The following is a 144179-nucleotide window of genomic DNA, read 5'->3' on the forward strand; positions in this document are numbered from 1 at the left end:
CCAAGTTTTCTGTGAGGCACAGTCTCCTGTACAGATACCCAATCAAGGCAAGGCCCTTCCGAGCAAGGTTGGCACCCCATATACTGAACTGTCCATGATGCCTAATGAGGCGCTGGGCATAGGAAAATAGAGCTGTCAGCATCTACTTGCAGAACCTATCTTTACACCAGCTTCAATGCAGATCAAGAGCTCTCCACTGAACATGGGCTAGAAGGAGCAAGACCAGTGAAACAAACCCCTATCAGCATTAGCAGTACTATTTTAGAGAAGAGATGATACTTGCCGCAGCTAGAGGATGCCACACCTGAAAACAGAGTGATGACCCTCCAACAGCTCACACAGCACCAGCAGCAATTCAAACACACAATCGGGCATCCCAGATAGAGCCAAACAGCAGGTAACTTACCCACCTAGCTTCCTTCCCTTTGCCTTTTACTCTGATCTTCCACCAAACATCTCAAAATGATCCATGCCCCACACCCACACTCCTAGATGTTCACACTACACATGGAGCCAACTGTCTGAAGAACCCAGGGTATGGCCAGGCCCATCTGTTTGAGGCTTTCTCTGCATGGGTTGGTGTTTTTATTCTAACAATCTGTGCTTTTGGGCCCCTCTCTGTCTCTTGTCCCTCCCATCTCCCTCTCTCTGCTCATGAAGACACAGTTTCCATCCTGGCTCTGGACCAGCACATGTATGGGCAAAGGCAGTGCTCAGGAAAAACCATCTTCTGCTCCCTCTCATCACATAAACACTGCTGGTTCCCAGCCCAGGAGCACAAGGCTGAGGAAGAGTTTTGGCTCCAGTGCAGCGGGACTGAGTACCAGTGACTCCCACCCAGAGTGAACAGCTCTCTCCTGGCCTTCCTGCCCTCCAGGAGCAACCTGAGGCTCTATGCCAGTGGCCCATGAGTTACTTATCAGACGGCCAACACAGATATATCTCATGTTCAGCAAAGGGCACATGTAACACACATAAAGATAACCGGTAACATTCAGGGCAAATTCTCGTTTGCATGGGTGATTAAAAAATGAAAATCAAAAGACTGCAAGCATAGCTAGCTGGCAGCATCCCAGTGGTGGGATGATAACCTCACCCAAAATGTACAAGAAGGCCTCAGAGATGTATTAAATCCTAACAAATTTAATTAGCAAAGCCTGACCTTTAATGGCCACTCTAACTCTGACCTGCTAAATCCTGGAACTAATAGCATGTCAGCTGCAGGTGGTTTCCCTAACCTGGAGAGGGACAAAGCATTGAAACAAAGGATGAAGATTATACCAGCACTCACAGTGTTTGTTCCAGCAGGACATTGCACTTTTGAGCTTCCATCTTTCCAACTATGCTTGACTTCCCCCCAGTTTTACCATGGGACAGTACGAATTGCAGGAAAGACAGAAATAAGGGTCTCAATACATGTTATTTGCACTAAAAAGAAACAAGTCCTTGTGTTTCAAAATTCTTGCAAGATTCATCATGAGCCCCCTTTTGGGGTCTGTCACACACATAGCACCTCACATTTGAGCAGCAAATCTTTAGGCAGCATATTTACCTCAGAGCAGCATACACTCACGGCGTTTTGGCATAGATTACCCTGACCGTCACACCAGGATTATCCCAAAAGCACAACCTCTGTTTGCAACTGCACATGATGGGCTGGAACCCCAAGATATGGGTCAGAGCTGCTCAGAGCCATCTCGGCACAGAAAGGACAGGCCCACCACGATGGCAGGCTCTATGCTGTGAGTTCCGACTGAGCTCCTGGCTCACTAAAATACATGAACTGGTGAAGACCCACACAAGCAGCACGCAAGTATCCATTGCTCCGATCAGGAACCAGACTGGAAACTTAACGACTTTCACCTCATCAGTCCTGTGTCTACAGACACAGACTACCTTGAGCGTGAACCCCGTGAAGGCTGGAACAGAACTTGAATAGGACTGGCCTACAGGACCTCAAGTATTTACTTATGTAAGATAGTGATGACACTTTTTAGTGCTATATAACAACAGAGACCTTGAACTGGTCCTCTGCCTGCTCTGCGCCAGGCTTTCACCCAAGGACACAGCCCTCAGCTGAAAACATCCAGGTTAGAGGGGCAGTGGCTCCAGGGACTTCAGCTTCTTTGCTTTAGGCACCTAACTTCAAGAACACCCAAGGCTCCTGTGGAAGCCCTCATTTCAAAAGCACAGCAGCCTGGAGTTCATTCAGTCATGGTATACACAAGGCTGACCACGAACACTGAGAATGTAAGTGGTCTTCACTAAAATCCGGGCTGAAACCACCACTAAACAGTATATGCATTTCACGTATTTCAGCCTTTGCTTTCATTTCCAGTAGCTGGTAAATCCACTTAGAGAATTGAAAAGCAGAGAAGAGATACCATAATAAACCCATAAGCAAGATAAATGTGCTATTGTCCTTTCCATTACACTTGAGAGCTACACTCAAGAAAATGTCTCTTCTTCAGCTTACAAATCTTCTGCTTCCAGATCAGTACCCCTCAGATGTGATGTTATTTGAGCTTATCTAGGCAAACCCAAGCTCACTCATTTATTGTCAGAACTTTAAAACAACAAAGGAATTTCTTTCTAGCTACAACCCACTCCCTTCTTCCCTGTGGAGAGTCTTCTCAGTCCTTAAGGAACTCCTATGAAAGTTCATTAAAAGTCCCATTTCAGCATTTCCTTCATGGTAGAGGCCTCTTCCAGCCAGCTCTTGGGATCCTGCCAACAGACATATCGGCCACTAGTACTTAAATCCTTCCGCTAAAAAATGCTTCCCTAAAGAGCTTATACCCCAGTTCTGGATGCCTGAGACAGCTGATCACCACAATTAACCAGCCTCAACAAGAGCTTAAGAGAAGGTTCTCCTTCACTCTCATGGGCTTAATGGTGCTCTACAGAACCATTTCTCCCCTTGGTCTGGCCTCCACTTAGGAAGGAGCAGCTTTATCACAGTTCCAGTCAGGAAATAAATGTTAGGTGCTGCAAAAAGAAGAGAGAACCAGCTGCCTTGCATGATGCATTCAGGGGGATCCAGAAGAACATAACACTTACGGGGACACTTCTGAAATGCCCAGCATCTCTCCATATTCAAAAGTCTGGCTTTGTTGTGTGAAGATCTCCTTGGCAAACTTCTTAAACCTGGGGCAAGGACTGCATTTGCCTCTGTGCCCCCAGAGCGTCCAGCAAAACAGAGGTTTTAATTCCTGTCCATATGAATTAGTTATTATGGCTGATATTCAGAACAACTTGGTGGAAAAGCTCTTTTTGATCACCTCTGAAAACCACAGACTTTCAGATTACATGGTCTTTATTTACGATGTCCTTGTTAAAATGAAATTTTCTGACACGTAAATATGCCAGGCATGGGAGAAAGATAAGCATACTGTAAGCACTTGACAAAGGATCTAAATGCCCTTCTTGTTTTTGGAGAACAGAAGGCATCACGTGGTTGTCTCTGCAGACAAAATGTCCTAAAAAGATTTCCCAGGGCAGCAAGCTGAGGACACTACTGAAAGCAGCACCCTGGGACACTCCACACACACTTGTGGTCTACAAGGAATATTGTGCCTGGGGATCTGACCTGATGAACAAGAAGTAACTTCTGCATGGATTGTCAGAACACAGCCGTGCCAAAGGCCAACATGGGCTTCAGCACACAACCTTCTCACTCGCAGGCAGAGAGGGGTCCCAGCTGAGCCATAAATCTTCAGCCTGTTTTTTACATCCTGGGTTGCTCCAGAGCCCTTTGTTTTCAATGCTTTCTCTTCCGTTTCTCAAAGAGGCGCTCTATTACCCTGGGAAATCCTGTGGCTTTCCTCTCATTTCCATACTTAGCATTTTCAGATGTTTCCAAGCCTGTTCCAATGTAGTAGATACCCATTCTGACATGCTGAAACACTGGATTACTTGAAAAAAAACCCCACAACCAAACAAGCCCAAAACATCAACCACCAAACCCCACAAACAGTACCCCAATGACAATTCAGAGTACAACACAAGGGTCAAGGAAGCACATTCCTCTCCTCTGGCAGGATACAGTAACCACCCTTTCTGGTGGTTCAGAAACAGAGCCACTACACTTTATTGGACTTCTCTACCACACACCAAGAATGAGTGGTTAGTAAGGTGGCAGCCAACACAGAAAACTGCTTTTTAAGCCACCAGCAACACCAGCAGCTCCCCTCCCAACAGCAAATGAAAGCACCATGGAAATCCCTCTGCCCCTCTCTTTATCCTCCCAGCTAAGCTCCAGGCCACAGACACTCCTCTTCAAAGGCAACAACCCTGCATAAACTGCAAGAGCAAAAGTGGCCAGGAACACCTCAGCGTCAGGAACAGCTCCCACACAACTTGCTGATCTGTCCAGGAAACAAACTGTGCTCCTTGCAAGAGGAGGATTAAGTGTCCCCTGCTTAGCACTTACTGCCTCCTCCTGCACGGCTCTAGTGCAGCCCCAAGCAGTCAGAAAGTCTCAGTTCCCCTCTTGACCATCCGTTTTCCAGCACTAAGCATTAACAGCCAGGCTCCTTGGAGACTCATAAAATCAAAACCTCCGAAAGCGTCCCAAGTACACCTGCATGCTTTACCCTCCAGTTTGTATTTGACACCCTGAGATCACGGCAGCAGACAGCTGTAAATTCTTCCCTGTTCCATTCCCAACCACCGTTCCTCTGTTTCTCTCCACCAACTCCGTGCCTAACGCATTAGCACCCACTATCCTGGGTATCACAGCGGGAAGGCAAGCAAGGAGTTTCTCTCCCCAGGACATCCCCAGGTGAATATTCTCATAGATCCCAAGTAGGAGTCAGAAATGCTCCTGTCAAAGGCAAAGTAAGACAAAAACAGGCTATCCAGAGCAGAGAGAAATGTAGAGGTGCAATCATGGAGGGGTTCAGGGCTTTGCTGAAACTGAGGAGAACGCTGCTGCTTTCCCCAAAGAAGCTGCTCAGCTTTTCCTCAGCTTTTTCTGCTGTCGGAGACCAAGGCAGAGCTGACTTCACCAAGGGGCCCCGTGCTGCGTGGCTGGGCTGCCTCTGCTCCCCCATCGCTCCTAACCACTTGGGTCGGCTTTCAGCAGCTCCCCGCGTTCCCTCCGCCCTTCTCCCACCCGCCTGCGGCCGAGAGCCGCTCCAGCAGCCGACCCAGCGCACCCGCACCCGGCGGGGACAGTGGGAGCAGTAGCAGAGCCAGCGGGAAAGCGGCGAGGACGAGCGGCGGTACCGTCAGCGGCCGGGACGGTGGGGGATTGGCTCACGGCCCCTGGTTTCCCTCTATTGCAACCGAACACACAACCGGAGAGGGGGGAAAAAAACACGGTTTGGTGGCTGAAGGGAAAAAGGAATTAAAAGATCTGCTGGAGCGGCAGCGATTCCCCGCGCCCCGACCGCCACCACGGTAGAAGAGCGGTCTGCCGCCGGCGGCGGGCTGCCTCCCGGTACCCTCTGCCCGCTCTCCACCGGTAACGCCCGCCGCTGCCCCGACCCTACCATGGCCCCCTCCGCGCCCCCATACCTTTCTCAGAGGCGGCGGGCGTGAGGGGCCGTACTTCTGCATGGCGGCGGCGCCCGGCGCCGGGCTGGCGGCCTGCGGACGCGCGGCTGGGGGCTCCCCGCCCGCTGCGCCATGCAGCGCCGCTACGCTGCCACCGCCCCCCGCCGCCACCGGCCCCGGCCCCGGCCCGGGCCGCCCTCCGGCGGGAGCACCGCCCCACCCGCCGCCATGGCAACAGCGCCCGGCCCCTCTGCTCGAGGTAGTCCCGCGTCCCGGGGCGGTGGGCAAAAGTGATGAGGCGCAGAAGATGCCTTTCTGGTTGCAGACAGAAACATCCGAGGGATCCTGAGGTCCTTTCCAACCCTAATCATTCTATGATTCTGTGACAGTGCCTACATGGCACCAAAGCAGCACCGGTTACTCCAAAGGGGGAACCCTGCTAAATCAGTCACAGAATCTGTCTGGTCACAGAATCTGTCTGGTCACAGGAAGCCTCAAGCCTGTGAAATGATTTCCATCCGTTGATCCAGTTTGCCTGCACAGGGTTGTAATACAGCTGCCTGTTGGCACAGAGATTGGCTTGGTCAGATTTGAGCTACCCGGTGTTAAAGCGAAGGAATGATCTGGATTGGAAAGTGGATTAATTCTTCCTACAAACTTTTGGTTCCCAGGTTACATTAAAATATTAGAAAGGAGATATATTTTTATTTTCCCTCTGTAGAAGTAAGCAGTTAGGGACATACACCCGAAGCTGGAAACCAACCGAACTCCCAGTGGGAAAGGACACAGCTCCCAGCTCAAAGCCTCGCTGCACAAGACAGCAACTTTCCTGAACAGCCATGAGCGGCAGCATCACCTTTGCGGTGGCTGCCCCCTAAAACTATCTGATGGGTTGTGGTCACACACAAAAGCTTCCAAAAGGGAGAGACAGATGATCATCAACTGCATTCTCAGCAGCAGGTGCTTTAGTTGCGATTTGTACCAGATATGTGTGATTAAGAGGGAGGTGACTATATTGCCAGACGACTTGGGAATGAGCAGGAGACCCTGTGGCCCTTCTGTGGGGCAGAAAACCCAAGGCTCAGAGCAAGCCGGGGAGATGAAATAACTCATTACCTCAACTGAGCAACCATCATCCCCTCAGCAGGCTTTTGCTTTAATTTCTTTCATTAGTAGTGATGTGACATCATGGCCCCTCAGATCCTCCAATTACCCAAAGCGCTGACTCTTTCATCAATAGGTGTCAGCCGCCTGCATAGCTTGATCCATCACACGGCAAGAGCCCACCCCAACTGTCAAAACGGGTGGAGAGATAAGGGCTCTCTCTCAAGTATGTCACCAGGTGACGAAAAGGAAAGGGCATCTCATCTTCCCCTAGTAAAGACTGAGGGGACGCTCCCACTCAGGAGGCTACAGCTCAGTCAAGCTCTCCCCCTCACAGGACCCCACCGTCATATCTGAAGCGGGAAGAATCATTTCCACTTCCCTCAATGCTCTCCCTTCCTGTCCCTTTAAGGGGCGGGCCGCCACCGCCTGCCGGCGCTGATTGGCTGGCCACTCCGTCCGTCCACCCAGTCGTGTGTCTCCGTCCCTCCCTCTCCCCCTCCCCCGTGGCCGTTACCGGCCGTTAACGGCGGTGGCAGGCGATGGTGGCCGGTAGTGCTGTGCGGCTATTGCCGCTCCCGCGCCCCTTCCTCGGACGGGCCGCTGGGATCAGGGGAGGGCGGCCCGGCTGGGCGGCCGCGGGGCGCGGCGGGCTGCGTACCCGGCGCTGGGTTGCGGTGGCCTTGGCGGTGCCCGCGGGGACCGGCTGGAAGGAGAGGCCGGGGCAGCGGGAACCGGTGTGGATGGGGGAGCGCTGCCCTGAGCGGCACCCCCGGGTGCTGCTGGGACGGTTTGGTCTGATACTCCGGATGGGTCTGCGAGCCTGCGCGTTATTGCTGCGCTTCGGCCCGCTGCTGCTGCTCTACCCGCTGAGCCGCCTGTGGCCCGGCCTGGGAGCCCTGTGGCTGCGGCTGCTGCGGAGGGCGGCCGAGGCCGCCGGCCCTACCTGTGTGAAGCTGGGCCAGTGGGCCAGCACGCGGAGGGACCTCTTTTCTGAGGCCTTCTGCGATGAGTTTTCTAAGCTGCATATCGAGGTGACCCCACACCCGTGGAGTCACACGGATGAACTCCTAAGGAAGGCCTTTGGTGAGGACTGGATGGGCATCCTCAAGTTCCAGAGCCAGGAGCCGGTCGGCTCGGGCTGTGTTGCCCAGGTGTATAAAGCCTATGCTGACCTCACAGCTATCCGTGGCTCCCAGGCCAAGGAGCTAGTGCAAAACTTGGAGTTCAGGACTGCTTTTGAAGCATGGGAAGTGTCAGGCTTTAGAGGCCTCCTCAGGTGGCTGAGGAGGAGGAAGAGTGAGCAGATGTGGGATGAGAGGAGCAGGGAGGAGCTCAGCACAGCAGACTGCCCCCGGAGAAGTCCTGAGAGTGGGATGTCCTTTATGGAGCAAATGGCCAAACCACTTGTGAATGCACATCCTTCGTCAGCTAGACATCTCACACCTGTAGCCATTAAAGTAAGTCATACACGTGACTGGTAGTGTGTGAAAATGGAGGGTGCTGGATGAGGCTGATCAGGTTTTAACTTCCATGGAGATGAGCAGCTGGCTGAGGCCAGGTGAAGTGAGAAGTGATGCTCATCTCCCTCAGTGTCTTTTCTCAGTGTTTTCATTCCAGCCAGCTGCAATCCAGACTTGCAGTGGCTCCAGCACTTTCCAGCCTTGAGCACACATAACTGCCTATGGCACCATTTGATGTGGCATGTGGATGCCACAAATGCTTGCAAGGATGCAGTTTACACTAAAAGAATGAATATTAAATTTGGTTTCACTTTCTAGACAAGGAAACCCCTCCTCTGCTTACATGAAGAAATCTGGAACAGATAAGTTCTTTCCAGCAAAGTTTATTTAAAGAAATCTTACGTTTGAGCTGCTCCAAATACTAGTCAGTACTGCATGGCAGGGAACGAGTGGGAGTGCGAAAGCAGTGGAAAATGGCATAGGGTGAGACTATAGCACAGATATATTCCATTTGACAGTTACAAAATGTTTCTTTACAACTTAATCTATGGCAAAACCTGAGTTCTGAGGACTAGCTGGGGAAACTCCCAGTCCAACAGGCTGGTTTCTAGCTATTTGGAGTGTATCGCTTTTGTTGATTGACGTGGAGTGTCTAGGGAGTTGATCTTGCCACTGTTGGTTCTTACGCAGGTCCTGCACCCTGGGCTGGTCCACCAAGTCCAGATGGATCTTTTTCTCATGAAGCTGGGTAGCCATATCATTGGACTTCTCCCTGGATTCAAGTGGCTCAGTTTGACAGAGATTGTGGAGGAGTTTGAGAAGCTTATGATTCAGCAGGTGGGTGCAATGCCATGGTCCCCACGTACTGAAACAAAACTGCCTTTGATCTTGTTATTGGCTGGCTCTGACTGTTCATACTGCCCTGTTTTCCAGGGTTAGGTGAAGACTTGCTTATTCTTTAGTTATGTTTTTTATTCTAATCAGTCACATAATGTTACTGTAGGAAAGCTTATGTGCTCACAGAGTGAAAAAGAAAACCAGTAAAAGAATTAAGTCTTTATGAGATTTAAAAATCTTTTTTTAGACTTTTGAGTATGTTTTCTAGTGAACAGCCTGAACAGGCAGCTAGCCATAGTCACAGGCCTTTTTGCAGCTTTCTGAAACATGAACGCTGGTAAAGGCCTCTCCTTAGAAAAAGAATTTCTCAGATGTGTTTTTTCTCTTTAATCCCACACAGATGTTTGCAGTATGTACTCACCGTTCATGTTTTTGTTAGCACTGAGATATGTATTGGCATAACTAATATGTTTTCTCATAGGTTAATAAGACATTCTATATTGTGTCGTTATCAGACTTGTAATATTGATAAAGTTAAGCTTTGCAAGTAGATTTGAAAGGGATTCGCTAATGTCTTCTAAAGACAGTCTTGACACATCCTTACTACCAAACTCACAAAGATTTCACTACAGGCTCAAGTAGGGTGATGTTTCTGTTAAAACGAACAATTATCTGCTAATTCCATTTTTATGTCTAGATTGCAGTCTGAAATCTGTACAAGCTTTTGAGAGCCTTAATTCTTTTCTCCTATTGCAAAAAGATCTACACAGTAAATCCATGCTGTATAAACTGTGGACTGTGTTCAGATGTGACTCAAGTCACTAGTACCAGTTTACTCCAGCAAAGCTTTTAGTGGATGTACTGAAGGCTGAGGATTAGGAGAGCATCTGGTACACCTGTAACTTCTTTTCCCTTCTCTTTAAAAGGCCAAGAAGTGTTCCTCAGATATTTCCCTTTGCCAGCTGAGGGAGGTGAGGCAAGATTATCCTATCTCCTTGAGCAGCAGTAGTGGGCAGGAGAGATGCCTTGTGTCAAGATCACTGAAGAGTTAGGGCCATGACTTTGCACAGTGGATTATTTTGTACATATTACATTAAATTCTTCCTGCTGTGGCTGCCTATCTGTAAAGCAAAGTTAGGGCTGCTGTTCTTCTGCCTTGTCTGTTTGCCTTGCTAGCTGGACAGTGAGCTTTGATTCAGAATCTGTCTTACTGTTGAAAATAATGCAGTCCTTCTCTTTTCTGAGACATCAGGCCTATATAAGTCACCCATATTTTAAAGGTGTTGGGTTGTGGTCTGTCCATTACCCAGCCTTTTACTCCAACTCTTCCATCAGGAAAGCTGGAAGTGGTGGAAAGCACCACTCTATTTTGTTTTCATTCTGGCTTTCTGACTACTTTAGTTGGTATTGAATATTGCACCATACAGTCATATATATCATCATACAGAGTCCTGAAGATCTAATTCTAATTGAATATAATTTCCAGCCTGCTTTTTCTTTTTCTCCCTTGAGATTGACTTACGCTATGAAGCCAGAAATCTGGAGCGCTTCCGACAAAATTTCCTAGATGTCGATTTTGTGAAGTTTCCAACTCCCCTTTGGCCTTTGGTAACAGCAGATGTTCTAGTGGAAACCTTTGAGGTAAGAGTCCCAGGGTCTGGGAGTGGTGTTAGCAGGGATAAGGCCCTTAAGGAAGAACATGCCAAGGAGATGTTTTTTGAGAAGTGGCGATCAGAGGCAGAAGGATGCTTTTCTCTTACTTGCTTAAAGAGAATGGTGTCCTTCCTCAGTGTCTTTTCCACTCTGTTTGTGAGCAGTGTATTCTGGAAAACAGGTGGCAGAGAACTCCATATAGAAGTGAACACTTGGCCTGAAACCAAGCAGACCAGCATTGCGTCCAGCCACCATGTGCTTGCCTGTGCTTTGCAAACCAACGCCATGCTTCAGCTCTCCTCTGTGATGGGTCAAAGCAAGGAGCTCAGCAATCTGAAGCTTTTTGATGCTTGCCTCACTTTCCTTGTGCATGGTTGACTCCCAGACCAAAGCTACTCTCAGCCTTATTTTTCCTGCATGTGATCCTGGCAAGAGTATTTCTGCCCCAGGCTGTATCATACCCCCTTTCCAAAGAGCAAACCTGTGTTCTCTATCACGTTCAGTACAGCCTCTGCTGAGCAGGTCCTTTCTAGACCTTCCTCTAAGTGTGGGCACGTACGTAAAGGTTTGCTTGAAGATGGGATGCAGGGTGTGTTTGACTCCAGCTCTTGTCTTTATTTCAGGAGAGTGAGCCTATTTCACACTACCTCCATGCGGAGATTGCCACAGAGCTGAGACAGAGACTTGCAAAGATGGGCATGGACATGCTGCTAAAGATGGTAGGCACTTGGCTGAGGCTAGAAGTGAAAGTGGTTTTCCTGCAGAAGCTATTCAGTTGGGGTAATGAGACAATAGGGCTAAAAAGAGAACCTGTTCTCACATCTCCTACCCATCTCCCCAGGGGCTCAGACCAGAGCTGTGCCTTTTAGAGCCAGCCTGTGGATGGCAGGTATCTTGCAGTAACTCAAGACTTGGGTCACTTGCAGCTCCTGAACTGGCAGAGAGAGGGTCTGTACTTCATGTGGAATGTCAATGCAAGGGCTGAATAGAGCCTGGGCTAGGTACACCACTACTGTAGTCTTCACGAGCTTCTTCCACTGAAAAAGGGTAATCTGCTTGCACACAGGAGGGTCATCCTATGCAACTTGATCAGTGTATTGCTTAGGAAACCCACAAATTCATTATTAAATGGATGTTCATATATTGCCCAACTACTATAAAGTGCAATGTTAATTGGCAAATATGCTCTCTGCAGAGACCTATGGATGCAACTCACAGGGAAAATTGCTAGGTAGCTTCTTCATTTATTGATCTTCCTCCAAAACTGCCTTTTTTAAGGAAGAACTAAATACAGAGTTACGAAGACAAACCTGGCCAGATTCAGCTTCTGGCTGTCTGGTTCTGTGGTTGAGATAATTCCAAATGATCTGGAAGGGAGTGTTGAGAAGGTGACACAAGTGTCTTGTGAAGGGCCATGAGATCTAGCAGGGAAGAATTCCAAAAGAACCTCACACTGCTGAGTGTGTGGGCATTAAGTGTCAGATGAAATTCAGTTGCTAACTGCAACAACATGCTAGGGCAATGGTGAGGCCTGCAGTTCTAACTCCATGTAGTGCAATAGACTCTGAAATTGCTTTTATGAGTAGTAAAAGCTGTGGTGGAACTAGAATAGTTTTAGGCTAACATTAGATTCAATGGTTAGGAGCAAAACAACACCTCCCCCAATTTTAGGAGTAGAAAAGAATTAAAGAGCAAAGAAACAACATTATGGTTGTAAGTAAAACAAATACCTGTTTCTTGAATACTCAGTTCTAGTCTGTTCAGGACCCTCCGTTTCAAGGGCTGTAATAGGACTAGAAGAAGGGCAGAGGAAGGCTGGTGTGGAATGGCTTCCATACTGAACTAGTGAAATTATTTGGATTCTTAACTCTGTAAAGCAGAGAAATGAGTAGCTTCTGACAGAGGTATGTGCAGTCATGAGTGCACAAGAGTGAATATGGATCTATTGATTATGCCTTCTCAAAACAGAACAATAAGGAGGACAAAAAAATAATATTAGAGGCAAGTTTTTCAGACGATGCCTAAAAAAAAAACCCTCTTCCATTTCCCCCTTGCGCTAGTTCTAATTATGTATGTGGCAATTGGACAAATTCACACGAGAAATCCATGAAATACAAAGATAACCTACTTGAGGCAGGAAGTCCTGCAGTCCCAGGTGGCCAGAGGCGTTAGTGGAGAAGTACTGACTTGTGCTTGCCCTCTTGCTAGTCCTTTCGGGTGCTAACTGCTAGCAGAGCAGAGAAGTGCTACATACATTTGGTTTCTCTTACCTTGTTTTCCTTACTTTTCAATACAGTTGTAATGTGGGTTGTTGTCATAGACTAGACAAACTTAACCCTTCAGTATAATCCATGATACTGAGTGGTAAATGGCCTATTCTTACTCCATTGTTTTTTTGTCAAGGGCCACCGGTGTGCCCAAGTTCAGGGTTAGTTACCAAAGAACACTACTGTTCCCTGCTGGGAATCCTGCGTGTCCTACCTAACCTCTAACAAACACGCAGGATGGCTTCACACAGCTCTGCTGACTCCATCAGTGTAGCACCCATGCCATTTCAGCACAGCTGGTCTCCAGTGCTGAGTGGTTGTCTAGGATGATGTACATTAGTAATGATGGTGAACAGACTAGAAACAAACCTTTGCTGTTGGCCTGCAAGTTTTGCTGCGGGTAGGTTTGGTTGTAATGAGCGGCTCTAAGACTTTTCCCATCCTCTAGGTCTTTGTTGACAACTTTGTCCATGCTGACTTGCACCCTGGGAACATCCTGGTTCAAGGCACGGCCCACGTCAGCACCAGCTGCAAAGAACAGGCAGCCATCGTGGACTTGTGTGACATGCTTGTGGTGGAAGTGCAGCCGCCCCTCAGGCAGCTCTGCCTGGTGCTGCTGGATGCAGGGATTGTGGCCGAGCTACAGAGTGCTGACATGCGGAACTTCAGGGCAGTTTTCACAGCTGTGGTCCAAGGCCAGGTGAGGCCTCTGTCAAGGGGCTGGGTAGCTGAGGCTGGGGAAGGGAGACAGCAGTAGAGTCTGATGGCCAAAGTGGTGGTTTTCTCTCTTATTTCCACAATCCTTAAGAGGGGAGAGGAGAACTGGTAGCTTGGAAGCTATACTGCATGCAGGGATAAGATGTTCAGCCTCAGCAAGGAGGCTGCCAGAGTTGAGTAATTTTAGTGGCCCAAGAAACAGGAAGGACTGGTTGCTACTTCCCAGGTCAGGAGCGCTTCTGATGCAAGTTAGGATTGCCTGAAAGCCACTTGTGTTTGAGATTGTTGTAGGAATCTGCCAAGTTAGAGAAGAGGAGGGAACAGGTCTACATCTTGGTCTTCCATACACATTTTTTTGTTGTGTCAGCATCTGTAGAGAAGAGGAAGCAAAACAGTGGGGGTGGAGGGTCTGGACTCTGCCAGGCCCCTTTGTATAAGGGGAACTACTTTATCCTCCTTCCCACTTACTTAAAATACGCTCTCAGATTGACTAGAGAATCCAGTGCCGATGTCTCCCGTTCATTCTGAGAACAAGCATCTGTGTTCATACTTGCACATTGTTGGTTCTCAGGGTTGGATGGCTCACCAGCATATCTCAAGAGGGACACATTAACTTGGTCAGTTTAACCTGCTGAAGTATACTGAGGAGTAAGTGCTAAACTGTGTATTGGGGCCTTCCTGTGCTCCAGACTTACTTCTCAGGCACTGAGCAAAGACTGCAAACATTTGATTGATTGCAAGTCCTTCATGGCTCAGGCAATGATCTAATTCATGATCTACAGGTAGAAAAACTGCTACACCATCTCATTGCTGAACCTGGGGCCATGGCTCTGTACATCACTGTCAGACATGTCTTCCAAGAAGAGCTGCAAAGCCTCTCACAAGTGAAGCTTGGGTATGGCTCCCTTTCTCACCAAACATCTGTTGGTGTAGAATCAGTTCACTCCTCCGCAGTTTGCAAGTTAAGGTTGGACCTAGCCCTAAGGGAGGTTAATATGTGCCCTTCTTTACACCATTATCTCCTCTGCTAAGAAGAAAATGTTAGTCGTGTGGGTTTTGTTTCCCTCACCTAAAACTTCTGACTGCCTGAGAGATACCTTTGTTGTGTTCTACCCTGAAAGAAAAATAAACAGGATTTTGCTAGATACGACCTAAGACTTTTGGACCAGTTCTGCTGCTCTTGCACCTGTTTCTGTTGATTCATAGGGTCTCTGTTGCTGGAACGGGAAAGACTGGGCTTAGGAGTTCTCTCTGCAGTATGCTTCCTCCAGGGACCTTTGCAGCAGGGGCCTTGCAGCTCCCTGTGAACACCAGTGATCCTGTTCTGATCCTCCTTTTCAACTTTTTTCACAGGGGGAGAGAGTGGCAGAACTGATCCTTCATCATGCCCGTGCTAACCAGTGCCAGGATATCAAGCGATTCAAAGCTGAGATGGCGGAACTAGTGAGCAAGGTCCGGGGGAACACCGTTGCCCTGGGAAAGGTGAGTGGGCTATGTCCCACCCTTGCTTATCAGTAATGCAGTGCAACTTGGCTCTCAGAATGAGCCATGTGGAAAGACCAGCTCTTACCTCATCAGCACTTACCAGCAACATCTGCAGTTCCCTGTGAGGAGCTGCTAAGCCAAATGTTACAGCTTGTATCCTGTTAGCTAAGGCCAGCCCAAGTGCTTCAGAGAATGTCGTGTGGTGGCATTGAACAAATTAATGCATGTTGTGTACTGCTGTGAGGTCAGGTGTTCTCAGCCTTCCTGGGCTAGCAAGTAAGGAGAACCACAGGTCATAGCTGAATTCCTTACCCTGGCAAGGGTGGGGGGAATCATATCTTGATGGTGGCTGTTGGCAGCCCAATAATTTTGTCCCACCACCAGGACCAAATGCTAACAGAAGAATCCAGCCTGTCACTCAGTCTTCTTGACCACAGGTTTTTTTTCAGTTGTTAACTTCTTTTGTATTCCAGCTTCAGGTGGCAAATCTGCTCTCAAATGTCTTCAAACTGTTGATGACCCATAAGGTGAGGTCCTGTTACTGTCTACCTTCAATAGCTGGCAATTCATTTTGAGAGGGAGAAACACTCAAATGAACATGAAGGGCTAACAAGTGGGGGGACTGTGGATTCTGAAACAAGCTGCAGGAATGCATCGAAGTGTTGCAGGCGTATTTGTTTCTTAGGTCTTGATACACACCCTGCCAAGACCAGTTTCTTGGGTCTGCCTTAATACCACATTTAACTAAAAGGAATGTTTCTGTGATATATTTTTCCTATTTTTTTTATAGTCCCTTACAAGAAGAAAATGAAATCTAATGTATGTTCCCTTTGTTGTATCACTGCACACTTTCTTCCCTAGACCTCTTCCTTGATGTGGGGTTACAGAACTGCACTAGGCCATTTTACGGGTTTGTTAGAAACCTTCAAAGTGAGAAGTTGTTCACAGAACAGAGGTTCCATCTTATACATGATCGTATTTGGAGAACATGTTTCCACAGTTGCAAACAACTTTGGAAATCAACAAAGCTATGGTGGTCTGAACTAGAGGAGATGACGTGGCTGTCAGCTACATAGCTGCCCAGCCTCTAAAGGGTCCCTCTAAACATTCCTTAGTTAGAGGTTTCTGTCATTAAGCCTCATTAAGCTGGTTTCTGATAAAATAAAATGTAATTTAGGCCCTTACAAAGCAAATCCTCTCAACTAGATGACTTCTTAATGCCCTGGTATGCCTTGAAACAATCCCAGTACCTGGCTGAGAACTGGGGAATAGTTTGGTCACATGCAGAGTAGAGGTTTCCTCTGTGATCTGAGGGGCTCTTTTGTGGCCATTCAGGAGATGAGGTCCCCTTTATGCATGTGCCTGTGTTCAAGTACATTGGATACTGTAGCTTACAACTACACTAGCAATGGTGAGGACTCCTAAGCTCCTGCTATTTCAGTATGGAAGAAAAAAAAAAAATCCCAGTCCCCTTCTGGAGCTGAAAAACAAACTTCTGGGCTCCCTTAGGGCATTTAACCTGAAACTGTCACCTTATTTTTGGGCCTACTGCTGGATTTCAGTGAGTTTTGAAACTCCCAAGTGATGGAGTTGCAGTATAGCTTCAAGGTGTGCATAAACTCTTCCCAGTCTCTTTCCTTCCCTCTCAGCTTAGCCAGAGAATTCTGTGGAATTCTTAGCCCATTCTGTGGAATTGGCTCAGGAGAAAATAAGGTCTGCCAACTCCATTTAGTCTCTTTTCATTCTAGGTGAAGCTTGAGAGCAATTTTGCTTCCATCATCTTTGCCATCATGGTTCTGGAAGGACTTGGTCGTTCCCTGGATCCTGAACTGGACATTCTAGAGGCAGCTAAACCACTGCTCATCAAAACTGCAGCTTCTGTCCTCAGATAGACTCCTATGGCTGCTGCCCCCCTCTGTGCAGGGTTATGCCTGTGCCGTCAGTGAGCTGACTGAGAAAGAAGCTGATGGTGAGAAGTCATACTTATCTTGGGGACATGCCATGCAGAGGTTACTCTCCATTAATATTGCTTTCAGTTGTTTCAGCCAAGCACCAGACTGAGATGATCAGAATTCCAGAAACCAGGAAGACTTTGCACAATTGGAGACTTCTGACTCATCGTATAGTTCTAAGAGCTAATGTGCTCTGATAATTTTTAAACTGGCATATCATGTAGTTTAGGTGCACATGATCACTGCAGCCTGATGAGAAAAGCAGTCGGACTTGTCTAGAAGTCTTTAAAAAGATGTTCATTGATCATTGTTTTGAAATCTACCAGGTTAAATAAGTAAAGTTGTTATATTGACTTACCTGTCACTGTGGTATGAGACATGGTGTTCCAACACCACCTAACCAACTCATTCAAGCTGGAAAAAAAGCCAATAGACCTTTTTGTCTTTTGCACTTTTTGCTTCTACTTTTATTGTAGAAGTGTCTTGAGATCCTGCAGGGAGTGGTGTGTTCTTAGGCATTTGGGATGATAAAAACAGACCAGGCAAATGGACACCCCTTCCCCACCACTCTAGCACAATACAAAGAAACAGCAAAAGAAAATACTTGCCTAGGCAGGAGACCTAATTCCATAATAAAAACCAACTTTTGAGAATATTTGTACTGCTCTTAGTGTTTTGTATTTGAGTTTTTCTTCAAGCTTGAAAAAAGCCTTTTTTATTTCTCTGTGTGCTTCCTTCTTATCACTCTCCCTACTGCTCCCCAAGTCTCACCCCGATCAACTCAAAGCTTTAACTACTATGCAAATTCTTGCCTTTTATTTCCAGTAGTTTGCAAAATGAGGAGTCCAAGCATGGGTGGAAAACACATTGTGAATGTTTAAATTAATTATAGCCAGCAAAACGTGGCTTTTACAGTCATTTTAATTGCATTAAGATTATTTTATGGCTGCATTTTAATAGCGAGAAATACAGGCTACAAATGATTGGAGATATTATAATACTAAATATATTCCCAGATATACTGCATGTGAAATTGTAGCAGCACAGGTTTTCTGCAGTGGTCTGTCTTCAGATGGTTAGGCAATCAAGAAAAGGACCTTAAGCAGACAATCTGTTCTTTTATGGTGGTTATAAAATAATGATTAATACATGAAGTCTGAAAAGTAAGTTTAAATTCTGCTTAATGTATTTAATCTATTTTCCTTTAATCATTACATGTTCCACTTCTAAATGCTTAAGGATAAAAGCAACAGTAGAGTTTGAGAATAAGTAAGTTTTAGGTTTGTTTCTGTAAATCTAGTAGACTTAAACTCATAACAAGGTACACCGATAACTAGCGCATGATTTTGTGAAAGGGAGAAACGTAGAATCACAGAATAGTTTGGGTTGGAAGGAACCTTAAAGCTCATCCAGTTCCAACCTCCTGCCACAGGCAGGGGCGCCTTCCACTAGACCAGGTTGCTCAAAGGCGCATCCAACCTGGCCTTGAGCACTGCCAGTGATGGGGCAGCCACAGCTCCTCTGGGCAACCTGTGTCAGTGCTTCAGCACCCTCATAGTGAAGAATTTTTTCCCAATATCTAATCTAAATCTCCCCTGAAAGAAGAAGAAAAGCAAGAGACCCCCAAACTACATTAGACAAAACCTCCATGTGCTGCCAGGACCTGCTTTCCCTCTCCCAAGCCCACTTAGCTTGAGGGGCTACAGCACCGTGCAGCACTTGCAGCCTGGGCTGAGTCCATCAGCTGTGCAGGTTAGGGGCACAGCCACCCCATCTACTTTCTGAGGAAATTTCAGCCAACTTTTCCAGAGACTGAACAGAGCTCAAATCAAATGACAGAATTCAATGTGAAATGCAAAACTCTGCCTCACATGTAGTTTCCATATATGCAGCAAATGATATTTTTTTCAGACCTTAACTAAATGCCTAAGCCTTCACCTTATGCTTAGGTTCATCTTTCCTTTTTCCTCCCTTTCTTTTTTTAATAAAAATCTCAGGATAGTTCATGCATATTATAGATCCTAAAGTTAAAAATACCCCTTTTAGCTATTAAGGCCTTAGAATAGTTTGTAAACATCTGGCTGAGACTTAACTTTAACTGCCTTTCTGGGGAAAGTTGAAGGCATAGCCGCTCAGTTATCTCTTAAGGAATGCAGCCTGAGCCCCACTGCTAAGAAGCTGCTGGCCATACAAAAGGTTTGGCAGAATTACAGAGGGGCTCCCTTTTGCAAGTTTAATTTTTTCTTTCAGAAATTGCTGTTATGGCTGATGCTGTGGTCCTGGAGAAGGGGTGAATTTTCATAACACGCTTTTTGCTGAGTGATGTGCCAGAAAATGTGGAACATGTTTCTAAGTGTACACAGAATGTCAGGCAACAACATCTACATTTTGTGTCTAGTTCTGTTCTAGGTATTACTTAAAACAAGATACTGGAAATATTAGCCATATTTCAGCATAATTTTGTGTAAATTAACATTCTTCAATAGAGCTCTGAGTGTTCCAGCAAACAAATTGTGTCACGTCCATTCTCCTTTCCTAAATATCCATGTGAATAAATCAGTTACCTTTCTGGCTACCCAAGGCTGACAACAGCATTCTGTGATGCAGCCGCTGTATTTTGTACCTCTGATGATATGATGAAGAAGGACAGGACTTCAGGATGTGACAAGCATAACCTCCTCCTCCCTTCTGTGAAAGAAGGCACCTCCACTTGCCGGAGCACAGCATGTTAAAAACCCTCTTCTCTCCTGCTGACAGGACATGCTTCACTAAGGAAGTCAGTAACATGCTTAGAAAATCAGGGAGGGGAGTCATGAGCAAGTAGCATTGTGGACTCCAAGTGGTAACTTTGTTTTGCCCTGTAGCTAGAATGGGGAACTCCTCTTAGAGCCCTACTGGCTACCGCGGATTCTTGCATGATTTGTTGACTGTCAGTTTACCAGTTCATTTGTCTGTAGTATTCTCCTTTATTCATGGTGCCTGAAAAAAGTCTGTTTATTCTGACCAGGTGCCCTAGCTGCAAAAATACCTGAGTATCCTTCTGGTATAAGATTACCTGCTGTTGGAGACTGCCAGCCTGAACAGAAGATTGTAGGCAAAAGAGACCGCCAAGCCCAGCACAGGCTTAGTGATTCTCCAGAGACAGATATGTCAGAGAACGGACGTTTTTCACATCACAGTGCCTAGAAAGGGTAGCTTGTCACCGAAAAAACACTTTCCTTTTTGCATTTTGGGCTTCTGTAAGTCATTCTTCCTCTAGGGGAGTGGCTTGCATATTCCAAGTAGTACGTAACCCTGACAGTAGAAGATCTATGCTTACCTGGAGCCCAAGCTGGAGGGTTCCAAGTTGTCTCACCAGGTTTTCTGTAGCACCTCACCTGTCCCTGAATCCTTGCCCCATCCCCTACAGCAGTTTTGGCAGGAAGTAGCACAACCTTAAGGCTAGGTTGAATAGGGCCTTAAGCAACCTGGTCTAGTGGAAGGTATCCCTGCCCATGGCAGGAGGTTGGAACTGGATGAGCTTTGAGGTCCCTCCCAACCCAAACCATTCTGTGATTCTGTGAACTTTGTCATAGGTATGGGGACTTCTCTATAGGTCTCCACAACTCATGTGCAATGGGGCTCTTGTAAGAGTCAGTTGTTAATAATGGAAACTGCAGTGGATAATTTACATTGTATTTTAGCAGGTACATTTCCATTGCTACAGGGTTGGTTTTGTTTTTGCATCCAGCTGGTGTCCAGCTCTCCTTCCCCATTTTTCATATAACTTTAACATAGCAAGGCAAGTCATATGACAGCATCACTTAACCACACTTCCTATTTTATGTGGTCCTTGACCTTAAAGAAATAAATGTGCTCTTCTGGCACTGGTCTGGAAGAAACACAGCAGGGCAGAAAGTTCACAGAATGCAGTAGTGGAATGGGGAACTCTTTAGGCCTTTAATTTCCCCCCAGGCTTGTGTTAGCAGGACTTAACCTGTGCCTGTGCTTCTACCACTTCATGTAAGGGACTCATTCCCAGGGTGTTTCTCCTGATCTTCTTTCTTGTTTTTCACCTCCTACTGTATCTATTGCACATGCCTTCACTTAACTAATTCCTTTCTCTGTCATTTGCATCTTGAAAGCAGTTACAACCTGATGCCACCAGAAGGCTCTAGGTCCTGTGCCCTTTGAATCACTTTTATAACTCCCAGGTTCCCTGCTGCTCCACTCTGAATTGCCCCATGACACTTCCACCAGCCTCTGACTACAACTTCACATTACAGGCACCAACTCCTTGAAGCCCTGTGGAAAGAGCTGGGCACCTCAAGATGCCTTTGGGGCAGAAACTCAGCAATATGGCTGTGTCTCATTAAATACCAAGGTAGCTTTTGGTTGCAGAGTTGGGTCTGTCAGCAGAGCCGCTTGAGACAAAAGAACAGCTTGACAGAGGTGGACTAGAACAGTAACTCCAGAAAGAAAGGTGTGAAGATCCCTTCTAACCCGAACTATTCTATGATTCTACCAAAGTGAACTCTGGCTGCAACAAAAAGGAGACGGAAGACCTCTCCGGAAACCACAATTCTACTTGTCACAACTGCATTCAGGCACCCAGGCTCCAGTACACTGACACACAGCTATAAGATACAGATCAGGTCTGTGAATGCCTCAAGGGCCTGCTTACCCACTCTGCAGCTTCCTTAGGCTAGTAGTGATGCCCGGAGCATCAAAAGATTCTGTTCTCTGAGGTACTGCTGGAGATCATGGAGTTTCTGGCCTTCTTTCTCCACTTTCTGGTGTGAGTGGTCTCTGCTCTGGAACACTCTCCCTTTGGCAGCCTGCTGCTTTTTTTGTTGCCTGTCCTGCTCCCGTGATTCTTGTTCCAACATTTCCTGCTGTGACTTCATTCTGCTCCTGAGAAAATCCTACATAAAAATAAAGACATTTACAGCTGCACAGCCAGCTTTCATGCTGAATTTCATCCACATTTATCACCAGCAGAAGCCAGAAATGGGTATAATTTATGGAAATTCATTCCTTGCATGTAGAAGGACTCTTTCTGTGGCAGAAATGGACAAATATACTTCCCATCTTTCATCTTTATACATGTGTCAAAAAACCCTGTTACCCTTCATTTCTTTATCTTTAAATTATATTGGATATATTGCATATGAAACAGGTGAAAGAGAAATACTCTGGATGGTGCCACTGCTGGAAACATGGTAGTACAGGAAAAACATTTTGGACTCGCCCTTACCAGCCTTTCTTTCTCTTGTTCAAAGCTCCTTTCATTGCGTTTTGCCTGCAGCTCCTCTCTTTGCACACGCTGTATCTTTAAGAACTGCAACCTCTGACTTGCCTTCTTCTTCTCCTCCTCTGGCAAGAAGGATTCCTTCCTGCTGCTCTCTGCCCTAGCAGTCTGGAGCAGTGCCATATGCTGCAAAGCTCTGTCTTCTTGCTCCAGACGTTTCTCCAGCTCTTGCAATATTCTCTGACGCAATCGCTGCCTGTTTCCAGAACAAAATCTCTCAAATTTCTCAGCAAGAAAGAGCAATAAAAGAATAAGACAGTGCACGAGGCACAAGGCAGATATTCTGGCAATCTGTGCTCTGCTAATATTGCAAGACTCTCTGTTAGATTATAAGGGTTAAACCTGTGTCCTAAGTGGGGGTGGCAAAAACCCCAAATGGGCTGGTGCTGTCATCTGCTCACCTGACTTTCCTAACCTGGTGTGGCTGGGTGTTCCTGGCCCTAAAGACCAGGAGCCATGAAAACGGATTGTGCAGACAGGGCTGTAGGACTAATCCAGGCAACTGGGTGGCTACATGTCTTGGTGGTAAAGCTACAGTGGCCACAGAAGAGATGGAAGGAGGCGGGTCATGGGGGTGAAGATCTGCTGAGCTTAAGTGGACTGGGGCAGGTAATGGGGAATTGGGAGGCAAAAGGACTTTGGGTGAGTATGAGGTTGAAGGGAATCTGCCTTTGAAAGTAAGTCTGAAGGCCATGTGTACCCATTCAGCTAATATCTCCAGCAGCAATTTTATTCCTGTTAGTAAAGTACCATGACCGCTCTGCAGAGGTGTGTACGAGGCACAGTGTGTGATGTTCAGAGACTGAATGAGAGCACTAGGGAGTAGACATCACCAACCTCCTCATATTTACTACAAAAACATTTAGCTCCTAGGTATCACCTCTGACTGTCCCTGCGCAGCTGGCGTCGGATGCCATCTGCATCTTGCTGCTGCTCCCTCTTCAGCTGCCTCTGTTCCTCTTGCCGTCTTTTGTGCTCAATCTTGGCTCTGTTGAAGTCCATCTCCTTCCATCTCTCCTGAGACACACTGTTAAGGATTGATTTCTAAGAGGAAAAAAAATCAAACCAAACCCTTTAATCTCATCAGTATATTTTCCTAATGCAAACTGTAAACTCACAGAACCAGAACAGCTTAGTCTTCTAATGTTACTCCTGAGCTCCAGAAGCCACACTGGCTTCCATGAAAACTGTTCCATGAATACTGGCTCATGAATACTGTTGTGTCACTTCCCACCCATGAAAACGCTGAGTATGATGCTAAAACCTGTACAAAAGAATAAGCTTAACCAACAAAGGGGTGTCTGAAAATTCAGTTTTAAGAATTCTTAGGTCAGTAGGTTGTGCTGTTCTGGTTGTTCCAATGTTGAGCCAATGCTTACACTGCCCAATCTTTGTGTCAGCTCCTGGACTGGATGGAAACTACAGGTTCTGACCACAAATCAGAGTACAGATCCCTAATTAGATTTATTAGAAAGAGAAACATCGGCCTCCCTCTGGGCAAACACAAAATCTTCCCGGAGTTCTCTGCAGGTGTACTAACTCTCCACTTTCCGCTTGAGATTTCTAGCCAGGGTCAAGGAGTCTGTGTTTACTCCAGTAGTAGCTGCATTTCAATGCTGGGCAGTGTTCCTAACTTGCATTTTAAAGTGTACTGTGCTGTGTAAAGAGGTGAAGGAGCACCTATAAGGCTCCTTTTCACAGCCATTTCTTTCTTTTGTACTCCTACAGTGCCCTCTATGAGGGAAAGAGCAAGGGAGCATCATGAAAATGTAGACATGATCCCAGATTACAAAGCTAGAGCTGTTTGGGTCTGGAACAGAGTTTCCACAAAACAATTTCCTCTTTCAAATGCACGCGCTCCCTGGTCCATATGATTCACCTCACTACATAGACTTTCACTTTTTTGCTTTCAGTGTCTGTAAAAGAGGAATAATTCTTTTGCTATCTAGTAGACCTGGCTGAAAGGTTGGCTTAGAAAAGACTAGAGCCAAAATAAAAAACTCTATCAAAAGTGCTGAGTAAAAACACCAGAAGTGTCCTGTTCCTGTACAACACTGATTCTCAAGTGGAAACCGTGTGTTTCTATTTATGCATAGTCATTATTCTACATAGGCATGATTTTTGTTACAGTCAAAACCTTAGAGAAAGAGATCAAAAGTGGGTTGGAACTAGATGATTTTAAGGTCCTTCCCAACCCTAACTATTCTATGATTCTATGATATTCTCCCATGACATAAACAAATCACTTGATCCTAATAGCTAAATCTAGTTTGGACCAAATACTTACTGTAATGCTTTTGTCTTTTAGAAGACTGAGAGTTGTGGATCTCCTAAGCTGCGCACTGGAGGTGCTGTGTGGCCTATGTGTACACAGAGCTGATCTGATGGTCAGGCTGTCTTTCTGTAGCGATTGATTCACTTGGTCAAAGAAGCTTTGGCACCTGAAAGGAACCAAAGCTCTGGTTCCCATGGAAGGGTTCCCTTGGGAATGCTGGATTGGAGCTTCTGCCACTCTGGACTCAAAAAGACCTTTCAAATAAATTAGGGCAGGGACATATGAGGTTATAGGCAGCTTATAAAAAGAAAGCCTTCTCATATAAAATATATTCCAGCAAGACTTTGATAACTTATGTCCCTATTTTGGCTGGGATAGAGTTAAGGAGTAACTTAGTACCAACACTTTCCTCTGAGGAGGTAGGATATCTTTCAGTGTCCACAAAACAGGCCCTAGCTTTCAAAAACTAAGCTTGCCATTGTAATCAAGCATGAGTTTTGCCTGGTAACACAAGATCTCTGACTGCACTTCCAGCTACTCAGGCTTAGGGATTGTTTACATGGTATTTCACAGACACACATGAGCTGCTTCTACAAGTGCTCTGAGACATGAAAAAACTACACGTTCCTTGCCAGGGCAAAGCCTGACCTATCCGTCCTGCTGAGAGACAGGAGAAATTAGCTTGGGCACAGCACTGTGCTAACAAGCTTTTGGATAACTGAGAACACGAGCAGCATTCGGTTGCACCTTTCTGCTAAAGACAACGTGCACCAAAGTGACAGCTGTTGCATGGAATGATACTGGGAGGAAATGTGCACTCCTGCTTGACTTTTCTTTCTCCCTCTACCAGCAGTGACACAAAACAATGTGGTAACAGAGAAAGCTTTAGGCTTTCAGAATCCTCACTTAGATGCCCGCAGTTGTTACAAAACTGGCTTAAATAAGAACAGTGACAATATGTTTAAAATCAAGATCCAGCCCCTTTTGGATGATAAGAGAACAAAAGTTTACTGAATGGCATTACAAAGTTGTCATTTTCAGCACAGAGGAGGAGTGTTCTGCAGAACAGTCCTGATGAAGTCTTTCTGCTGTAGGCAGTCATAGTTAACCTTACAGACTGATTTTTAAAGTAAGGAAATTTTGTAATAAATTATATTTATGGCAAGCATTATGACAAAGGTCTAGAAAACTCAAAAGCTGCTACTTCAATAGGTGTAGAAGCCAAAAACCCCAACTTCCATCTGATAAACCTTTCACCTTGGGACGAAGATGAACAACTTCTTAAGCCATACCACCATTGATACCTCCAGAGAATGGCACTACATTGTGGTGGCTGTATTCACAGCATGGCATTATGGCATTTTCTTTTGAAACACCAAGAACATGGCAACAGATCTTAGACATGATGGCCTGCAGCACTGACACTGTGTGGCAAGTCTTATGTTTGGACAAAAGAGCTACAATTTCAATACCATGTTTGTGTTTAAAAAGAGCCTCAGTTTCAGCATCCTGCTGTCTGCTGTCTGCTTCTTCCTTGTGGACTGTCTCCATTAACCAGCTGTCTGTGTTGACGGCAGTATCAACCATAGCATGAGCCATCTCCATCTGAGGACTCTAGAAATAACAAGAAATACAATCACAATCCAGACCTACTGTGCAAAAGAACAGGTTAGTTTCATGAACTTAGAGGTCTTACGTTGCAACTGGAGTTTAAGAAAGTAAAAAGAAATTCTGGGCAAGTTCTTTACTAAAGAAACAACTCCATAGTAGAGTAAGTTGTGATCACTTTGTGGCCCTCTCTGCATGTTCAAGTCACCTAAAAATGGCAGTACTTCCCCTGTAAGGGTCCAAACTGGTACAAAAGAGATCAGGCCAGAGGATGAAGCCAATCACATTTATGGTGCCAGAAATGAGGATTCTAACCCTTACATAACCACGGGCAAAAGCTTGGCACTAGTTGGTGCCTCCTCTATACTGATCTTCACCCAGTACCCTGTTCACAAGCACCAAATCAGCTGCCAAGGATCACAGAAGTCTCTTCTGCTCTTTCACTGGGAGAGGTGGTACCTCTAACAGAGTGGAGAAATATCTTAACAGAATTTTGCAGGGACTGCCTTGGTATGGAGCAGTCCTTACAGTAATCCTTATCCAGTGTAAAGTCTTCTGTCTGAGACTTCTTCCTGCCTTTACTTCCCTCATGAACAGGCAGGATGTAAAGAAACTGCACTGTGTGACACTCCTTCATATTCTGCATCCATGGAAGATGTTCTAGGAGTCTGTTCCAGGCAGTGATAATAACAGCTAGCTCTTTCCACAGCTGAAGGATCAGGAAGACAGTGCAGAACACATACATAAGGACCAGGCCTAAAACCTCTAGCAATTTTTGGTACCAAGAGCAGAAAACTTGAGGTAACAAAGCAGACGTTATACAAGTAGCAAAGTACATGTTAACAGAAGAGCCAGGGTGAAATGTTTTTTACCTTCTTAGGTTCTATAACCTCATTGTCCTCTTCCAAACAAGGCTGAACTTCATTTGGAACATATTCTGTTTTCAATCCCTTATCTTCCATTTCCTCTTCTTCTCTGAAAACACTTTCTGAGCATGAAATACTCAATTCAGACATTTGCTCTTCTATTTTATTGCTGAGCTCTTCATTAGTGAAGCTTGTTCCTGGGATGAAAGCATCCTCTTGCCGCACTTTGTACCCTGTAGGCTGCGTGGATTCCCAGGCTTCAAGGCTGCAATGGGGAAGGGAGGTACACCTACAACTGCACTTAACACATGGCTGAGTTGAACACAGACCCCTTGGCCAGTAGTGCAGGTCTGAGGAATCCTGTCTGTAATGGCCTGAGGCTCTATAACCCGGTGCCACAATGTATGGATAATCCAAGCTTGAATCTACCACCATCTGCCTGGCTGCTAAAGGCATCTGCAGTTCCAGGATGATGCGTTCGCTTAAGGGCAGAGGAATCCACAGAGCTTGGTCAGAAGACACCTCCTTAGTCTGCCCATTCCAGAAATTCACAAGCACTCCCCTTCTGTTGTGTGCTGTGCATATTGAGAAAGAAAATAAGGGCAAAGAATGTATGTCAACCTGTGTGCTTTATCTCTTAGAAGGCAGGAGATAAAAGCAGCAGCTTGTGTTTCACACAAGTTTGTGACAACTTCCATGATTTTTTTTTTCTTGAAAGGTTTAAAATTTGACCTTGTTTTGAACTTCCTATGAAGAGACAGCAGATAGCAAAATTCCTGTTCATCACAGCGAGCCAGGATTTTGCTCTGCAAAAGCTGGAAACTAGACTGACGGATCACCAGGTGAATATTCATGGCGGCCAGGAACATTTTTCTCCTTGTGTTAGGAGGATGTGACATGCCTCTCTCCCAGGTTTTTAGGAAGTTTCCACTCACAGAACAAAGCAAAGATTAATTCTGGGAGCTGCATTAATTCTGGCACTGAAAAAGAACAGGCTGCTTGGTGCCAACAGCAACAAAAATAACAGAGATGCTGAAGAGAACCCAAGCAGCAGGTGGTGAACTCTCCATGATTGAGACAGTTCTCTTTTCTATATAGTAACCAGCAACCATGGCGGGTGTAGCACTGTTAAGAAAGCCAATCCCCCATACCTAAACGTGCTTCCTTGTTCTCCAGAACCTTTAGCACAGTGCCTGGGCCAAAACGTTCAGCTCTAGCCTCCCATGGTGCCAAGACCCTGTCTCCTGGAGCAAGAGGCTGTCTCCTGGCATCTTCATAGTGGAGAATGTCGTAGAGAGGGGTTTCCTGTATTCGAAGTTTTGCCTTGCCTTTCAGAGTACCACTCCTGTCAAACTCAATTAAAAAGCGCTCCCTGGAGCCCTACAAGAGTAAAACATGCTGTTTGTGAGAGACACATCTGGGGCCAATTAACGGCCAAACATAAGTGCTAAGAGGGAAGTGGCAGAAATCCCAGGAAGAGGAATGTAATCTGGGAATGTAAATTTCCTCTTCTACCAGATTTTTCATTCTACCGTGTCCATGTTGGACTTTAAAAGCAATTATGAGGCTGGGGCTTAAGGGGCTGGCAGCCTTTCTCTTCCTTTCATTTTGGACTTGGATTTTAGTAAGAACACGATTAGCATGCTAAGGCAGAACTTTACCAGGAAAACCTCCCATCAGAAAGAATAGCCAAAAGAAACTGCTGTGCATGATGCAGTTTGTTATGCAGTAATCAAAAGGGTAACAAACCAGTAAAACATCATAACTGTCATAAATCTAAATGCTTTACTTTAAGCCTTCAGCAGTGGGTGAGGGGAAGATCTGTTACTGAAGTCTCAGCCTCCTCTGCAGTTCTGTGAGTGCACTTACACAAATAATGCCATCAGCAATTCTAATGCATTAGACTCCAGCTAATGTCACTTGTGCCTTTAGCTGCTCCCATCTGTTCCACCCCATGCTGGAGCTTGCAGCCATCCTGACCTATAGTAGTAACACTATTTATTTAACTACCCTGCAAACTGCAGAACAAACTAGATTTTTAAAGAAAGCCTGCAGGGAGGATTTTCTGTCTGGAACCCAAACTCAGCTCACCAATCCCAGAACCATAGCTGGAAGAGAATGAAGAAAGCTTCTGGCTCAGTAAGGAGCAGGGCATGGTCCCTGGGGGGGGACATTTTGGGTTACTGATATGCTGTTTATCTCATTGACTTTGCTGCTAGACTGGGCAGAAGCAAGTACAGAGATAGGAGGCCTGTTTTGTTTGATTGTCTCTGGAAACCAGCTCATTATAACTACTAAATGTATTGATTTCTAGGCTGCTTTTGCTTGCAGGACTCCTCACAGTAAAAAGCCAGTCACCACCAGGAAACATGAAAGTAGGATGTGGGGAGACTCTGCTGGTTACTAAGTGCACTGTACGAAAGGGCAGCCACCCCACAGGGAGCATGGGACTGGTGAGGCATAGGAAAAACAGGGAAGGCAGCAGAGTTCCCAATAAATAGCTACCTTCACCTCCTGGGCAATGTGCCCCAGGTAATAATAGCCGTCAGCTTCTCTCCTGGCCAACACACGAGCCCCCCTCATGAAACTGGAAGCCTCTGGGGATGAATCAATGAAATTCCTATTTAGTGAGGATATCGAGGACCTACAAAGGGAATCCGGGTTCCATGCACAGACAGGAAAGCTGTGGAAAACGGAAATACAACTAATGAACACTTTGGCAACAGAATTCCTGCAACTTGCTGTAATGAAAACAAGTGAAGTGCCCATGGAACACCCTTCCCACCCCAGTAATTGTCCTTGTTTCCTGGCTTTTTCTCCTCTGCCTTTCCAGTGACCCATCTATAGATTTTGAACTCACTGTGTTGCTGGACATGTTGGCAGCAGAGAGCCACAGGGATCTTTATGAGCTGTGTGACAGCACTGAACACGTGAGATGGACATGGAGCTTACCTGGAGGGCGCAAGGAGATGGAAGCAGAAGATGAGCGTGATATTTTAACACTTAAATCCTTAAACAGGAATATTATTTATAAAAATGAAATTTACTTCCCAGTGTATTACTTCCCTCTTTAATTCTTCCATCAAACCTCGGGATACTATACTATTTATCTGTAAGCTCATCACAAATTGTTAGGGTCTTAAGCAATCAAGCTTGGAAAGGAGACAAGAACTATATTATAAAAGAACCCTTGTGTTTCACCTGCTTTCTATTCAGCTGCTAGGTACGTAGCAGTTGTATCACTCTTTCTTCAATCACGATGAGGTATATTGTTCAAAGGATGAAGTGTCATTTCAAGTATACACAAAGCAATAACAGATATCCACTTTGGCCCATCTCAGATCCTGTCATCATTTTATTCTGCCATGAAGGAGGCACTAGACATGTGATTCTTGAATCAGAATAGTGTCTTACTAATTCTTACTCCTTTCTGTTAACTCATTTTAGTAAAGAGCTTTGAACCTAAAAAATACACCAGTTTCTCAGGACCAGGCATAGCTTGGAGACAGGCAGCAGGTTGGTGGTGCTGGGGCTGCCTCTCCGTGCTCAGCGGTGATGCAGGTGTATCAAACTTGCTGGCTTCCTCCCACCCCATCCACCCCTAGCTCTCAAACAGTAGGTTAGTGGGTAGCCAGTGTCATGTGTGCATTGCTGCTTCTTGTACCCTGCTCCTTATCTGTCCAAGCTCCCCAAGCAAGCAAGAGCTGCGAGGTCAATGAGAGGATCTGAAATCAAGAAAGAATGAAAAAAGTGGAGATTGCGTCTGGGAGAACAAGGGAAAAATAAAGGGAGGAGGAAAGAAAGCAGAGAGGACGAACAGGAGCGCCCTTCACACGTGCAGGTCTTTGCTAACGTGGGACAGGTGTGCAGCTCTTCATTGGGTGCTGCTGTGCTCAGGCACCCCACAGCTCACCCCTGCATCCCCGCTACCTCAACGCCGCCTTGCCTTGCCCCCCGCGGCTGCCGCCCTCCCGCCACAAGTGCCCCCCGCCTCGCCTCGCCTCGCCTCGCCTCGCCTCGCCGGGGAACGCCACCACGCTGGAGAGGGCGCCGGCCAGCAGGAATTGCTCCGCACCAGGCGCTCCTTCAGCACACGGCTTCCATCGCTGCCGCGCTCGAGCACCGTTGCTACGCAACCGGACGCTGTGGGCTGGACCACCCGGTCCTCCTAGGAGGGAGAAGAGGAGCAGGTTATATCTTTAGCCCCTTCCTTAAAGACAAACACCCGGCATCGCCTTCTCCCGCTCCGAAACGAGCCGAGCTCCCTCCTCTGCGCCCTCCGTGAGCGACAACAACTTTTGTGACGCACGATGGACTCCCCTTCTTCCCCCGCCGGTGTGTTGGTGCCGTCCTGCCGCTTCCAAGCGCTGGGGGGGGGGCGGAGAGGCAGGGCTGCCCTCACAGACACAGCGGGCTTACCCGCGGGGTGGGAGCGGCACAGCGTGGCGGAGGAGTCTCCGTGAAGGTGTCTCGGTGCCCCCGTGTCTCCGTGCCAAGCTGCAGACTGGTGCGGTGCGTTTCGTTTCGTCTCCCTCCTACCCAGGCTCGTTCTTCCCTCCGCACCTGTAATTGGTATGCGCCGGTAGGCGTAGAGGGCCAATCGCGGCGGCTGTTGTTGGCCGGTGCAGGGTGACATTGGGGGGCGGTGGAGCAACCATGGTGTTGGCGTCGCTGAGCCGATCGGCGGGGCGGCTGCTGCGGGCCGGGAGCGGCGCGGTCGGGCGGCGGCAGTGAGTGGAGGGGGCCGGGGGGAGGGCCGGGGGCCGGCGGGGCCGAGAGTGAGGCGGCAGCGGTGCGGTTGTTGCAGCGCTGGCGGCGAGGTGCACATCCAGCCGCGGTACCGGCAGTTTCCGGAGCTGACGCGGGCGCAAGTGATCCGCAGCGAGCTCCTCAGCGGCTTCATGTGGTTCTGGATCCTGTGGCACTTCTGGCACAGCTCGGACATGGTGCTGGTGAGGCCAGCGCGGCGGCGGGGGCCGGGTGGGGGGGAGCCGTGGCTGTGACCGGGCTCTGAGCCTGCCTCTCTCCCAGGGCCACTTCCCCTACCCCGACCCTTCGGCCTGGACGGACGAGGAGCTGGGGATCCCTCCGGACGACGCGGAATAGGCGCCTCCAGTCACGGTGCCCTTGCTGCCCGCAGCACACCGGTACGGCTCCTCTCGCACAGGCCCCACGGCGCTGCGGCTGGGCCGGGACTCGCTGTAAGGAGCGATGAGCACGGTCACCAGTCCAACCGCAGCCCGGATTGTGCTTTACCTTTCCTTCAGAGCTCTCAGTGCTAGGGCATCGCGCCAGGCAGTGCTTGCTGGGCACCTTCTCTTGGCACTGCTACAAGTACTCTACTTGCAGCAGTTATTTGTGCACTTCCGAAGGTAAATGTGCCAAATCTCTGTTGTACAGAATGCAGGTAGCTCTTGGCACTGTTCACTGCCTTCACACACACTCGTCTTGGGTACCCAAGTGCTCCAGTGCTGACAGTCTAGTTGTGGCAGTGTAAGCCTGCAGTGTAGCAACTAAGTTGTAGCTTAACTGCTGCCCGTTGAAGATTATTTTCTTCATGCTGTCCTGTTAACTCAGCATGACCTAATTTTCTCTCTGTTTCTAGAGACCTGTGCACTTGTCCCTTTAAAGGGTTGAGGCTTTTGCTTGTTTCATATTCTTTAATTGCTCTCTCTCTGAAGCTGCTGTGTCGTAGCATGGCTTTAAACCCAACAGCTTCAACTAGTGCAGAAGGCAGTGTGGGTGCTGTCGAGAGGGTCCTTCCCCTGCTCTCAGTGGTGGGAAAAGGGTGGGTGAAAAGGTTCTCAGGATTCCCTTCTATTACTTGCAGGTCCCTGGAACTAAAGAGGCCCCTGGAACCAAAGCTTTGGCTCCTCAGGTCCTTATTGCAATAAAAGTAACTAAACAAACACTAGGTCAACTTTGTACTTTGTTTTTGAGTGCTGTAGAATTGCTGGAGAATGAACTCCAGCTTTGGAGTCTACATGAACTTCTCTAGTGTTTGCTCACTACTGCTCAATTCTTGCTGCCTCAAAGAAATAAGGTGATAGATTCATGTCCAGGGAGTGATTTAAAACTTCATAAAGGCACTGTAGGTAATAATCTTACCATTAAAACTCTGTCAAATAACTCCTCAAAGGGGAGGAGGAAATAAAACTTGTCCGTGTTAGAATGCAGAGAAGCTAACTTAAACACATTCTACTGGCATCTTGTCACCACCTAACAGTTGCCTTAGAAGCAGAGAAAGTTACCCTGAAGAGAACCCAGGCCAAGTTTTCTCCAAGGTGAAGGGGAATGGGGCCCTTGGATGTTATCAGAGCCCAGAATAATCCCTGGTGAAGCAAAACCCACAGCAAAGGTACAAATCCCTGATTCTGGCTTACTGTGCTTAGCCCTGGGGAAGGTGTGTGGGGGGGGTGGGTGCGTGTTACTCTCCTGGCATCCCTTCATTGGTTTTCCAGTTTATTTCTCCCCTCTTTTTTGTTTTTTTTCCTCCCATAGTTACATTCTAAAGCAACATCAAAGTAATGTTTTCACTCCCCTTAACCACCGTAGTTGTACCTCTGGGGAAGGAAGAGTTGGAAGTGCACGATAAACAAGCTCCTTCAGACTTTTCCATGCAGTCAATCTTTATTATAGCAGTATTCTCATATTCACATCAAGTACATAGAACTTTTTGCCTTTTATATAATACAGAGTTCTTTAAATAACTTTACACAGAAATAGTTTTCTTCAATCTGAATTCAGCTATCAAATTTTAATATGTTTTAAGTCTCCATGCTCTCTAACCAAACTGGACAATATTTCCCATTGTACAAATTTACATGAGAAAAACTCCAAAGTACAAATGAAGGGACAACAAAAGTAAAGGGGGAAGGAACAAACAAGAAAAAAGAAGTTGTATTGGCAATTACAGGGGAAACTCGAGAAGGAAAGAAGAGGGGGTTGCCATGACCTACGTAACAGGAAACCAAAAATAAACATTCTGTAATGAAGTAAAAAATAAATACAAGTTTCAAAACAATTACTCCATTGTAGGTTTTAAAAAGCAGCTATGGAAATCTACTAACACAATTGGGTTGGTTGGTTTTAAGTAACCAGACTGGACCTTCTACTTTGCAGTTACAAGCCCCTTGCAAACCTCTGGTGGTCAAAAACCGAAAAATACAGCTGAAAGGAATGTGTTAGCACAGAGTTTAAATCGGTGGGACATACATTTCATTGCACTAAGGAACAAACAGACAAAAAGAAATCAACTCTGTATATAAATTTCCCTTTCCTCTCCTTACTAGATACTTTGCCTCTCATAAACAAGCCTCTGTATTATGAGGTAATGCCATTGTCTTGACTATATATAAAAATAATAAAGTTTAAAGGTTATAGATCTGTCTATCTATAAGCTTTAAACAAGCCAGTCCTCTCTTACTCCCCCATGGGGTCCAACTATGGAGTGCTACACACCTTCCATCACTCTCTAATGAAACATACACATTGTGCCTCTCATGGAACCCCCCCCAGGAGGCCAGTGCCCCTTCCCTAATCTAGGAAAAGCAGCCTGTGCTCAAGTAAGAGAGAGAGACAGTGCAAGTAATGCACAACGGATTACAAACACCTATACCTGCTCCTTCAAAACAAGGCAGAGTCACAGAAGCCAGCAGTGGCCAGCCTGCACATGTGTCTGGGCAGAGGGGAAAAGGGATCCATTGGGCACCCAATGACCAACTATGTTTGCAGCTGCAGAAGGAAAATGTCACCTGTGCAGCCCCAGGAGACCACAGCTACCCCTGACACGAGGAGAGGATGAAGGGGCAGGAGGAACACTGCACTGCTGTCATGGCGCTGGCTCCTGCCTCCTCAACAGCAGCAGACCCTGCTCCAGCAGTACAGGTCAGGGCCAGATCTCAATGGGACCTCCAGGGTGGCAGGGAGTAGGGGGCAGGGCTTTCCCCAATCCCAATAAATGAGATCAAAAGAAAAGCAACGTTAATGGGGATGGCCAACATGTGCAGGTTGGGCACTGCTGGGTTTCTGTCAGTTGAGGAGAAGTGTGGAGAGGGGGAGGAAGGGAAGGCAGGTAGGACACAAGGCTCATGAAGGAATGATGTGCTTTTTTTTTTTTTTTTTTTGATATTTTTTTTGTGTCTTTTTTTTTCCTAAAGGTTCACAGCTTTGAATAAAAAAAGCACATTTATTGCACTTACATTTTATTTTAGACAGAGTTAACTTAAATTATGCCCTCAGAACCCCTCCCACCATCCCAAAATAACCCAAGTTTGGTCCATTTTGCCCCCTAGACCCAAAGGCCATGCCCAGCTGGCGGGCTGCATTTCTTCTCCTAATGTTCCACTGAACTCCCAACTGGAGAGACACATCTTTTCTTCAACCCTGGTGAATACACCAATGCAACACAGAATAACAACATCCAGCAAAACAAAACCCAGCCATTTTCCAAACCCAAACAATAAAGAAAACATTTTTTTGTGGTTTACTCTCTCAAAAGTACATGTCACACAAGGCTTATTCTACAGTACAGCTGTGGCAAACAGGACAAACTAGACCAAATGACCGCACAGGCCACTGCTGGCTCTTAAGGAGGCTGGATGAGCTGAAGACACTGCTGCTGTGATACTGTGAAGCAAATGCCTAGGTAGTTTAGAAGGTTCTAAACTCTCCCATCAGCTCCCTTCTCTTAGGGTAATAGTTTATCCATGTCCTAACATGTACTTTTAGTGCAGAATTTGGGGTAGGCAGAAGGATTCCAGATAGATCCTGAAACATGAATAAAACGTTCTTACACTTTGCTGCCTAAAAGGAGCAAAGCCAAATTAAAACTGCTCCGAGATTTTGTATGAACTGCGCATTTAGACATAACAATAATTTACAATTATGCCCAAAGTCTTGCCCCAGAGAAGAAACAATCTGAAAAAGCACTAATACCAAAGCCCATTATTTTGTCCTTTATGGACAGGTAGGTAAATATGACACTGGTATGTTAAGTACTGCCGTAAGTCTGCGGAAGAGGTTTGAAACTTGAACAAATCAAATTCAAACACACTGGTGGTCCCTCAGTTGAAAAGACACCATCTCCCACAGTTAATGTGCGGTAACAGTATGCGTCACTGTAAGAGGCCAAAAAGTAGGTAAGGAAACCTGCTGATGTTCCAGAAAGCAATTAATTGCACTTTCTGGGCCAGGGAATTGAGTGTATAGTCTGATATATGCGCATTTGGATTTCTAGCCATCAATTTCTCCTCATCCAGCTCTCATTTTTCATCTACAATCACATTCCAAGAAGCTGTAACAGCGTAATTTTCTAACAGTGTAACTTTGAGCCTCTTCAGGGCTTTCCATTACCTTCCTTTAACAAGATCTTTGTGTCTCTGGACTGGGAGGAGGGCTTATTCTGAATTAAATGAACCTCATTAACTTTGGATAGCGCAGATTTCAAGCAGCAGGTTTACTGTAACTGAATTAGGAATCCTTCAGTTCTAGCTTTGAAATGGTGATAGGTGTTTTGGGGAATGCTGTCTGCCCTCCTTGCTACTTTACAGAAGTTCACCAACTCCAAACTATCTACCTATAAAGTAATAGCTATGTACAAAAACTACTGCAGCAGAAGTAAACCAAAGCCACTGCTCTAGTTACAAAGCACATGGTTTACATTCTGTTGGACTTCTTAAGGTTGTGAAGGCACATGATCATTTGGCAAACTGCAAAGACTGTTGGGGGGGATCCCTACACAAACCATGTAACAGGGGGACAGTCTTGGTAGCTCTCTGTTCGAAAGAAGAGAGAGGCTAGTTTTCATCTGCAGTTCTTCATGTTTTGTCCTTCCTTTGTAGTTAGTTACTGCTGTCACGGTGCTGAGTCAGTAGCTTCTGTGTTAGCATCCTTGAAACTTAAAAGCAGGGAAAAAGTTTTTAACAACTTCTCTCTGCTCTTCTGATGATTCCATTTACTAAGCAAGAAGTAATGAAGCAATGAAGATAGACAGACATTTAAAATGTATGCCAAAACAAATGTGAAGTGCAAACGCATATTAACAGGGATGCAGTCAATGGAACATTGACTTCACAAACTTCTGTTTAAGATGCACAACAGAAAACTGGAACGCCCAGCACCTTCAAAGTGATGCCCTAACAGTCCTCTCATGCAACTGCTTTTTGACTGAACTTGACTGTACCTAGAAGCTTTGCCTGTCACATTGTGCTACTGGTGATACTTTTTTCAACAGACAGAAGACACGTCATCTATAGTACTACAAACAGTTTGTGCTACACATGCTGCACTCACAGTCAAGAAGGCAATGAAATATATAGGCTGTAAAAGTGTGAAATGTCTACATGCTTCTTCCCTAAATTTAGCCCTTCCACCTATCAAAACGTCAACTTGTACTTGTTTGTGAGGTGTCTGGGGATCTTCCTTCCCTACATATTCTGTTAAATGCTGGATGCATTGACATCAACAGGTAAACATAGAAGCAAATCTATTTATGTGAGATCTTCAGTGTATTTTCTTCCCCTAATTTGGGCTTTTGTGGAAATACGTGGTATTTATCAACAGTCAGCATTTCACTCATTTTATGGCATGAAGGCCAAATTCTACGTCTACTGAGCGTGTACTAATCCAAGTAATATTGACAGGCCACGATAAGATGGCAGTATTTGGCCTCAAACATTCTGCATCAGCAGCAGCCACTAGAGCATTTGGGTGCAAAGAAAGATGATTTTGGGTAAGTGTGAAAACCAGAAGTGGCTTCATTTAATAGCCTGCATGAGTTTAGCAATAAAGAAATGACTGGGCTAATCGTATCTGGGGCTATGTAGGACTTAATTCAAGCAGAAATGGCTTTCAAAATAACCAGGCCTCTATGCTCATATCATTTGGTTTAAGCTCCATTGTTACGTTCCAGTTCCAGCAAATATGCCACAGGAAACGATCCTGCACTGACAGGGAAGATGTAGCAGATAACAGGCCTCTTCTAACTGTATGGAAAAGGAAAGGCAGAGGGGAAGGTATATGTGTGGTTAACAAAGGCATGAATAGCTGGGATTGGATACCAGTAGTTTTCCAAATGATTAGGTACTAGATACCGTAGCGCTAAAAGCAGTATGACTGGATGTTTGTCCCAACATGCACACGCAAAATCACAGAATCATCACAGACTGGTGTGGGCTGGAGGGGACCTTAAAGCTCATCCAGTTCCAACCCCTGCCGTGGGCAGGGACACCTTCCACTAGACCAGCTTGCTCAAAGCTCCGTCCACCCTGGCCTTGAACACTGCCAGGGAACTAACATATCCATAGTAGGGCACGTGCTTGTGATTAGGACACTGCAGAGAAACTTGGTGTAACGGACATGAACACACTGGTCATTTCAGTTTATCTCCTTCACCCCACTGCTATACAGGGCACTCAGTTCTCGTCTACTCTTACCTCCTCATTCACTAAACATCTACAGGGCACCTTTAAGACTGGTTCTGATGGCATGCAAGACATGCAGAAAAATTTCCAAAGGAAAAGATTAAAAAAAAAAAAATTAAAATCCCAATTATCTACAAACCAAATTTCTTCCAAAGTTTTGCATGAGTATTACATGTTTACAGACAAACATACTACTACAGCTATCTGGAGGGCAACAAACGTGAAAACCAGTAGAAATGCATCCTGAAAGGACTTCTCTAAACAGCAGCCAAACAACTTGCACATTCCTCAGGGAAAAAGAAAAAAACCCAAACTCCCAACTCCCCTCCCAAAACCCCAGAAAAACAAAACTACAAACAAACCCCATAAAAAAAACCACAACAAAACCAACAAAACAAAACTGAACCCAAACAAACCCCCAAACCCTAAAACAAAACAAGAGAGATAATGTGTTACTTATAAAGTGCTTTGCATGGACAAGGATTAGCAGTTTTCCTTGTGCTTTTCCTATGGGCTCAAGAAGCATATTGTAGACTAATGGGTAATGAATCTTCACCAAAAATGAGTTCATTTTAAGCAAAGGTGAATGCAATTTTAGCAGACAATCTTCCACCAGCATGACCTTGTGGAAGGAAACCAGGGCTTTTGAGAAGCTCTGTGAAACAAATGACTGTTGAACCACCTCGCTCCAGTAAGTTTCTTTCGAGAGAACATTCATTTCCAGTACGCCCAACACCTACAAATGGGGCCACAGAAGGAGAATGAGCAGCGACTACTTCATCCTCTGGGAGTCTGTCTGTGAATGCTCCCACCTGCCTGCTGGCCACAGCAGCCCCTGGCCCATTCCACCTCTTAGGTACTGGCCTCAGATGATCACCAGGGAGCACTATGGTTTCACCGTATGCACGCCACAGTTTGCTCATCAGCTACTCCACACTGGGAAGTGGCTATTGCTACTGTTTAAATTCCTGCCAATCTCGATAAGGAAAAACCCTTACAGCATCTGAAGACCCACAGCAGACAAGAAAAAATTGTGCTTTTTTTTTGTTTGGTTTTTTTTTTGTGTGTTTTTTTAAATGCATCCTGTACACAAAATCAAATCTATTCATGTACCAACATGAATCACTTCATTCTTGTAGTGACTATCAAGTCATTCACTATTGCTGTCTTGCTAATGTTTGTGGAATTAATATGAATACACAGTATTTCAGTTATAATTCCCACTTCAGATTAGTCCGGTCCCTGTAATCCCAGTAAATATTTACTGACAAACATAACAAACTACCAGCAACACTGCAGAACTTCAGGGGTTTAAAACCATGTCCCACTACTGATGTGTGTTTCTCCCTTCATGTGGGATCAACCTTCTACAGACAGAAACAGTCCAGCTCTCCTAGGGAGGGAAGGACAGTGTCCTCACCCAATAAACCCATGTTTAGCACAGACACCACATTCACACACATTTAACTCCTTCATTTATTTGTCATGACAAACACCCCTCTCCTTCCCAGCAAGTACCACCCTGCTAGAAGGGGGTCGGTTCTCCTACCTCACTTGGAGTGGTACAGAGCAGATGCAAATTTAACTCTGAAAACTTCTGTCTGAGCTTGGATTTCTTTCTCATGTGGTCTGACTTGCCTCTGTACAGATAATTTACATGTAATACCACATACCAGAGAACTCTGCAAACAGATCACATCACAACATACTCTATGAGAGGTAAACAAGAACTTGATGACTTGGGTTTTTATTTCTTCCCTGACTGGGTAACTTGTGAAAAAGCTACCAACCATCTGAAAACCAGGACTGGAGGACAGGAAAACAAAGCACTCTAGTGGAAATACCGCCACCTTCATCCTAGTTTGCAAAGTGTACAAAAAGGAAAGACAAACGGAGCGGAAGAGATGACAGGGCAGAAAGCTGTGAGAGGAGAAGCAGTCAGGGTGGATCCAGCAAGTACCGTTTTGTTTTGATCTAACAACTTGCCATTAAGGACAAGGTGCTCCACATTTACACACAAACTTATCAGAGGACGTTTAGTCAACAGGATAAAAATCCTTTAAAAAAAGCTCTTGAAAGTACCAAAACATAATTTTTCGGAATGTCTAATTCTAGGGGGGGTTTGGATTTGTATTCAATTCAACCTGAGAACTTTTTTCCCCGTTTATGAAAACATTACATCTTGGTAAGGTACCTGGCATTAACCTGCACCCTCTTTTAAAATAAAACTTTTAAAGTAGGTACATACACCATTCACAGTCTGTATCGGGAATTCTACAGACTTCAGATGCTGTGGTAGCATCTTTGATAAATATATTGTATCATATGATACAAAAGAAAAAGAGTAAGAGAGGACAATCTCGCTACATTTTTTGTTTTGCTTTTTAAACTTCAGTTTGTTGCTGGATCAAAAAGAAGGATCTACGTAATCCTTCTCAAAGATGTTGTACATGAATACACCAAGAAAACACTGGAAAAGGAAACAGGTTAAGGTTGGTGGTGGTTGTATGTTTTTTGAAGAAGTGACAAAGTAAATCTGAAAAAAGGTGCAGCAGCATCCCCTTTCCCTTCAGATTAACCTCATTGCCTTAGAGTCACATCTTCTCCAGCTCCCATCACCCCATAGCTTTTAACTTTATCGGAATAAACCCAATAATACAGACAGATTTAGGTGTTTGACGTTGTAAAACAGTGAAAAGGGGATACTGCATTGTCCATAAATCAGTGAGTACACCGGGAAAAAAAAGATCAGAACAGAGGATGATTCTTGTAAATTAGCACTCATCAGATTTTCAGCCTCTGATGGTACGTTGTTAGAGGGAGAGAGCTGACCGGCAGACCATCCAAAGCAAGTCTCCTAAGTTGCAGCAGCAGTTCCATCCCCTCAAGCCCGAGCACCACAGTCAAACCACGAGCGCCCTCTCCTCTCTCCTGGGAATGATGCCAACGGCACAGGCAGCCACTGCGGGTCTCCGAATGCACGTGATGGTTTGTGTTGAAGGAGAAACACTGGCAGCAGAGGATTCTGGTTCCCAAAAAGGTACTTTTTCCCATTGTGTTGGACTGGCAGTTCCATTCTGCTCCACTTTTAAGCTTATGGATATCTTTTCTAAATTACTTTAGGTTTTGCGGAGCAGAATAGAGTTTGGATGTTAAGAAACTGTCGGAACACAAGACTTAAATAACAGAGTGGGTGCTGCCATGGTGCTGTGGCTACTTGAACGCTGCAAATTCTCCTGTAGAGGGAGGACAAGAGCTTGGTTTAAAAAGGCGGTATCAGTTACTAGGTGGTCAGAGATTTTCTCTAGACTAGTTGACCATTAGGTTGAATATAAAAGATGTTAAAAAATGCAAACTGTTAAAATTAGAGCACAAGAGAATACACAGTGAGAGAACATTGAATACAGACCCAGCGTATTTTACCAAAAAAAGGATTTCTTGAAAGCAAGCTGTACCCATTCTTCCCAAGATAGAGGTTTGAAAGTTCAAGCAAAGCCTAATTCACTATGCATTTGAAAATGTGTCAGGTTAATTTCAGTTTAAACTCCTTATTGCACATATATCCTCCTGAAAAGCATCAACTGCAATAAATGTGCCAGGCTGCAAACTCATTTCTAGTCTGGTGTAAAAATGATTTAATAACAAAGAGCTACCTGACACACCCATTAACCTTTAAAGACTATGTACAATAAAGTGCCTGAATATTAAACCAGTATTAAAGAATGCTGGGATCTGGTTTAGAGACCAACACAGCACCCTACTGTGAGAAAAAGAAGAATGGTGAGATTGTCTACTCAATCCCAGACCAGAAATTAGGCCTCGCTAATAGAGAGCACAACAAATTAAAGCAAACCCTTGCTTCCTTCACAGCTACTGAATAATAATATTCTATGCAGTGCTTTCACATACAATGATCTCCTGAAATTCTACAGTTTATTTAGTGTCAACATGCCATGAGACAGACTGGTAGTCCCGTTTCAGAGAAGAAGAAATGATCGCACAGAGTAAGACTGCTGCCCAAAGTCTTCAGCAGTTTGCCAGCACATTGAACAGAAGCTGAACCTAAGATACTCATCCTTGTCATCTTATACTTCAGCCAAAAAACTCCCCTGCCACCCACAAAGAAATTGCATTTCATCAGATTTTTAGGTAGAGGTGTTCCAGTATGCTTAATCAAAAGGACTCAGGAGCATGAGAAAAAGAAACACGCATCCAGCTTCCCCGTGCTGGGTTTCACATGAGGTTTGGGTTAGTTTATGCCCCTTTCTTGACAGCACTCCTCAGACCTCTGCTAATAATGATGGAGAGATAAGCAGACATCAGAGACCTTTTGTTCTGTTCAACAGAAGCATGTTGAATGCCCTCACATCCAAACAACTGCTCCCTACCATGCTGTCCTTCCATCCTTTCAAGAGCGAGTGTTTTGTTGGCTTTGTTGCTTTGTTTTTTGTTAAGACTCTTATTCTGATCATTGGAAACAAACCACAAACATCCCTGCAAACAGGATTTTAGGCTAATAGCATTAATTCCATGAAATGTCTTGCTCTATGAAGAAGAGAACCAAGAGTGATCAGGAGACTGCACGAGGAAGGGGAAGAAATCGCATCTACACAGGGCCTGGCAGGAAAAGCTGATCCAGCTGATCTAAGGGAGCTTGAAGAAAGCAAGCAGAGGGCTCTGTCTGTTGTAGGAAATGAGAAGGGAGTACACTCATAGTCTAAAGTAAGAGTGGCTGGCACAGGTGACTGACAGACCTCAAGCTCCATGTGTCTTGACAGATTGTGGTGGTAGGTTCAAGTTTTAACAACAAAAGAATAAAAGCTTTATGATGGGTCCAACTGCCCATTTTATCAGTTCTACCAACAGATGAAACCTTTGCTCTAAAATAAATACTCTAAGTATGTGCTAATTTTTCTTCCTTCTCTGACACATTTCGCCTATTTCCCAACTCTTCACAGGATCTTCTAGAAACAACTCATTTTTGGTACTTTTTTTTTTGTTTAATCTTTTAAGATAAGGACAAAAAAGTCATCAAGTATTTGCCTGTGAGGCTAGTTTTTAAGAATGACATTCAGGCTTAGCTACGCTTTCAAAACATGCTCTATTTAATTTATTTTTCAGTCTGCCTTCCTAAACTGCTGATTAAAGACCGATTTATAAACAAGAGATTGCTCCCTCATTACTCATCTTGTCCTTCTGCCCATTTCTGGTAATAATTCAGCTTTCAATAGTCATACAGGGATTTCAGAAGATAAAAGATGAACCATTAATTGGGAAAGGGCAATGGAAAAACAGGATCAGAAGTCAAGAAGCATTTCAGATAAAACGGTAGCTATAAAAAGGTGATTTTCAGACTTTTCTGCCATTTAAATAAAACCTTAGCAAAGACATTTTCTTTGACAAGTTAATGCTAAATCTCCCCTTTCAAAATTAAGGTGCTACTCTGATCTCCAATCAGTAGGAGACCAAAATATCTAATGATGGGATTATGTTGATTTAACACCTATGAGATACATTAGCAGTAATGGCTTTCCCTAGATGAAGAATGTAGGTAAGATGGCTACATCCATCCACAAACAGGAATCTGCCATCCTGGGTGTTGGCAGGACTTTCTGAGGAGCAGCTAAAATGCTTTGTGTCACCTTTTCTATTCTGAATATGTAAAATATTTGTAAGTTGGTTCTTTTATCTTCTGACAGAAACTTCACTTGTAGGAGAAGGAGAGAGAACACAGGCAACCTCTTCCTGAGGCTTAAGATGCACACACATAAATGAAGCAACCTGAACTGTGAATCTATCAGGAAAGGAAGGTCACGCCCAGGGGAAACGAATGGATGAAATGAAGACAGCTTTAGGAACACAACCCAGTATGCCCTGTCCTGCAGGATCATCCTGATTCTGCCCTGCTAAATCTTTGGGCATGGTTCTGTGATGGCCGATGTTAATCTAAACTGAGATTACTGCAGTCCCATTCCCAAGATGGCTCAAGGAGTTGACCTAGCAAATGCTAGCTTAGGTTGGTGGGAAAGAAGAGTTTTGTAACCAGTTTTTGGATAGCTGCTCTGTTGATGGTAGGGGGAACCCACTCAACTGCGTGGAATGGACTAGTGGAATTTGCCAGCGCAAGGGTAAGGAGCTGGGCCGCAGCTGCTCCAAATGAGATCAGCTTAACCATGAAGCTATGAAACCACATACTTCACAATTTGTGATGTAAAAAAAACCCCAGACATTTTCAGTCATTGTGAGCCAGAAAGCTGATGTGCTTTTTACCAAGCAGGCCTTCAGATACTTGCTTTGACTGGTAACAAAGAAATTCCTTTCCAAAGGATGAATAGCATTTGAAAATCTACACTTACAGAGCCCTTTCAAGTTAGTTACTACACTCTTCACACTTGTCACATGCAAAGCAAGTGGAATCTGTTGTAAATGCACACTTTCAGAAAACCTGTACTAAAAAGATAAAAGTTCTTTCACATTGCTTCCAAACAGTATATTGTAAGGGCATGACCTGAGTGAACCTGCTGCCCCTAATTCCCTGAAAGATTTAGGATGCGGTTACCAATCTCTACTATCAGAAATTCAGAAGTTATCTGGACTCATGAAGTTACCAGGTATATGCATGACATCTTAACTGTACTCCTTATCTCCTCATCCGGGGGTAGATGCCATGTTTCTCAGAATGATGACAAGAAGAACGCTTCCCTTCCAGGCCTGTGTCAGCCTTGTCTATCCAAGCAGAGAGTAACTGACTTATCAAAGGGAAACACCAAATTCCAGCACCTTGCTTGGATTACACTCACAGAAAGTACGTCAAAGAGGCGATTTTCTGTTGGACCTCATGCTGACCTTCTGGTATGGATGCCATTCACTGGCTGAGTAACAATCTGGAACACACTTGGATGTGGGTAATTAGTATCCGCAGAAGATTATATAGCGGTGCTTATGAGGATCTCTCCTTCTAGAAGGTACCAAGATAGATTTTGTTTCTATACTGAGATACAGGGAAGTAAAGAAAAAAAAGGAGTCTCATAAAGTATAAACTACCCCTTCAGGAAAGGCAGGGATCCTACAGACCTGTTTTCAGGATCAATCGGTATCTGTTTCTAAATAATATAGCTGAGTAGCATCTTTGAGAACACTGACCCAAATCCACAGGTGTATTTAGGCATCTTCATCCTACATATGTTCCTAAATCTCACTGAAGCAGCAATTACAAATTACAGAAGTTAAACCCCTAAATGCCTTTATGTCAGATAAAATTAATGATCCATAAAACCCAGCCTCCTTTTAGGCTTCATAAAGTGTTTCGTGAGAAGCTAAGATCACATTATGGTCGTGGATTCCATGGATTGCAAACCATGCTCAACATGCGACACAGGAGTAAATCTAATACACTGACCATACAGCAGGAAATGGGTTCAAGTGTTTCTAAGGATAGCAGCACTTTTTATCCTGTAACTGCAGTTTCAATGGTACAGAAAAACAATCTTAACAAGGAGGATAACACTACTCCAAGGAATAACTGGTCTGAACTCATCTGGCAGACCTGAAAAACAATAAGCCTGGGCAGGGCAGCGATGATGATTCTGCACTCTCTGTAACTTCCCCTGTGGTTAAGCCTTTCCTAGGTGGGATGCCACATTTCTAGATTCTGCAGGAGACCCAGCGGCACCTTCTTGCTCTTACTGGGATGGGCATTGTAGCCCGTACTGAGTATCATACTTCAAAGCTTAGGAAGCATTGCTCCTCACTGTCTAGAATTAAATTAATTAGTGAATAAGAGGGGAAAAGTCCCCCACTTAAATCCTGTTTTCATGTTAAGATAAGCCTGCCAAAATGAGGTGAAGCTACCAGAAAGATGGGAAACAGATTTCCTAAAACAATAACAACTTTCATCTTCCATCACTATTTCCATAGATTTCAACAGCTGCATTTTCTCAACTAGCAAGATGAGAAGACAAGTTAGTTTCCCAAACTGTTCCAACAGCAGAAGCCAAGATCATTCGAGTCTGGCCAGAAAATGTAGAAATTACCTACATATCTTCAAGCTCTCTAATTCTGCTCCCTGTTTTAAAAGGCTCAGTGACCAGACAGCAGAAAACCAACCCTGTTTTGAATTCCTGACCTATTTCAAAAACCTATGGCTAGCAACATGCAAAATTCTCTGCAAGTATGTAAATCAGAAGCCATTAAGAACACTCCTGGCCTTTGAAGTTCTAACAACAGCAGCAAGAGCTTGTTCCTGATGTAGAAGAATCTGTGAAAATTAATAGCTTAGTAGTTTAAAACAAACAAACCCACGTAACTGACTTCAAAATAAGCAAGAACACAGTCAATAACATTATTGTTTTCATATCTGACATCCAAGACTGATACAACCTGAACCACTACTCTGATTCACCTGTTCCAGTGGAATGCTCCAGGGAAGAATACAATCTGTAAAGTGAGCTGACAGGACCTTGGTAAGGTCTCTAGCTTTCTTGGTTAGATATCTGGTCTAACTGACTCACTTCCAGTCAAACCAGCAGCTTTTACATGGAAGTGAAAAAAAACAATTCATCACTAAACAGAAGCATGTTCAGTGGTATTCTTAATATTAAAGTAATTAAATCCTTTCATATTAACAGAATTCATGGTATAATACTGATTTCCATGAAAGCAACTGCTTTTTCAAATCCTCTTTTCCCATTACGGGTGTTAGCAGCCTTTTTCTCTTAAAGTATTTGGCTATGCCCAAGATTTAAAATGTTTGTGTTCTCTCTAAACTTTGAAATCCGTGCTAATCGCAGGATAGAGGCACCACCACCAGCACTGTTCTTGCAGTTCAGCAAAAGCAGGTTCAGGATTTATTCTATGTTGCATTGTAATAGAACATTTTGAGATGGTCTAAAGCACAACAGGTCAGGGTATTCAGGCAAAATTAAACATTAAGAAACCCCACACCACCACTCCTCTGCAGGAAGACACGTTCTCTAAACTGCACTATTTTAAACTTCAACTTTCAAAATAGGAGTCACATTTCACTAAGGTCTTCCTTTGGATTGTGTGCTGTATCGGATCACCTCTCCTGACCATAAGAAGTTTCAACTGTGCTCAGGCTTGAAGGTAAGTTTATTTTCCCAGTTGCTTCCCACACAGGAGTAGCATTACTAACGGAGGAATCTAAAGCCTATTGCTCAAATATAATGACACCAACTGAAGTAAAAAAACCCCAAACCATCATAGCTTGAGTAGATTAAAATCAATTACACTCTAATTCCAATCAACAAACTGAGCAAAACAACACTCAATGACCTTAAGAGGATTTTTGCTTGTTCTGAAGTTACTTTTTCCATTTCTCTTATAATTCTTCTTGTGCCAGCTGCTCCCAGGGCAGTTGTTACCAACATGGACTTTGTGCTCAGGACATTCAATGCCCACTGTTAGGAAGAAAGTCTTCATTCTCTAAGTAAACCTTAAAAACATAGCTGGTAGGAACTGAGAATGTACACATGTGTTGCACTCACAAGAACACACCAGCACACAGACACACAGGCACATGCTTTCACATTCCTTTTCAGTGCACTGGAAACCCACCGTATCCCCCTGCTTGGATGGGCGTTTTTGGAGAAGCACAAGCATATAGACTAAAATCCTCTGTCTGGAAGCCTGCCCGGTTTAATGAGGGCTCAGATGCACTGCGGTGAATTTTTGGCAACGACCGGGCCAGAAGCTCAATGGAGGCAAGAATCTAAAACATGTAGAAAATACATGATCAGATCTGTTGTCCAAAGCTGTAACACTCTCTTAAAACCAAAGGCAGAACATAAATTAACTACAGAAAAATATTTATAGAGACATTCAAACTGAAATGTTAAAAAATAGATTACTGCATTGCACTCTGATGTTTGATCCCGAAAAAGGCTAAAAAGGACATTTCGAGAAAAAACTGCCTCATTTTACGCATTTAAAGGGCATACTGCTTTCCCTCGGTAAGCATAATGAATACAGCTGCCTTTTATTCTACCTCCTTGTTCAGGCACTAGTACCTATACCTCCCATCGCTGCAAGTAAACACCGCTTTGGCAGTTCGCTTAACGCCATTCCCCATAAAGCCAGCAGGTGGAGCTCCTCAGCTTTTGAAAAAGCTTCGGTTACCATTAAGAATAAAATCGAAGGTCCTCCTCAAGCTTGTAGAGCCCAAACCGTACTCAGCGGGCACGATAAACCGAGTTTTGTGACAAAACTACCAGCTTGCCTTCATAAAGCTTAGGGCAGAGCAAGGAGGGTGGTATAAAGACTTCCGAGAACATACACCTAGCTGCAATTTGTGTGTCTAATTGTGGTTATTAATTTGACTGTCTCCCTGTTGAAACTTTCCCCAACATGTAAACGCTTTTCCAACCACACAGGTCACTTCAATACCTGCCTTTTGAATACAAAAGAAACATTCCTAGTTAAACAGTACTAACCAGGTACTGAACCAGTACTTTTATGAAGTTATGCTACAGCACTCATCAATGAGATTTTGAATTGGCTAGTGAGTTCATAACTGATCTTTAGTTTTAATATTTGAGTTGTAAAGTCTACTGAGAACTAAAGAGGAACCCTTCTCACCTGTGGAAAAAGGGGTCTCTCATCTCTTTTCTTTTTTAAGCATTCTGCCATTAGTCTCTTCATAGCTTTTGGACAGTTGCTCCGTACTTTGCTGAGATCTGGAGATAGGTATCCTCGTCCCACCATAAAAATTATCTTTATTTAAGGGAAAAAGAGATGAAAAGGGAAGAAGATGAGTCCATAAAACAACAGTTATAAAGGATTAACATTATGCTAGACCATCTTGATCTCAGGAGCAAGTTTTCTGCTCCCAGGAAACACTGTCGGGTGCTGAAATCGTGAAGTTTCTTGGAGTTATGCTTGCTAAACCTATTCAGTATAGAGAAAAAAATCAGATTTCTTCCTCCTCCTCCTCCAAGGAGAGATTTAGGTGGAACCTGAACACTAGTAAATGGTTACCATTTATAGCAATAACCATCTGAGGAGCAGTCCTTCAGTATCAAAAACTGTTACAAAAACAAGAATAAGCAACTCTGCGGCAGGAACAGAATGTCTAAAAATAAATATTCTGTTTTATAAGTCAACAGCAAGTTCACACAGAAAGGCATTTTAAAAACACACAGACTTCAAATATTAAGAACCCTTACCTTTTGAGAATAAATTTCATCGTCTACTTTTCCACCACAAAAGATTATTCTTGACTTTGACCACCTTCCCCAGCTCCCCCAAAAAACCACAAAAGAAAAAGAGAAACTGTGTCCTCTGTAGAAGAGGAGACAGACAGGCTTTGTATTTTTACAGTAATTCCTTTAACATGGAAGGCTTATATTTCACCTAAGGATGGTTAAGCATAGAACAAAGTAAACTAATAGGAAGCAGGAAAGCAAAGCATTAAATATGGTTACTGTTCTCTTGGATATATAAAAATATACCATCAAACATCATCATGTCAAGCCAATGTCAAATGCAGTGTGGCGAGTACTGCAGTTGTGCTGACACTAAAAACCACTTTCAAACTAGCTAATCAAAGCTCTATTCATGCTGCCGCAGATAATCACTACCTTTTCTGAATACTCAGACAGACCCAGCAGGTGTATCATACCTTATATTTAACGAAGTGTAACTATTTTGTATCTGGACACTGGCAAAAACAACAGAAAACCCGCACACCTCATGCAAGCTATACATTTTATTTGTACTAACACAATCCTGGTGCCTTTTCAACTTTCTGATTCAGTCGCATCTGTGTTGGCATCAAGGAGATTAAAACTCAAATATGGTTCCTTTAGAAATCTCCATGTGCCAGAGCAGCATTTCATAGTAAAGACTTGTCTACCCCATCCCTTACCACTGCTGCAATGAGAGTTATCATCTAAAAATTACTTTCCTCTAAATAGTTACACTACTTAACTTGAAATTATTAAAAATTCATTATTTTCTATGTTTCCAACACTCTCTTTACCAATAATACAGGGATTAAACTTTTATTCTAACTAGAGAAAAGAAAGTATCACTAAAAGAACAGTCCTAGTCTGCCTAGAAAAATATCTGTTAAGGTGAGAGAAACAAGAATGATGCTTTGCTCACAAAGAATCTCAGTTGTGCCATAGTAGCTGATGTAGATGCATCAACAGAGAGTGAGCAGTACCTTCCATCTTCTCAGACAATGAACTGGGTGTCACAAAACTCAAGGCAGTAGATCACATTTTATATGTTGGCTTCACCTGCAGTTTAGAACTTCCTTCAGCACTCAATTGTTAGCACCCACATCACTGGATTCATCTTTCAAATCTCAAAAGATAAAACCAAAACAATGCCCTAATACTGCTTTTAGAGGATAATATCCATCTGGCCAGAAATCTGGATATTTCTCATCTTCCGAACAGCAAACCCAATTCAAAATAAAAATAATTAAAAAAAAAAAAAAAAAAAAGAGTCACTCCAAATTTGATGAATTGGAAGTGTTCTGACAGATAGGGAAACAGCCTTATAAAATGGCATTCACAGATGAATGTTGCTATGGTTGCAATTCTCAAGTACTGACAGTGAAAAAACAAGAGATGTGGATACAGAAACAACATAAATATATCACCACCCAGACACTGAATAGTTTACACCAAAGATCTTGATGCACAGATACTATTTTCAGATTAGACAGAGAAATAATGAATCAGATGTGCCTTCACAAACGTGCCTATCCTGCAGGGATACATTACAGGCATGTGGTATCATTAGACTTAAGGAATATTTGTTCACAATTAAGTAATCTTCTTACAGAATTCACAGACTCTGCAAACTCCATCAAGCAGGATTTGAGAAATGCTGGTAGCCTGAAATTCAATTAGATGGTGCATGCGTTCCTCATGATCAAAATGAATATAAAAAACCCAGAAAGACGACTGCTGTTCCATTTTGTCAATCCTATTGCTGAACTATTATTCAGTGCAAGGGAGGGAGGAGAGAGGAATAACTCAACATATGGAGTATCGTTTTGCCTTTGCATAACTATTCTAAACTGGATTACTATTAAGTAACCTGCTCTCTCCCTAATAAGTATCCTGGCAACCAGCTCAGAAGCTGAAAATCTATACTTGAAGTAGAAAAGAACAAAAAAAAAAAAATACCTCTAGTGAAGTGAATTGATGCTACATGGCTGAGGCAGATCTAGAAAATTTAGAAATGTCATCTCATAACATCAGAAACACAAATCAAACACACAAACCATCAGAATGTGTGCTTCAAAAGGCTGAATCTATCTCTGTTTCAGGCCACAGCTGACTGAAGTCACTCCCTTCCCTTACCTGGTCCCTGTTGTTGATGTTTGAGTATGGTAACTGTCCAGTCATCAATTCATAAAGAACAATCCCAAACGCATACACATCCGACTGAAAGCTATATGGGTTTTTATCTTGCATCCTAATAACTTCTGGTGCCTGTACCAGAAAAGGAAAGAATTAGTTTTTATTTCACCACGTCAGGCTGCACCTTATGTACCAGGAACAAAACACAGACTTGTCCAAAATGTAACAGTGCAAATCCCACTCTTGCCTCCAGATGTTAGTGAGTCCTAATAGAGAGTGGATGTTAATATGAATCTCAAAGTCCACTGGTTCGTTTTAGCTTGGCGATCCTTTTATTTATACAGAATTACCTTGTTCGGGCCAAGAAGCTACTCTGAAACTAGATTATAACAACACTGAAAATAATGTCCAATAACAGAGTCTTCAGGGTTTTTCGGGGGAGAAAAAAGCACAGTTGCATAGGAGGGTGCAACTACACTTCTTAAGACTTAAGCAAGTTGTACAGTCTCTTGAGAGTAACTATGCTTGAATGCTTAAAACTTAAAGAGCATCCTTCTTTTGGCCCTGCTCCTTTGTGGGACATTTTCCATGGCTTTTCTCACCCTCTCAACCCTGGATTAATCATACCCTTTTTCCTCAGCCACCATTTTATTTTCAGTTTAAATCTCAAACTAAGTGATGAAGACACTAAAGTTTTTTACTGACTGCTGGAAAACATGCGCTTAAAGAATAACTAAAAGGTATTCATTTAGTAATTCATATTACTGCTTGTCTTTTCCAGCTTAAGACAGTTTGTACATGTCAGTGAGCTGGAGGGGTAGTCTTAGAAACTTTTGACAAAGGCAACTAAATTTGTTGAAACAAACTCACTACTTCCCCTTGCTTACCATCCATAGAATAGATCCAGACAACTGTTCAAACTGATGGGATCCACTCCATCGTGATTTCACTGTAGCTAGACCAAAGTCACCTATTTTTACTGTGAGGTCTTCATGAAGAAATATATCTAAGGGGGAAATGTTAAGGGAAAACAAACAAGTGGTACTGGTCCTGTTCTACAAGAACAATAAACAGCAACATTAGACGTAACAGTTTTAACTATTCGCCATCATTAAAGAAGGTTTTCATGTAATACAAGTTCTACGTAGTCAGCATGGTGAATTATGCTACTTAAGGGTTACAGAAGTAACAACTGGGCCACTGCTGAAAGGACCATGATCTAGGTGGCTTTCTTGAAATGCCATATACAAGAAAAGCCAAAAATATCCCCTGATCAAACTACTGTAATCTTTCATTGCATGTAGAAACCAAACGACACAAAAATCTTCCTGATACCACAACAAAACTTCCTACATTATGGCAATCACACCAATAGACACAGTAAGTATTCCTTACTTTGCTACTAGTGATATCACCCCTTCTCAGTGTAATTTCAACTCAGGAAACACACACGAGCAGCATTTTACATCAGTAAGGTCATTTCTGACAGAAAAAAGCAAAGCAAAGCAAAACAAAAACCCAACCCCTAAAAACCAGGAATGCTGTCATGTTCCACAAACACGTCTCTGGGAAAGGATACTATTACTCTTGAGGTCTCTGTGGATGATTGACTTGGCATGCAAATAACTGAAACGGAACATCATAGATTAGGTGGGTTAAATGATATTTCACTAAGCAAAACCTCATACTCCACTGTATTACTGAAACACGAATTCTGTAGATATTCAAAATGCACATATTTATTAAGGTAAAACTGCAGTAAAACTCTATAAACTAAGCCTTAGGTTTCCAGCTCAAACCTGATGCTACCAACTTCTGCTTTTCAGTTCTAACTCAATATTCAGAATAAAAGAACTTCAGTAGTTTCTGACATGCCATTCCGTGTTGCAGGTTCTGCCTCCAAGCCCTAATAGTGACTGTCAAGACTGACACAGCTTTATGTAAGGTGTTTGTAAATTGCAGGAGCTAAATGTGCTTCCCAGTCCCAGTGCGTACTCAAGTATGCTGTCTGCCTCCTAGCATGGGACTGGGAAAACAGATCCCTTGATTGCAGACTGGATAAATAAACTGCAGCGAACACAGAGAAGAGTACTTGCCCCACAGCATAGATATAGCCTAAATTAGGCAACTAGTCTCCCGTGACAATTCGTTTAGTTAATGAGATTGGCACAAACTTGCTGGAAAGCCCCAGTTTATGTCTCTGCTTTGAATTACACTCACAAACCAGCTTCTGCATTTCCACTACCTAACAGAGGGAGCCTGGGAAGATGAGCAGGCTAGCAGGAGACTGAGGCTGGCTGCTGCAAACACCTCCCCATCTCTTGATTGAAAACGTAATAGAATACTTAGTAGAAAAAATGGCCTGATGAACTGCAGTCATCATAGTGGTTTTCCAGATGGAGGGCAATTTCTCTGGTCTTACATCAGTTTTCTGATTTTGGCATATAATGTTGGGCTAGTTTTGTACATTTTAACTCAACTCATTTGCCCTCTTATGAGAATAAGGATTACTTACAGTGCTTAGAACAAAACATTTATGTTTTATTCAAATGCCAAAATTTATTATCTACAGAGTTACAATACTTAACAGGAGAAAAGAAAAAAATAGATTCTTTTTTCTATCAGAGCTGTCTGCCTTCTGTGCTCTTACAGGATTGCATCCTATTGTTCACAGCGTGTTTCTTTTTAAACTATGTTTTACCTCCTACCGTAAGACTATCTGCACTGTCAAGATCAATCATAAAGCCTGGAACACGAATTTCTGCTCCAAAGATTGAAAGGTTAACTGAACTAAAATTATCTTTATTCTCCTATTTAAGATTATATTTCCTTCATGATCTGTAATTCCATATGTTCCAAAAAAACAGAACACAGTCTATTTAACTAACAAAACTAATAAACACTTCACCAAACACTCTGATCATCAAGGCAGGACCCTGGGCTTGGCTAAGTGAGTAGTTGGTTGGCCTTATTTGCCAACGTCAGTCAGTGTGAAGGGAGTAAGTAAACATTGCCCCAACACTTATTTGCAAACAACTAATACAATACTTACTCCATGCCTTGTGCAGTCTGTCGTGCAATATCAATTAGTTTGATCATTTCAAATTTGGTCTCAATGATGTGTAGATGGTGATATAAGCTGGATCCCTCACACCACTGTGTAACTATAGCCAACTGGGGTTTTGTTGAATAACCCATGAAAAGCAGGATATTCACATGTCGTGTTTTCCTGTTGAAATATAAAAAAAAAAGGTTAGGAGGAAATAAGATGGATCAGGTAATAAGGATAAAGTCAGGCAGGTCTATCACCATCTAAATATATATTTCCAAACAGAAATTGCTGGGTCAATCTCTACTTTACTAAGATAATAGGGTAACTTGTTGCTAGATTCAGTTTAATGAATTATTCCAGCAGTCAGCCTTTCTGATAATGACACAGAAAAGCTATTCTGGGGTAAGCGCTGCTTCTGCAAGCAACCCAGCACAGGACTGCTTAAAAGATGCTGTTACTATTAGGTCCCCATGGGACAGCAACAGTTTGCAGAGGTCTGCTTTTGTGTAACTCCAGTCCAGCTAGGAGATGTTGCTTCCCATTAGGAGGACATCCAAAATGGAATTCTAGTCTCAGAGGCTTCCAGGAAGGACAACCCTTGTATCAACACACCCCAGAAAGCCTCTATCTACTTCCAAACTATGAGCTTAGATTTGTTTTGGAACTAACATTTCCTGGGGGAAAAAAGCTGACCATCTCTTGTTCACCACGTAGCTTATTGGGGATGCTCCTTCAGCACCTGTGCCTGGCTCAGCAAGTCAGTCAGTTTTCCAGAGGCAAAAGCCTTCCTTCTATTTTATTTCTTGAACTGAATTATGCTTGAGACTGCTCAAGACTGTACTTGGATACTGATGGTCATCCCCAATAAATATTCTATTGTATCGTACTGATGGATCCTTTTAAGAAATGAACCCAAAATAAAGACTTCCTCTGAGAAAGTACAAGTAAGGAGAAAAGGGTATCAGTAAGTGATTTTGAGAAATACATTTAAAAAAACCCCAAAACTCAGAAGTCAAGGCTACTGAACAGAAACTATTAAACAATGAATAACAGGGGCAGCAGTGTAGCTCAAAACAGTTAATCATGCTCTCCTTCAGTCTCAAAATATGGATGAGAGGAAAGGAAGGCCTACAATTCACACTAAGGCTTGACTGTGCCCTGGGATAGTACAATAGCTAAAACCAGTCCTGTCTTGAGTGTTTGGACATGCATATATTCACAACATAGGTGTACAGACAAACACATGCAGAGGAAAGAAGAACTAGCAGTAGATACAGAGAAATATCTTTAAATGGCAAGCTGCAGTTTTTGCCTATAGTATTATCATGGAGGAAAAAGACTAATGTGTTTTAATGGAGATCTAAAATTCAGTAATTAATGAAGTCTAAATCTACACACATTATTTTATGCCATTAAAAATATTCTTACCTGAGCACTCCTACTTCATTTTTGAAAGCCTGTAACTGTTGAGGTGTGGGTGCCGTAACATTCAACATTTTCACTGCCACATCACCTTTAAGATAGCAAGTTTTAATAAGTGTCATGGATAAATATTGCTCTATTGAGAAAATCTTTATAGAGCATCAATAATACTGAGATAGCCTATTTTCTAGTTTTTGTGAAATAAACCACTACAATATTAAAATAAGTACATATGCTGTAAAATGTATAAACACTATTCCTAGTTTACTCTGAGAAATTCTCACCAAGTCAAAGCTTTGTAAATACATGTTTAAAATCATTATTCATCAAGATGGATACTTTAGTCTTTCTAGTAACTGTGTTTCATCTTGACTCAATTAATTCAGAAGAACATGCAAGTGTTGAACTTCTAAACATTCTGAAGTTCGAACATTATTTACACACTACAGCACTTACTAATTTCAAAGTCACCTTTATGGCTCTTCAATGAACTCTCTCCAGTATGTTCATGTCTCTCATACTGAGGAGTCCACAACTGGGCCCAGCGCTCCAGATGTCACCTCACCAGTACTGAGACGAAGGATCAACTCCCTCGACCTGCTGGCAATGCTTTGTTAATGCAGCCCAGGATATCATCAGCCTTCTCTGTGGCATGGGCACACTGCTGGACCATGTTTAACTTGGTGGCCACCAGAATCCTCAGGTGCTTTTCTGTGAAGCTGCCTTCTAGCAGGCACTGTTACTCGCTTAAGAAGAACTGTTTGCCATGACAGCCACATACCGTGCCATTTTCCTTTGTAGACTGTTCCAAATGATCCAGATCCTATCCTTTGCCCAACTGTGATTTGTCCATCTGGTATCTCCCAATCATCACTTGAATCCCGTCGACCAAGAGTTTTCTTTATAGATAGACATAAAAAATAAGAAGGAAGAAAGCAAGGGCATTAACATCTGTGAAAACAGTTCCTTTGTTAAAGACTTAGTATAAGCATTTTGTATCTCTAAAGTCTTAAAAAGAACTTTCTTTTTTCAAATACCACATTTGACTTTTCAAGCCAAGCACACACAAAACCTCAGCATGCAGGTATACTAAATTATTACTGGCATGAAATATTTGTCATAGGTTTCTGGCTGTGTTAAAACCAGTAAATGTTAAGAAACTCAAACTCAAACAGAAAGTCTCAATTATAATGCTAAATTGTGAATTAAAAAAAAAAATGCAGACATTTTAATGTGTTGTTAGATTTGAGAATTACCAGAGAACTTTTAAAGTTCATGAATCATGGTGGGAAAAGTTAAGCTGTTACTTGAAGGCAAACCGGCATTATAATACAAAGCACACCAAGACATTTGGGTGCAATGGAGTAACAATTGAATATAGCCAGTTATTTTATATATCAGTCAGACAATTTCAATATCCCATTATATATCAGTTTAAAGACCTTGATCATTACCATACTCATCTTCCAAATAATTTAGAAGGCTTTGACCAAAGAGTGAGAGGAACATGGTTGTGTAGTATTTCTATACTATGAATATACTACAAATGAAAACAGCTGATCTCTCCCTTACCATTCTATTTCTGTCTTCTGAGGATGAGGATGATTTCCTTTCCCGCTGCGGTCCTGGTGATTTCTGTAATGCTTTCACATTGGTGAGTGACCCAGGCAAAGAGGCAGGAGGTGTTGCAGACAAACCTGCAGTTGAACCTAAATTTCAGAAAAAGGATAATTTTATCTATAAGAAGCCAGCTTATCGATACTAGGTGCAAGAACTGTGTTTAAGATGCAGTACCTCCAAACATCAATGTAAATGTTACAAGGAAACAAACATATACTAGAAGTATTCTCCTATTATTAGATTAGTGATCAAGTCTTAGATTTCAGAAAAAGTCTGTATCAGATATCCCTGTTTACCACATAGCCCCCAGTCTCTTGTTCATGAACTATCAAAAGGACAATATCTCTTTAAATAGAGGAGGAAAAAAAATAAAACAACCCCTCAAAAATGTATTTTTTAATTCCACCAGTTTCTTTGTGAAGAAAAGTAGTAGCAATTTAGTTAGCAGCAGCTACCTCTCAGATTTCTTGTAGCTAACCTTTTAGGGACCCAATAAATAGCTGAAAGATATACTTTGGAGTCAAAATAGACTAAATGCAAAAAAAAAAAATTAATGTTTTCTAGTTGAGTCTCCAAGTGCCACCTGAAAACCATTTGGCTGTTTTAAAGCTATCTGTTAGCAGAGTGCTCTTTTTCAAAAGTAAATCATAGAAAGGATTAAAAAAGAACAAGTACTTTAGTTAGCTATTTGTAGAATATTCTATTAAATACAAAAAAGAACAGTACATCTGTAGCCAACATGTTATCTAAACAAATCTATGCAGGAAAATGTCACCAGCAGAGCTGTGTTTCAGAGCCCCAATGGCTCTTTACAAATAGAGCACTTCAACTAGACACTGCTTTTTAAAATACACCCTAATTATTCGTAACAAGGTTATGGTGACCCTCTCCCAATGTGAAGGACATAAAACAGGGTCAACTGTTAATTAAATTCATGCTGCTCTGCTAAACAATTTATGTCATTGTACCAGACCTCCAACATTCCCATGCTTTTTCTCACATCAGTTTTCTGGGAAGTGGTAGAACACAGTACTCCTCAAATTCCTTCAGCAGCTCCCTTTTTACCAAAAAAGCATCTCCTAATGCCAACTTGGGCTCAAAACCTGATTTTGTGACTGTTGCTCAAGTTCAGTCACTCAGTGCGTGCTAATTTATCAGACTATATATATATATATATATGTATCTCCATCACTGCCTGTCTTCAGACCTAAAATCTATGCATTCAGAAGTAGAAGCACAAAATGACAACATACTGACACATCAAAAAGGGGACACAGCATGCATAAACCTTGTCTCATATGCTGAAACAACAATAATGATGCATAGTAGGCATCCTAACTACATTTACAAGGAGCTGGAAGCCAGTCACCTGAAGGGTGGACTTCTGTTCCTATTCATGTTACGGTCATTATACTGTCATATATTTATTATATTATTTGTCTGAATTCACATATATATATGGAATTAAATGTTCCTAGAACATGACATATTTTCCAAAAGTTTACTGGGTTACACTTTCTCTGCAATAGCAAAGCTCTACTAGAATGTGTTTTCTTTAGCAGTAACTAACTTCTGCTATTTCACTAATACCACTAGCACAATATTCACCCTTCACCAAAAATGCTTACAGCACATGGTAGAACATGACAGTTAATCTGTTCATAATAATACCAGATGGCCTGTTTTCCAAGTTATTAGAGTAGAATACTTCAAATAATATTGGACTTAAGTCATTAGCTTGGACTCTGAAGCTGTACGTAACGTATTCCATTCTGTAGCCAGTTTGCTTGTTGGGAACACCTGTCTTCTTACAAAGACTTCTGGAAGAACTTTACAAGTTCATAAGGTGAACTGCTCTTGATATATTCTGAAACAAAAGTCTTTGAAACAGCCAAGATGGTAGCATTTGAAAACGATACTACATGCACTGCACTATCCATTCCTACAAATATTTACAGTTCATGCTATTACTCAACAGTTGGTTTATCCAGCATATGCAATCCCACAGGGTTTTGGGGGATTTTGTGCAATATAACAGATCCATTGACAGCTTTAGGCCTGAATTACCCTCCAGAGTCAATGACATGAAAATGGAAGAGTCTTATTTTACATGGTACAGGACACAAAACAAATACTGTTTCACTGGAAATTTAGTAACTAAATAAAAAGTGCATGGTCTAAATCATCTAGGGCCCCAATGTGGTATCAAGAGCACATTCTCAAAGTGAAGTATTTGTTGAAAGCTGACATGCACATTATTTGAAAAGCTTGAGACCTAACAAGATATCAATGGAAATGTTTGTAATTCACATCTGATTTCCTAGATTGCTTTTCAAGACAAATAATATTAAATATAGAAAACTGTTAAAGCACTGAACTGACTTAAACTGAACAGTCAAGGAAATTCTAAGTTAAGGACATCACTTTGTCTTTAAAATCACTGCAATGCAATCTAAGGACCTCTGTTTAGTAAAGTTTTGCTGAGGTCCACATAAAAACCTCAACTATGAAATTCCTTGCTTTTGAAGATTTAAGTCAGACTTCATTTATAGTCATTTTCAAGCGTGTAAAGGTGAAAGTGGGTATGTGTGAAAAGCACATTCAAAGCATTCCAGCCAGGCCAAGCAAAATAAACAGAGGTGTTTTGATAAACTCACACACTTACATACACACGGTGTGAGGGTGAGGCACAAACAGCATCTGTGGTTTTACTTATTTTGTTTGGGTGAAAACAAGAAAGAAGAGCCCAACTACCTCTGAACACTGGGCCAGGCTCAAAATCAAACACTATTTCACTGGGGACAGAATGAAGGAGGGGACTGGGAGTCCGGGATTGGTATTTCCGAAGACAGCGCATCAGCTGGTTCAAAGGGGCTGTTAGAGAGAAAGAGACGGGCAGGCAGAGACAGAAAGACAGACACATAGAAGAAATGAAAGAAGTCATGGGAAATAACTAGGATGCTTTGACTCCTATTCATAGATTGCTTCTGTACTTTGAAGGGAGGAAAAAAAGTCAATTACTAATAACACTGTTACAGGACTGGGAATAGCCAATTGTTCTCAGATGCCAAGCAGACAGTTTATGATCAAAAGTTAAAACCAACATGATAGCACAACATTTAAATGCTGGACAAAATGGGCAAAACTGTGGAGTGCCACACCTACTGACACATACAAAAATAGCTAAAACTGGCAACTTTAAATTAGTAGGCTTGCAGGAATAAAGGAAATTTCTTTTTAAAGAGCATTCTATTGCTGGCATAATTAAAAACAGCTCCATCAAACACAACACAGCAGGTAGGTGCTGTCCTACCAACTACCAGATTTGGATGGGAGACACAAAGTCAGCGATAGCCCACAGTACAAAACCTTAAACATCACAATAGAGTGCACTAACGTAATTCAGACTTTACTCATGGCTGAAGCAAGTTAAGAGTTGACTGTGTCAATGATTTGGAGTTGATAAAACTGTCATATGCCAGCCCTACTTACTATTTCTTTATTGCTCTATTATTATTATATTCATAGGAATAAACACAGCACACAAGAAGCCCTCTCAGGACCTTAACAGCCAGTGAGAGAAGTGACTTAACAGGCCTGTGCATAATACATGAAGAAAAAGAAACCTTCTGGCAGTAGTTCTGACTTTACTGTGAATCAGGGCTGTGTGTTACTGAAGAAAACATAAAAAGACCTGGCTTTAGTGTAAGGTCCTAACAACGTGGTTCCAAGAGTAGCACAGGCATGCAATACAGCAAAGCAGCATCTTCAGCAGGGGTAGAGGGGGAGAAGAACTGGAGTTATTTCATGCTGCTTTAGGATGCAGCAGTTCGTATGGAAGGTCCATCTACCATGTTGATGGTTTTCTATGAAAACCCCTGTTGTTTCCATGGGTGGAAAGGTAACAACAGGCATAAAAACATCTTTGAGAGTTGGGAAATTGCAGCATATCTGTGTGCAGCCATATGAGTGAATGAGTGTGTGTGTGAGAGAGCAAAAAAGTGATGGTGCAAGGTAATGTAAAAACTAAAAAGCTAGATACCACTTCAAAACTTTTTCTCCTTCTGTCTCCCCCACTCCCAGAATGACCGGCAAATGACTCGAACCTTTATCAGACATATATTAAGTTCATGGACAAGCAAATGCAAATTCATTTTTTGTCCTAATCATATTTTCCTTTGTGCCTGTGTTTTGTTGAAGGAAGTAGAACAAAAGGAAGGGATGGAGCAGTTGTGTAACTAAATATAGCACCGTAGCTAGTTTAAACACTACTTACCTCCCTCTCCTCGTAAACCCTGGTCTCTAATCAAGTCCTATAAATGATAATAAAAAAAAAATGTGTTTAATATAGGTATTATTTTTTCATTTACATTCCAGAATAAATTGAGACTGACCAAATTGAGACTCCATAACCTTGTATGTTGTATATGAAATAAGTTATTTCCCACCATGGCTTACTAACAGCAGTGACTCCAAACAACTATTTATAACAACTACTATACGTTTCAAAATTAGTTGCTTTAAACCAGCATCTCTCAGTAGTAAAGCGAAACGTACAGCACCCAAAATAGACGCTGACAAGAAACTATTGATTTAAACACTCAGCTGGCCAAAACGCATATCAAACCAAGCGTTCTCGTTAGTGTTTGTGGCACAAACTATTTGAACTGTCATATCAGGAGCTGGGACACCAATCGCCTGTATCAAGGTGCATCAGTCAAATTTGTTCTGCTTCATTTTTTTCTTATAACAAATCACCTCATTTGCATAGCCAGGCGCACACTGTTCTCGGAAATGACTAACTGCAAAAGGTTTCCTTCACTTGCAATCTAGTTTTTCTAAATTTTCTAGATTTTCTAAAGAGAAGGAGAAAATTCCAGCAGTTTCCCTCCTTATTTCATCAGCAAGCTTTTTTTTTTTTTTTTTTTTGGTTACACAATTATTTTATTCCCTTACACACCTGCACTGCTGCTGAAAGCACTGGTCCTGCCTCTCAGACGCACTGCTGCCATATACCATATGCAAATGTCTACGGGACCACATTCTTAACACTCAACTAGCATTTCACTTATTACTCAGCTCACATGCAAAACATTTTGGGCCTCAGTGTCCAGGCAGACTTCAAGACTGCTCACCTGACAAATGACTAATTTCTAGAGGCTTAAAGCCTATACGAGCTATACACGGTGGCAAAATTAAAAAGAGGTTGTTGTGACCAACATTTTGAAAGGTCTTAGCTGGCCTTATACCTAATATCAACCATTAGTATGATTTATGATTCAATGTCCAGAAATTTCAAAAATGTGGAAAAAAAATTAATTGTAACAGCTTCTAAACACTCTTGAAAGAACTCTCAGAACAATATATACTGGGCTTTTGAAATACTAAGGAACATTCTGTAAATCTGAACTCAGCCTGCTGCAATAATTTAATATTCTTCAATGCCAGAAATATTACTGAATTACAAATAATAAAAATCCTTATTCTGCATATAAAGAAATATGCTTAACACAGAGAATGGTTTGCAAGAGTGGTTCCTGGCTTTCATATTCTTAACACTAGGGTATAGCTAGCAGTATGAGCCTTGGGACTAATGACAAAAATTAGCAGCGGTTTGTGGCAGAATGTTTCTTTGAATGAAAGGACAGGACTGTCAGAAGACAGTTTTTGCTCCTGGAGGATGAGTTATTTGGGTTCTTACAGCTCTCAATGGCAAAAATATCTTACGTGGGATCTATTAAGATTATGACAGACCACTAAGGATTAGCTTAGTGTACACGTGGTAAATTTCACACACTGATAGTCACAAGGGAAATATCAAATCTACTATTCCTATTCAACCGTTATCAGTACTTACATCAATATTGACTGGCTCGATTGTATTGATGTGAACATTGGGAGCTGAAGAGGATCGGTCACGTTGCCCAAATTGATTCCGATGGTCTTCATCTGCTGGTCGGAGGGGCTGTGGGATTGGAATGGATTTTGAAGGAGAAGGACTAGGGAGAATTGGTGGTCTGAGAAACAAAGTCAAGGAAAAAGAGGATTTAGGTCTACAAATGGCTTCAAATACTGCATAGTGGGTGTGGTAAGTCCTTTTCAACTATAATACATACATACATACATTAAAAAACTCTGATCTAAAGACCTACATAAAACAATTTATAATGAACGATCTTTACTCCCCTATGATTAATTGCAACAACTCTCTAAAGAAACTACCTGATTAGATGGCTGTGTTCTGAGTTAAAACAAAATTTAAACCATTTACCATACCATACCAAATCAGTAATAATAAGTCCTGATTTGAAAAATTCATGTAGCCCAACATGCACTGCAGAAAGCAAGATACTCTGCAGTTTCCTCACTTTAGACTTCATGCAGTTAACTCTTTTTAATGGCAACCTACTGAGAACTAAAAGTACTTAACATCTCACATCAGTATTACCGTCAGAAGATGGCACAAATTGTACGGATGAGATTATTGTTCAATGAAGAAAGACTGAGAATTACACACTGGTTACTGAAAATAATTGATTAACATTATGGACAATGTAAATACAAATTATTGATATTAAAAATAAACAGATCACCCCTTCATCTCAACTTCTAATACATAACTTTGAATGGTGCAAAATTTCAAACATCATCTAGTGCTACAGTTAGGCAACAGAATAGTTTTGGCTTGAAAAAATAAGCATTCAGACTATACAGACAAGCTTTCCGAAGAAATGTAAATGCTACTGGTCATAAATGTAGATAAAGTCTTTAATTTATGGTATCATGAATCATATATTTAAAAGACAAACATCTAAATTCTTGCTTTTTCATTTGTATGAAGGCCAAATATAATTTCTTTGGTTATCCACTTATTTTGTCAAAGTTCAATAAATCAGCATTTATCTCTTACTCAAGTCAAGGGCAGCCACTATTAAGTCTAATTTAACAGATTTAAGGCAAAAGGTCAATCAGAAACATTTGTCACCTTTGGCAGTGAAAACCTTCTGTTAAAACATACATGATACTTGACAAGGTTTTTAGAACTGACAGAAAACACAACTCCTGAGAGAGGAGTAGCATCCTCCAGGTACTCAATTACTCATGGGTTAGTTACCATGCGCACAAAGGCTAGGCCCACAGGCAGAAGCTTCAAGAATAAGCCACAGAGCAGTGTACTGCAGCAACAGGTCCTGGTACTGCCTCCTGTAAATGAACACTCCTTGGCCCCTCTGAAGAGGGCACCTAACATTTTCAACAGGCTCTCTTCATATTTTCTCAGAAACAGGTCTGCCTTAAAGACTATTACCCTACCTTTCATTGAGGAGTTTACAGTTTGGCACTGGTCCCAGAACTCAGTGCTATCTGTATCCTAAGTGCCTGTCATCTTTTCCTTCCTGGCCAACAGTCTCACAATTGAGAACAGCAAAACAGCGCTTGCAAATTCAAGTAACAATACAGTAACTCTCACAATAAAATACTTAAATTATGTTTGGGAAGTGGGGCACAGGAAGGGGGGGTTATCCCTGCTTAGCTTAAGGGAAAAAAAAAAAATAAAAAATTACCTATTGTTACATGACAATATAAATATTGGGAAGATACAGGGAAGCAATGAGCTAAAACTGCCAACAGACACATCTCTGAGAAAAGACCTTAAACAGCCCAGCATTTCAGAAGACGCTCAGAATTTCAGACATGTTTTTAAATGCAGCTGGTGTACATATACATAAGCTTTCATCCACTGCTAACAAGTGCCTCCAGGTAATTTTCTATTGTAGATGAGGAAGTTTTGAACTCCTGGATATTTTTGTAGGAAATCATGCAACTAGAAACCCACGTAAGGAGATGGGACACTGCACAGATACAAGTGCAGCACTTGGTTGACATTCTAATGCACTGCATTTTCATGTAAAGGCAGGTGTGTCAGGTGCTGCACAGAAAGATTTAAAGCCTAAAAATGTCTCAGCCAGGCCAGTACTGTCATTGTGATAGCTAACTCCTGCTCAAACTTCCTGAGAGTTCTCAGTAAGAATGGAATTAAGGGCAATATGTAACCACAGACATCAGACCATTGCACTAGGAGTGACCGCAATACAGCATTTGAGCTCTGCCACACTATGAGAATAGAAGCAATCAGATTTTCTGTGATTATGAGTAAGCCAAGGGAGAGAAAACCAAATTGCAGAACTACTGTTTCAATTACATCCTCCTTTGAGTCATAAATGGTCATCCGCTAAGGGAATCTACAAATAGTTCTGTATTTCTGCTTACAGGTCATCATGCCCATCATGCTGCTAGCACAGACAGCATGCTATGTCATACCATGTCTAAAACCAATTTGAATATCTTTTTCTACCCATTAAATTCTAACTGGGGGAAGTGCAGATCTTTCAAAAACAATTACAGGCTGACAAAGACCCCTTTTGGAGTATCTCTGGGCTTTAGACACCAAAGAATCCAGAGATGTGAACCTCATAAGCAGTTAGTCGTGTGCTCCAGCTATATACAATCAGAATTTCATTAATGGGTGTCCTTGGGACACTTACAAAAGGTAGGGTAATTTTGCTAAGTGGGAATTTTGCTTTAAAAGGTAACTAGTGAAGAGAAACACAAAAGCAGTTTGCTGGCCAAGATGACCTACTGAGATCACAAGCTGAGGAGCAATTACCACCAGCCTCTGCCAGAAATAAAAACTAAAAATCAAGAGGACTAGAACATAACTGCTGCAAAGAACTGCTTACAGTTGTAACAGGCTGGGGCTTAAAGAAGCAGCAGTTTAAATACCAGGATCCGAGTTTCTGGTGCTCCTGTGGCCCTTGTGAGCAGTTAACAGCCAAATGCTAGCTAGAGGAGACCTTCTAGAAAGGTCAATACACAGACATATTAGAGAGGTTATTCCACCTCATCCTGCACACTCACTTTCAGCCTCTTAGATGTGGGAATTCCTTTAACAAACAATTCTCAGCTTCCAAGGCAACAAGCTGATAAGAGCTATCAAATTTCAATTTAACGTGTTATAACCTTTCCTGGCAGTATGACAGAACACGCTTTGGACTACTTGGGATAAGCACATTGTTCCCTCCCTTTTTATCAAAACAGAAAGGTTTTGTCAGGAGACAAGAGTAATTGCAGACAGACATAGATTTTGTCAATTTTAGCAATTGTCTTTGTCAATCACAGCAATTGCCAAGGCACCCACAGATTTACTATTCTACGAAACTGGGTCCACGAGGAAAAGGAAGGTAACTCAAGAAAGTGCCCACACATGCTACATTATATATAAACAAACAATTTTATACAATCATATACGGTACCTCCATTGGATCTCAGAATTGGCAATGATACAAGTTAGTTCATTTTACAAATACAAAAGAAAATTTTAATATAGACTTCCCTCTGTTTCCTTTAACTGACCAATGTGATGTGATGTTTTATATACTTTAGAGCTGGTCTACTCAGGAAAGATTTTTCTTAAAATAGATTTGTTTTGGCTTCAGTACTTTTGCTTGGATTTTTATTTTGCTGTATTTAGGCAAATACACTGAACATGCACATTCCCCCAGTTTCAGTTATAAGGTGTGTTCCACTTCTCTTTTAAAATGATGGTATCTCTACTGTCTGTTCAGGCCCTCCCAGTCTGAACAAATACATCTCAGTTCAGAAACAGGGCTCAGTGTAGTACATATTATTCACCTCACAGACTGCTTATTCTTACCCAAGTCAAACCTACTGCAAGCTAAAATATGTATCAAGTGATTTTGGGGTTTTTTTGGTTTACACCAGAGTATTATTTGCTTTGTTTTTTGTTGCTGCTGTTAATGCACAACACAGCACACCTCCATTGTCAAGCAGTTTCTAAGGACTCCTAAAGTATCTTAGTATTTCAGCTACACTAGCAAGCCAGTAAACTGTAAATTTTGGAGGCCAAACATGTTCTAATTTAATTACTGTGGTACTCCATGGATATTGCCAGAAAATGAAGTAATTTTTTATCTTTCCCCACCTCTACAGTCATTAACCCTAAATCAACTGTTGATTTGGAGAAAAGAATAGCAGTATAAGTTTGTAACTACAGGCTAGAGAAGATCCTGTGAAACAACCTGTGAAATCTGTCTAAAAGCATCATGGCACGGATCTGAAACAGTCATAACTTCATATGGATTAGCACTTTTTTTATACTATAACTCGTTTTCATCCATGTTGGCCTGTAGGTGAAAAACAGCTGCCACGATTATCACAGTGGTGTGCATTTATACTTCCCTTTGGGCCCAGATCAAAGCTTAGCAATGCTTTCCTAAAATTTCTGATAGCTCCATATAGCAGGGGCTAGGAAAAAAACCTCTGGAGCTGTCGTTAGTTCTCCAAATCAGGTTTCAGTTCATTAGTGTGCTTTTGTAAATAAGATTATGGGGAACATGAGGTATTCCCCATCTGATGAAAGATGATTTTTCTACAAGATTCTGATATTAGGCCTCTTCTGCTCATCAGGAATGCATATCAAATTGGATACCAAATTTTTTAGGTGAAAAGCTCATCATTCTTTTATGCATGAAACCACAAAGGTGTTGTTCACTTTAACACATGTAGATCTAAATGGCGATGTAGTACTAAATATAATATTTTAAGACTATGCCTTTGTTTCCTTGGCTTTTCAGAAGCTTTTCTAGACGTTTAAATGTCTTCAGCCCAGGCTGAACGATCAGCGAACATTTGGAAGACAGAAAGGAAAGCAGAGGTGTTTAATCACAGGCTGGAGCTTGCTCTAAGGCAGGGACTGGCAAGCTTCCAAGAATGGTGCACGAGACAATCCCCCTTTTTTCCTCACATTTAGAAGATTAAGCATGTTGGGAAATGTTGCTTTTCAAAGAGCCAAGATGTTGTCAACCTGCTTACCAGCAGTGCTCGGCCTCAAGCAAAGCAGATGCTTTCAGCGCCTATTAAGTTCAACCTGCCACTGTGCTATCCAAAGTCTGACCATGCACCTCCCTTTACCACCCACTCCACAAGTTACGTACCCTGACATAATATCTGCCTCATGAGTTTGCTGAGTTTTGCCCAACATCAGAACATCTGAGAGAATAGACATTAGTTGAAAAAGACAGCTCTGGAAAGTTTTGGATAGCTAATCTCTCACCTTTTCATGTATCTGTAAGATCCACGGAACTGGGTTCACAGAAATTCTGTGCTCTTATTTTACGAGCAAAGATGTAGAAGAAACTTCATGATAGTGCAGTGAATGAAATGAATACAATGTATTATATACAGTTTGCATACTTCATTTTTATTACAAATAGCTATTAGGGAGACCTACACTTTCAGTAATTCTTTTTAGTTAAGTGCAGATTGTAACTGACTGCTTTGGCACAAAAGGATAGTGCAAACTGGAAAAACTAAAATGGGACAAAAGACCTAATGTGGAGGCTGGACACATTTTTCTAAGGGGTTCAGAATTGTGCAAGTGGGACCATATGTGCTCCCTTCTCTTGGAGTGTAATGTCTGCAGGGACTGCCTACAGCTGACAGAAGAATGAAAGGCTACAGGACTGGATTGCTTTAGGATGCTACACATGAGCAAAGTGAAACAAAGTTCTCCATGCTTAGCAGCTTTTGCATCATGCCCAATGGTCTTTTCCTTTATGTCCCTTTCCTCTTTCCAACTTCTCCATTTGATCCCTTGACAATTTCTCAGTATATCTCACAGGCCTTTGCTCTTGAGCTTGTCTTGCAACACAAACTCTTCCTTTTCTTTGGGCACTTTGCCTGCCGCTGGAATCCCTTCACAAGGCTAAAGATGAAGAAGGATGTTTGCCTTCTCTTTCCTCAGGTTTATCAAACGATTAGTAACATCCCTTCCTCTGCGGGCTGTGCCATGCAAGGTGCTAGGAGAACAGAGAAACCAAAGGAATAATTATTAAATTAGTAAGTGTTAATAAAGCACTAGGTTACTCATATACTCAATCCCATTGCCCAGCTGTCAAATTTCAATCCCTTACACTCTCTTAAATTACAAGATAATCTCTTAAATTACAAAATAAGATGAAACATCAGACTTTACTCCAAGTTGGGCTCTTGTTCCATATTGTAACAATAACCTTTAACAAAACCATGCTTAAATATATTTTCTAGAGAAGGCCAGCATATTTTTAAACTCTAAAAAATTCAGAGAAATTAATATTTCCACAATTATGTATTTAAAAAGCAGAGAAGTATTATTACAGAAAGGCAAAATGATAACTGTAGAAAGGTACAGATAGTGCTATACGCTCATACAATAGCTGCTTCTGGGAAAGAAATGCTACAAATACAGATGCCTGGGGAAAACTGCATGACTAACATGCATACTACTTATGAACACCAGCTGATAATCATAAACCATTTTCAAAATAAACCAAATTTTGAAGACACAATGTATGCCTTTTTGTTGTTGTTGTTTAACAACGAAGTGCACAGCGAGGCAAAAAAAGCAAAAAGCAGAAAGCTGAAAACCTTTTACAGCTCCTGCAACCACAAACACCTACACTTAGGAAAAACTCCTTAACCTCAATTGATACGTATGTTCAAGTATTTTTATATATGTGAAGTTAAAAACCTTAAGGCATTAACCAGCTCTGGTCTCAGCTTCTCCTTTCCCTTTTTACTTCACAAAAGAGTGAAAAGCCTTCTCATAGTGCATGTATCAATTATCTATCCTGTTGTATGCTCATAAATTGGTAAGAAAGCATAAATGTGACACAGGGGCAATAAAAAGTTGGAAAATTTAGCATATCACAGCATCAGGACAGGGCCTTTGGCATCCACAGGTGTTTAACATAGCTGGTATGAACAAGCTTCTTCACAGATTAGTTGTAGCCTGGTTGCAGTTTCAGCTGTACCATGAGAAAGGCAGAGCCTGCTTAGCTTAGAGAACAGCAGCCGCCTTGTCCACAAACTGCTGTACCAAAATCCACAGCATATAAAGGCAACATCCACTACCTGGAAAAGGCACTTTAAAATTTACTTGAATCTACACAAAATAGTACAAATAAGAGAAACATCTTTCTTTGTACTTACCAAATGAGGTTCCCTCTGCAGGACTGCCAATCTGTTTTCCTGGGAGGCACTGTATTTGATCTTTCACAAAACAGCCTTGGCTGTCCAGGGAACTTCTCTTCCAGTTAGAGTCCGTAGGTGCCTGTGTAGCTTCCAGCTGTGTTTCTGCTTTAGTCTGGGCACAATGCTCACTGTGCACAATGCTCACAGAGCCTCTGCCAAGTTCAGTTCATCTCCATGCAGCACACATGTCACAGAAAAGCTCCTCTGAAGGCTTTTGCATTTGGTCTTCTTAATAAATCTGCATCAGTTTTTTTGACTTTGATACACATCCCTGAGTTACCAGTTCCTGAAGATTTGTTCAACTATCTAGTGCTGGGTGGTTACAGTGATCTCTTAGCTAATGGGAACATAATCTCAATATGATCACTTATCTTTTCACACAGAGGGTCCAGAATATTTGTTGGCAATACAGATGATGGGGGCTGTGGTCAGATTTAGAAGACTAATTTTACAAAACCTGGATCTGCAGATGCTATTGGTATATCCCAATATCTAAATAAGAGGAATACAGCTGGTATGAAGGATAGTAAAGCAGTGTGCACGTACAAAAGCAACTAAAGCAGTATCATGAACCTGGAATTGGCATCTGTTCACACTGATCTTATAGTGGAGTGGCTTATTCTGAAACAGAGGTATGTCACTTCAAGGCATATAAACTGTAGTTTGATAACACAAACTAAAAGAATTTGTGAGGATACAGGTTCAGTTAGTATTAATTTTAGGTATAAAAATCTTTCCAGTTTAGACCAGGAAATCAGTGTCACAGGTAAGACCCCAATTCTACAGACACTTATGCACATGTTTAACTTTGGTTGATTACTAATTCATATCATTCATGTGAATGAAATTACTCACTTCTCTGAAGGCAAGCATAGGTATATACACATGACAAGCCAGATTACAAAAATGGAGAGAGAGTTGCAAAGAAGTATTTTGAGTGTTTCTAAGCATACAGTACTGAAATGTTACATCATTAAACAGCAGGAATAAGGTCATACCCAACAGAATCTGAGGGGGGTGCTGAGGGGTACGATCCAGATGCTGGGGTGGTCTCTCCTAAGGAAGCCTCCTCCTGTGGTATGGGGTGATGCTCAAAGAACTTGGAGACAAACAGCAAACTGTGAGGCAAGAACAAAACAAAAACAACCTAACCTTGTGCAAAACCCAAAAGCTTCACAATATACTCAAAGATTAAAACAAACCCCCTCACTGATCAAATTCTGTATTTTGAAATGAAGACTATGCTAACACATGGATCTACAAGATTTGTCAATAAAAATATTATTTAATTGACAAAGGATCAAAGGATCATGCCTTAAACATACCTTTGTGGAAAGTATTTTTTTTAACCTTTCAGTTGAAATTGCAAACATCTGGTTCCTCAAGAATTCATAACTTATAACTGGTTTTGAGTACATGAACTTACGTTTGCACTGATGCAATGCCAAAACCCAGATGTCAAACGGATAGAACTACCTTATCCACAAGCCTTCAGCACAAATTCTAGAGATGCCAAGAAAACAGGTATAAATACCTACATACACAGAATTTAAATATACTTTTGGGGGAAAACCTAGAATTTGAAGTGATTCTTCATATGAAAGTCTAGTTAAAAGACTTGATAGCTTCTGCTGAAACTAATCAAATAGAGCACAAAGCCAGTTTACACCAGATCCTCAGCCTACATCAAATTATCAATAATAAAATTCAAGAATACATGACTGTTTGGGACTTTTTCTATGTTTCTTACCTGGACATCAAACTCACTAATGGATTACTTTAAACCAATGTAAAACTAACTGTAATTTTACCATATTAAACTAGGGTTTCTTCACATTTTTTTCCTGTGAAGAGAATAAACCTGCATCTAAACCCACATCTAAACATTTAAACAGGGCTCTAGCCATCACATAATAAAGAACCAGTTTTGATTAAGAACAACTGTGAACAATGAGAAGTCTGTCTGATATAGTCAAATGCTCAGCCAATCCATTCATGCTTCAAAGAAAGCATTTCATAGTCCATCAAAAAAATATGAACTGGTTGCCTGAGTTTGCAAAGAAAGAACATGAATTATGCAGCCTCACAAGAACAGTTCAACTCCTGTATTTTTTTCAGGCACCTCCTCTGACTTCTTGAATTACTGATCTAAAACACTGACAGCTGTAAGCTTAATAAAAGACTCAACTTTTAAAATCAATTGTGATTACTTACTCAAGTTGGTCATAATTAACACACATCAGTGGCACTTCTGTACTACAGCGCTGGTGAAATTTGTAGCCACATGTCTGGCATCGGAATCCCTGGAAAAGCAGCTTTCGACAAAAGTCGCAGAATGCTAACGTGAAGAATGTTTTTCGTACCTATATTGTCAAAAATAATCATAATTAGAGTCCTTTTTAAGCCTAGCATACGCTATTTGCTTTTACCTCCCCCTAATACACTTAGAAGCCTCTTTATGCTGGAGTTACATTCTAATGTATCAAACAGATTTACATAAAAGGTTTGCTTCTTTTTCAAATAATCTTCATGCATTAAATTTTTCTTTCAACCATTTATTAGGCATAATGCTTCACTTCATTATCAGTGAGAAAATCAGCAACAAATCTGAAACAGAACACTGCACTATTACCATGCTAGAGACAAACATTCAGAATTTAACTGGATGCAACCTATAAAAACAAGAGCTGCTGAAATATTATCTCATCTTCTAATTTTTCCAGGAGCCAAATGACATTTCTATCCAATATTCACAGGACTGGAAATATACATGACTTGTATATATGGCTTCTATATATGGTTACATATATAGCTGTAATTTTGATTACTGAAACTTAAAACATTTAAAATCACAAAAGGGTGAACATACATTATCCCCATATTATAGGGGGGGAATTGATTTAGTTTCATTTTCAAGTTTAGCAATACTTTGTATAAAACCACATTCTACTTGTATTACTACATGTAGTAAAGAAAATTTCAGAAGGATATCCAAAAAATGTTAAGCCTACTACACTTTCATCTAACTAGCCATAGCCAAACTAGCTTCTTTGGGTAAAATAGTTTAAGTGGCTTGCAAACACAATCACAGGTTTTAACTTAAATAAAAGGTCTTTCTTGTCAATGTGACAAACATTATTTCCAGGATTTTGTATGTACCTGTAACAGTTCAGATGGATTCTGTTTAGCAGCTTCCATTTACTTGGTGCCTTATCAGGTCAAAACATATTTGTGCACTAGCATCACTGATGATGTCAGCACTGCTCTGGGAATAGTTAGTTCATTAGTTAATTGCTGCTGCAGAGCCAGCAGGGAGGCCCAGAATACATTTTATAGATACAGCAATACAAAAATAGTAGATTATTATTACAGCTCTGCAATGCAGTGCTGATTTAAACCCCCTACATTTATAGATTTTAGAGGGTGTATTCCATCCAAATGTGAAAGTTTTAAGGGTGATGAAGTACTCTAACACCACTTACTTCAGTTACAATTTTATCTCATTCACTTAGGCTATTGTGATTCTAAACTTCTTTTGCAATTCCTACCATATTCCACAGATACAAAATATTATTCAAAGTTGTTAATTTGAATTTGAAAGTACAAAGTTGATATAACCCTACTCAACATCTCAAAAACCAGTACATACAAAATTGTGTGTTGTGAGTGGCACATTCTCCAAGACTTCCACATGCAACTCCTCCCCTGTGAGCCAGGAAATGTCAGTGTCCCAGCCAATTGGCTTCTTCTCTCTAAAATGTAAATAAGCCTTTTATGTATAATAACCATAATAATATTAATAATAATAATAATGCCTTTTTCGTTAGCACCAGTGCAGGAGGCCTGCAATGGCTCATGATATGAATTTAGTAAAAGGGTAGAAAGTTGTAGGGGTTTACTACCCAGTCTCTAATGGCAGGAAACTTTAAAAGCAGGACATTAAGCTCAGCACACACCGAAGAAAGCACACCTTCCCCTGGACAAACTGCATGAAAGAAATGCACTTTTCCCAATCAGCTCCAGTAGTGGCTGATCCCTTGGTTCCGAGGTGACAGATGACATTTTTATCAAATAAAGCAGTTGTGAAAATACCTGTTCCACAAGAGTTTCACAGAGATGGCTAACTTTGTGCATTAAGATCATCTACAAACTTTTTAGGGCTGGAAACTATTTTTTTTTTCCCCACAGGAACTCTATCTTTAGTTAAGAATGCACTATAACCAAGTCAAATAAACTCAGAAAGTTAAGAAAAACAATTTAATACTTGTTTGGTTAGCATGAATTTGATTAATGAATCAGCCAGCAGTCTATAAGCTCATGTTACTCTATACCATGCCCATTCTTGAAATTATTCAATCTTTTTCTAGGAGTCTGCCGTTCTTTTTAGACATATCTTCAAGGCACAAGTTGTTTCAGTGCGAAGTATCCTATTATTCTGAACTCTGAAAACAACTTCCACAGTGTTGGGTAAAATCAGACATACTGGGTAACTCCAAAAGAGATTCTATGAGCAAAACCATCACCCACAAACCATACCCATCTTGTATTCTGTAAACAGCACAGCACTCTGGAATAAGACCTCTCATCATCAGAGCTTTCTTTAGGCTGTCTCGGACTGTCACTCCACATCTTGCTGGAACCTAGAGGTCAAAAAGAAAAGAAATTCATTAAAACAAGTTCCAATTTATTCCCCCATATTGACACAAACATTTTGACCTCCAAGTGCTAAACCCCACTTTTCATGATTCTTTACAGAATGCTAGGTAAGAGTTTTTCAGACTCTTTTTCTACTGTGGACAGTTTTATTGGTGAATAGTATATACGCAATTTAGCTCAGCTAGAAAGAAAACAAGCTTTACATTTCTACTAACATCTAGCATGAAATCTTGATCCAACTCCAAAAGTGACTTGCCAACTCTTCTCAACTTGAAGAAGGTGGAGACACAGCATGCAGATAGCTAATAACTACATACTTCTATAAAAAGTTCAGGCCGAGCTGTAAAATTAAGTGAGGAAACATGCCAAGGAATTAAAACGAAAGAACTAAGTTGGACTGCACTCAAAAAAACATTAGGATAAAATGCAAACATTTTGTTTTCTATTTCTGAAAGAGAAGATAAGCATGCAAACAAGTAAAACAATCATCTGAGTCAGGCAGACCATCACCTCTCACTTTAACTTATATTTGCAACTCCACAGACACTTCCTCTGTTGGGAAAACATACTCCTTTCTTCTGTTTCATTGTTTGAAAAGTTTAAATACCTAGCAGCATGGAAAGAATGGAGAAGCACACTAAAACTAGCCAAAGAACTGCGAACTTTGAAAAGTAAAGGTATTTTCCTTGCCTCTATTCTACCTGTAGGCATATCTTACAGGAATAAATGTATCATCTCTAGGTATATCTGTGACTTAACAGTGTATAGCGCCAAGCCATAAAACCAGAACAATACATAATCTAGTGATTAAGTGTAGTTAAGGTGTCGAGTATTACCCACTTACTATTTCTAGAACTCAAGAGTGAAAATATGTAATGCTTTAGGTGGTATACACACTGGGACATCTGCTGTAATCATGGACAGCACCTCAAACATGAATCAAAAGAAAACCCCACAGACTCAACTAACCAAAAAAGTCTGTCTGAACACCCGAGACTTAATTCTAGCTTGCTAGTGGCCTAAACCAGAGCCCTTGGTAGCCAAAAGCAGTCTCTTAATCAGCTTCAACTGGCTTTGGACAGGAGCCTAGCTTTTGCTCCTTGCACTTCATTTTCCATGGGTATTTAGGGGCCCTATGTCCTACTTAAGGGTGACAGTGAGAAGCAGCAGTCTATTTCAAGCAGCTTTGTGAACACCACTTGAGGTTACACTATATATTGCATTTCCAGAACTCCAACGTATGCTCTTCTGAGAAGAGACAAATTAAAGGATTATCTTGCTTCACAATATTGCTCCTATTAATAAGAAAACGCTTCTTACAGGATATTTGTGCATTTCATCTGGTCAACACATAAACATCTAAAAAAGAGAATTTCTACTAATTCTAAACCTCCTATAGCATACTGCTTTACAGCCTAGATATTGAGCCTTAAGTGACTTTGTTTTACACATTCCATTACTTCTTAGTGCATCTTTTCATTAATATAACTTCTTCCCATCCTAGAAGTTAACGCTGTGGCTTTCACTCACTTGTAGGTCATCCCTCCAGCATAAGACATCCTTAATTGTTACTAATACCTGTCACTGGTATTAAGAGGGAGGCTGGGTGCATCTATTATTTTCAGTGTCGTCAACAACTTTCCATTGTAAAACTCAGTCCTCTGTTAAGTCTCTACCAAACTAGGTTGGTTCACACTGAAAACAACTGTTCATAGTGTCCTTCTGTGACTGGTACCCGCTGCTCCCAACCCCTGGCAATGCGGTTAGCACAACCAGCATGATTTTATGAGGCAAGCAGCCATTCTCTGTGGCCAAGTGGGTAATGTATTTATTCTCTTTCCCCTCATTATCAGGCTCTAAAAGTCTTGTGAACCAAACAGACATACCAAACTTTCCCTCCCTTAGCCTCAAGGTTCTTGGATGCCAAGCTGAGTATTCCATCCCTTGCTGGCCTTGAAAGTTCCAGGCACCCAAGGCCACCAGGGGGGAATGGTGGCCCTGCCACAGAACAAGGAAGCTTAACAGCACCCAGAGCACTGTCTATAAAACCGAGCAGGCACCAGTCATAAGACAGGAATTTGGATCAGACCTGCTCCTGGACAGTGAGACTCAGGACCAGCCAGTGCAAGGGATGCCTCCATCATCTTCTGCTTCCTCTGAGGATTAAGAGAATTACATATTATATGAGTCCAGATTATGATAGTTATATTGATCCAGCAAATCATGTAGTAAAGATTTGGCTTGATCTGCAGAGGGTCCAGCTGATTCGAAATTATGTTATAATATAAATTCTGTATTACTCCACTTATAAATTGTATAACATTAATTCTGATTGGCAGAAGTTCTGTGCTATACTAATCACAATATCCTGTTAAGAAAACAAAGCTCTAATTGTAACTACAACTTAATGCAATCATCATTCTGCCAAGGATCCCTAAGAGAACCTGGTGTCCCCTCAGTGTCAGCTGACAAGTTCTCCCTGCCTCCAACATACATATTTATAAATAGAATAAATATTTAAGAATTTGAGTAAAATCTCGGAGGATTTCAGAGGTGTGCTCCAACCTCCCACACACATCAGGTCCAATGAGCAATTTCGAAGAGCAAACAAGTGTTCTTTGGCTCAAGGCTATCTTTCCTTACAGCTCCTGCTGGATTGAGGTAGAGCCCTCACAGACATTTCAGGTCTACCTTTCCAGCAACCTCAGTTACTTCACCACTGATATCCACAGTGAAAGAAGAAATTCAGATACTGGGAGGATAACAAACAGACCGTGGAGGAGCGGGAACATGAAGAGAGCCAGGAAAATGGCTGGGCATGAAGGAGAAATGACAGAAAAGAAGCAGGACAAACTTAAGCACTGACCAGGGAATGCATGTGTATACTGCATGTGTATACTGGAAGAGGGCATCACCACCAGCAGGTTGGTGGGAAACAAGTAAGCAGGATAGAGGGAAGACTGAAGAGCAAAATGAGGCAGAGGGCAGGAAACAATGATACAATGACTCCCTATGACATAGGGGGAGCTGGGGAGGCAATCACATTCTGATTATAAAGCTTTCGCACTGTGATTAGGAGAAAAGATTGCTCTTTTTGGATAAGAAGCCCCACAGGGAATGCCTATGAGAAGTGCTAGAACCAAGTACAGAGGGGAGAGAAAACTTCAAGACAGTAAGGACTAAAAGAAACTAGGGTATTAAAATCTAGACCCGGGTGAAGGAACAGAACAGGACAAGGAGGAAAAGCAAGCAGTGAATGATGACTAACATTAAACAAAGGAAGAAGAGAAAAAGAGAAGGAGCCTTGTGCTCACTGGAAGGTATTTTCTTCCTCCAGCACTGCTCCTCAACAAAGAGGAACAACATGCTCCAGTACCTCACAAAGCAAAGATCTGCATCAGGAGCCTAGAAGTTCCAGCTCTACTAATGAATTACACTGGTTTAAATAATGCCACTTCAGCTGATTTTTTTCTTTTAATTTTGCTGAAAACAAAAAAGATTAGTGAAGTTATGGGCTTCCATTTATGAGATTAATAAAATCAGAAAGGCAAGTTCTCAAAACTTGGAAAGTATCAGTGAAGGTTGCCTACAGCCATGCAAGTGCAACAGGACTATGAAAAACATGCATTAAGCATCTTGCTCACTTATAATTTGCTATTTTTCAGTATTACTTCCCCAAGTCCCCTTAATTAAAGTCTGAGCCGTATTTATGCAACTTACAATACAAACATAGATAGAACATTTGTTCTCTTCATTGCCATTTGCAACAAGGTCCAAAAAGAAAAAAAACAAAAAAAACCAACACCAAAAACCACCAAAAAAACCAGTTAGGGAACTGTTTTGATTACTTTCAAAAATCACCAGGACCCTGAATCAGCATCACATTTAGAACGTTCTCTTACAGAACTCCTGAGCAGAGAAACATAAGGCTAAATTAAACTAACTAAATACCAGAATAAATCCCTGTAGTACTGATTAATCATTTTCTCAGACTGGTACAGTACGGTCTATCACCATCTGTGCATACAGTCCCTCCAGCACCCTCCTTCAGACCCTATCAGCACCTGCTACAAAGCAGAAATCCCACCCTGCAAAGCATCCCCTCTAAAAGCCTCTCTTTCCCCCCACCTCGTTCTCTTCTCACACCCAAATCATGGCAAAGCTAACAAAAAATCCTGCTCCAAACAACTGATTTGGAAAGCAACTCAATCTTAAGAAAGAAAACAAAACAAAGAACAAGTTTTTTTCTTCCCTGCTAGCAGACAGGCTCCCTTGAAGCAGGATTGTCAGGACAGCCTCCTACTCACCCCAGCTGGAGGGAGGGCCCTGCAGCATGGCGGAGCAGGAACCCCAGCACAGTGCAGTGTTCCAGCCCACTGAGCCCCTGGGTGCCTGCCAGGAGCCAACAGCTCCAGCACAGCAGGCAGGCGAGCACCAAACTGGGTTTATCAATTCCATCAAGAGCATTGACAGGATTCCCTCAGAACATATTAACCAAAACACATTGGCATTTTTGACAGAATCGGTTCCTCTTGAGATCCCACCAGCAGTCCTGTTTTCAGCCCTAGGGCCCCCAACATAACAAGGGCATGGACCTGCTCAAGCAAGTCCAGAGAAGGCCACGAAGATGTTCAGAGGAATGGAGCACCTCTACTACAGAGACAGGGCTGAGAGAGTTGGGTTTGCTCAGCCTGGAGAAAAGAAGGCTCAGTGGAGACCTTAGAGCAGCTTCCAGTACCTAAAAGGGGCCTACAAGAAGTCTGGAAAGGGACTTTTTACAAGCACATGTAGCGACAGGACAAGGAGAAATGGCTTTAAACTGGAAGACGGGAAATTTAAATTAGATACTGGAAAGAAGTTCTTCACTATGAGGGTGGTGAGGCACTGGCACAGGTTGCCCAGAGAAGCTGTGGGTGCCCCATCCCTGGCAGTGTTCAAGGACAGGTTGGATGGGGATTGAAGCGACCTGGTCTAGTGGAAGGTGTCCCTGTCTGTGGCAGGGGGCTGGAACTGGATGAGCTTTAAGGTCCCTTCCAACTCAAATCATTATATGATCCTATGAAAAAATGCGCCCTTGTGATCGTAATCCAGTAAACTGAACAAAATTTGCATCTTACTGAAACAAAGAATGCTTAGTATTATTTCAAACCCATTTTGCCCACATCCATGCGCCTTTTGATCCCTCTGGTTTATAACTAAGAATCTAAATATATTTCATAACAATTATCACCTAGAAATTCATGCTACTGAATTAGCTGGATCTGTTCCTAAATTGTAATTGCTAACGATTTTCTTTTAAAGTTACTTATACACCTAAGATTTGTAGATCAGAAAACGTTTAGGTTTGTGTAACATTTTGAAAGTTTATTCAGCAAAAAATATTCAAATGAGAAAAGCATGAAAGATTACGGCTATACAATACTAAGGAATAGTAGAGAAGCTGCCAATACGGACTGTAAGATGTGCTCGGTATGCAGCTTAATAATATGCCAGAGGTAGTAATTTATTTGTGCATCTTGCATCAGGTAAGTAGTTATTCAGGAAAAGACCAAACCACATGTTCAACTTTGCAAATGTGAAGTCCCAAGGAAACAAATGAAAATTATTGCAGATTCCAAAAATTCTCTAAGCAGAGTCTTACTATGTAGACAGATCAAACATAACTATAGCACTTTTCTCATTTCTTTCAATCACGTAAGCTATTTCTATGGAAAATAAGTATTCATAACAAATCACTGATACATATATTTAGTATTGCAGCCACACATATTTAAGCAATGCATAATATATCATTTATTTCTGTAAATCAGGTCATTCCCAACTCAGTAAGAAATTCAGGGCTACATCCCTAAATAACTCTTACATCACTTTTCTACCATCAGAGCAGAAACTGGCATAGTCTCAGTAAGTTAAACACACTTCCTTACACCAGTGCAGTTTCTAGTATCTTACAGCAATAAAGAGACTGAAGAGTCTGAGAAGCACTTCAAAAATCAACACAAAGGTGTTCTCTGAAAGTGGAGAGGCTGAACAGCTTTGAGTATGTAGTGTTATACTTCTCACAGTCAGCTGGTTCAATTTTTTCCTCAGCTTAGCACTGCAGTTCAGCTCACTTTAGCCAAGTGGTATGTATGCACGCATGCATGGTATGAGTAACATAATTTAGAGCTTCAGAAAAATTCTAGACTGTTAAACAGAGTATTAGGTACAATACTAAGAATATTCCAAGTAATATGTACTTTGAATTAGCACTTCTAAGTACTGATTTACTTACTTCAACACATACACCTTGAAAGATCACACCTTCTCCTATCCCAGTACCTACACGAGACTGAAAAATGCCAGCAATGTGCTCTCAGAACTCAGTGTTTTGGGACAGAAATAAGCTAAGCTGTCTTTTTCCCAAGTAACTAGTTTTGCCTTCCGACATGTTAGGTTTTATGGTAAGAAGTCTACACATGAGATCCACATTTACTTTTTCCATCTTAGGTATCACAGATGGATGTTTAACCAAATCAGCCACTTTCCAGGAGAAAGCAGCATTTAAGAATATACATTCTTAATGGAGCACATTAGTAAGACAAATGGGAGACAATTCCACTTCATTAAATCTTGTTTCCAAGGGAAGTTAAACAGAATTTACCCATTTTACAAAGCTGTTGCCATTCCATCAAATGCATCCCATTTAACTTGCAAAGACATCAGTTACCAGCACCCACTCGAACCTCCAACACAATCAAGGGGTACTCATTTGTAGAACACAATGGTCTCATTTACCTCAAGAGTATACCATCACTAAACCACACTGGATCAAACCTGCTGTGCCTAGTCAACAGCAGCCTCCACATACTATCATTTTTCAACCTTTTGAGGGACATCTCCCAAACTGCATTCAGAAGAGCACTGATCATTGTTAAGGTGATAGTAGACCCACTAATCAAAGAGTGGAAAAATACAGCTTTAGACTTCAGGCTTGAGAGAAATGCTCATTTAGAAAAATATCCATAGCCACTATATGCGAATCAAAACCCAGGACCTTTAAGTTTTCTGTTCAAGTGACAAAACGGTCAGCTGGCTGCTCTCCAAAACCCACACACATTAGAAATTTAAGTTACAAAGTAGTTTAAACAACTCATATAGGTCAGCTCCAGAGTCCACTTGTGTAGTATGATCACACTCACATGCTTTAAAGGCACAGAAGCAAGAAACTGTACTGCAGAAGGGCTAAAATTTACATCCCTCCCTAAACTGTTGCAACTGATCCTAAAAACACATACTTTCATCTCTAGGTAGTATACACGTTCTCTACAAATATTAAAGCTTTGGTTGGTTAGTTTGCTTAAGCAACACAAGAAGCCATGAATTTAAGCATGACCTACCAGACATGAAATTAAAACATTTATTCTGATTCTTTTCAGATTTGTGACTTGCATTCTATTTCACTGAGTGCCTGCCTAGCATATCATAAGGTAAAGGAAACACACGCCAAAGAGTATTTTCTTCTATCATTCATTACTTCCTACAGACACACTTTCCATCTCTTAGGAAATCACTAAGCTCTCCCTACTTCAGGAACACTGTTAAAAAGTAGCAATCAATGTTGCACGAGGCATTCCAGATGACAAGCCATTTTATAATAGCAAGCTTTCAATATTGTTTGACTTTGCAATCTAAGACTGTGTGTCAATAAAATTGAAGTAGATTAAATTACTTTCTCTTCAACACATACTACTTTGAATTTATCCAACATCGAGTTTAGCCTGTGTGGTGGGTTAAAACTGGCAAGCAGCTAAGCACCACCCAGCTGCTTCCTCACTCAGTGGGATGGGGGAAGGTAACTGGAAGGATGAAAGCAAGAAAACTCCTGGGTTGAGATAAAGATAATTCAGTAAGTGAAGGAAAAAAAAAAAAAAAAAAAAAGAAAAAGAAGAAGGGAAAAAGAACAAATTCCTAGTGATGCAGAAGCAATCACTCATCACCAGCAGACTGATGCCCAGCCAGCCTCTAAGCAACAGCAACCGTGGAAAAAAACCTCCGCTCTGTTTTATTGCAGAGGATGATGTTATACACAATGAAATATCACTTTGGTCAGTTGCAATCAGTTGTCCCTGCTGTGTCCCCTCCTCAGCCCACTTGCTCGAGGGGCAGTGGGAAACGGGGAAGGCCCTGACTCTGGGCAAGCACTGCTCAGGAATCAGCACTGTTTTGGTCACCAGTCTAAAGCAGAACTGTAGGAGCTGCTGTGAAGAAAATTAACTTCACTTAAGCCAGATCCCAGTACAGTCTGCTGTAGCACTGCTGCTCACCTTGCTTTACTAAACACCTCTCAAAGACACATCCTTCAGGCTTTCCTAATGTCCTGGGTTCAGCAGTAGCAGTCATTTTTCTCTTTCTTAGTAGCTGGTGCAGTGCTTGTGTTTGTGACTTTCAGCATGGGAACAATGCTGACAGCAACAACTTAAAAACATCAGTGTTAAGTAATGTTTACTCTGACCAGGGACTTTCTCAGTCTCATGCTCTGCCAGGGAAGAGGGGAAGCCGGGAGGAAGCAGAGACAGGACACCTGACCCAAAATAGCCAAAGAGGTATTCCATACCACAGCACATCACGACCAGTATATGAACTCGGGGCAGTTACCCAGAAGGGCTAGATCACTGCTCAGGTCGGGCTGGGTATCGGTCAGCAGGTGGTGAGCAGCTGTATTCTTTCCCCTTGTTATTTCCCTTATCATTATTATTATTGGTGGTAGCAGTAGTGAGTTTGTGTTATACTGTAGTTACTGGACTGCTCTTATCTCAGTCCAGGGGACTTACATTCTTTTGATTCTCCTCCCCATCCCTCCAGGAGTGGGGGGGAGGGAAAAGTGGGGGAGTGAGCAAGTGGCTATGTGGTCCTGAGTTACCGGCTGGGCTTAAACTACGACACCTAAACATGAAAGGACTAGTCATAGTAGCTATTCCATTGTACAACTTCTGTGACGTAATAAAATTTCATTTGCTTATTGACAGGCTAAAGGAGGTGTTCCATAGTTAAATTTCTTCTCAATCAAAACTGATACCTTGTCTCTAATTTGATTTTGCCTTTCAGCAACAGACTAGATAGGCCAGTAACTCTCTCAGATGATCCAAGTACTTAAAAAAACCCCAAGGTATGAAGCGAATTTCTCTTAAAAGTAAATGCTGTATGTTACCTGTCTGCTCATATGATGCATAAAATTCCAAAGCATGCAGATACATTCAGCAAGCATCCATTGGCACAGGCTACAAGTAAACTCAATTTCTGCTGCATGTTTGATACGACATAGTTATTTTTTAATTGTCTGATTAGAAAAAACTAATCATGTTAAACCAGGTGTGTAATTAAAAGCAAGAAACTAGTTCATTCACCTGCCTGAACATTCCCTCTCTTGATTTTCCTTATGACAGGTGAAACTGGTAGGACAGCTTGAATGCCTACAGAAATCCAATGCTTACTACTCAGGAAGCTTAAGGCACAAAGTCACAGCATAAACTGCAGAAAGGAAGATGCAAATCTTAAGACACAAGAAATGCATCGAGTACCAGACTTAAAGCCAGAACATTTGAAGGATTCCAGTTAGGCATGCATGATGAATTAATACATGCTAAGAATTTCGGTAGGGTAAAAATACCCAATTCTTCCAGTCTTCATGACTGCAGAGAAGACCACATGATTGGTTGCCTAATTAAAAGGCAGATGTACTAATTAATCAAGGTGTGACAAGGGTGAGAAACCTGAAATAGGTGTTGTCCTCATGCACAGCATTCACAATCCTGGTTAGTTTCTGTAAGCCTTAAAAAGAGATATTCTCCCTTTAAAAAAAACCCCGTGTCTCACATTTGCAGTTTGAGAACTTTCATTAACTTTCTAATACATATGTAACTATGACACTTACATGAAGCATACCAACACTTAAAGTGGAGAAGAGCTTCACTGGCCCAAATTCATGCTGAGTTTCTACACAGCTCGCTTCTAATTACTCTTAAAGAAAAAACAAAGAATGCCAAACCCCACACACAATCTAGAGCTGAATATAGAAGGGAAATTAAAAAACAAAACAAAACAAACAAACGACATATTTCATTTGGTTTAGAAGCTGCTGTAGGAAGCTTTTAGACTTCATGGTGGGTAAAAACCACACAATGATCTGATCCTACTGAAACTGTGCAGACAACCTGAAGTACTTGGAGGCCACCAAGCTTTCCCAAAGTAGGACCAGCACCGGCTACTCTTCCTCCCCTCCTCCACTGGCTACTCAGACCACCACTGAACAGAAATGAAATTCAAAATGATCAAATCTACTCCTTGCTCATGCCCACAAAAAGACACCAAGCACTGGAGCTGCAAGAGGTCCCACTATAAATTTCCTGAGCAGAGCAGCAGCCTCCTTCCCATCCTTACAGCCACTCGACCAATAAGGACAGAAAACACAAAGCAAACATTTTCTCTAGAAGCTAGTAGTGTGTCGCAGGCAGCACCAGGCTATGTACAGATCAAGAGCAACTTCTAACTTCTCATACTCCATCATTCAGGACAGCTAATTTGCTTTCAGACTGTTTCTTCCCACACTGAATGTGCTTGGCTGGAAGAGACTTCTTAGGTAATCAAAATCCTTTAAGGCTGCTAATATCAAACAAAATATATACATGATCTTGTTCATAAAGAACTTGAGTTAGAAGCACCCTTGCCATATTCTCTTCTTTCCTGTTAGACTTCATGTCCTGGTTTCAGCTGGAGTATTTTTCTTCTTAGTAGATGGCACAGTGCTGAGTTTTGGCTTTAGTCTGAGAACAACGCTGATAACACATCAATGTTTAGTTGTTGCTAAGTAGCACTTACCCTGACCAAGGACTTTTCGGTCTCATGCTCTGCCAGTGAGGAGGGGCACAGAAAGCCAGGAGGAAGCAGAGACAGGACACCTGACCCAAACTAGCCAAAGGGGTATTCCATACCACAGCACATCGTGCCCAGTACATAAACTGGGAGGAGTTACCCAGAAGGCCCAGATCACTGCTCAGGTTGGGCCGGGTATCACTTGGCAGGTGGTGAGCAATTGTATTGTGTATCACTTGCATTTATTTGTTTTGGGTTTATATTCTCTCTCCTTGTGATTTCCCTTACTATTATTATTAGTAGTAGTAGCTGTGTGTTATACCTTAGTGGACTGTTCTTATCTCAACCTGTGGGGTTTATGTTCTTTCAATTCTTCTCCCCATTTCCACCCAGAGTGGGAGGAAAAGGGGAGGAGGGAGCTGCTTCATGGTTCCAAGTTACCTGATGGGCTTAAACCATTGACACTTCACTACATCAGAAACCTAGTATTGTTCCTCTAAATAGTTATGACTAGTTTTAGCTATTTGGTTTTGTACCAGGCCTTCTATTAAATGGCTTTTCTCAGAAGCCTTTATTTCCTTCAGTATAAGAAAGAAAGTAAACATGTAAGTGTATATATATTAAAAAGAGAGCTAGCATGTGGCAGATTTAAAGACAACACAGAATATGATTACTCACACCACACAGAATCATGCCTGTGGAATTCCATACCACAAGACACAAATTTCTAGTATCCATAGCGTGGGTTTAATAGAAACTGGACAGAGGGTTTCCAATTAGAAAATGCTTAAACTTATAAAATTCCTCAATGAGAAATAGCTCAAATTTGGAAGAGGAGTTGGGGAAAATATTACATGTGCCTGCCCTATTCTTGTACTCTTTCACTGCAATAGAGACACCACGGATACATCCACAAAATGTATGTTCCGTTCAGGGTCTCAGAACACTTCATTGCAAGGGGCCAGCCACAACTTACATGCCACAGGAAACCTGTCGTAAGGTCTACAGTACCCAAGCAATCTAATAGCTGACACTGAAAAATAATTTTAGCTGTTCTGTCAACTTTTACAGAGAAAGGCAAAAATTAGAATAGACCTTGCAATTGCAAATGGGCATTTTTCCCCTATCCCAAGCCTACCAGTTTAAAACTGGAAGTCCTAAAGACATGCAAAACATACTTTATTCAGGTACTCAAAAAACAACCCCCCAAACATTCAAAGAAGGAGAAAAAATAATCACACAACTAGAAGCAACACGCAAAAAGGCTTAAATCTCATCCCATATACAAACACCGTATTCCAGTAATCTGGGATGATATGGATAAATAAATGGAATAAATGGAATGAGCCATTTAAGCTCATTACCTGGAGCTCCTTCAGTTCATTTTCAACTTCTCCCAGTTTTCTGCCTTTTACATTAAACGGAAGTTACCCTGTTTTGATCTTTAATGGCTTCTTTCCATACCTCTGATCAATTGCTAATCCTCATTCTCCCTTAATTACTGCCCCTTCCCAACACCCAGCTATGTGTCTCCTCCTGTTCATTTGTATGAGTGTCATCTTCTGCCTCTTTTCTCTCTCTGCTGGGACCTTCAAACATATAATCACATCATTCGAAAAAAAAAACCAAACGCCCTAGTCCGCAACACAATTATCTAAGGATTCCACAAGGCTGCATTTTCTTCTGGCTCCATGCACTCTCTCAGAAATCTCACCAGTAAATGTCAACTTTGCTTTTATGCTGACACACTATCATTCACTTCCCATTCTGGACTATCTCCCTCCCACCAAACCCCAAGTCTCAGCATCTAAATCTCTGGGACTTCTAACAGCCAACTCAAGGTCAGGCCTTACATCCCTCTCCCATCCAGAAGCTCTCCCTTAATTAGCAGGTTTGTTACTATCCACCCCACAGCCATTTAGATTCCTAACCCAAATAAGCTCTAAACTAATTTTTCCCTAAATTCTCCCACCCACAGTTTGGATAAGTCTCATCATTTTGTTCTGCAAAACAACTGATGGCCTCAGGTTGAATTTAACCATCTTGCAATTTTATTAGTTCAACATCTTTCTCTCTGGCCTAGAACACAACAAAACAAACACACCCGCACAGACTTATCCTGGGCACATCTATACAGAAAGCTTCTTCCAAAGGACACTTAACTTGCCAGTTGAACAACGCCACTGAGGAAAGAGGAAGTCTAAGTATTTCAGACATTTATCTCTTTGTATTATAGGGGACAAACATTTTCCCCCAGCAGAGAACAGCAAACAATATCTTTTTTAAGAGATTGTTCAGTGAAGGAAATATCTCTTCATCCCTTCTCAGGCTGACTAGAGAGGGAAAACAATCTTCAATTTCTGATGCTACATATTCATCAATTCCACTCCAACTAACCAAGCTAGCTACCTGGTTTTGCTTTCAAAAAAAGTTATGTTCTAATCGTGCTCTGTCACTGGCTCAACCAAGGTGCTGACTTCCAACTGCTAACTGGTCAGCAGCTGTAGAGTCTACCACATACTGGCTAGGCTTCCAAGGAAGCACCTACTCATCTTTTCCTACATTAGGAGAAGCTTTATTCAACACCGTGCTTTACCATGACACATACAAAAAAACTTGACATCAGTTACCCTAAATATGCACTCAAATTACTTACACCGATCAATATGGTCTCATTTCTTTGTACTTCTCCTGAGTTCAGCAGTAGCAGACATTTTTCTCTTTCTTAGTAGCTGGTGCAGTGCTGTGTTTTTGACTTTCAGCATGGGAACAGCACTGATAACACCGATGTTTTTAAGTTGTTGCTGAGTAATGTTTACTCTGACCAGGGACTTTCTCAGTCTCATGCTCTGCCAGGGAGGAGGGGAAGCCACGAGGAAGCAGAGACAAGACACCTGACCCAAAATAGCCAAAGAGGTATTCCATACCACAGCATGTCATGACCAGTATATAAACTCGGGGCAGTTACCCAGAAGGGCTAGATCACTGCTCAGGTTGGGCTGGGTATCGGTCAGCGGGTGGTGAGCGGTTGCGTTCTCTTCCCTTGTTATCTCCATTATCATTATTATTATTGGTGGTAGCAGTAGTGGTTTGTGTCATACCTTAGTTACTGGACTGCTCTTATCTCAACCCATGGGAGTTACATTCTTTTGGTTCTCCTCCCCATCCCTCCGGAAGCAGGGGGAGGAAGGGGGGGGGAGTGAGTGAGTGGCTACACGGTTCTGTGTTGCCGGCTGGGGAAAACCACGACAGTACTCCATCAGTTTTCTCACATTACATTTCTAACTGGAGCCAATTCAAACAGATGTATCTGCTTGATCCTACACACAAACAATACTACTAATAAACAAAAAATGTAGACAGCTCTGAAGCAACAAGACAGTTGCTAGTAAAAAATGTAAGCATTCCCCCCTCCTCCCCATTTCCTGCATTTTTAACAGTTCTAAACAAATAGCAGAAGGCTGTTGTAGTACCTGGGACTGCTTCAGAGACAAATAAGGAGGTTGGTTCTCTGTTACCAACTTAATTTCAGTCACTTTAAATTAAGTCAGTATAAGAACTGTCACTGCATTCCCAGATAAAAATAGACTCCCTAACATACAACAAGATTTCTCCCATCCTGAAGTGGGTCTGTGGCTGGAAGTAGAGACTGAAAATATTATTGTGATATTAAGTAAGATTTCTTTCAGAAGTAGATACTAATTGAAAGCAGTTAAGGTTGGGGTGGAGGAAGCTTGTTGCAACACGGCAACTTTCACAGCATCTCTCTTCTCCCAGCTACATACCTGGTTGTAAGGACGCATTTTAGCCATACTTTAACAGCCATATGGAATGGGGAATTGGATGGGAGGTGAAGCCCTAATGGCAGTTATCCTGTATTTTCATAAGCAGTCTTCTTCCTGCTTCAACCCATCATATCAGAAACTATTCTGTATACTTGGAAACCCTAAACTACCATCATGGCTACAATAAGCAAACAGCACATTTAATGGTACAAGTAAGACAGGACAGGTGTGGTTTTAAAGCCAGATGTTATGAAGGAAGACTAAGATGTGTGCAGTGTGCAGCACTTCTCTATCCACTGAGACTATGAAGGAAGTCTATCGTAGCAAGTAATGTCAGTATTCACTGAAAACTGCTGGGTCCTTTTTAGGCTAGTAGCCTGACTACTGGCAGCTAAACCTGCACTGTAAGCTGTAATTCTGAGCTGGGGTTGCTTCTGAAACTTCCTTAGTTTTCAATAGACTACATGTAGGATCAATAAATACTGAAAACAGAGTAAATATGTTAAGAGTCACTGTACAAGAAATTCCTGGTCTTCTCAGTAAGATGAGAACTGCTTCAAGTTTCAGAGAAACAAACTTCAGCTCCAAGGCCACTAATCCCAACACTCAAGAGTTCCTATAAGCATCATTTCCCAGCTCTAAACCAGAGATAATTTATTAAGTCTGTAAAAAAGTTCAACTTAGCAAGGCAATTAGATCTAAGCTGTGTGTAAAACTGAAGTAAAAAGAAGTCAGCTCACTCCCTGAGCTGAAGCTGAACCATTAGTAAGTATTATCTGCTGCTCAGACCAGAGTGTATCCTTCCAATTTACTCACAAATACTACTACTAAAATCCTAAATTTTGAGGTATCTTCATTGTTGCAGAACTTCTAAAAGTCTTGTATTCTGTACTGTTGGTGTAACACACATCTTTGTTAACACATCTGTGTTAACCCTCTAGAAAACATTCAAAAGATCGAAACAACTGAATGTGGCAGAGCACAAATAATGATTGTACCACTTCTTTAACCTCCGCACAGGTATTTTTTCAGCTCCTAAATTAACTTTTGCATACAGAGGGAGAGAGATACAGGAAATACTGAGGTTACAAGTACGTGAACAGAATCTGACTCACCACCGTCCTTTGCTTATTGGGCAGGAAGACTCTAACAATAGGCTTCTGTGGAGACTTGGGGTTATTCCGTGACATATCAGCAGGGTTTTGATAAACTGAAAGGGATGAAGGTGCTACAGAGAGGCTAGAGGAGGAAGATGATGCAACTGTGTCTGTTGAAGCTGAACTGGAGACAGAGAAATCAGTTCCATTCCCCATGGATTCCAGTAACTGCTGTTCTCTCTGTTGTAGAGCATCTAGTTTGCTGGTGTACTCTTCATAGGCCTGTGAACGAAGAGCAGCTGTTTTAATGATGCAGTAGCTTCAGACAAAAACATAAATGGAAATTCAGAATGAACATGCAACAAAACACTTTCTAAACTAATTCAAAGTTCTTAGCAATATGAACAAAATTCTATGGTGAAATTTTTCAGTAGGATACAAAGAAGAAATGGCTTTGAACTCTTTATGTTTAACCTGCTGAACCAACAAAGCATTATTTAATAGAAACAACAGGTAACAGGATAAAAGACACCATAAGTCACAGTTTCAAAGCACCTGCACTAAACAGTCTAATTCAAAGCCATTTTAAGGACCACAGCAGCCTTTAACAAATGCTGTCAGCTGCACTGCTGAATTAACCGTGCTATAGCTAAATTTATCATTCTGTTGGAATGACAGCTAAATACATCTAACACATCTAACGTAATAATTAAGTGAAAGCTGAAATCTGCTTTTTACTATCTGTATCTGAGCTCACCTAGTTCACTGTTCACCATTATTCACTTCTGGCACTGTCCCTTTCATACCAGATAGTACAAAACACTTTCTTTCAGTTACAACACAGCTAAGTTTGCTCTTAATGTATGTTTGCCCTGTTACAAAGTCATCTATAAACATGTAACAGTGATTCTTTGAAAGAATGCATCATCTGTATGAGATTAATTTGATTTTCTACAAAGTTTTAACAAAACTTGACTGCACATGGACCAAGTTTGTTAAATAAACAAATATCCAGTAATATTAAATTCGCACACTAAGTTCTCATTAAATGTCACCAAGTTAAACGCTATTGCCAAGCTCTATACTGCAAATATATAATCGGCATGTATTTTTGTTTAAATGTTGTTTCCACCAACTTTGTCTTTATAACAAGAAAATTTTTATTTGTATGTAATTATCAGAATTATTTCTTCAGCATGAAAGTCAGTAGAGAGTGTCTTAAAAAGTCTGAGTCAGTTAAGGAGCGTATGTTTCATGCTACATAAGTATGTCAGTGTTAACCAAGGACATGTTGTCCTGGGTTCAGCAGTAGCAGTCAGTTTTTCTCCTTCTTAGTAGCTGTTGCAGCACTGTGTTTTTGACTTTTGGCCTGGGAAGAGCTGATAACACTGATGTTTAGACTGACCAAGGACTTTGTGAGTCTCATGCTCTGCCAGGGAGGAGGAGGGGCCGGGAGGAAGGAGGGACAGGACGCCTGACCCAAACTAGCCAAAGAGGTATTCCATACCACAGCACGTCATGCCCAGGGATGTAACTGGGAGCTACCCGGAAGGGCACGTCCTCTTTTCGGTCGGGCTCTTTTCCGGCGAGCGGTATCGTATTTTCTTCCCTTGTTATTTCTCTTATCATTATTATTATTGGTGGCAGCAGTAGTGATTTGTGTTATACCTGAGTTAGTGGACTGTTCTTATCTCAACCCGTGGGAGTTACATTCTTTCGATTCTCCTCCCCATCCCTCTGGGGAGTGGGGGGGGGAAGTAGACTGCGTGGTTCTAATTTACAGCCGGGGCTTAAACCACAACACATGTTAGACCTTTACAGACATGAGGAAACAAAGATCTTGCAAACCCAGTATCTAAGCAGTAGGGAACAGGATTTTCTACTTAGCTCTGCAGCACAACCAAGATCTATGCCAAGCTGCTTTGTCTATTTTCAATGCCACAAAGGATATTTATGATAAAGAAACATAGTATTTATTTTAATTCGCTTTCCTCAAGTTTTCTGTGCATAACATGTTGTTAAAGTTATAGGCAACCTGAACTGAACAAAAAGTCTAAAGGGTCTACAAGTGAAAAAAACAAACAAAAAAAATAATATCTATATGTACATAAAAGTTAAGCGGAAAAAAGTAATTAGCAATCAGTAATGCTGCCACAAATACTACATTATACTATGGATTTATTTCTCCAGTTGCGTGTGTAAATTCACCTAACCCAGGCTGATTTTGTTGAGTAAACAGTGGTTGGCCCCTGCCTTTTTATGAAGGTTCAGCATCCCCCAGGATGAACCTATGTTCAAAATCTGTGCCATCATCCCCACAGTGTTAACAAACAGAATGATAATTTGACAGTGGGGACTAAGAAAGAGCATTTCAAGGAATTGTGCTGAACATAACAAATTTCAAATTCCAAATTTTAAGGCTCCGTTTCCAATATATGGAGATTACTTGCAGGAAACTGACAACTACTTAGTGTTTCCTTTTAAACTGAGGATTTCTAGCATTTCACAAACAGACTCCAAATTTGGAGGCTTTAAACCAAACCATATTCACTGTAGCCCAATTCTACTGTCAAAAGTAAATTGAAAGGTCACCCAATTATAAATAATGACATTTTTTGGCTGTACAGTAACATAAGTGTCTCTCTCCTGCTTTCAGGATCAACTTCTCATGCAAATTCCAGTAAAAAGCTCCATGTGTCAAGAATTATTTTCAGTAAACAAAAATTAAGAATCATAAACTGTTACCATTTCGCCAATGCTTTTCTAAATACTTACTTCCTTTTCTCATGAACATTGCAAAATATTATTTGAACACATGCAACATTACATTGCTTCCGGATACTTGTGGGCTTAGTTCCTTCACAAAATTACACACGTCTTTCAAAATACTCAATCCTACAATGTTTACACTGGCAGCTTAATCTGTCACTAATGCAAACTCCAAGTCAAGTGATTTATCTTAAGAGAATAAACAATGAGCATGGAAAGCTGGGAGCTGCTGCTGGCTTTGGGTTCCATACCATTAAATTCGGCATGAAAAGCTCTCTTTTTTATGGAGACAAAAGCTCTCAAGTGTTATACTGTTACTCAGTGTCTTACAAGAAGATCCTGCAATAAAATATAATGGAACCAGAAATGCATCAGTAGACTTTAAATACATTTTTATCTTTAAAAAAATATTTTTATACAAAAGGAGCAACAGAAGAAACAACAAAATCCCATTTTCAAAGATTAACTACTTTGGCGAGACACTGGTTTCAGCTGATGACTAGCACCCACAGACCGTACACAGCCAACAGCACAAAGTCAAAATATAGAACCGTCCCACAGAATTAAATTGAAAGAATTTTACAATAGCAAGTTGTAATGCCAAGTATTCCTAGCTAAAATAAAGATTATGCTGCAGAGTTGGCTTATCTACAATAGAGCCCTGCAGCACCATGGCCATATTAGCAGACAGGCATCAAGAACTACACAAAACTTCAAGTCAGTCAAGGTCCTCTGAGTCAACTGTAAGGCAAATTTTCTAAGCTTGTTTTTCAAAAAGAACCCAAAAAGCTCCTTATTTTTAAGTTTATACAGGATTCACGCTATGAAGATGAAGCTGAACATTCAAGCAATTCATTAAATTAAGGATCTTAAAGGCATTTCAGAAGGAAACTTTATGAAATCTAGAATGAAATCCATTCAGTTACACACTCCATTAAGAACTAAGTAATGTTCTACAAGAAAACTTAAATCTTTTTTTCAGCTTGACATAGAATGACAGGAGGAAAAAAAAAAAAAGGGAAGAAGAAAAAAGGGTTGGAAGGTATCCATGGAAGTCATCTACTGCAAACACTAAAAAAGTGGTTTTTACACAGAGGTAATTTTTAAGTTCTGTCAGGTTGCTTAGGGTCTTGCCAAAGCAAGTTTTTAGAGTATTGAAGGATGGACACTCCACAACCTCTGGTCAACCTGGTCCAGGGCTCAAAACCCACTCTCATGGTGAAGAATTTTCTCTTATGAAATTCACTTGATGCTCTCTGTGGCGTTGCCTCTTCCCCTTTTGCTGTGCATGTCTGAAAAAAGCCTATCCCTCTCTTCAGATTGCAAAAGCCTGGCAGGTTCCTCCTTAGCCTTCTCTTCACCATGTTAAACAGCACCCCAGCGCAGTCAGTTACACAAGTAGAGTAGACAGGTCCCTCTTCATGCCACCTTACAGCACTGAGGGACACCTTGTCCCAGGTGCAACATGCTGCATTCATCCTGATTGTTGTGCTGCTTCTTATCATGAGGCTTCTGTTCTTCAATTCCTCCAGTGTTTATTAGTTGCCAAAAAAGGACTGTCTTAAACAACATATATTATCCTCAGCTAATATTTTTACTGATCACTAAAGGGCTACCAATTTAGTATGAATTTCAAAGTTTAACATATATATGAAACACTGAATATTAAAATTGGTACATCTAAAATAGAACAAAAAGTTATTTAAGTATATATGTGTATCATATAATATAGTCTAACACATGGAAGAATACTCCTGAGGCTTCAAACGAGCAAAACGTATAAAGGCCTGGTAAGCTGCCAAGTCCATCTAAAGCATTAAAAGTTGGCATGCTTATATACACGCCATAACGCAACTGCTGCTCACTCAGGAGACACAGACTTAAAGTTACTCCTTAAAGGCTGCAACCTATTGGCAAAATAAAAACTGACCTCAGAAGCCAAGAGAATTTACATGATGCTTACAGATGTGCCAGAGTTCTGTCGACAAGATGTTAAGAGATTTTCTCCAAAATACGTATTTTTTTAAAAAAAAAATAATCACATATTCTTGATATTATATTTGACATTTGCTTTCTTGAGCCATAACCAGGCTACACATTCTAGTAACACCATCTACGGAAACAAAAAGCAACAAGTCAAATATTTGAGTGTTTTTTTTAATTAAGCTGGTACAAAACCAAGTAGCAAAATATGGCTTCTCCTTCTCCCTGTCGCTCTACCACATCTGGTTAGAAACTCAGTCTAAACTCAAATAGATAAACTGGGTTTACCATTTTCTTTCCCTTCATTAATTTTAGATATTACCCACACATTGCAAGGCTCTTAAAAGCCTAAACTATAGTTTCCTGGTCTTCTTTGAAACTGAGATTCTGTTTCTATTTAAAAGATGTCTGACCTTTTAGGCTGTTGATCAAATGCAAATCCCACTAAGTTAAACGGGAGCTGAAGATAGACAGTAACGTACGTCAGGATTTCTTCATTTAGTAATACTGCTAAATCTGTTCTTAGTCTAACTTTAGACACTCCAGTTTTGGTCCAACACACTTGATCAGCATCTGTTAGGAGCCTGGTAAAAATTAATCTGAATTTCCCCAGAGGGCTGCCACACTTCCCAGGGCCTGCACCCAGACTTGGTATTTTCCTGGAATCCCACAAACAGTCTGAAACAACCTGAGATTCAGCACTAAGATCCATTTCAGACTGTATCTGCCTGCTGTTTCAATAGGCATACTTTAGACCAGCAAAGAGGTAATCTTCTGTAATTAATTAATTTAACCTCCTGCATGGACTCTTCAGATATACAGGAATAAAGAATTAAATACCCTCCTGAAATTCAACAACCAAACTCTCAAACATGGCAACAGCAAGGCCTTTGAGTAAGATACATTTAATAATCCAGGAAACAAAAAAGCTACGAGAAAAATAAAAATCATTACAGTAGCTGGGGACAAACATACCTCTACCGCCACAAGTCTCATTTTAAATTGGTTCCAGCAGGAAAGAGGATGATCCCTTCAAGACAGCACTAGAAAGCTGAGTTGTTTTAAAATGTACTTTGAAACCACTATCATTCTATCTACGCATTTGTATACTGCTTAGGTTTGTGTGGAGTTTGAATTAAAAAAAATGAAATAAAAAAACTCAGGCAGCTTATTTCTTACTGTTAAATGAAGTTACCTACAAGTCCAGGATGCAACCTTACACCACATGAAGAACTATTTACATGTAAATGGGCTCATACTGTTCAATTAAGTTCTCACAGATGAGATGTTAGTGGGTAATACTGTACACATGACTATGAGGCAAGAAGGACACACAATGGATTTTGGAAGTTTAAATAGGTAAGGCCTCCCCGAACAAAGTCTCATTAGGAGCCTACAAACGCTAACAAATCTGATTAAGTCATTTAAGCACGATACCTCCATTCCAAGTTTGAGCCGACTGCTTTTGGCCAGTCTGGATCTGTACAACCCATTTTAGTTTGTAAACAGCATTTTTTGTGAACACTAAGTTGCAATGCACAGATCTTTATTCTCCTCTCTTAAACTCAAGCTATCCTTTTCATCAGTACTTTTTTTTTATCCATTTTAGAAGAATATGCAACTGCTTATTTTAACCATAATCCCAGGTTTTCCCCATATCACAATATTAGACTTCTCTGCAGTAAAGATTTCCAATATTTATAATGCTTAGACAAACCCTTACGAAAAGGGTTTTTCCACAGTGAATCATAAACTGTGTATTTTGGGAAACAGCACTTCAAGGACAGATATAACGCACTAAGAAATTATGTGGGAAGACAGAAACCATTGATGTTTTCAGCTGCTGTGATACAGAGTGCTTCCAAAAGGAGTGGTAAAACCTATTTAGGAGCTCCTGCAGCCTCCTTTCCAGAAGAAAAGAAAAATGCTATTAATGATATTTCTACATCTACTGAGTCAAGCAGTTATTTCAAACATTTGACAGTGATTTCCAGGGGTCTGTTAGATCCGAGATACACGCACGCGGGGGATGGAAGAAGTTAAGAACTAGGATTGCCCAAAGAATTTTAGCTACAAGCCATTTTTAGATTTTAGTACAGCCATTGCTTACTACATTCATTATTTCTTCCATCTGGAACAAACAGAAAACTTTTTCTTGTAATCAAATTAGAGAACATTGATAAGATTCCTGTAGCTATTACTAATTATATCAATTAGAAGAAAACTGTGTCATTAATGACAAATGTTCCTTTCTTTCTTCTGTTCATTTTGTTTCCTACCCCTATACCTTATACACAGAACACGCAGAAATCCCTCTGCAGCTCTGGTTACTACTCCTAGAGCACTTAGGCTTGCAGGCCCTGCTCCCCATGCTCTACAGCCACCTTTATAAGGTCGTCACTGAGGAGCGATGGATGAAGATGGATATATCCCTGAATCCCAGAACCCCTTCTTGCAGGAATAATTAAATATATGCTGAACTCAACATAGCACACATCAATCAAGAGATCCATTCCTCTTTCACAGTCAACTGATGAAACCTGAAATGATGGCTGCAACAACAGCTGTCAGTTTTAAAGCTCTTTTGATGTAAAACACATTGACATGCTCACCAGAACTAAAAGAAAAAATCTGCAAAATACCCCAATTTTTGTCTTTGCACTCTCAGACGAGCACAGAAACAAAAGCTTCTATTTTCTTAAGCAACAGTAACTAAGGCTAAGTTCCTTTTTATTTTTTACATGACGGCGTATGTTTTATATTCAACGCACAAATAATTTTACTATATCCTTCTAATACTCAATTTTCAGAATTAATTTTCCTGTTCAATTATTTGGCTTTTCCACACCTGCTTCTGCTCCCCCACCCCTTCCTTTCCACTTTTAACTAAAGTCAAATTTGTTGCCAGATTCAATTACATCTGTACTGGACAGGTCTACATTGGCAGCCCCAACACAGGCCAGGAGACAGCATACTGGACACTCCAAGTGCTGTGAACATGAGTGGTAGGAAAGATGCATAAGAAATGAAAGATATAAAAGCTATGCAGAGTACAAAAGAACTGAACAAATTCTATTGTACTGAAAGATAGACGGATAGCTGTCAAGCTTTTCAGAGTGTAACAAAAAGCCAGAAAGCATTACAATAAAACTAGATGTTTACAACAGTGTAAGGCAATGTGGGTGAAACCAAAAGTGTTCATATGTACTTAACTTAGGAATTAGCTTTGGCTAACTTCAACTTTTGCTAAGAGAAGCAGAAAACATGCTTGCTGATAGTGCCCAAGAGGTGATCAACAGGCACAATCTACAGAAGTCCTTAAGAGTCCCTCACATTTTAAGCAAGATGCAAAGAGATCAGTGCAGTAGAATGATTTTAAAACCGGCATCAAAACAAGCCTGGGGGATGAAGGGATTGAGAGCAGCCTTGGGGAAAAGCACTTGGGGTACCCGTGGATGAAAAGCTGGACTTGAGTCAGCAAGGTGCAGCCCAGGAAGACAACTGTATCCTGGGCTGGATCAAAAAAACCATGATCAGCAGGTGAAGGGAAGTGATTTTTTCCCCCCCCTCTCTTCTACTCTCCCAAGACCCCACTTGGAGTACTGCATCCAGTTCTAGAGTTCTCAGCACAAGAAAGACATGGATTCTTTGAGTGAGTTCAGAGGAAGGTCACAAAAATGATCAGAAGGATGGAGCACCTTTTCTACAAGGAAAGGCTGAAAAAGTTGGGCTTGTTCAGTCTGGAGAAGAGAGGGCTCTGCGAAGATCTTATAGCACCCTTCCAGTACCCTACAGGAGGCTTATGAGAAATATGGGGGACACTTTTTAGCAGGGCTGTTGCAATAGGACAAGAGATAATGGTTTTAAACTGAAAGAGGGTAGATTCAGACTAGATATAAGGAAGAAATGTTTTATTATGAGGGTGGTGGTGCAACACGAGAACAGGTTGCCCAGAGAGATGGCAGATGCTCCATCCCTGGAAATTTTCAAGGTCAGGCTGTACAGTGCTTTGAGCAACTCATCCTAGTTGAGGATGCTCACTGCGGAAGGGACCTTTAAAAATCACCTTCCAACTCAAACTATTCTATGATTCAAAGGAAACAAAGGGAAAGATGATGCACTCCAAGCAGCATACTAGCAAGGTTACTCATACAGATTCTGGGTAAATGCAGAGCAATATTACACTTACAGCCAGAATTGAGACTTCAGTAAAACCAGAAAAGTCAGAAGACAATGGACAGAGCATCAGTTACATTACTTTCCTGTTCAAGCACTTTGGAGACAGTACACAGACCATAGACACAGCCTAGATGTGAAAGCCTGTGGAGAAAAAGAGGTCATGTATAGAAATCAGTGATGATGCCCAGGCCTGAAATTTGAGCAACAGGCCCAACATTGCTCAGCGGCTCTGTACATACAGAGTTAGCTATTTCTAACAGATGTCAGACAAGTCATCTATTGAACTACTTAAGCTACTCATATGTATTCTACATGCTCTCCTGTTACTTCTATTCATATCAAAATTCCTATGTTTTCTTAGTTCTGCATTTCCTAGAAGCAAATGTGTTCTTCCACACTTCGTATCACACTACTTTCATAGCTTTTTAGATACAGCTTTGTCCTTCCATGTTGCTACCAGGGATGCTCTGGGACCTTTTACTGACAGGTAGAAGAAAAGAGAAAATCAAAACACTAATTCTAGCAGTGACAGATGAGATTCAGGTAAATTGCTGCAAAGTAAGTTCTGACAATAGACAGCAACCCCTCTTCTTGACCAAGCCAAATGCAGTAAAAAAAGTGCGAAAGGCACAAGACACACTAGATAACTTCACTGGGTTGAAACGAACAGTCATGGGTAAACAATAATCTTGCTTCTTACTGTCTCATTTACTCTGTAATATAGTTCTTCTTTTTCTTTCCTTCACAATTGAGTTCTACCACATGAAATCTACACATTTAATAACATCAGGTTTGCAGCATTTATACCTTTCTCTTCAATCAGTCCATTTGAGAATAATCTAGTCTAAACTATTGACCAAACAGAAAGTTCCTCTCTTCTCTCACCTCCTTTCCTAGGTTCTTGGCACACAGCTGCAAGCTCTTGCTCCTTCCTCCCTTTCCCTATGCTTAACCACACCTTTGGGGCTCACCGGACTTCATCATGACCAAGTTCAAGCTACTAACAGGATAGCAAACTAATCCACTGGCTTTGCATTTCAGTGATGGTGGGCTCCTTCGCAGGACTCCATTGTCTCAAGGGATAATTCAACTGAAAAAGCAGAATCCAAGTCACTTCCATCTTCTTCCCAATGAGTTACTGCTCCCTAGTCAGCACCAGCACTACTTCTCACAAGACCTTCATGATCCACCAGAACTCATGCAGCAGAAGAACACCCCGCTCCACCTTGCAGGGGCTCCCTACCATGTTGATGAGGCAGTTTGATCTCAGTAGCATATAGAAACATTGAACTTGCAAATCTACTTTAAGCTTTATAATTTGTAGTCCCTGACTATTTCAGACTTAATACACTCTTTACATGATTGTAATCACTTCCTGGTATGTATTTATGACTGTAAATGCCCACTTCCCTATCACTGAACTATAGAATAATCAAAAAGCTTCCAGTGTGGGGCTCTCAGTTTTAATTTAGATACTAGCGACAAGCAGCTGTAATGAACTAATGATTTCACTACCCAAAATCCAGACTTAGTACATATTAAACTTGTCATTATTGAAGTTTGACATACAATCTAATGAAACCAACATATATGTGGCAATATTAGGAACACCTATGGAACAAACCGGTTTATGTAAAAACAGAGGTGTGTTAATATATCATTGAGCGGTTTAAATAGTGATTATTACTCATTCAATATTCCCATTTCACATTAGCAATAAGTAAAGCAACTAGAGGGCCTCATTTGACCTTAACTGTTAAGGACATTATGTCAACATTTGTACAATCAAGCTAGTGCCCTGCTCTGACATATCAAGATAAAAGCCAGAAGTACCTCAAATAATGATATCTTTATTTTTAATTACCCAGTGCCTTTAGGCAGCAATCACAATTGAAAAGACTACAAAAGAAAATTGGTTGACCTCCAGTTATTTCAGCACTTGAGAGAATCAAGAAAAGGGCAAGGTTTGGAGCAAGTGATACCATTCAATTCCCAACAGATCAAACTTATGTATACAGTCCTTTTTTAAGCGCTTAATGATCTTATGTCAATGAAATGTCATGAATCTGGAGTGATGAAAATACAGAGATTTAATTTTTAGTTAGTTTACAAATTAAACTCAGCTTAAAGATATTACTCCACCCTACAACTTAATTTCTTTAATTTTTTTTGATTCCACGATTACTTTTCAAAGAGACAATTTCTATTATACATAATCTTCCTCCCCCCAGCACCTAAAAAGGATACTTGACATTTCAACTGCACCAACATAACTATCAGATCATGCCACTGATCTTGCCTTACTGATATGTATCAGGAACCCCATACAGCTCCTCTCTATCTCCAGGGAAAGAGTTAAGTTTCTAATACACAAGCAGAACATTCTCTTTAACTACAGGTAGTCTCCATTTTAACATAAGATGCTTCGTATAATGTTAAGATAACACACCATTAATCTAACCACATTCATTTCAGTGTAAACTTACCTCTAAATATATCGATGGTGGGTTATGCTCTCCTCCAAATTTGTCTAGCAGTGCCTCTATATGTTCTTGCGTTAATTTAATCATCTGTTTGATATTCCACACCTAAAAGAAAAAAAGTATTTTTAAAATCAAAAGAGCCTACAGATTTTGCTCTTAAACAAAAAACAAAACCCCATTTTCTTGACACATAATAGCAGAAGTCCATAACAAAAGTATTTTAAGTATCACTAAAAGAGTGCACAAACCTACCCTATTCACCCACTGTCAGTGATATGAGATAAACAGAGGAAAATGACATTTAAAATTTTAAAATTAATTTTAAAATTCAGGAACCATTGAATAAACAAACTTAAGAACGGTTCATTTTCATGTTTATCTAAATCATATTATGTATTTTCCTTGCAAGACTTTGCAACCCAATTTCTACAGTGCTACAAAGCTTGGTGAAGGAGTTATTCTATCAAACCTTAAGCAATTTGTGTAAACAACATTCACAAAACCTAGACCTAGTGTTCTATTTGATGGGAATATGTCTTGATCTTAAACAGCACCTTCTATATCCTGACTTTTATACTCCGTGTAGCCTTCAGGTTTTCTTACAGACCTTGGTCACAGTCTGAAAAATACATTTACCTCTACCGCACATAGAAAACTGTTCTATGATTCTACGAATAACTGATTCACTTCTAGCCCAAGTTTTAGAACAGATACCAAAACAAGGATTTCATCAAGAAGCTATAGTCAAGCATAAATAGTTTGCTCAGGAACAAGCAACCCAAAATACAAAGAGTCAGGAGAATGGAGGGACATCAAATAAGGAGTGTGCTCTTCAGCATTCTGTATGTAAATTCCCTTGAGGCAACTACAGAGGTCAGCCTGCTTCTCAAGTGGCAATCAATTTATGTCATTGAAGTCTGAACTGCCAACCAGCAGCAAAGAAAAGGATTCCTGTATTTTGCTAGCTCTTCTCAAGATGGCAAGGGCTAGTTGTATGCTCGGTGAAAAGAACAAGCTTGAATCAACACTATTTCCATTAACCTGTTCAATGTAAAAGTTTAGGATGTTTAATTATTGATTAACTGGTAACGTGCTGTTAACATGGGTGTGTATACAGAAAATTTCCAGCAAACTAAGGAATCATCTCAGGATTACCTTCAGAAAGAGGTTTCATTGGTGCTTAATGCAATTTCTATTAACTGGTCATTCTGGCAATTTTACCCACCAGAAGTCTTCCTGAACATGTACTGGACTACAACCAGTATCAACAGTACATAAATGCCTGGCAATGGGTAAGGTGGGGAAAAAAATGCTACGCAGACAAAGTAACCCAGAATCAGAGAAAGGTTGAGGCTAGAAGGGACCTCTGGAGGTCATCTGGTTCAACCCCCTCCACAAGCAGGTCATCCAGGACCATGTCCAGATGTCTTCTGACTATCTCCAAGGATGGATACTCCACAGCTTTTCTGGGCAACCAGTGCCAGCACTCAGTCACCCTCACAGTAAAAGTGTTTCCTGATGTACAGAGGGAACATACTGTGCTTCATCCTGTGTTCATTGCCCCTGGTGCTGTCACTGGGCACTGCTGAAAAAAGCCTGGCTCCACCCTTCCTTTCACTAACGCTTATCATCTGTGTGGCCCTTCACTGGACTGCCTCCAGTAGCTCTGTATCTCTCTCATACTGGGGAGCCCAGAATTGGATATAGCACTCCAGGTGATGCCGCACCAGAACTGAATAGAATGAATACCTGTCAGATGAGTTTCCGAATACTTTTCCTGAATATTGGTAACAAATAATTTCCTTTCTTATATGTTATTTTCTTTCCTGTATCTATAACCACATCTTTGCTTCTGTCTTCTCTTACAATAAAGAAACAGGAAAACAAATATAACTGAGAAACCGCAATATGCACAACAGAAGCATATTATTTAGGAGGTGCTGGCAAGAGAATCAAACAGCCTCTAACAAGGGCAGAAATCTTCCTGCTAAGTTATTATTGTGACAAGAGCAAAACCTGAGTGACTAATGAAGAAAATAAACTTAAGAAAAAAAAAAAATTAACTTGCTGCCAGGCTACGGTAAAAATGCCTTCACCTGAAGAAGCTGAAATGAAAGTCTAATGGAAAACAACATTGCTCAGAGGAGCTGAAAATGGTGCCCTGAATGTACCTACTGTACATATGTGCACTAAACCAAGAGCCTTCCAGCAAGTGAATCTCACAGGCAAACTTAATATGGATTTCTACCATCTTCAAAAGGCTATTCACACAGTTGAAAGTATGCTGAAGGCAGAAGAAAATTTATCAAAGTCAACCACAGCAACAAATCATTACTTGTTGCTCACAGAAATGTAAAACCTATTTTGTGTACCATATTCATTAAAAGTCTTCGGATAAGATGAAAAAAAGTTTCACAAATCCAGTATTGACTAGCATATTCTATCGCTAATCAAGTACACACAAGAACACATATGCCATGGCAAATTTCCAAACTTCACAATTTCCCCTTACGTAGCAACTTCTACTTATTTTTTCTTCTAGAAAAATTACCTTCTGGCTTCACATATCAGAGAATATGCTTATACACAGGGGTTTTCGTGGTCCAGAGCAGCTCTTAACTAGCCAGCTCCTTGAGAATCAACCCCCTTGCAAATACACTGCATTCTACTATGCAGAGTTTGTGACTACTTGAGTTCAACTGAAGGAACTCAAGCCTTCTTCTAACTAGCATTTGGAACTGGTACCCTATGCAAGCAACCTCATGTGACTTGAAAATGTTTGCTTCTGCACACCACAGTACCCACAGCTTACACCACACAAAACATACACCATGCCTGTTACACTTACACAGCCAGCAACTTCTGCCTGTCTTCTCTCCTTGCAGACCTACTTGTTCAAGTAACTTGGCTAAGTTTGCACCATGTGCACCACCCCAGCCTTACAGCCTTTCAGCCAAACCATACCCTCATCATTTCTGTGGAAAAAAACTGAAGCACTAGGTTATTAAGAATCAAATCTCTTGAGTTCAGCACCACTGAGCAACGTACAGGTGGTTCTTTGAACTGTCTGAATAAATCCTAAATGTACAAAAATTGCTTTGGATTTTCATGTCTCACTCTCCATAAGCACGTACATTCCAGGACAGCAGCAAAGAACCACCCAACAACAGAGACAGCAAAACCATGAAATACAGAATCCTTTCAGCAATCCATTGTACACCAAAGAGCTTGTTCCTAGACAACAGAATAAACCCAAGTTTTCCCAAGTTAAATGCGCACACACCAATACCATTCCTCCCTTGAGATCTCAGTGTATTCCCTTTATCCACACTGGATTCACAGTTTCGCTAGATATAAAAGAAAACTGAAGAAGCTTACTTGTCATCAAGAACAGACCTACTTTTTGTTACTCTTACGAGCACTAGACTAGACTTACACTACACACTTGTAGGAACCCATAAAACCACAACTGCCAAGTACCTTGCAGAAATTCAAAAATCGATGCCAGCCTAAGAGACAGCTGCTAGAAATCTTAATATGAATTAAATCTGCAATGCACCTAGTACAGTCTACATGTAAGTCCAGTTCCTTCCCACAGGAAGAAGCATGATTATTTGAGATACACTGTTTCATTCTAGTTCCACGAAAAAGTGATGAATCCTTTACAGTTTGGATAATCTCATCATTTTTTTCCAAAAAAAGCCTCAAATTTTTCTGTCCTATCTGGTAGCATTAGGCTAAGGTTATTCTCTATCACAGGAGATTAGATTTGATTCTCCTTTTAGTGCTGCTGACACAAGGAAGCTGACGCAAGCTAACATGGACACAGGCAGCCAGAAGACTGGAAATATTCCAGATATGCTGGAATATATCAACTTGTATCTGCCTATTGTGGATAACTGTGCATTAATTTTGCAAATAAGCACTCCCTTGCAAAGTAATAAAGACGACCTATTTCAAGCCAGAGGCAAGTCAGCCAAAGTAGAAGCCTAAATCCATTCTATTCAGGGAAGACTATGGCTCCACAAATGTGAGGCTATAAGCCACAAAGCCATTTTTTCATCCTTTGCTGCTTATCAAAATATGCAGTACCTGAGACAGCACAAAGCAAACTATCTTTTTTAATACATTTTGCACCTGGCAGAATCACCTGTGTGATTCACCTTTGACAGAAGACACCTCAGAGTTCAAATCTATTCTGTAAATTTAAGTAAGCCATGATTTGTCCAGGCAAAGTATGTCCTGCACTTGATTACAACACTTGTGATGATGGAAAATACTTTCATAGAACCAACAAAAAAAAAATAATAATAATAATAATTAAAAAAAAAAACCAAAACACACGCAAAAAAAAAAAAAAAAAGGCAAGCATTTGATTTGGAAACTGTTTTATAATGAGGCTAAAATCACCAATACCCATCCAATACTATTTTAATCAGTCCCTTCAGGCTTGCTTCTTAGACAATCAATTCTATTGTTTGGTCCACTGAGCTAGGATCCACTTTGTTAGAAAATGCTCTAAAAAGCTGTCATGTATGAGATCATTCTTAGCTGGACTGATGTCTTAACTAACTTAAAGTGAAGTGTTAGAGTGAAAGAGAGGAAAGAGGACATATGAATGGTGTCATAACTCAGCACCACACTTCAGCATTTACATGTCAATGTGCAGAGTCTGCATTTTCCAGTTTCTTTGCTGAAAAATCACTGTTACTTCTTCCTCACATTTTTGATGTATTTTCTTGGATACTTTTCCACCTCATCAACCTCTTGGCTCTTACAGAGTTTGCTTTCCATTTTCAGCAGACATCTGTTGGAACATGCACATACTGTGAGCAGGATAGTCTCTTTCTTCTTCCTACACTTCAGGCTCTAGCTCTCCTCCATCTCTCAGCCGGAGCTTCTCTCAATTTGTTTTCATTTCTGTTTCATCAACTGTTTTCATTTCTGCATTTCTCCTACTCTTCATGCTTACCACATTTTCAACAGTGTAGTTAAACTTTTTATTAAATAAGTATAAAAACTACTAACAGCTGAAAAACTTTACTGAAATGAAAACCAGCCTGCAAAGGGTTTCACATGAGAGTTTGCACAAGTGACATGAATGTCACTGCCTTTCCCAGTTTATCTTCCCTAACTTTCTGTTAATGTTGGTGAATCTTTTTTATCACAGCTCCTTTAAAACATCCAAGATAAAGACTTTGACAGTGTATTTTCTGTGTTGGCTAGCTAGACAGTTCAGAATAAGTCTGTTAAAATTTAGGAGTAGAAAGTTACAGATAACAATATCTACACAAGTTACTGCAGCTAAGAGAGAAACAATCTGGTATCTCATGAACGTATCTTTCTAGAGTGATTAAGAATGGTCTCGGTGAAGATGTGTAACAGTATATTCAAGAAGGAAAATCCTCAAGAAGTGGTACAGTATTTTTTGTACCACCCTGTCCAATGACTGGGATTATAACTAGGTCTGCTAATACAGTAATGTGATCAGCAGCAGGCATCTGCTGCAAGCACAGCAGTTAGTAAAATATTAAAAAGGCTTCAAGATGAGAACTATTTTCCATTTAAAAGGTTATATTTTTTAGGAAGGAGAGGCCAATTCTTAATGCTCTGTAACCAGCAATGCAGGTTTTCAACTGTGTGTGTAGCGATACTTGTTCTTGTTAAGCAAAAAACCACCACCAAACCCAAACACCCAACAACTCCCTCCCTACTCTCAAAACCTAGACACATCTGAACAAGTTAATGCTCAGATTATCATCTTTGAGGATTTAGCAGCAGAGACTTTATTGAAAAAAAATTCAGTGGAAGACTAACTGCAATTGTAAGACAAGCACATGCAATAAAAACTTGCTGTCTTTACCAGTGGGACTTTCACCACAGAAGATACTGGTATTACTAACACTTAGTTTTTTACTTAATATTCCTACATCTCATTTATTTGCAAACAATCAATTGCAACTGAGACTAATCTATGTCTTTTCCTTTGTTTAATTATAAACAGATTAAATTGCTCATCATTCAGCTCTACTCTTAAAGCAGAATAAACAGCCTTTCAGTTAGTCGAGCCTTGCCTCTTCAGTTGTCCCCTCTTCAACAAAGAAGAGACTTCAAATATTCTCTATTTCTTATAAGTGTTTAAGAATATTTTTTAAACACAATGACAAACTGTAAAGGATAAAGTTCAATAAAGACATCCTTTGTAACATAACCAAGTAGTTTTTCTATCAGAACAAAGTCATCAAGAACCTTAGGCAGTGGTTGCTTTGCAGCTTACACCAACCTAGAAAGTGGGTGTAATTATTGTATTGTCCTTGACTATTTACTCCTGCTCCCTTCCTTACTCTTTCTTCAGAACTTAAACCTTTGAGATATGCTAAATAAGCAGAAAATTGCTCTTTTTGTCAAAGCTAGTTATCCACCAGTCTAGTATGCTGGAACAGCTTGGCAAAGGACACAGTGACCACTACCTGAGCTGGCGCAAAAAGTTATATTCTGTGTCTATAATGCACAGTTAGATGGATTCAAGCTACCATAAAGCAGTAGCCTTCCTGTTTAAGTTCCAATTCTCTTTCATTTCCCCACTTTTTCCATCACCTGCCATCTTTGCTGCTTAGCAGAATTTGCCTCCAAGCACTATAAAAAGGAAAGTTAGCAAATGTTTTCCACCACAGTAGAACAGCAGAGTGTGAAAAATAAGAAATATCTTTACCTTTCATTTAAATCATTAACCACCAAAGCATGGCTTGCTTTGATCTAACTAAATCTTCCATTCCATATTCCTTGAGGTTTTTGTGTTCCATTACTACTAGTCCCTTTTATTCACTTTGGTATTAATTCAGTAGTCATGAGGATCATGCACAGAGCAAGTTGTGGTACAATTGATTCTATTTACATTTACAAATTTCAGAACTTCTCCCTAGACTGTCACAGGTTTAAAAGAAAAATAAATAAAATAAATAAAAGGAGAAAAAATAAATAATTAAATAATAAATAATTTATTTTAAAATAAATAAAAAGAGGAAAAAGCCTATCCAGACTTCCTAACTCATTTAAGAATGCAATTTTGCTTTAGAGAGGTAACTACTGCAAACTCTCAACAAATGTTAAAACCATACAGCAATGGAATTTAAAAGATCACTACCATGCATATACCAGACTATTTCTCTGCACACATTAAGCTGAAGACAAATCATATTTGTGATGGAAAGAAAGCAGCCAAGCAGCAAATTACAATAATTGCCTAGAAGAAGCAAATGCTAGTCAAGCAGAGCTCTTACACAGCTTGGGTCACATTAATTAAAATGACAAAACAAACTCAAGTCTCAGCTGCACTACAGGACTTACTCTGCTCTCTCCTTGCTAGAGCTCACAATTAATTAAGACTACCTAGAGAAAGATAATCCGCACTTATTTAAAAGTTCATGTTATCAATCCATAAAATAACTTGTTATACACTTTGCAATATTCCACCACTAAACTGTTACTACACTGTGCATGTGTTTCCCACCAACTGGTTAGAAAATGTAAGACAGCTGGAACCGCATATATTTATACTTCACTAACAGTTTGTTTAGAAATATCTGTGATCCAACAAAGTAACCAAGGTATCCCATCTTTATCACAAACAGGTCTCAAGTCCTGAAACAGAGCAAATGTACTTGCACTTGGTTTAATTTTTTATTTTTAAAATAAAAGTAATTTGCTCCCAATCAGAGACCACAATCACAAACAGAAACTGCCACAGACATCACATTCTTCTATATTGTATTCTGTGTTCTCAGCAGACCATGCTGCCTTAGTAACCCTCATACCAACATGAGAAATGAAACACTTTAAACGGCAGAATTGGCTCCTGCTACTCATTGTAGAATTTAAAATGACAGAAAAATCCAAACCATAAAACATGATTAAACAGCTATCATAGCAGGATGGTGAAAGAACCATCCGGTTTAGGAAACTGAAAGAAAAAAAAAAAAATACAAAAAAAGGCTGAAGAAGGTATTTTCTTGTGCCTCAGTCAAACCTTAGCTGATCAAATTGAAGAACTATTTAGTTCATAAAACCTGCTGCAAGACTTATAACCTGTAAGTGCTGAACTCGGAGACTGGAAAAATTTACATCAATTTTCAGCACTGTGCATAACTTAAAAGTATCACAAGGCACTTCATTAGCACTTACAAACTGCCTTCTAGAAAAAGTATGAGAATGCTTAAAGAAATCCTCTCTAAAAGCTACCTCAGATGATGCTAAAGACTCACATTTAAATCTCCATTACTTACAACTAATTAGAGAGAATGTTTGACCTATTAAGATTTAATGAACAAATTTACAAAACCAGTTCAAAGGTGCACCAACATACAAACACGCAGCTCCAAAAACCTGGCTACTACCAACTTCTTAGTCATAATGATGTATTTTATTTCATGTTGATTTTACTGTTTTTCAAACACCATTAGTGAATAACTTGTACTAAAGAGATTAAAAGCTAGACACGCTTCTCAGACTTCAAGAACACCTCCCCTCAAAATAATACCTTTATCTGAGATAAAGAAAAAACCCCAAACAATTAAAAGTTACCAAGTCTGTGCTCCAAGTGTCAGAAAATGTCAACTGAACACAATGTGACTGCATCTGAAAAGTATTTACTGCTTGTCAGCGCATTAAACAACAGCTTTACTAACAACAATGCTGTTTAAGGGGCTTCTATGTAACTACGCAACAGATGAAGACACTAGAGCTGGTATCCCCCTTCTTGCAGTTAAAAAAAAAACCCTAGGCACTCAGACACCACATTTTTAAACAGTAAGTACATCTGGCTCATTAACAAACTTACTTGCTTGCCTCCTGGAAGATTTTAAACATAAAGATTTTAAAGAAAGTTGGTACCCTTCACACAGAAATTGAATTTCCTCTTCATACTAAATTTTGTGCAGGTATACTGGGAGAACCCACAAAAATATTTTACTTGATCAGAACCTTAGTAAAACAAAAGCTTTCTTCAATGTCAAAACACGCTCCTATGATCTCCTGAATTCAGTAGTGTGGAGAATGCATTTGATACCAAGCACTGCAAAATAAGCTCCATTTTGAAAGGAGCCCAGGTTTTGTTTTCTGATCTCTTAATGTTCATACTAGCCAGGGAGTGTCATGGTGGGATGACAGCTGGCAGCACTGTTCCCTGAAAAGTCTTGCCTGAATTGACATCACATTTGGGCAATGTGAATGGTTAAAAATTAGACCTTTGCCTGTTTCACCCTTTTTTGCTAGGATCTGCATTCATAAACTGTCATCAGAAACAGAATAAAGACACTGTTGCCACTCCTCCACATCATACAAATGCTAAAAAGGTGGAGTAACAAGCCAAACACTTGCAGCAAGGGGTTTCAACAGGAAAAAAAGGAAAGGCATGTATTTCTCCATCAAGCAGCCTTGTTTAACTTTAGCACTGGCCACAGAAGAGGAAATTAGTTGCATAAATATGTATTTCATCATTTTAGGAAGATTCCATTGTACACCCAAAAAGCTCAAGAGCAACTGGAATAAAAAAAAAATAAAGCAAAGAAACATATGTATTGCATATTGACTTCTGTATCTTGCACTAGCTGTGAGAAAGCAGCTGTGTTCACACAGATGTGTGAACAGTTGAAAATTATGAAAACCATGTCAAACCTCAAAAACCTAAATACCGTACCTAGAACTCTCACATGGTCAAAAGTGTTGGAAAGTATACTTACTATAAAAGCAGCTCACAGAGGACCTTCACGTCCCTGGCACGCTGGCAAAACTATGGAATGTAATCATATTTCTCTGAAAGATACGCTTAGAAGCGGTCCAGAAAAATCAAGTGAAGTTGCAACCAAGCATGGGAAGCTCAAGATCATAAAGATCTAATGTGTCAGGATCTAACCCTGACAATTCCAGCTAAGGAAGCCTCAGCTGAACAAGACTTCTCATTCAAATATAAAAAAAAGTAAAGGCCAATCCACTTTCATGAGTATCAACATGGTACTAAGCGGGTACAAGGAAGTTTACCTCCCTGGCTGAATGGCCCAATGCAGGCAGAGTAAACAGCAAAACCTTCCCCTCCAAGTGCTAGAGAACCATCTGATTGACTTCAGTGACACTGCAACAATAAGGAGCAACATCAACCATTGGCTGATGACAGAGCACTTATACTACACATAAACCATCCTTCAAAATTATACCATCCTTCAAAAGGGAGAGGTTCAAACTGAAAATAAAACTTGCACTTGGCCAGAAAGTGTTGCCAAAAAACTCAGACCTGAAGCAGCTTCTGTATAAGGCTGGACTGAAGGAGAATTAGCATTTCTACAATCTTTAGAAACCTCCTTTTGCTTCCCTTGGAAGTACAAATAAAATTGTATTTCCTTCTAATTGAAACTCCCTCCAAAATATTTCATGCAGTCAAATTTTCTATAGACATAACAATTAATAAAACTGAACTACAGATTGGTTACAAAATAACAAACAAAAATGGAGTATTGGCACTTTAAGGAAATCTTGTTTTATTTTTTTTCTTAGTTTGTTTTAAAAAAATAGCTACCATCAAAAGGTATCTCCATAGAAAAAACAAATCTCATTAGTTCTACAGTATTTTTAACCATGTGCAACAAAAGAACTGCCTTTCCTGGCTAAAGAAGCATTGAGGATATTATTAGAATAGCTTTAAAAATAGGACATGTCTTTTAACAACTACAACAAAATACAAATGGGAATAGCATTAGTGGCTTAAGTAACAACATAAATTAACAAAAACCTCAGCACCAAATGCATTGTACCCAACCAGTTTGTGGATATCCACAGAGACAAGAAACAAGTCTCCTAAGATATCAAAAATTTCTAGGAGAAGATACTACTCTATTAAGTAAGTTTCATGCAATCAAGCAAGCTACCACAGGACAGAGCTGTTAACACTACTGCCTTTTGGGAAAAATACCATGAGCAGGAATCTCTTTCATATCCCCACCAAACTAAAGTATTTCAAGGTTATGTTCTAATGTTCGATCTACTTTGCAACAAACAACTCAAAAAGCTTAAGGGCAAAAAAGACAAAAGGTTATCAAGGCCATGGTTTTTTCTATACCTGGATCAACTTTCCCCCATTGCTCTTGATATACGTTTGCCCATGCAGGTGACAGAATCTATTAATGATCATTTTATGATTAAGTTAAGAAAGTCTACTTTCATGTTTCACTATACCTACCCGTCATGAAAAACATCTAATAGTAACATGAAATCATCTCCTCTGCTATCATTTAAACTCACTACTTCTGGCAGTAATTGCCACAAGCCTGGAGAACAAGTTATTCGCATGCTTCGTTGCATCAGATTTGACAATTTCCATTTCTTTCTTAAACAACCTCAGCTGATTTTCAGACTTCTCTCAAAGCCCTGACGTTCTAGACTTCAGACCAATGTCACTATTCTCCCCTAGATTTGCCACAGCTAGATCATATATTTCTTGAAGCTGTGACCTAAAGTCAGACATAGTATTCAGCCAAGGCCTTTCCCGTGCTCTGTGAAACAGAAGAATTACTTCACTTATCTTTTGAGATACACTCCTGCAGAACAGAGCTGGATATGAAGCATCTTGTAGCTAAAGTTTAACTCTCCTCACAATTAAACAGGATGTCATTCACAGACTATAATGTTAGCTTAATGACTGAACACATGCAATGAAACATAATTGAGATTCAACATAAAATGTATCCCCAAAACTACAAAAGCAATGAAGCAAAAAAATGTTTGTATCGTTTCAACTTTCCAAATAAGTAGCACATTTAATTGTAAACTCGTCAGAGAAACAGAAACCTAAGTTATCTTAACACCCAGCATGACAGGTTCCCTAAATGTTATCGCAACAAAAATAACCCCAGTTTTTCCTGGTGTACCTGTGTTACTTTACGAGAACTCACCACTTAGTTCATACTATAAGGTTTGAAGCACCCTTTCATCCCATCTTCCTTTTATTTATCTTTCCATTCTTAGCTTTATTCTTCTTCTTAAATCTGTTTTATAAGATTAAGATTTCTAAATATATAATGTTCATGCAGGATAAATTACAGCATTGTTGCCAAGAAAAGGATCGACCATCCAACAACTCAAGCCCTTGCTTCACAACCTTCAAAGTAATTTTCATCTTCCAAAGAGCAGTTCAAGGCACAAAGCTCCGAGTACAGAAAATCCCATTTGAATTATTTAATATTAGTGTAAATAATCTCTAGCAACAAGAACAGAGCCTTTCCCCCCAGCTGTCACACACTCCTTACTATATCAACAACCTTGTAATACTCTGAAAACCCTCCATCCAAACAAGCTCTTGTCCTGAGCATTCATCCTGGGGAAGAAGCCAATCTACATGCCTTCAGACAACAGCACTCATCCTGGGCCTCCCAACACAACTGAAGGGTGAGTAGAAGACGAAAATCTCTGCTAAAGTCACTTGCCCCTAACACTTCAAATCCTTGTGCCTCCAAGAAGTACCTCCTTTCTACATGCACTTTATGAGTGCATGGGCAAATGCTCTTGAACTGTAATGTAGAAAAAAAAGAGTATAATTGCTACAGCTTTTATGTAATGACTTCATTCTTACAACATTTTTAGCATCAGCAGTTAAGCTACTGAAGCAACTTCTAAAGCACCAAGTTCGTATTTGACTAAAAACTGACCATGAGTAGAATAATACGGCTTAACTTGTTTTTCAAAACCCTGACCCTTGAATTCATCAACACTGATGGAGTTGTAACCAACACAGAGCACTCAATTAGGATCTTCATATGGAATGTCTCCTTTACCAGAAGGCTCCAACCTAAAAGTCTATGCAAAACTACTTCAAGGTCTGTCAGAAATTCTTGTTGTCCACCTTGCTTTTAAAATTAGAAACAGAATACATAACTGAAGGTTTTCCTTCTGGAATGCAGGACTGCACTTCCTGAAAAATTACAGCGAAGCAAAACCTTTCCAGGTGTCTCTTCAAAATAAGTGACATTATGCTCCTCAATGGGCTTCCACAACAAGATTACTTTCTAAGCTTAGATTTACTTTGTCTTGAAGGAAACACTGGAACATGTACTTGCATTAGAGCCATGAGTCAGTTAGAAGCACTTTTCCTGACTTATGTCATTTTGAATTTGCATTACACTCTAGGTTTGCTTGTTTTAGTGCTAAGGACAGTTTCCATTTTAACTGCATGAGCAGTTTTTCGGTCTTGAACTTTATTAGAATTACAGGTTTTAATGAATTAATAGGTGTACTTCTACAGTAAACAAGATTCAATCACTGATGATTTGAGGAAGGGCTAGCTAACTAAAGAACAAAACCACATCAGAAAATAAAAATTCTAGTGCCAGCTCTTAGACCTGTGTGTTTCACTATTTCAAATGTGTAAGAAGCCGGCTTTTAAACAACACAAGAATACCCACATACACTTCCTAACCTTGAATATGTGCACCCATACTTGCAATGTACCCATCTCTTTGGTTGGCAGGTGTTCCAGATACCAGCTTGCTGCTCTCTCTCCCAGGGATGCAAGATATGGGGAGAAGCAGCTACACAGTGTGATCGCGCATTTTGAGTCAAATCTACTGACTGACACAGGCTAAGACATTTCTGAAGTTCAAGTGACTTACAGCAGTTTCACAAACACCCCCCCCCCCCCAGCGTGAAAATGTATTCCTAAAGAGTCTTGCCTCCTGCCACTGCTTTCCCATCTCTCTTGCACTGCTGCAGCTACAGCTTAGCTATACTGGTACCACTGTTTCTAAGGCCACAATATAAACCAGATATTGAAATAATTCCACAGAGATTTGCTGATTTTTCTGGTAGAAGTAACTGAGAAATTCAGTTCCATGCAGAACTGCACCAGCAAGATCTGGGCAACAGAAGTCAGCAAGAAGCTTTTTACCCTCACTTTGCTAACAGAAGCAAGCATTTGTTAAACCCCACTCTCCAGGTATTTAGGTTCCTCAACCAGTTGAGAGTTTCTCCTCACTCAGGAAGGTTAAGACTGGACTTGCATTACTCAAAGCATTTAATAACACTGCTGGTTAGTTTAAAACACATATATACTGCTGAGGTTTGCCTGCCTTCAGCAAGAAGGCCAGCAGATCCTTAGGGCCAGGGAATCAATCTCACCTCTCACTAGCATCAAGAGAGGCTGACTCCTTCCCCATTTCTCCTTTCTCACTATCTACCCAGCATGAGCTCTACTATTTGTCACACTTCTCAACTCATTAATTTCACTATGCTATTAATAAATAGAATGGATTAAAAAGATAGGTTTTTTTCCTGGTGAGTTTGGATTCAAACTGCACCCCCCTGTGACCTGATGATCAAAGCCCCATTTTCCCTGCTTGAGGCTCTCCCTATGGTACAGTAAGGAGACATTACCTGGGGCTTTAAACCTCACAGGGTCACAAGACCCCGTTTACAGACAAGAGGTCCTGTACTGACAACAGAAAGACGGTTGGGAAAGCTGAGATTAAGTAATCCTCAGCAACTAAGGTCTGGAACAAGGCAGAGCTTCTGGCATCTCTATTTACCTCCAGAATGGACTTGATGCATGACACCTGGCAACTCATTCTGAATCCGGTGCCTATAGACTTCAAATCTGCAAAATACCTTGTGCTGTTATGGAGCATTTTCAGTTTCAGAGGCCTCAGCAACTTACACTTTAACCCTAGTAAAACAGGTAGTACCACTCGCTCTCCGTGGGATTGGGAAGTTAAGTAATATGCCCCAAAACACAGGAAGTATGTAAGACAGACACAGACCAGAGGCCTGACATCCTCAATGCCTGCACAGTGTCCCGTCCGTTAACATTTCCTCAAGACTCCCCGTGCAGCAGCGGCAGGCCAGGCCATCATCCACAGAAGGCACAGTCCCCGACCCTGCTTTTAAAATACACTTCGAGTGTTTCAAAACCACGAGGGGAAATCGATTACAAAACCCCCATGCAAGACCTTTGCCGGCCACAGCCACCAGGTAGAAGCAAGCATGACAGCGGGGACACTGAGGTGGCCTCTGCTGAAACCAGACTGTGACCGACACCCTCCCGGCCGGAGCGCAGAGCGGCGCGGCGGGGAAACCCCGGCCCCGCGGGTCCAGCCGCACCGCCCCCGGGACAGAGCGGGCGCGGACGCTGCCAGCGGGAGCCGGGGGGAGCGAGGCCGCGGCGAGGCGCGGAGGGAGCTTCCCCGCCCCGGCACCGCATCCCCGGCGGCGAAAAGAGTGAGTGGCGCCCCCGCCGCCGGAGGGGGGAAGAGGCCGGGTACTCCCCGGAGCGGGGATCCCCGCCGCCGTCCCCACGCCTCGCCCTGCCCCGCAGCGCCCCAGGGAGCTCCGCGCCGCCGCCTCTGCCGCCTCCACCGCCCGGTGCCGGCCCTCCGGCGGCCCCCGGGTGCGGGCCGGCCGGAGGGGGCGGGTGCGCGATAGGAGGCGGGTGTCCGCCGCAGCCGCCGTGTGGGCTCACCTCCTCCGGGATGGCTGGGTCGCCGCTGCCCGCCGCGTAGCAGGCGCCGAGCGCGGGCGGCGGCGGCTCGGGCTCCATGTCCCCGTTGAAGAGCGAGGCCCCCTCCGCGCTGCTGCCGCTGCTCAGGGCCGCCATCTTGGACCGAAGCGCTGTGGCGAGGGAGGGGGAGGGGGCAGCCGCGTCCCCGCCGCCGGGACGCCCCCAGCCGCGACCCGTAGTGGGAGGGGGGAGGGGGGCGAGCGCAGGTCCCGGCCAGCTCCCAGCGGCCCGTGCCACCGTCACGTCACGCCCGGCCCCGTGACGTCACCCAGAATCGCCGCCTCGGCCACTGCGCATGAGCTGCCTGACGCCACCGGGAAACACCTTGACGTCACGGCGCGACCACCCGTCGCCCTGGGAACTCGAACGTGGGTTCGGGCCACGCCCCCGCGCCGCGGGTACGCCCCCGCGCCGCAGCGCCCCCTTGCGGCACGGTAGCACTGTCGACGGCTTTGCATCCCCACCCCTCCAGCTGGACCGCTCCCTGGGCTCCGAGAGCCGGGGGAGGCGGTGGGAAGGCGGTGGGAAGGCGGGAGGAGCCCCTCTGAGGCCCGGCTGCGGGCAGAGAGCGTGGGGGAGGCTGTGGTGGGGTGCCACAGCCGCACCTGCCGGCAGGTCCTGCGAGCAGCGGCCTCCGTGACCGGGCGGGGAACTCCGCAACGGTGAGGGGGACAAAACCAGGACTCGGGTGCCTGCAAGATTGAAATAAGAAAGAAATAGGGTCGTACATGTGGTGTGAGCTGAGCGTGTGCTGCGACAGGAATGCGGGTAGAAAGGTGAATAGCCCACCGGTGAGGGCTATTCCCGGGGCCGTCGGCCCCTGCACCGGTCTGAGGTAAACCTTTGTAAACACGTACCGTGTGACAGTAACAGCAGTACTTCGAAAAACCACATTTCCATCTGAAAACGTCGTGCCTACTGTAGTTATAAGTAAAATAATTGCTAGAATTGATAAAACATCATTTTTCCCTTTGAGGCGTTAAGACCTCCAGCTGCCACAAGCTGGTTCTTTATTGACATGGAGTGCCTCGGGCGAGGGAAGGGGCTGGTCTTGAGCTCAGGAGAAACTAGGACCCCCTTCCTTCTCCTCGGTAACACCTCTGTTTTACCCTCTGGCCAGCTTTGTCCACACTGGAGGTCTGGGAGCTGATCCCAGTTTCTGAACATGAGTGTCCGTCCTGTCTGCACCTTGTCTGCATGATGGCACACACACTGCCTGCCCCAGCAGTCTGACTTACCAGAGGGAAAAAGGTGGGATCACACAACAGACCTGCTGTAGACTTCGGTTCGCTATTGAGAAGGACGGAGGAACCAAGGTGGCAGGCAGCGTGCGTTGGGAAATGCCGCTCCCTCCAGCTCAGAAACAAGGAGCTGGAGGCGGCAGCCACTGCTGCCCCCCAAAGCTTGCGCCCCCTGTATCTCCAGTGCCTGTGGCCACCTTCCCCCCAAAAAGGCAGAATGTTTCCATTTAAAGTAAAAAATTGACTGGTGTCTTATATCTGTATGCTCATGCACTGAAATGCTGCTTCCACACATAAAGCATTCACTAACCCTGTGTTTTAAGTTGCTTTCTTGCTGAAAAGCTCTTTATGATAAATACCAAATTGGTAACAGTATTGTAATGCACTGCAAAGAAAAGCTGACGTTATCAAAACAGCAGCAGGATTTCAGAGAAGGTAAAGGCTGTCCTATCACAACCTGATATATTTTATGGTAGTCAATTAAAATAACAAGTTGAAACATGCAAGTGCAAACATCCTTATCTTTGTTTCATTTCAGTTATGAATACATAACCATACAACCTCTTAATGCAACAATCCTGATGACAGATTTGAGGTTTATATTTCACCTTTCACACTAGAGGCCATCAATGTGTAAAAACATTTCAAATTCAGTCTGATACCAGCAGTGCCATAGCTGGTAAATAAATGCAACGTCAATTTACTGTATGGGCACAGCAAAACCATGATGGAGTCAGGAATACCAGACCCTGTGGAATGGAGGGAAGGAGATTCAGGCATGAATTTATCAGAGGGTCTTTCCTGCAGAGAGCTACACACAGTGTTAAACATCTCCTGAATGCAGAAATAAGCCAAATAATCTAGTTAATATTTAAATGGATTTTAATTAATTACCTGACAGGCTATGCTTTCCTGGGATAGGTTCTTCTACGACTGGTGGCCTGCACTCAACAAAAAGGCTGCACAGATGTGAGAATCAAATGCACAAACTAAGCAGCTTGCCAAGTTTAGAAATTTCTCTCTAATAGGCACATTAATGAAGAGGATAATTATCAGCAATTCCTGCTATGCGATGGGAATGTGTAATAGTAATGGAAAATGCACACAGACTCTGGAGAATAACACATATGCTGAGGACTAAATGCGGGGACAAATTTCTCTTATTTGTGAAGGAAGAGGTAGCGGAGGCAATACGAGATGGCTCTTCAAGCACACAGCCCATTGTGGAACAGCCAGCAGAGTAATACAGGCTTAACTAACAGAGTAACTGCATTCATTTCAATGACATTTATAACAAGGGATAATGTAGTCTCAATGTACAGAATGTAGTCATAGCCCTTGTTTTATTCCCCAAGCAATTTATGTCCTGGCCATAACTCTAGCTGTGGAAGTAGTAGACTACTATCAATCTTTGACTTGTAATACGTTTCTCAATGATTTTAGTAATCTTGTGTGACTTTGTTTCTGAGCTTCTGATATTTTTTTTTTAGAAGATTTGCATTCACGTTAAGTTATATTTGCCAAGCTTTCTTACTATATTTGATGTACCACCTGAAAACTTACAGTTCTAAACCCTAGTATTGAAACTGGTGACCAGAACTGGTAACACAGCAGTTACCGCCCAAAATACATGAGAGAAAACCCCCAGTGTTCTACTGAAAATAAGAAATAGAATGCTACTTGAAAAGAAAGTTGTTTAGGAAAGAGAAATAAATTTACTATTTTAATAAATTTAATTTTTATTTAAAATTTATTAATTAAATTAAAATTAAACTAAATTTATTAATTAAATTAAAATTAAACTAAAATTTATTAGTTGGAGGAAATCCACACCTAGTGATAAATGGAATTTATTTATGTTGCCTCACATGATGGCATCTTTGGTCTGTCTGCTTAATCCATCATGACGGAAGATAAATCATTAATAACTGTAACTATTTCTTGGTGATATGAAATCCTGTCTACTGATCATTGATATCATCAACTTTTACAGAGACTAGCTTTCATTATCAACATAAGTCAAAATCAAAATCACAACCTAGATATGAAAGGCTGGTTTCTGCTAACCTATAAGCCACTCGGTTAATCCCTACAATGCAGTACAGCCAGTTTATCTGGTATAGCAGCAGGTAATGCATCCTTGTAAATACAAATCCTGTCACCTCCCATCAAACTCTTAGTTATGCACTGGGGTTTGATCCACCTCTGAATTTTCTTAATTTGAATTCAGATCAGAAAACAAATCCAGCTGTTAAAAGACAAACTCTCTTCAGATAAATTGCCCACTACCAGCACATTCATCTGATTTAACCCATACCTGAACTTCCAGAGAAAAATATTTTAATGAGTCAGTAAGAAAAATTATGTCTACCTGACAGCATCTGTCTCATTGTGAGCATTTGAACATGTCTTTGTCTTTTCCCCCCCCCAAGAAAAATGTTAATGAAATGCTCCAAAACATTAATGTCCAAAATGGAAAGACAGATGTTGATGGAACACAGATACTAATGACAACAGTCATGTTCACTGTTATCTTGGCCAGAAAATGTGAAGCAGAACAAGACTTACGCGGTTGTCCAGAGTTCAGTCATTTTCTGTTTACTAGTCAGAATAATATGTACTTAGAGAAAATAACTTTGCTCTCTAGGAAAAGAATGTTAAAGACATTTGTTGAGAAAAAAAAAACAACTTTTTTTTTTTTTTTTCACTTCCCTTTAGCACCTGTATCGGTTTATTATCCCCCTCACTTTAAGATATACTATACATCTTTTCATCTCTCTATGGATCAGTGTCTGCTCCAGTGTGAGGCAATAGAGTGAACAAAGCTGCTTTATTATTTTTTTCCTGCTTTTTTTTTTTTCTCTTCTCTTTAAACTACTCCTGCACAGACCACCTGTATTTTTATCTTTGGTAGCTTCCTGAGAACTGCTGGAATACAAGATTTATCATTCTGTTATGCTGTTAAACTTCAAACATTCATGCCTTCAGTGAGAAATTAGGTAATATTCAGGTGCTGATTTGAGCTTTGCAGCTGAACAGTCTCAGCTGTATTTTATTCAGTTGATGGAGACTTCATTGCCCTTTGCTTTTGAGTGAAATGCAAGAGCAGAAGTAATGAGAATGGGTGGAGACTGGGAGAAAAAAAAGAGGTAGGGAAAAAGGAGAAAATGTGAATCCCCCAGATTCTTTGCTCAGTTTTCATTCTACCATTAAAAGCAATGCTGATCTAACAGCTTTCTTTTCTCTATAAATAATAATGTATTCTGGATCTTCTTGTAATGATATTGGAAATATTTACATAGTTTTCATTTGATTCCAGTATAATTTATTTTAAAGTAATTATTTATAAAACTGTAATTTCTCACAGTTTATATACCACAGCCCAAACCTTCAGAAAGTAAACCCAAAACATTTTCCTTTGGAGGCAACGTGTGGGAGGCAGGGAGCAGGGTGATGGGACAGGGACATGGGAGCGACTTTGCATAGAGGTCCCTTCGTACCCTGCATGTTTGGCATTGCAAAAACAAAATGCAAACCCTCTTCCTTCCTTATCTGAGCAGTGATTTTAGGGTCCAGCAATGTATGTGCTGCACTGCAGTGCTCTGCCTCTCTCTCTGCTGGCTTTCTGCCTTCCCTCATGTGCTAGCATGAGAAGCTAAGGAAATCACACATTTCACTGAAAATAAAATAACGTAGTGTACATACTGACAGATGTGGCATATAAGGGACCACTGAGAGAGAGCATGAGACCTGAAACCACTGTTAAGAGAACAGAAGTAGCAGCCAGTAGGAAAGGAGGGGAAGGGATAGGGAAAAAGATTAGGTGGAGAGAGAACACAGTAGAACTAGGCACTGGAGAACAAGATGTGGCTCTCCTAGGAAATGAGAAGCAGATGAAAATAGGGAAACAAAGGAGTAAGGAGCACTGATTTTCCTGCATGACATACTTTACTGAAACCAGGACCAAATCTTAACGTTTGAGAAGATTAGTCAAGACAAGATACCTTAGCATCCCTTGTCATTTCTTTAACACATTCAGCTTGTTTGGATATCTGATTTCTGAGTCCTTTGTGTTGGATAGTGATAAGCTGATCAGCTTTAAAGACTGTATAGTTTTAAGTTTCTCACATTATTAGTCCAGTGTGAACAGTCTTATTTCATAACTCAAACCCATCCAATTTAGGCACAAAAAACTGCTAATGAGATTGAGTGAGTTCCAAGAAAGGTCAGGAAAGGATACCACCTCAAACAAATTATTTTGCTGTTCAGAAAATGACTGTTCATTTATGTTGAAGGATCTTAGGATTTTTTCTTTGTAATATCCAGGCTTGCTGAGTTTCCCCTGGCCTGAATACCTGCTGTAATTTGATTCTCCAGCACTTTACAGACAGGTTGGTAACTCTCTACACCTCTGATCTAATAACAGTTTTGATAGGAACTGCACCTTTCAGTTTCTAGCCTCTTCACTGAGCAGGAAAAGTCTATTGGGGTTGGTATTGGCCTGGAGTAAGGAAACTTAAAGAGTCCAAAAAGGCTAAATCAGTAATATGAATCAGAAACAGAAACTGCAGGTTTGGCATGGACCAGAGAGAACACAGTGACTGATCACGGTTACTCAGAGCAAAACTTCACGTTGCTGGAGTTTAAAGAGTTATTCTTCCTTGGTGATAGGTCAAATAGGATGGATGACCTTTTTAAATAAATGCTTAGATTGTAAAATACACATCTGATGTATTTAAACATAGGTATCTTTTGCTGACAGTCAGTATCACAGCTCATAATCCATCCTTGTCTTTTAATCCTCGCTACCACCAGAACAACACAAGCCTCACAGACAGCCTCTCCCATCAAGGCAAGCTGCCTGCTAACTGCATGGGAATTGGGACAGTCTCATAACCATGCTGCTATATTCTCATTGCTCCTGCGAGTATACAGTTGGCCAAAGGCAAAATTTCTGGTGCAGTGGTCAATGACCTCTTGATGCTGTGGATTGCTTGAAGCTTGCGGTTATGCTAAAGGCCCTTGGATGTGGTTATTCCATTTTAATATAATATGACTTCTCTCTACAGAAGACACATTTGTTCTGGTAAATGAACACAATTTCTGTTACCCCCCTCTAGGGGAATTCTTCAAAGCTCCAGCTTAGATCTTTGGTTTATCTTATTTTTAAGTGGTTAGCATGGCTAGTCAATACCCTACTATCTGTCCTCAGAGGGCATTAATGTTTGTTAATAAACTTGATGATGCTATCAAACAACTTGAGTTTGAAAATACAGAGACACATCACATTGTTGGCTGTAATTGGTGTCAGGCAACAGAGCAGTATTTTGGCAAACAAAATCCACAGCATATAAGCAGAATGACTAAGTGCAAAAGCAGAAAAATAAAGAGGCTGCGGTGTTAGTTTCTGGTTGTTAGTAACAACTCTGGCATTCCCTAGCCTCATTAGTACTTTTGGTTTATGTTGTTCATTCAGAAAGCATTTGTGAAGTTTAGAGCTTGTGAACAACGCTTACTTGCACATCATTCATGGGCTCCTCTCTGGTATAAATGTGTCAGTTTGGACAAGCCAGCTAAATACTGCTTTAGGCTGGAGTCTTCATGTAAATGCTCCTCTGCCTACAAACTGAACATAATGCTAAGAATCATCAGTCATATCTCTCTTACATAAAAAAAATGTCAGCATAAGCTCTGCCATCTTAGAAATAATTTTCTTAATAAAAAAATATACATAATAAGCTTCTCTGTTAACTAGCCAGCTCGCTACTGAATACAACACCCTCACACCTTTCAGGTCATCTCTGTTATTGCCTGCTGATCCCTCAGAAACACTCTGAGCAGCAGCTGGGTGCTGCCTGTCACACACAGACTCCTTCCCATGCACGTACAGAAATTAAAAATGTGGTACCTTGTCCAAAACAGTTGCTGGTTGTAAATCAGATGGCATCACTCAGATGCACAGCACACCTCAGCTGTACCACTCCAATCTCTCAGTAGGTGAGGCTTTCCTTAAGCTCTCTTCTCTGCAGAAACCAACTCTTGGTACCCAGACAGCCTAATATGATTCTGATCAACACTGAATATCACTGAGGGAGCAGCTATTGCATGCATACATATGACAGTCTCTAGAGAAATGTTTCATCAGTCCTGTCCTGACGAGACCATCATTAGTCAAAGGCTAAAGGGGACTACAACCATGTATGCTTGGCATAGGATTTACCTAGCTGTTATGCAGAGGTAAGTCCTATTGATACCAGTTGGAGATACTTAATATTCACACAGCTTCTAAAGTTAGACCACTTCTGTGTGTGCTTGAATCTGGAACCACACTTTAGACATCCACTTTTGAAAGCTGGGGGCCAAGGGACACCATTCATTTTTATCCAGGCAAGACTGTAATGGAAACTAAGGAATGTGATGCATTTGCAATTACGTATTTGCATTGACACACCATTGTGTGTGGCAGCAGAATGGATTTTAGACTTTCTGGACCTCAGGTGGTTTTTGCTCCTAATACCATTAAAAGCCTATTTACTGAAACAGCCCATAAAGCAAACATCAGACCCACAGAAACAACAACTGAAGTGGGAGAGACCCTCTGAACTCCATGAAATATTTACAAACAGCTTTAGGAGCCCTGGGATGAAGTAAAGTACTTTCAAGCATAGACAGAAAACCTAATGGATATAAAAATCCCTTTTTAGCTCTTGGTGAGATTTGTTTTCACAGACCTAGCTATGATATGAGGTCATCCAGTCTGCCTCCTCCTCCTCCAGCAGAGAAGTGGTCCCAGTGCTGTGTTTTATAGCACTTGGCTCAGCCTAGCTCTGCCTGACTCAGACAACAGAAGCCAAACACACTTCTTGGGAACTTTCTCGGTTTTTCTAAATATTTCACTTTGGGGAATTTCCCCCAGTATTCTACTCAGAATAATTCAACATAGTATGTATAGAGACCCTTCAATGTCATGGTTGTTATCCTGTTCGTTTCATATTTATCCCCTTGGATAGCCCTAAGTAATTCTTCAGCCAGTGCGGTAGTGATGTCCTTCTAACATCTGTCTACAGTCATGCTCCTCACCGTTTGCACACGCTATAGTTGTGCTCTGCTGTGACTAAGCCTTCACAAGCAAATTCCTTCAGATGTTTTCATGTCTGTTCCTTTCTTTCTGTACTTAAGACATATTATTACACCTCAAGAAAAGGACAAGGAAAAGTGAGGAGGAGAAGGAAGGAAAAAGATGAAAATGCCTTTCTTCATGCTACCCCAGCTCTGCACACACAGAAAAATCCGTTCTAAATATCTGGCCCACACACATCATTTAAATTTTACCTCTAGGATTTATGATACGGGTTTTGTTTTAATGCCTGCTTCCTTTTATATGGAACTAACAGAGAATGTCCCATTGAAGGATTTTGTTTCCAGGATCTACTCCCAAAGGCCTGTACCAAAAGTGTCACAATCAAACAGTTACAGAGAAGAACCGAGTTTAAAGGAATTGGAGATCCCCACAGCATTTGTTTGCTTTGCATTTGCATTCATTTGTTATCCTTTGTGCTTTAAAGGAAAGAAAAAAAAGCATACAAAACACAGTCATTCCCTTATCAAAGCAGCCTTTCAGGTTATGAAGATTTTCCAAAACATATGGACTTTGTTGATTGATGTTTTTTTAAAATGATCCTAAAATGGCCTTCAAGCTCAAAGTGGTAGAGGAATATGTACACAGATACTTTAAAATCTCAAAAATATTCAGTTTAAGAAATATGTGTGATATTTTACATTATTTTTACTTTCTGACCAAAGATTTTTTCAGCATTTGAAGTCTCTAACATCTAATGCAGAACAGGGAACAGAGTAACTTACCACAGCTTATTTTATGTGTTAAAAATATCATCAACTGTTGTGTACAATCATCTCTCTGAAATGAAGCTCTGAAATACACACAGGTACAAGTCCTACCATAACCAGATTAAGCTGCTCTTTACACAAGGTTCTCCTGGGGTAAATTCCCATCCTAGAAGCAGCTTACCCTCATGATGCTATTTGCCAAATGACCATTATTCTAATTTTTCTCCTGAGGAAACACATGCAAGTAAGACGAAACATTTATCTAAAACCATAGAGTCAGTTGCGTTTCACTGACCTGCGTAAACTCAGCGCATTGCTTTAATAAGCAGAATGAACTTTTTCTACATCAGGTGAAACATTTTTCAAGTTAATACTTTCCTAAGCAGAGCACATATTTTAACACACTGGTACCTTTGCTAGAAAGCAAGACTGCTTTTGTGCGTTTTTTCCCTTTCATCATTACAGTCTGGTCATATGCAAGTGGACTTCTGTCTCTCTGCAGGACTTTCAATAGTAAGAGGTTCTTACAATAGCTGCATTCCCTATAGGATATAATACAGCAACTGGGGCAGCCTGTTTCCAAAATAACTCATGATTATCAAGGCAGTACTCAGCAGCTATGACTGTATTATACCAGAGTACAATTAAAGACAAACATAGTTAAAGCATTGTAAAATAAGGAAGCAGTAGCTCTTAAACAGCTCAATAAAGCTGTTCAGGATTGGGAAGAAATTAGGGTCAAACTCTCATTTCCTTGGAGATCAGCTAACTAAGTTTATTCTGATGAAGAATTGAAATAGCCATCTAAACATCTGCCGAGGACAGTCAGCTCCACACTCAGGAAAAGAGTGAATTTCAATACAAAACACAGCAGAATTTGAATGGTGAAAAGAATCATTGTAAGGGGAAAGCCAGAAATAAAAATCTAATTCAACTTGATTATTTGTACATAAAGTGGATATGCCCACTATAACAATAGCTGTATAAAGCATAAGCATTTCCATCCTTACCCCTCAGAATACAGCTGAAACACTCCTTCCCCTCCTAAATACACATACTACATTAATACCTGGCATGATGCTTCAGGATTGAGTTCCAATTTGTCTAGACCCTAACAAACGTGGTCTTCTTCAGGCAATGTCTATTCCTAAATGACAGAGCATAGGTTAGAAGTGAGATAGGAAAGCGCCTATTTCTGTTGCAGCTATGGAGAGGAGAAGGCTGTATTTTCTGCAACAAAATAATTATGCTAACACTCACAGCAAGCAATGGATTATCCTAATACTAGGATATACTCCAGTAATGGCTGAATCATCGTTATTTTATGGTGGATCCTCAGGGAGGGGAAAACACCATTTTTGAGAAGATCTAGTTCTAGTAAATGAGTACCACAGAAGAAAGATCATGAAAAAAATTCAGCAGGAGAACCTTTCTTATACCGCTCTTTAAAAAAGTTATACTTTTTCGGCCCATTCACTTGGCTTTTTGTAAACACTGCAGAGAAAAGATAAAAATCAACAATTTGCTCCAATTGTCTCACATGTATTTACTTCACAGGCACTTCCATCGGTTTTCTGCCTTTTTGAATAGGCTGTTGTAAGTATCTTCCCAAAGTATGTTCCCAGCATTGTGCTTTGATTCTAGAACAGGCTTGCTCTGTCAGGTTGCAAAGGGGATCATTCTAGAGGACTAGCCAAACAAGCCTTTTGCTTTCCTGTTCATGACAGGAACTTCTCAAAATCCATAGATAGGTGGCTTGGAGTAGACAAGGAAGAACAGATTCAATCCCCAAACCTAATTATCTGATATTACACTCCTGAGTCCATATCTGTGTCTAGCAAGGTGCACACTAAGATACAGACTACCTGTAGCATTCATTGCTACATCCCTCCGTAGGCTCTATAGATGTTCCATCCTTAAGTAGCCTAAATGTGGATTCAGAAGCATAAGTGTGGCCCATCACGCTGTATAAGTATTTCGTATATCATTATATGTGTACTCATAACCAGGTCTTCCCACACACACAAAGTTTAAGGTCATGCATACTTAATTTACTAGAGCAGAACCATAATTCACTTTTTGATGCATGCACACTTTCTTTCTCTTGCATGTTTATACTGTCAAGGCTTTAAGCGTTTCACAGGAACAACAAAAAGAAAGATGCTGTTGATTTTTCTTCTTCAATTGCAGGGAAGACATCTTCATTGATCTTTGGTTTAATTTTAGAAGACATCAAGTTCTTGCGGACAAAGCTGTTGTAAGTACAATCACCAGCTGTCCAAAGCTGCCGCGGTAATTCTGCTGAAGAAGTTCAGATCTGGTCTTTTTTCTCCATCAAAGCAAGCAGCTCAGCAACTTCACCCTCGCAGCCATAGCCAGAAACACAGTGTCAGGCAGCAGTAACCTTCCTACTCAGGCAATTCTCTCTCTCATCTACATGGGAGTACATGGCTCCATGCCACACTTCTTTCTGAAGAGGAATCCAGGGGAACCAGACTGCATCCCCATGGCTGCACACATGTGTCCCAGGAACCAAGTCCTTCTCAGAGGGCCCATCACAGGATCTGTCCACTGCAGTACCAGACAGGGCACAGCCCATACACAACTCATAGAAAACTAAAATGCCACAGGCACATCAAAGTTGAGCAAATGTTGTAAGTTACTAAAAGGGTTTTAAGTAAGAAGCTTACTGCTACAGTATAGAGTAGATGCATATTTTACTCACTTCCACGGTGTTTTATTGACTGTGGTAAGAACACAGGTGCTTCACCCACAACACTGCGCATACCCTAAATTCAGCTTCTCTTTGAGCTTACAAAACCAGGTAACACTTAGTAACAATACTGAACAAGAACTACAAAGCTCACCAGAAACACCTTTAACACGGTCAGCACCTCTTCAGTTAATAACCTCAGTGACGTACAGGGGTTGAGGTGTTACAAATTTATGTAGATCCGCTGATTTCAATGATCAGACAGATCCCTTCAAATACATTTACATTTGAACAACCTTGGTTTAGAAATGTCAGGTTAGTACTGTTCCCTACTTCAGAATGCCTCTCTATGCAAAATCAAGCATACCACAAGCTGACTGTGCAAATACTGTCTGCTGCAGTCACTCTACATTTTTAATAGGTCTCCTTTACTACCTCAAGGATGTTCCTCTAAGCTTACGTGTTCTGGAAATTAAAAGATGCTGTTTCAGGGTACACACTGCAACATGCACACATGGCCAGGCAGAGCAGCACAGCTGCATTCTGTATTTTCTATTCCCTGACAAGGACTGACAGTTAAGAGAGGTAGATGCATGCAGTCATTAATAATAGCCACACTGAAGTGAGAGCCACCCTAGTGATAAATCCATGTACTGAATACCAGTAAAACTTAATCACCTTATGAGGTATTTCATACCCGTCCTCCAAGCAAAATAAATTCAAAATCCTTTTATTGCAGAAAATATCATAATTAGTAGGGGGCTTTCAAACTGAAAAACAGGTTGAGCCTTTGTATTTCAGCCTCTTCAGTTTCAGTATCTAAATATTCAGGATACCATGAAGAGTACTATGGGCAGGCAATGGATAATGAAGTATTGTCCAGTGCAAAACACAGAACAAGAGATTCTAGCTGTTGACAGGTATTAATCATTTAGCTTAAGTAAGTTTCAAATAGAATTAGCCACTTAGAGTCATAACACTGTGCAGTTTAGCATGCTGTTTGCTTAGCTTTACTTGCTCAGCCTGAGTAGCTAGATTTGCTGAAGCCTTAGGCTGCAAGACATGGACTTTCACCTAGGTATGGTTTTGTGTGGAATTTTGTTAGTAATTTTTCTAGTAGCTGGTACAGTGCTGTGTCTTGTCTTTAGTATGGGAAGAATGTTGACAACACGGTGATGGCTTAGTTGTAGCTAAGTAACACTTATCTGAGGTCTAGAGTATTTTTAGTGTCCTGTGCTCTGCCAACAAGCACAAGAAGCACAGACCAGAAGGTAAGGAGACTGCAACCATGACCAGAAGCTGCAACTCAGAAAGATAAAAACAGTTAAGGGCCTGCCTGTGTGGAGATGGAAAAAAACATCCAGTAAGAGGTTAGAAGACCCCAGACCAAAAATCACTATCACACTAAAAAGGCACGCAAAGAGCCTGTGAGGGGCAGGTACGTAAGTCATAAGGGTATCACAGTATCACAGTATGTTAGAGATTGGAAGGGACCTCAAAAGATCATCTAGTCCAATCCCCCTGCCAGAGCAGGAACACCTAGATAAGGTTACATAGGAATGTGTCCAGGCGGGTTTTGAATGTCTCCAGAGAAGGAGACTCCACAACCTCCCTGGGCAGCCTGTTCCAGTGTTCCGTCACCCTCACTGAGAAATTTCTTCTCAAGTTTAAGTGAAACCTCTTGTGTTCCAGTTTGTACCCATTACCCCTTGTCCTATCATTGTTTGCCACTGAGAAGAGCCTGGCTCCATCCTCGTGACACTCCCCCTTTATATATTTATATACACTAATAAGGTCACCCCGCAGTCTCCTCTTCTCCAAACTATAGAGACCCAGCTCCCTCAGCCTTTCCTCATAAGGGAGATGCTACACTCCCTTAATCATCTTAGTTGCCCTGCGCTGGACTCTCTCCAGCAGGTCCCTGTCCTTCTTGAACTGAGGGGCCCAGAACTGGGCACAATATTCCAGGTGCGGTCTCACCAGGGCAGAGTAGAGGGGAAGGAGGACCTCTCTTGACCTACTGACCACCCCCCTTCTAATACACCCCAGGATGCCATTGGCCTTCCTGGCCACAAGGGCACAGTGTTGGCTCATGGTCATCCTGCCGTCCACTAGGACCCCCAGGTCCCTCTCCCCTGCACTACTCTCTAACAGGTCCTTCCCCAACCTATACTGGAACCTGGGGTTGTTCCTGCCCAGATGCAGGACTCTACACTTTCCCTTGTTATATTTCATCAAGTTACTCCCTGCCCAACTCTCCAGCCTGTCCAGGTCTCGCTGGATGGCAGCACAGCCTTCTGGCGTGTCAGCCACTCCTCCCAGCTTAGTGTCATCAGCAAACTTGCTGACAGTACACTCAATTCCCTCATCTAAATCATTGATGAATATACTAAATAATACTGGTCCCAATACTGACCCTTGAGGCACTCCACTAGATAGATACAGGCCTCCAACTGGACTCCGCCCCATAGACTACAACGCTCTGGCTTCTCTCCTTCAGCCAGTTTGCAGTCCACCTCACTACCTGATCATCCAGACCACACTTCCTCAATTTAGCTATGAGGATGCTGTGGGAGACTGTGTCAAATGCTTTGCTGAAGTCAAGGTAGACCACATCCACCGCTCTGCCATCATCCATCCACAATGTTATTTCCTCATAAAAGGCTAGGAGGTTGGTCAAGCATGACTTCCCCTTGGTAAAGCCATGTTGACTGCCCCTCATAACCCTCTTATCCTTGACATGCCTTAAGATGGCATCAAGGATAAGGTGTTCCATCACTTTCCCAGGGATGGAAGTGAGGCTGACTGGTCTATAGTTACCTGGGTCCTCCTTCTTGCCCTTTTTGAATACTGGAGTGACTTTTGCCTTCCTCCAGTCCTCAGGCACCTCTCCCGTTTCCCAAGACTTGGTAAAGATGATGGAGAGTGGTCCAGCAATGACTTCCGCCAGTTCCCTCAGCACCCGCGGGTGCATCCCATCTGGACCCATGGATTTATGGATGTCCAGATTGCAACTGGTCCCTAACCCATTCCTCATTGACTAAGGCAAACTGCTCCAGTGACCTGACTTCATCTGAGGTCTCAGGAGTACAGGGCTCTTCAGGACTGCCTCCGGCAGAGTAGACTGAGACAAAGAAGGCATTCAATAACTCTGCCATCTCTGTATCTTCTGTCACCAGGGCACCTATCCCGTTCACCAGTGGGCCTACCTTGCCTCTGGTGTTGGTTTTATCTGCCATGTATTTGAAAAAGCTCTTTCTGCAGTCCTTGACCCCTCTCGCCAGGTTTAATTCTAAGGAGGCTTTAGCCATCCTAGCTGCCTTCCTACATCCTCTAGCAGCAGCCTTATATTCCTCCCAAGTGGCCAGCCCCTCCTTCCATGACCTATAAACTCTCCTCTTCCACTTGAGCATACCCAGCAGTTCCTTATTTAGCCACACAGGTCTCCTGGCCCTCTTCCTTGACTTCCTACGTGTCAGGATGCTCTGATCTTGAGCTTGGAATAAGCAATCCTTGAATGCCAACCAACTATCTTGGGCCCCTTTACCTTCAAGCAGCCTTGCCCATGGGACTTCCCCTAGCAATTGCTTGAAAAGGCCAAAGTTTGCCCTGCTGAAGTCCGGGGTTGCAATTCTACTTGCTATTCTACTGATCCTACCACACAAGATCCTGAATTCCACCATCTCGTGGTGGCTGCAACCAAGGCAGCCCTCAACCTTTACTGCTTCGACCAGACCCTCCTTGTTAGTGAGGACGAGATCCAGCAGCGCTCCTCTCCTGGTTGGCTGATCCACCATTTGCATGAGGAAGTTATCATCCATACACTGGAGGAACCTCCTGGACTGTGGCTGGGTTGCTGAGTAGTCCTTCCAGCAAACATCAGGGAAGTTAAAATCCCCCATGACGACCACAGCCTGTGACTGTGAGGCCGCTCTCAGCTGCCTGTAGAAGGCCTCGTCAACTTCCTCACCCTGATCTGGTGGCCTGTAACAGACACCCACAACAGTATCACCCCTGCCAGCCTGCCCCTTAATTCTCACCCACAGACTCTCAACTCGCTCGTCCTCTGCTCCTGGACAGAACTCAGTACATTGCAGCTGCTCTCGCACATAAAGAGCAACCCCACCACCCCGCCTGGCTGGCCTGGCTTTCCTGAAAAGGACATAGCCCTCCATGACTATATTCCAGTCATGTGAGCTGTCCCACCACGTCTCTGTAATTGCCACCAGATCATAATCTCCTGACTTAACACAGGTCTCCAACTCCTCTTGCTTATTTCCCATGCTGCACGCATTGGTGTACAGGCATTTCAAGGAGGGAGCTGAGCTCACCGATTTCATCCTAGGATTATAGGAGGCCTCCCAGTCTTCATCAATTCTAGAGTGCTGCCCCACTGGGGCAAGCCCAGTTACAACCCCATCCCCCTTCGAATCTAGTTTAAAGCTCTCCAAATGAGCCCTGCTAATTCATGCCCCAGCATCCTTCTGCCTCTGTGAGATAAACCTTTCCCACGTGCCATCATCCGGACTGGAGCCTTATAAAACCAGCTGTTATCAAAGAATCCAAAGCCCTGCCCAAGGATTTCTTTGTCAGGGTCCCTCTCCAGAAGCACCCAGCTGAAGCTGTCCCCATTGCTGTACCACTCAATTATTAGATTTTTTCCTTGAATCAAATGTCTGAGACTCTGCTGCAGGAAACCTCAGGCCCAGTGTGAAGGAGAGGAAGTACACCAGAGTGCGTGTGAGCTAAGGGTCAAACGGGCAGCATCCATCAGCTCACTGAAACAAACTCCAGGCCTAGCAGTTTTAACTCTCAGGTGGTGTCTTTAATGGTGTGTAAAGGCTCCAGCAGCAGCTTTTTCCCCTAAGACCACCAGGAACTTGAAAAAAACTCTGAAACAATGAACACTAAGGCAGCCTGAAGTGAAACAACATACAAAAAGCAAGATGATGAGCAGACATAGAAGCAGGAAACCTTACTTATTTTGTGGCCACATGCAAAACAGTGTTGATATTAATCCAAGAGAGTAAAACAGACAATGAAAAGCAGATTTTCCAGATCCAGAAAAACTGAAGTAGCTACAGGTGCTGACAAGAAAAACACGGAGCAATTTTTTTTTTTAACTATTGTTTATAATGCTTGGGTACGAGAGGGCTCTGACGAACCAACATGTTACCATATCCAGTATATTTAAACTACAGAAATTCAAAGCCAGTAAAACCAAAGACCCAAGTGCACTCCTGAGGTGGACTCCAGTATTTCACAGTGTGTTTCTCGTGCCCCACATGCAGCACATACGCCAAGCCCTCTGTTCTCCAGCATTTACAGAGTAATTCCCTATATTGTCCAAGTGGCACTATTTCTTTTTGAGAGCTCTCTTTCCTTCTCCCTTCTTTGGTTTTTCCTTCCCACGGAGCTTTTTCAATCGCCTCATCTCCTCCTTAAAGTCCTGATGCTCATCCCTAGATGGGGGAGGAAAGCAAAAGAAATTTACTCTATTTCTTAACATACCCAGATGTGAAAGGTTCTTTGAACTGTGTAGTAGCGAAAAACAAAAACTCAGTGCTTTGTTTAACAGTGAAGTCCATACTGAAACTCACTGCAATATGTTCGAAGTTACTACTAGCAGTAATTTTGGACTGAATAACATAAAAGATGTCTTCTGGTACTTTCACAACTAACAAGGTTGCCCTTTTTTAGTAACAAATGGTGTGTGCATATATATATTATTTCCATTGCATTTGTTGATCCACTGCCTTTTAAATGAGCAGTAAATATAAAAATCAGCAAAAGCCAAGAATCAGAATTTTCCCCTTTTTATCTAGCTCAGCAGTCTAGTAATAGCACATTGTACTTCTCTGCTAGATACTACATTCGGGTCATTAGCTTCTAAGAAAACAGGGGCATGCTGAGCAGTAATTACAATACATAACACTGCTCTCAGGTGACTTCAGAAATGAGTTATGAAGAAAGCATCAGCTACTGGTACAATCTTAATAAGAGAATAAAATAGGAAGGAGGATGAAGGGGCTGGAAGAGATAATGAATCCTCAGTAATGTTCTAATAAACCATTTAATCTCTGTCCCTGTATTTTTCAGTGGGAAGATACTTTTCACAAGTCACAACTGCATCTTAATGGCCTAAGACTGCTGTGCTGCTATTTTTAACATAACTCTTCTAAAAAGAGACAAAAAGCTTGAGAGTTATCATCAGGCCCTGTAACTCTTCATTACATACTTCTGACCAGCAAACCAGATCCTCTACAAGCAATCTGTATACAGAGCAGCTAGAGAAGAAACTTGAGATTAGGAGAGGAAAGAGAAAAGCAAAGAAAACTAGCATGTCCTTGAGGCTTTCTGTGTCAACAGACAGCTACTCTAGGAAGTGTCTGCATGCCCACCTAAATCAAGAGCACCCTGGATGCAATCCCTGATGGCTACTATTATGACACTAGCAATAGGAATTAGTCTGTTTTGACTTTACAAGGTTAGCAGCCTCACTTTTAAGGGATTTAAGGCTACCTGACTGAAGTCAACTGCATTTGACTCCTGCTGATGTTTTTTAGCAGTGTAGTTTTTCCTACTTGAAACTGTGGAAATTCATTTAGAAATTGGACAACTGGTTTGGATGAAGCTGGAATTAACAAGGCTATTTAAAACACATTTGAGTTTCATTTAATTTAATTTATTTTAAAGGCTAAAAAGCCCCTCCAGCCTGACTTCCCTTCTCTTCTAGATTTCACTCATTAGCTGTTGAATGATTGAGGAATATATGGTAAGACTGTCTTAGTGCAATTTTTGCATTAAGGTAACACCACCTCTTTGCAGCTCATTCATGTGCCATATTCTGAACTACAGACCCATTTCTTGTCTATGAGAAAGTTCTCTTCCCTTCCCCACAAAGCCAAAGCAACAACTGTTTCTTATATCACTGGTTGCTCATAACTACACCTAAAGTCTTTATCACCAACGGTTCTACTTATGGTAAAAGTTACCTAGGCAATAGTCACTTATTTAACTCTCCTTGCCCTCAGTGCAACAATCAAGTGCATATTTCTGTATATATTTTGAACTAAACTTTTTTCTAAGGTTTATCTTTTCCTTGAATAAAAAAAAAAAAAAGTGCAGAACTCACTCCCACCCCTTTTCCATCTCCAGTCCTGCTCCCATCCTTGTAAGCACGGAGATTACCTGTAGAGGCCGAAGTAACGGAGTTTCTTCATGAGGGCGTAGTAGGTGTTATGAGGAGGATACCAGTCATAGACCTCCTCCCTCTTGGCCAGAGGCTGCTCACTGAATAACTTTACTACTTTCATAGATTTTGAGTCAGTAGGCCTGACAACATCTCCGAATATCTGAGCACTCAGCCGGGCCATTCGAAGGGCGTAACTGGAAACATTGGACATCTCCCAAGGTAAAACAGGCACACATAGGCAGGAGAACCTTCCTGCAAAAAGAAACACAAAAGATGTTTAACTCTTACGATGGCTGAGTATTGCTGGCTATTCCAGAATTGAGGCAAACAAAATTACTCATCATACACAGATCACGTGTCTGAAGTCTACATTCCTTGCATGAAATCAGTCTTAATTCTGACTACATAATCCTGCATATAAAGAATGTCCACACTAATTCAGGTACAACTAACAGACTAGCTAGGACACTACAAACAGTATTATGGACTATAAAAGTACCTACACGATGGCTGGTTTATTAGCAGATCCCACTCAGCTTGTTTAAGGCTACCTTTAAACTCCAGCCACAGGAACGATTACAGCGTGTACTCTGCCAAACATGGAGCCCACTGTGATGTCTCTAACTTCTACACAGGCATAAGGTAAGAGACAGCTCAAACATACTAAGGGAGCAACCTGGAAGTTTTTCCTCATGAAAATGTCTCACCCTATTTAAAGCATTGCATGAACATTGCTACAGTCCATTTAGCAAAAATGGCCTATTAACTATAAAAAAAGAAATAAATGTTTCTGTGTATAAATCACACAGATCTTTCCCATCTCCATTCCCTTCCATTGATCACTTCCATCAGCTTTGTCTATTCTCTTTTCTGTCTCTCCTGATATCTAATCTTCTGAAGAGATGAAAGAAGTCATTTCCCTATGCTGTTCTTTTGCCAAGAAAATCCCCCATCAGCAGCTTCCCATTCTCTTTCAGCCATCTCCCACTTAAAGACACCTCTCAACAACAATACTTTGAGTATAAACCCATTGATATTAGGCCACCAGAAACAACATCTGCTTCCTCTTAAAGGAGTGCGGAGAAGGGTTTTCTCTCAGCTTTCCTACCTCTCCCCATTTTTTCAGTTCTTTGTATCTTTACTTTACTCTTTCTTTGCAGAACAGGATGCAATGAAGACAAGAGTCCCCCAATCCTGTATTTGAAGTTGTATGTTGCCTGTACCGTGCCTTTTTGAATAAATGAGAAACGTAAGTCTCCAGAGAAATCAAATGGGCTTTGTTCCAAGCACACTACACTGATGATAAAAGTTTAAAATTCTTGTTTTAAGAACTATTGCACAGCTGATTCCAGAAGATTAGCATAAAAAAAAATTAAAAGAGCATGGACAAGACTACTCAGCAGGACAGGGCTAAGTCCATTTTAGCATGATCACAAGGGGCCTGTTGTTTAACAACACAAATCAGAAGTATTCATAACCCCACCTACATACATCTGTCCACTAGATGTACAATTGTCTACTTTTGATTTACTCCTGTTAGCAAAGGACTAGAAATAAAACAGGAAAAAAAACCCAAGTATGAAAATAATACAAGTAATCTGAGTCAAAGAGAATAATGGGAAGAATAACAAAATGGAAATCAAAGTGTCAGACCTCAAGTTAATGCAGCAGGAATAGTGAGAGGAGAAGTTCTTAAATGATTGCAGGGCAGCTCTTCAACTTGAGCACCTATTACCTGGGGGGATGATCAGTAAGTCTTGCTAAACCATCCCTTTCAGAACAGGCAGTCCCAGTTCCTACACTCAAGAGATAAAATGCCAGATTGTCCCCAGAATTCTTCATCACATCACCACTCTGAAAGTACCGCCAGACTCAACACAAAGCTTGCTTAATCTCTTCCAACTGCAGCCGTAAAGTCAAAATGCCTTTAGCTCCTAAACGATGCAAACCAGTGGGCTGAGGGATCTGCTTTTCACTTCAGAATCGCTAAAGGAATCTATACAGCCCAAGCCGAGGCTGGATAACTCCTTTAACCCTTGCCAGCCTAAGAACGTTTGAAAGAGAAGGAGCAGGCTACAAACTCCTAAGTGCCAGAGCTATCCAACGCCTCTTCTGAGGCAGCCCTTGGTTCTGTGAGGATATACCAGAACATTTGTGTTCTTACCATTTACAGCAACGATATTTGCTGGATCACCTACTGGTAATGAACACAGTGCTGCTTTTTCATCTGCCTCCCTCTCCCTATTGCTACCCAAACTCTTGCTTTCCCACCTTAGGCTGGGTTTTTACTTCCCAATTCGCTGGCTTGCCTCAAACTGCTTCCTTCTCACTTATCATATACCAGGGAAGACTCCGTTTCCAGAACTACTTTTTGATTTTACCAGACCACACCGGGAAACGCAGGCAGCCCCATGCCACCGCCCGGCCAGGGGGGTGTACCAGGCCAGGCACGGTCCCACACAGCACTCCAGCGAACCCCACCGCCTCCAGCTCCACAGCCTGGCTCCCCTCCGGGAGGACAAGCGTGGCAACCCACCCGTGATCTGCAACCGCCGGCGGCGGCTCCAGGATGAGAGAGGCCCGCCATACCCGCCCGGCAGCCTCAGTGTCCAGAATAAGGCGCAGGCTGAGCCGAACCCCCCAAGACCTAACGCGGAGCCTATCTCGCCCCTCTCTGCTCCCGGGCAGCAATTCGTAACCCTCCCCTCTCCCCGGCAGCCCCCGCGCTAACCCGCGGTCAGGGCGGTACGGCGCGGCTGGAAGGTGGCGATGAGGGCGTCCGCGGCTGCGCATGCGCAATGGCCTCCCCGCTGGGGCGTCGCGGCGGGTGACGTGAGACGTCGGGGCGGCCGTTGTGCGGGGGTAGTTAGGTGCTGTTGCTAGGCTCTGCCGGTAGCTGAGTAAATGACGATTACGGTATTACATTTGTAAACCAAATGTGTAATGTCATCAAAGAATGAAAATTGGGTTTGGCTCGCTGGGTGTCTTTCTAGAAGAGCTGACTGGCATTAAATAACATTCCTGAGTCCTTGCATGATTGATTTTCCCTCACCTTTTCCGTGTTTGCCTTGGATCAGCCTAGTGGCCTAGGCACCCTCCTCACTTCTCTTTGCCTTTTTTGAAATAAGCATGATCTGTCATTTACCTCATTCCAAGATTTAATAAAAATTAACATTCCTGTGTTATTTTCAGCCAGTTCTCCAAAGATTGATACACAAAGGTTCTCTAGATAGCCTGATTTTAAAATGTTTCATATTATACAATCACAGAATGGTTTGGGTTGGAAGAGACCTGGAAGCTCATCCAGTTCCAACTCCCTTGCCATGAGCAGGGACACCTTCCACTAGATCAGGTTGCTCAAAGCCCCATACAGCCTGTCCTTGAACACTGTCAGGGATGAGGCAGCCACAGCTTCTCTGGGTAACCTGTGCCAGTGCTTTACCATGCTCACAGGGAAGAACTTCCTAATGTCTAATCTGCATCTCCCCTCTTTCAGTTTAAAGCCATTCCCCCTTGTCCTGTCACTACATGTTTTTGTTAAACATCCCTTTCCTTATTTCTCATCGACCCTTTAGGTACTAGAAGCTGCTCTGAGGTCTCCTGGGAGCCTGCTCTTCTCCAGACTGAACAAGCCCAGCTCTCTCAGCCTGTCTCCGTAGGAGAGTTGCTCCAGCCCTCTGAGCATCTTCGTGGCCTTCTCTGAACTCACTCCAACAGCTCCATGTACTTATTGTGCTGGGTGCCCCAGCGATGGACACAGGACTGCAGGTGGGATCTCATGAGAACAGAACAGAGGGGCAGGATCACCTCCCTCAACCTGCTGGACACACTCCTGTTGATGCAGCCCAGGTTGGTTTTCTGGGCTGCAAGAGCACACCACTATGTTATACTGAGCTTTGCCATGTTATATTGAGCTTAATACTTGTTCTAGTAGGTTTTGTTTATCATCTCCGTTACTCACTAATGGATTGAAAAGTGCTACCTTTTTTTTTTTTTTTTTTTTTTACTAGATAATGTGCCTCTTCCTTAATCTTTTTAAGGACAGAAGAAAGTTTTTACCGTTTTTGCCAGTTCTGGGCTATTTTACCATGCCTATCTAGTCATACACCTCAGCATTACTGTACTCCCCATGTTACTGTCTGTAGTTACATCACTCATGCGTTTTCTGTAGCCTGAATTTTTTCCATACTCCAGAACATTTTTTCCTATGGTTTTGCCTTTCCACATTGTTCTATGCCAGGCTTTTAACTTCTGAGTGTTTCTGTCACCCTGCTGCTGACCCAAAATTGTCCTTCAGCCAAAATTGGCCATTTTGTTAATTAAGCAATCACCATGACTTTTAGACTATGGAGTTAGATCATAAGAATTCAAAGTTACATTTCTATCTCTATTTTTGAATCATAGTTTTCTCATAATTCCTCTTATCTTGATGGAGATAGTCTTTCTGAAGCAACTCTCTGTGTGTAGGAGAATATTTCCCCAGCTGGGATTGTCCTTTTTCACTCATTATAATCAAACTGTGATTGCTGGCTCTTAAGCAACCACCGCAGGTTTGTCCCATGATTAAAATTTTAAACATTATGAGTTCCAAAATATTTTTTCCATATAGACTGGAATAACTTCTCTCATAGAAAATAAGTTTTAGGAAATCTAAGAGCCATGGCTGCTGGATATTTGGGGCCTTTTCCTCATACAGCTCGAAACTGAGGACACTTTTTGTGCACTGGAGGAGTAAGCAATCTGACTCTGTAGCCATCTCTACTCCATTCCACCCTTCCTCAGTGGGGTTAACTGGGCCAAGTTACTGTCCATGCATCTCTAAAATAATGGTGGTGGTTTATTATGTACTGTTACCTTCTTACATCTTCAATTTTCTTTGTTTAAAATAATTATGGCAAAATATTTCTATATTCCAATTTGGTCAATCATCCTGCCTGTTTCAGTAATTACCTCAGCTTGACCTCATTTCTCATCATCAATTAAAATACCCAATTTTTCTTTGCATGTCACCCACACTTGGAATTTTTGCATATAGACCACTGAAAAACATCTTCGTGTTTCCTTCAAACTATTGATTTACCTAAAAATGGACCCAGTAGCATGGTTCTGGTTCTATTTCTGCAACTTTATCACCCTGGGGTCTGATTGTCTGAAGTTATTCTTCTGAGCTTCAGGTCAGAGACATTTAGGGGATTAGGCTGAGGTGAGAACTGTGGCTCTTTCTGATCAGGGCAGTAGCAAACTGACTTTCTCATTCATAGTTACAAATCACAGGTCTGGATCACTAGGAAGGAGTCACAATACAAAGATTTTCTCTTCAGAAATGAGCATTATTGACTACACTTTGTAGGCTCCAGCATGGCTCTTTTTGCATGATGGAAGCAGATGCATATGAACAGTTAGTGAATTTCTTCTGGCCTTTTTTCCTCTGAAGTCAGTTGTTTCTCCTGCAATAACATGCAAATATTATGAAATCTGAGGTCAACAATGAAATAAAAACACACACTCACAAGAGCATTTTTTTGTTATTATATCACTGTTATTACTGTGGTTATGAGGAGAATTGCTTGCAAAGCACCCAGGCAGGGTGAGTGTGCTAGCCGGTAAGGCAGTGTACAGGCACTCAGGAAAGAATATCAAGGTCACAACAGTCAACAAAGTGACAACACATCTGCAGATTTGCAGAGGCAGAGCATAGTCTGTTCTGCAATCCATGCAGCCATAAGTGGCCTTGTGCACCCCATCTGAGATTCTGCCAGGGTGCTAAAGCTCACTGGGGAATGTGCTTCATCTGTGGAGGACGCTGTCCAAGTTACTTTTCCTGAGATGATGAGCATTGTGAGAACAGGTTAGACAAGCCAGCCTGGCTGCCTAGAGTGCATCCCTGGGAGTAATTACCACCAGCAGGATACTGGTGGCTGCGCTCCTGTTTTAGTTGCTAGTTATATTCAGGATGTCGGTTGAACTGCTGTCCAAGCTCTTTATTTCTGTGCTTCCAGTCACAGAAGGTATGCTTTGACGAATTTTTTAGTTATCACCATGGGGAAATAACAGGAGTGGAAGACATTTATGTTCCACTCCTTCATCCCTGTGAAGCTTATCCACCTTCATGCTATTGCAGAATGGTGGGGTGATTATGGAAGTGGTATGCACAAGAGCTAGACCTCCAGTTCCTGAAGCTGATTGTATCTAGACTGCTATGCGAAGCCACCTGTCTAATCAGACCAATGTACTACTATTTAGGTAGGGTAGTAAGTGTGTGTGGAGTCTTTCAGACACATAAAATTAACGTCCCCACGCTGAGGTTTTCACAGTCCTCATTACATTTGACATGCTAAAGGCATGACCTGTTATGCTAATAACAGGGAAGGGAAGGAAGCAGCAGAGGCAGACCACAGGAACGGGATTGTGGCGAGCTGAATTCTGTGGATGTTGTTAGGCCTTCCTGAGCTTTTTTGTTGTAAATAGAGCAAGGTGTTTGGACTTGTCAGCAATTATTTAGAGGAAAATCAGTAGCAGACAGGTGAGTAAAAAAGGTGTAACCCTAGAAAGGAGTTAACATGAGAGTGAGTTGACATGGGGCTGGGAGACAACATGAGCATTCTCTGCATAGAGACTGTTGTGAAGGAAAAATCAAAGGAGTGGAGAGACATGCATGGAGCACATCAGAGTAGCAAAAAAGAGGAAGAGAGCTCATGATAAAGTACAGGGAAGTCCTTTTTACAAATAGTTGGCAGTAATTTGGTCTGGAATTACTTTATTTGATCAATAAGTGATCTGGAATTACTTATCTGGTTAATTCCTCTTGAGTATGTATTTTAGTTATAAGTGAATGTTGAATAGCCGTAGGGCAGCTCCTTGACAAAATGCAACACTTGAGCCTCTGTG

General features: G+C 41.7%; 6 protein-coding genes across 16 annotated transcripts; 2 read left to right on the top strand and 4 right to left on the bottom strand.

Annotated features, from left to right (window-relative positions):
* Positions 1-7145: 7145 nt before the first annotated feature.
* ADCK2 (aarF domain containing kinase 2) lies at positions 7146-20774 on the top strand (the record flags this gene model as incomplete). The annotated part of the gene is made up of 8 exons (XM_080639136.1): positions 7146-8063; positions 8757-8903; positions 10416-10544; positions 11180-11275; positions 13272-13523; positions 14894-15022; positions 15499-15552; positions 16774-20774. The coding sequence occupies 8 exons, from the start codon at positions 7146-7148 to the stop codon at positions 16915-16917; spliced, it is 1869 nt and encodes a 622-aa protein (XP_080495262.1). The 3' UTR covers positions 16918-20774.
* LOC308232879 (uncharacterized protein) lies at positions 13413-30582 on the bottom strand. 3 transcript variants are annotated; one of them, XR_013958891.1, is made up of 10 exons: positions 29522-30582; positions 28168-28396; positions 27023-27591; positions 26015-26156; positions 24555-24796; positions 23148-23311; positions 22214-22463; positions 21641-21881; positions 17336-17391; positions 13413-13910 (listed from the first exon to the last, which is right to left on the bottom strand). XR_013958891.1 is itself a non-coding variant. In XM_080639135.1 (10 exons), exons 2-10 carry the CDS (start codon positions 29957-29959, stop codon positions 21657-21659), a joined length of 2082 nt encoding a protein of 693 aa, XP_080495261.1. In that variant the 5' UTR covers positions 29960-29968; positions 30218-30582; the 3' UTR covers positions 20893-21656. The 3 variants fall into 3 exon arrangements, 2 of the variants coding, with proteins under 2 accessions (XP_080495261.1, XP_080495260.1); XM_080639135.1 differs by lacking the exons at positions 13413-13910; positions 17336-17391 and having other exon boundaries at positions 20893-21881; positions 29522-29699; positions 29877-29968; positions 30218-30582; XM_080639134.1 differs by lacking the exons at positions 13413-13910; positions 17336-17391 and having other exon boundaries at positions 20893-21881.
* A 146-nt stretch (positions 30583-30728) lies between these two features.
* On the bottom strand, positions 30729-31961 carry LOC308216939 (uncharacterized protein; the record flags this gene model as incomplete). Its single annotated transcript, XM_080609641.1, has 3 exons — positions 30729-30741; positions 30947-31184; positions 31436-31961. 3 exons carry the CDS (start codon positions 31959-31961, stop codon positions 30729-30731), a joined length of 777 nt encoding a protein of 258 aa, XP_080465767.1.
* On the top strand, positions 31532-32927 carry NDUFB2 (NADH:ubiquinone oxidoreductase subunit B2). The gene is made up of 4 exons (XM_080615404.1): positions 31532-31746; positions 31824-31968; positions 32048-32163; positions 32847-32927. Exons 1-3 carry the CDS (start codon positions 31673-31675, stop codon positions 32120-32122), a joined length of 294 nt encoding a protein of 97 aa, XP_080471530.1. The 5' UTR covers positions 31532-31672; the 3' UTR covers positions 32123-32163; positions 32847-32927.
* A 112-nt stretch (positions 32928-33039) lies between these two features.
* BRAF (B-Raf proto-oncogene, serine/threonine kinase) lies at positions 33040-118552 on the bottom strand. 8 transcript variants are annotated; one of them, XR_013956585.1, is made up of 20 exons: positions 118256-118552; positions 102766-102867; positions 91367-91630; positions 75496-75599; positions 74609-74711; positions 73174-73322; positions 71958-72077; positions 63728-63887; positions 62147-62183; positions 60625-60744; positions 57823-57959; positions 57032-57149; positions 56257-56341; positions 54829-55005; positions 53356-53402; positions 52664-52782; positions 51777-51908; positions 49036-49170; positions 47734-48169; positions 33040-41675 (listed from the first exon to the last, which is right to left on the bottom strand). XR_013956585.1 is itself a non-coding variant. In XM_080615347.1 (20 exons), the coding sequence occupies exons 1-20, from the start codon at positions 118388-118390 to the stop codon at positions 41653-41655; spliced, it is 2421 nt and encodes an 806-aa protein (XP_080471473.1). In that variant the 5' UTR covers positions 118391-118552; the 3' UTR covers positions 33040-41652. The 8 variants fall into 8 exon arrangements, 4 of the variants coding, with proteins under 4 accessions (XP_080471473.1, XP_080471474.1, XP_080471475.1 ...); XM_080615347.1 differs by having other exon boundaries at positions 48016-48169; XR_013956584.1 differs by lacking the exon at positions 60625-60744.
* Positions 118553-135230: 16678 nt separating this feature from the next.
* On the bottom strand, positions 135231-140076 carry MRPS33 (mitochondrial ribosomal protein S33). Of its 2 annotated transcripts, none has more exons than XM_080630629.1 (3): positions 140023-140076; positions 137288-137543; positions 135231-135558 (listed from the first exon to the last, which is right to left on the bottom strand). In XM_080630629.1, the coding sequence occupies exons 2-3, from the start codon at positions 137500-137502 to the stop codon at positions 135453-135455; spliced, it is 321 nt and encodes a 106-aa protein (XP_080486755.1). In that variant the 5' UTR covers positions 137503-137543; positions 140023-140076; the 3' UTR covers positions 135231-135452. The 2 variants fall into 2 exon arrangements, with proteins under 2 accessions (XP_080486755.1, XP_080486756.1); XM_080630630.1 differs by lacking the exon at positions 140023-140076 and adding an exon at positions 139828-139945.
* Positions 140077-144179: the final 4103 nt, after the last annotated feature.

The sequence above is a fragment of the Psittacula echo genome, assembly GCF_963264785.1.
Source record: "Psittacula echo genome assembly, chromosome: 1".
Classification (NCBI taxonomy): domain Eukaryota; kingdom Metazoa; phylum Chordata; class Aves; order Psittaciformes; family Psittacidae; genus Psittacula; species Psittacula echo.

Excerpts from the sequence above, each read along its gene's own strand:
- LOC308232879 (XM_080639134.1), bottom strand. The coding sequence starts at position 29,857 with ATGGGTCACTGGAAAGGCAGAGGAGAAAAAGCCAGGAAACAAGGACAA. Across the intron at positions 27,592-28,167 it reads GAACAAGGAAGCACGTTTAG|CACACAACAGAAGGGGAGTG; the intron begins GTATGGGGGATT and ends CAATATGCACAG. Across the intron at positions 21,882-22,213 it reads AACAAGAGAAAGAAAGGCTG|GATTTTCTCAGGAGCAGAAT; the intron begins GTAAGGGCGAGT and ends ATTTTTATGTAG.
- NDUFB2 (XM_080615404.1), top strand. The coding sequence starts at position 31,673 with ATGGTGTTGGCGTCGCTGAGCCGATCGGCGGGGCGGCTGCTGCGGGCC. Across the intron at positions 31,747-31,823 it reads GGCGCGGTCGGGCGGCGGCA|CGCTGGCGGCGAGGTGCACA; the intron begins GTGAGTGGAGGG and ends CGGTTGTTGCAG. Across the intron at positions 31,969-32,047 it reads ACAGCTCGGACATGGTGCTG|GGCCACTTCCCCTACCCCGA; the intron begins GTGAGGCCAGCG and ends CCTCTCTCCCAG.
- BRAF (XM_080615347.1), bottom strand. The coding sequence starts at position 118,390 with ATGGCGGCCCTGAGCAGCGGCAGCAGCGCGGAGGGGGCCTCGCTCTTC. Across the intron at positions 74,712-75,495 it reads GTTTACAGAATACAAGATGG|AGAGAAGAAGCCAATTGGCT; the intron begins GTATGGTTTGTG and ends TTTACATTTTAG. Across the intron at positions 57,960-60,624 it reads GCCTGGCCCAGTGTTCAGAG|GTTCAACTGCAGGTTTGTCT; the intron begins GTAGTTGGGCTC and ends TCTGAAATTTAG.
- MRPS33 (XM_080630629.1), bottom strand. The coding sequence starts at position 137,502 with ATGTCCAATGTTTCCAGTTACGCCCTTCGAATGGCCCGGCTGAGTGCT. Across the intron at positions 135,559-137,287 it reads CGTTACTTCGGCCTCTACAG|GGATGAGCATCAGGACTTTA; the intron begins GTAATCTCCGTG and ends TCCCCCATCTAG.